Source organism: Chiroxiphia lanceolata, chromosome Z, assembly GCF_009829145.1.
Source record: "Chiroxiphia lanceolata isolate bChiLan1 chromosome Z, bChiLan1.pri, whole genome shotgun sequence".
In the NCBI taxonomy this organism is placed as follows: Eukaryota; Metazoa; Chordata; class Aves; order Passeriformes; family Pipridae; genus Chiroxiphia; species Chiroxiphia lanceolata.
In genome coordinates, this window is record NC_045671.1 from 74084203 (window position 1) to 74202413 (window position 118211).

Below are 118211 nucleotides of genomic sequence, written 5' to 3' on the forward strand. Positions count from 1 at the left end.
AACCAAAGATCTCAGAGCATTGTCTGCTGAGACAGCAGCAGAGACACAGCCTCTGGTTAGGAAGGCAGTGCTGGCAGCTCTGTGCTGCTGGTGTGCACAGGGAGTTTGCAGCTCCTGGACAGGCATAGGAACAGCTACCAGGAAGCCACCAAAAACCTGAATAGGGACCAAGCCTTTCGGTCTGATCTGGGCTCTTCTCCCAGTGTTATGAAAATACGGATTTGGAAGAGAACACACACTGGGTCTCTCATTAGAAAAGCTGTGGAGATGAAGTCCCTCTTACCTGACACACCAGAAACATCAGAAATTTCAATAAAAATAACCATTGTCACTACAGGACAAAATCCATGGCACTTTCTTCTGCCAAAAGGGGGTATGAGCTCACAGATCTTTGGTTTCTTGATGTCCTTCATGAACATTTAAAACACCCTGGCAAAGTTATTTGAGAAGTCACCCTCAGGGGTGAGGTCTCCTATCCAATTTTTATTGTGCTGTTAAGAGCTGACAAGTGTTGCAGCCATCACATTTCAACCCCCCCCACCCCCCGTCTTTTGAAATGCCCATCTATGAAGGGAAAAGCTCATTTCCCGTGCCAGAACGTGCTAACTCTTTGTCTTTCCCTTTGTGTACCTACATATCTGTTTTCAGGCTGTACCTTGCAGTGAAGGTCAGGCAGGACATTGATTTTATGGCCCAGCCTCACAAAATCTCCTCCTTCAAAACTCCCGTGTCCTTCAGCAGGACTTTTCATGTCCTGCAGCAGGACTTCTGCAAAATATACAGTTGCAGGTTTAGACCCCGATAAACGGCACTGTCATTATTATTTATACCACATCTGCACTGCTGGACACAGATGCTCAGGAAATTATTCAGTGGCATATGGCTGACCTTGCCATCCCATAGAAGGTTTTGAAACACTGCTTATATTTCTTTTTTTATATATGTATATAATTACAGAAAACTATTTCATGTTTGCTCATGCTTGCTGAGAATAAGGAGGGCAATAAATCTGGATTACAGAGGAACACGAGTACAGCTTGCAGCAGCAGTGTGATTTAAATGAAGTGCCTTATCATTTCATCATGAAATTACATTGTTGTAACATTTTAGAGGCTTGAGTGAGCAATTACAGAGGTAATTTTTCTGCAGCAGTACAGAAGCACAAATTCTTTCAGAAAAAAACTAAAGCAAAAACCAAAACAGTGTTCCTGAAAACCTTGCCTTGAAAGTATTGTGCGTGTTTTCAGTTGCCTCATAAAATCTTTTATTTCTTATGACTGAACTGAGTCCCAAGGATCACTTCACATAATATATCAACTTTGACTGGATGAGTGAACTATTTCAGCTTTAAACACGGGCAAGAAATTACAGTGCACAGAAATTACAAAATATAGTACAAAAATCTCTTCAGAGAAATGGTAATAACTTATGTTACTGGTATGCAGTTTTTTAACAGTCATCTTTGTCTTCATGGACATATGACAATGGATTACTTCTCAATCACAGAAATACCACTATTTTTATGCCAATTACCTTTGACTGATGGTCTTTATCATTAAGCCATTCATCATTTTTCTGTTCTTCTGTCCAGCTTTGGTCATTCCATCAAGGAGTAGATACAGATTTTAGAACTTAGATCCTCTAGTTACATGAGAACAATGAACAAATTGAAACTAATAACAGTAATATTTCATATATAAAGGGCTAAAAATTATTCTTAAAAATATTAACAACACAGGTGGCCCCTTTCTCATAGTCTTATTCTTTCTGCCTGAAAACCAGCACATCCTGAGTTGACCATGAGTGACTATGAAATGTAAAGGTTGCCACCCGTAGTGACATCAAAGACCTCTTTCCTTGCCTCTAAATTGCCACCAGAAACATACTGTCACAAACCACAATGCTAAAAGGCACGTGTTGGCATTTCTCTGGTCCAGAAACTATATAACCTCATATTGGTTTTCAACACCTGCACTATTTCCAAGCGTTTGAGTCCTCGCCGACTCGGTCCCCGAGGACAGCAATGCAGTCTTGTGACCTGTTAACCAGGAGGATTCATTTCTGTTGTCATGTTTTACTATAATTAAAACCACTTGTTCAGTCATTTATAGCAAGCCTGAAAACCCAACTCTAAACAGAAGAGCAGGGAATGTAGACTTTCCAAGCCACATATGGGCTACTCAGGGTATATAAATAAAACGCGCCCTTCACTTTTTCCGCTTTCATAGTTTTGTTTTCTTCCATCTCTGTGTCCCATTCTCTTCTATCCCCAGTGTTTAGATAACTTCCAGCATTTATAGCTTTCTAACCTTGTTTCAAAACCCTGGAAACTCCTCTTCTAAAGAAATAAAAGGAGGATGAGTATCTCCTGCCTGTGGTGGGGAGTGATGCAGGATTTAGACTGGTCCAGGAAACCCACAAGAGATAGTTTCCCATTTTATGAAATATTTGTACCAAATTCATTGATATGTTCACATACTATCAAGCATGGAATCTGGATTGAATAATCAATTTCAATTATTATAAAATATGTTGTTGGATCCACCAAGTTCTAAAGATTTAGGGCTGTTTTTTTAAGATGCCCTTGTTTGAACAGAAGTCTGGTAGAGATAATTCACAAAAAAAAAAATAAAATAAAAAAACAAGCAAGAGAAAGAAAACCCAAACAAGACCAAAATTTTGTAGACAAGATCAATTGTAGATTTGTGGGCAGGAAAACAGACAACAAACCTGTCACAAAGGAAGTACAAAATGGGCAGATTTTGTCTGGAATTAAGTCAGGTGCCATCAGGGATTTTTAACAGGTTAAGTAAAGGTCTGAGTAATTCGAATTAAGATCATTAAGACTGTCTGGAAATAAAGGAGAGCAATAAAAACGTGAGTACAAGTGTGAGAACACACTGAGAAAAAAATATAGAAGAAGCCAGTAACTTCTTATGGTGTGTCTGTAGAAGATATAGAGTGATAATATTATATCTGTTCTTCAATGCCCTGATTTTTGTTAGTAGAGCAGAATAAGCTTGCTCTTGTAATGCATACTGCCATTTTCCAAAATACACATTAAATGTAGTGAAGACGGTCAAATATTTTGCTGAAAGGCCTTGGGGTTTTTTTCTCTCTAAAACAGATCATCAATATCTAATTACGGCAATTCAGAAAATAGTAGGCTGAGCAACATTAAAAAGTTATTACTCACTAATACACAGGCACATTAGCCCTGTTTACAGGGTTACTGAGATTCCATGGCAAAAGCAGAGTGTTAAAGATTTCTGATGCTTCCTGATTTTTTCTGCGTTAGAAATATCACAATAGATTTTGCCCCTGTGTTTGTTCATACCCGAGAGTGGCTCAAAGAAAGCACATTAAGATGAAAAAGGAGATACGAGGGAAGTGATTAACTCAATAAAAATGTCTCTCTCAGTCCCAGTGCAAGTGTAGGATAGGGCAGGTTCACTGTAGTTAATTAATTAGTGGATTCCACAGAGCTGCTTTGAACAAATCACTTTACTCCTCAAAGTCTCACTCTTCCCTTCCATAAAATGAAAACATTAACACTTATATTCCAATTAAAATGCTGCAAGACCCATAAACAAAAAGTTCTGTATGCAAACAGAGCATTCCTCACGCTTTCACTGCTGATGCATCGCTCTTTCTTTCTAAATTTTGGGGAAAAAAAATCAGATCTCTTCTGATATCACCTCAACAGTGTTGGCTTAGCTCTTTTTTTAGCTTTATTGCCTGAGTTGTGAATGTAAAGGGCAAGTTTCGACTTGATGTACCTTCCAGGTCAGCTGGCTGCATATGTTCAACATTCTTTCAACTCTGGCAATTTAGTGAGAGGGTTTGGGTGAATTTGTTCACATACAGGTTCCAAATTATTAAGCAGCCCGGTAATCACAGTCATAACAGTGGAATAAAATGACAAGAGTTATGTCAATGCCAAATTTTCTCAGCTAAAACTCAAAATTACTATTTTTCAATAAAATAAGTGTATGTGCTATAAAATAAAATGTGCTATACCTACCAGGTGATAAAACAAGCACAAATATTGTGCCTCTTTAATGGGAGCAGAAGGTCAAAATTTCCTTATTTACAGGCTTCAGGAACTGACACCCAAGTCCTTGCAGGAAACACTTCAAGGCACAGCTTGACTGAAAGAAACACAACAGATGAGAAATTGCGTGATGTTCTGTATTTTGCTACTGAAGAAACATTTTTTTTTTACTATAAAAAACATTTTTTTACTGTAAAAAAAATTCATGTCTTTTCTACATAATATAAGTTTAAAGAAAATTTTCATTTATGTCTGCTTAGATATGAGAGAAGATGTCTCTCTGTCATACACCAGGATAATTTTTCACTGGCTTAGTGCAATTATCTTTGATTTATGGCAGTTTCATGAAGATTAAAATTTGACCCCTTTTCTTGCATTTGCTTATATGAGACATGAAAAGTGACATGTTTTTCAACAAATTAATAACTGAGAGACCAAACTAATAATAAAAAGCTTGTAAATTAAAATGTCAAGCAGACCAACGCAATTTTTGATAAATGACTATGTTGCTTCTTTGGATTACATTTTAATGTCATTCTAATGGCTTGATTATAAAGAACAATTACTGCATTTAAGGTAGGCTGGACGGAACATAACCATACTCAGTCTAATTTTAAATTAACCTGGTTGTAACATCTCAACACAAATATGTTTCTTAACCGAAAAAAACAGAACTAAATTATTTGAATGTGTGGTTTTATTTTGCTCTTTCCCGGCAGTATAGCTATTAATTTAATTGCCTTTGATTTTTTTTTTTCTAGCTTTTTTTCTAACTGTGCTTTCCAACATACTTGGAACCTTTACTTTCTAGGACAGTTTGCAAATGACAAGTTCACATCCCTACCTGCAGCTTTGCACTCATTCCAAAGATGTAGGAAAGGACTAAAAGTGAGATGAAGGAAGAAAAGAACCAAAAGTTAGAATGACTTTCTGTTCATGGGAAACATATTTTCTGAAAGACTTCTTCTAAAAAAATAATTTCCCCTCTTTTGTTGATTTTTTTTTTTTTTTTTTTCAGATCTCAGTGAAAATTTAAGGAAACAGATGTTGTAAAACAACCATACTGTGGTGGTTTGAAACCCTCAGAAATCCAATTTCCAAGTTCAAGCCCCCCTCCCACAGTTTGCACCAGTGTGAGAGGGTTTTCAGACAAAACACAACTACTCAGCACTGGGGGAAGGGGAAAATACAAGGTTTATTTACATACATATATATATAGGTAACAGCTATGACTTCTGCGATGAAACAATATATTTACATTAGATTAAATTTCTCTTTTTTCTTCAACAAGAGTCCAAGAAGAAAAAGAGAAAAGTCCTTTTGACACCTTTCAGGTCACAGTTCCTTCATTTCAGTTTCTGTGATATTAATTAGTGTCTTTCACATTTTAAGGCAGAGGATTTAAGTACTGCAGTCAGGATTTTCTGTTCTTACTTTGTGAAAATTCCAATATCCCTCGAGCCTGAGCCTTCAGGGGACTTCTTTGGAGATTTTCATTCCTCCTGTGTTAGAATATTTAGGGCAGTTCTCAGTTCAGTCTTTGCTATACTTAGCAAAATATTATATTTCTCAAAAAAACCCTGACTTTTCTCATTTAAAAAAAAAAAAACTTGTTACTTTTACAATATCCTCCAGATTCCTGGAGTTAAGTGCTGCTATACAGTAAATTATAACTGGGACAAAACGCTTTTTAACTCAAGATATCTACTGATTATTCAGAAAGTAAGAATCCCCACTGTGACACGCCTCCCTCTGGTCCTGCCATAGAGAAAGAAGGGGTTCCTGTCCCTTATAAACAGCCAGAAAATGAGTTTTATTTCCACCAGGAATTTCAACAACGCCTGTGTCTGTTTTTAAATATTTGGTCTTACTGTTGCCAGACTCATTGTCTCAGGTCAGAGATTTCCCTCATCAAATCTTGTACCAAGACTAAAGAACAAAAATGTTTTTTAAAAAATGCATATTACACCTGCCTAATTGTGAAATCCTGAACACAGTAAAAAAACCGAACTGCTGATCCTTCCATTATTGAGTTTTATGCCTCATGGAATGAATTTTTTTTTCTCCCTCACTTTAGCCTATCTGTCATTAAATTAAAACAAAAATTAAAAAAAAAAACCAACATGCAAAAACAAGTAAATATAGGGATATTGAACCCTAAGAATCATAAATGGGAAAGACTAATGAGGTAATTTAATACATTTCTGTGCCATTTTACTCTGATGTCTCAGAGTACTTGCAGGTACTTTGCCCAGTCTAACTTAAAATGTCTGAGACAAAGGGGTTTTGGTCCTAGGTCCAAAGTAGAAAAAGTTACCAGAAATCATGGGTGATTTGTCTTTGTATTTAAACCTTAGATATTCCTGGACAACAGTCAAAGATTCAGAAGCAGGTTAATATTTAAGTACTATTAAAAGGAAACAAAGGTTTTAAGCAGAAGTATTGCTTATTTAGATTACGTTCCACTATCAAGGACCAAGCAGCCTATTAGGACTAAGGACTGATTTTGCTGAATTCTCTGACGTAAAAGTTGGTTTGTGTCCTGAACACCTTGGTGCCCTGATGATGTAGGTAGGATGTGATTATTAAAGGATCAATTCAAAGAATGGCTCAGCACAATAAGTAACATGGAGTTGGGAATAGTTCACTCATTTATTCGAAAGTACTTAAAATTTAGATGTTTATATCCATAAATTGATTTCTTAAATTGTTATCAGAACATTAAAAAGTTGCACAGTGAACTAACAGAAATGGGTTTTTTTTGTTGATGAACTAATTAATTCAAAATACAAAGAAAATGCTGCACTACTTCCTTAGCAAGTCACAAGGTAATTAGTAGATTTGAACATATTAATATGAATAAAACATCAACTTGCAGTTCTTATACAATTCCTTTCTCACTGTCAGCTGAAGTACACTGGCTATTTTTCCAGATCTTATGGATATAATAATCTACTTCTCTACTTTGGAGAGTGATTAAGCTATTAAGAATATATTTTGAACAAATTTGGTACCCTGATACGGCCTCTTAGGTAAGCATTTCCAAGCCCCTTTTCCTTATAATAGTGAAGTGATTCTTTCAGTTCTAGTAATACAATTCCACAGTGCAAAGTGTTGACCAGCTGTAAACTCAGATTGAAAGGTTAATTCTGCACTGGTAGATTTTATGTTGGTCCCCCAATGTCTGTTCATGCCAAATTTCAATTAGTCTTTTCACAAATGTTTATTTTATGGTACTACATCCTTTCCATTCCTCTCTGGACCCTGTAACTTCCCTTGCATGGGTCCCCTGTGTTGTCTTCCATTCTGGACTACTTCTGTTCCTAAACTTTTGATTAACGTGTCTCAGACATTCAAGTCTTTCTTTAACCCTTAAATCCTGTGGGCTGTTTATCTCTCTAGTTGCAGGGAAAACATTCATCAGCCTGATTTTCAAACCTAGGGAACCTTGACCCTTCTGGCCAAAGCCAGGCAACTAAAGACACATCCACACAGCAAGGTGAAAGTGTGGAAGAAAAGAAATGAGATGAGATTCAGCAAGTGAACACTGCAGAGAAGAAACGTCCTGAGTAAGTTGTTGGTGGCTGCATTTGCTGAGTGGTAAAGATAGAATGTTGAGACCCTACAAGCCTGCAGTACCATCTACACTTCCTCATCACCTCCCACATTGAGATGCTGCATGTTTCATGCACCCCGCAGTAAGAAGACAGCCCTTTCATGAGGGAGCCTACAGCAAGTACTGCAGGCCCTGCATGCTGGCAGCAGCTCAGTGCCAGTGAAAACCAGGAACCAGCCTTTTAGATTACACAGAGCTCACTGCAGTTAAGGGTGCACTGAAATCTTCAATGGACTTTACAGATTAGTCCTTTCAATGAAGGATAAATTTTGATTGCCTAATGCAAACAAGCATCCCACTAACAGCATCGACACAGCAAGAGAAGTCTAGCTGTGTAAAATTCACTATAAAACCTTTATGTAATTAGAAATAATTTAGAAATAATTTAAGGCAGAGACTCTTACGATTATTCAAGTAGTCCCTGGATCATCCCATCAATTATTGTTTTCCAGTCACAGTTTGAGTGGCAACACCTTGCCAAGAGTCACTGCTGTCAGGTTACAATAGGAAGGGTAACTGGCACCTCCATGCTCTGTGGCATCATGTGTTGTTCATCTGCATCAAATCAGCCATGGAGCTAATCCCCAGATGCTGACTTCAAGTTCTCCCCTCTCTGACAACCTTTTCACATGGCAACACAATCCATGTGTTCTTGTTGTGAGCTCAGACAGTACAAGAAAATTTGCTTGGCTTTAGGGAATCTGTTTTCAGACGCCTGGTTTAAATAAAGGTACCTCAACATGTGCAATATCTGAATGTACATACTGCTAGGGTAGTGTTTTGTGTCCAGTTGTCCTCCACCTTGATGTACGTGACAGTAATAAGGAATTCCTTCAGTCATTCAATTAAAGCAAAACTGTTCTGAACCACTCATGTCAGTGCACCTCAGACACCCACACAACCATGGCAGGTGGGTTGATGGTTTCTCAGCGTAGAAGACACTTCAATGTCTGTCTGTGGCTATTAGTAGCACAGACTCTGCATCTACAAGGTAGCACGTAGTACTGCCAAAACTCTTATTTTTGAGCATTTTTTCCCAAAATTCCACAGAGATCAGTGAGAGCCCAGCTGTGGGCGAGGTAGTCTTCTCTACTGTACTCATTCCTGGCTTTGGGGATGGTATTCCATTGTCTTTGATATGCCTGTATTGCTGTCACCCACAGAGTTGAAGCCACGGTAATTGTTAGGTAGAAGCAAAAGCCAGGCTGCCCCACGACAGAGGAATGGTCCAGGACCCAAGTGTGAGAACAGCACAGGCAGTGCTTTCACCAAAAAGTAGCCATCCTGCTGTGGGATCTCAGGTCCATCAGGGTCCTACATCAGATGCTGGTAACAGCATCCATCGACAACCCCAGGAATGCCAAGGGCACAGAACAGGTCCAGAACACATCCAGGAGACAGACCTGGAGACAAATTATCTATTGTGCTGTTCCACCAGATACCTGCTTTGTCATGTAAGGCTGAGATCTGTCCAGGAACAAGGTGAGAGGCAGGGCTGGGCACGTGAATTTGTCGGCCAGAGCTCAGGACCAGATACCTGGGCTGAAACAGGGTACTTGGGCAAAGTACCAGCTGAGACTGGTCTCTGAAGGTCCTGGTAGTAAATGCAGTGAGGAAACACTCCAAAATACACTCTTATAAGCACCGAGGTTCACAGCCACATCCTGCATCACATAAAGCAAAAAAAAATCTCTGTGTAAGTGGTGATATCTGCACCAACTAGCAAAAAAATACAAGGTGATGATGAAAGGGTAACAAAAATGAATTACTATAATACAACATCCAAAACGCAGTCAGTTATACCAAAGCTTATGGCAGTACAAGACAACACTACCTGAGAGCTATTAACAGATCCAAATCATAACAAAGGAGCAAAAGCAACTGTCAGAGCCTTACTGAGAGAGGTACAGCATAGACTTGTCCAATCTTAGATGAAACTGTCAAGCTGGGCTGTAAAACGCCGAATGTACAGTGGCTTTATAAAGTTGAAATAATTTACTCAAAATATTGATTTGTCTGGCAAGTCTATAGAGAAAATCTGTGCTACTTGTAAAGTCACATAAATTGTTGCAATTGACTCTGTACTAGCAGTGGTAGACTATACTGTTATGTCTATGTAGTATCAGACTGATACTACCGTGATCAGTCTTGCTTCCCAAGTCTCAGTCACTTTATTTACAGAGACCAAAGAGCTCTGATTATTTCTCTGTCCTCTGTCCAATGCTCCTTATGCTTTCTTGCCACTGGGCACTGCTGGCATTATGCAGTGGAACTGTGTGTGAGTCCTCAGAAACACTGAATTTGGCAGTTCCAACACAAGAACACAGGCAGCATTTCAAGGTCTGTTTTGCGTCTGGGTCACAGTGAAATTCAGATTTTACAAGGGAAATTCCAAGTAACTCACTTGCCGTGGAAAAACACGCCTTAGAATACCTAGTAACCAAAATGTGAGGCAACATATTCAATGACCTGGGAAAGTGGAAAATCCATCTCTGAGACATGCAGAACATCAAACGAGCATGCTGTCAGCACGGCCTCTCAAGCCCAGGGTTTTACATTATTTATATGAAGTGGAGCAGCTCCAAGAAGAGAAGCTGTGACCGCCTGAGACCATTAGCAACAACTTGGGCATTTATCTGGCGTGCGGGATCAGCTCTCAGTCAGAGCAGCCTGTCCTGGAATAGTGAATTGCCAACCTCATGTTGCATCTCATGGCTACCTTCCACTCCCAGTAGAGGTGCTGAGTGTCTTATTGAATGATCAGTGGAAAAACCGATTTTGCTGTTCATCTAAACTAACCATGGACTCGGTAAGGACACTTAATGACACATTACAATTCCCTCTCTCTTCCTTTTTGGCACGTACCAGCCACATCCAGCAGACAATAAATAACCTGTTACTCTATATGGTAAGAGGCAGGTGGACTTCACTACCTCTTCTTTACTGTCTTCCCCTCTTTTCTAGAGAGGAACCAGCTTTTATCTCCGATGGTCTCACCAAGGGTTATCCATTTAAACTCAGAAGTGATTAAATTCAGCTAATATATTTTAGTGAAAGCTCCTTAACTGCAAGAAGTTTAAAAAAGGGAATTCATCCAGACCTCTCTCAGAAACAGTCTTACTACTCTTTCGAGTAGTAGCATTTGGCACAAAATGAAGTGGTGAGTTAGAGAAATTTTCTAGAGGACACAAAAGTTGTCATAAGCATAGGGGACTGAATTTCAAAGACACAAGAAGCAAATGATCTGAAGGACGGATATAGAGAAAGTGGCACAAAAGGCCACTTCATAACCAAAAGGTTGTGAACTTAGGATCTAGTTAAAAATTCCATCATAAATTGGAACTTATAAGTTGGGGAAAAAAAAAGGGGAGAACTAGGTGGGTGCATGAGTCAGTTAGAAAGTTGTTATGAACATTGTACTTCTCTGGAAGAGATAAATATTTCTCTAGATTCAGATTATTATATCCAAACAAAAGAAGGATGCATTAAAAGCAAATTTACAATACTTGGCACAGAAAATTCTGGAGCAACCTTTTACTGGAAATACCTGGAGTAAGAAACATAATTAATTTCAAGATGGAACTTGCCAAACTGTTGGAAGGGTTATGCAGTCAGGTTGCCAACAACAGCTGAGAGCAGGAGGTCTGTCACTGTCTGCTCTCCCTCTGAGTAAGCAGCACATTACTTGCCTGTGTTTTCCTGTTCACCCAGGGCTACCAGTGCAGGGAGGAAGAATCTTTCCAAGAAGTGGGAGTGCTAAATTCTATAACAAATTATACATATGCTGTGTTTTAGCTCGCAGCTCGCTACATTCAGACTCCTGCACTATTCAGTGTATTAACAGCTTAGCTGGAATCCTGTCCTGTGGCCCACCAGGTGCTCTTACAGACCAGCACTTCAAAAGGGGTGAAAAAGAAATCTATTTATCTACCAGTCACTCCGTGGCACAATCCTGAGACGAGCTGTGTTATCTGACGTGTTCTTTTCAGATCCATCCTTTCTCTTGGAGCGGACAGCGCTGAATTCCTGCGAGTCCTATGGATGTTATGCCCCAGTGATCTGGGCTTGTCAAAGAGTAAGTTGTTCCTCCAGAGCCAAGTTATGACATCAGTGGCACCTGCCAAAATTTACAGCACAGATCAAATGTGGCATCCAGAGTTTGTGCCCTGCAAGTGTCTGGTCATTCCACTCGGTGCGTCGCGGACTTCGCAAAATCGGACCGTGGGTTTGGGGTTCTTTTTCCCCCTATCATTAAACTAACCCATAATAGCAGATGTCATCACTCACAAATAAAAATGAGTGACGGGTGAGCAGATTTCATCAGTTATTCCTGGCAGTTGGAGTTCTCTTGAAAAGGGGAACCCAGAGGTAAAACTGCCATGATTCAGTAATCACTCAAGAAAACCATACTTTGACAGAAGAGGAAGCTACTATACAATCAAAGTAAGCATTTATACTCTTGTATTTTGGCCAAAATAAGATTTTCTCTTCCTGTCTTAAATATCAAACTTGCCTAGAAATACATGGATATACATTTATTTTACATTTTGTTTAGTCATGAATTTGAACAAGGTTTTCTTCTTGTTCCCTCCTGGAGGACCTTGAATTCTGTATATGACAATATAATTTTGTGGAAAATAATCTGATCCTGTGTGATTTATAAAATGTAAGAGGTATCCTGCCTCTTTTACTCTAACTATAACTTCAGTTATTAACCTGTTTTTTGGTATTACTAGAACTTCTGTATTACGCATAATTCAGGGGAAAGGAAAACCACCATAAAAGGAATATGTAAGGGGATACTCATCCAAACCGTGCATTCTATGAGTGCAGTTTAAAACTTTTTAGAACATTAAGCTTCTTTTTTTTTTTTTAAATGCTTTGAACTCATGCAGTGTACTGTAATATTTATGTAATGCTGGAAAAACATTCTATGCTTAGGCAAAAAAGCCCTGGTGAAGGGTAAAAGGAATAGGACATTAATTAGTGTTCTGACAAAGATAAGATAGCTCATGGTCATGATATGACCCAAGGGACTGAGTCTAGTTAAGTCAAAGATAATCTTTCCATTGTTTACAATGATCTTCAAAAACCTCTGAAGTGACCGAGGAAATTCTTTCAGCAACATGCTTGCATTACACATTAAAATTGGCTGAATACTCAAATCCATTGCAAGAGGTAAAAGTAGACCTATTTCACTCAACCTTTTAGAAAAGAAATATTTTTTAAGATGTTAAAAAAAAAAATAATCATTCTTGTTAAACTATTTGCCTTTCAAAAGAATTTGAAAATAAAAAGTCTTTCTCTTTCAAAAGATTTTGAAAATAAACCTTGGAAATGTTCAAACATTACTTCATGTTGCTGGTTAAAATGTTTTCCAGTAAGACAAAAAGCATAAGGTTGTTTTGTTTTTATTGGCCAAAAAAAATTAATCTTTTAAGTTATGCATGGTTTAGATTAAAAAATATTTTGACATTTTCTCCAAACTCTGTTCGGTTAATAGGTTTACTGGATGCATTAAAAAGTAAATGTACTGAATTTCACTAAAAGGAAAAAGTTTTTCAGAGAATCTCATCGTGAGTTTTTAAGACAATGGTTATCTTAAGACACATATTAAATAGAAAGACAGAAAAAGGGTAAAAAAATGCCTTCTGAGGCTTTGGAAAAGATTTTCTTCTTTTGTTTGCTTATTTCATATATAAAGGTAACTAAAAACAGCAATTCTATTTCAAACATCAAGAGCCACTTCTGATTCTCAAAATTCCTCCAGAAAGAGTCCAAAATAGGAATTACAAAGTGTGTAGAAGAAAAATTACTTGCATTGGATATTTTTTAAAAGTCCTTTTTGTGCCTCAGTGGAGGTTGTCTGAGATTACGACAATTCAAAATACATAGACCAGGTAGGGGCTGAGACCAGAATATTCCGAAATTTACTAATTTAACAAAGCACATTCATATTGCAGATCAGGTTCAATGAGAGATGATTGTACTCCTGGCTGTTTTTATACTGGTGTTTTGCCAATTAATAAAAGCTGTGCATGTGATAACTTACAGCTTGAAGCAAAATTTTAGAATTGCCTCTCCCTTGCACTGGAGAGATCTGCTTACCATTCACATTTTGATCCTCATTCCCACGTGCTCTGGGACAGGAGCTCAAAGAGTTTAAACTAAGGTACTGTCTGTAGATGTTATATTTGATTCATGACTGATTGGCTATTTTACAGATTGCTGCACTGCCACACGATTTATGGTTTGCTTCTAAATGTAGGAGATTTTTCTTTCATCGTGCCATTAATTTTTTTCTTTAATTACTTCTTCTCGTGGACATTCTCCATAAATTAATAACTTGTTAGCATATAAATTAGGTCCCAAAAATGATGAATGCTGTAAAAAATTCTTTTGTAAACACATACACGTATTTTTGACAGTTGAGTTTCAGAACTACCAAATACATAAGCCACCTTAACCAAGATCTCATTTTACCTTTCCTTAAATGTTGTTGACTCCCTAAAAAAGCTACCAACTACACTTCAAATGGGCAGGTAGGACTGCAAAACCCATACAAAAACAGTTCCTTCCTTAACTACTTTAGTTGAAGATTTAATAAGGGACTCTATCTTGCGCCACTGTTGTGCACATCTTAGTAGCCCTTCATAGGAAACATACTGCAGAATGTATTATAACATAAATTTTCAGTCCATACCTTCTGAATGAATAATTTTTAATGCATGGAAGTGTTGCTGTTGCTTACTTTACATTAATATCAGTGGATAAGAATGTTAAAACCACCTGCGATTAGAATTCAGAAAGACACTTCCCCAGCTTTCCTTGAATGTGTCTGGAATGATAGCTGGCAATCCAAAATGAAAATAAGGATGATAAAGAACCCCTTTACCTTGCTCACTTTCCACCCAGACAAAACTGGCCAAGTGGTTGTAAGAAAGTGTGGTTTTTACTTACAGAGTAAATCTAACTGTCCTGCCAGTTTCTGAACCCTGAGGTATCTGGTTGAAGGAATCCAGAACAGGTTTGATGGAATTAAGTCCAACTGTCAGTGTAAGTCCAATTTATATTACTGGGACATCTGAAAAGAAAGAAGAAAATCACGCATCAACAAAACATGTTTTGTAGAGCAATAATAAGGGATTTTTTGATACAAAAAAACCACCAAACCTAGAGAATTACTGGGAAATCCAAACCAAGCTCCTAAGTAGAATCTTCTAATCAGAAATAAAACCAGAAGGTGTTACACAGTGCACATGAACCCTGATCTCCACACATGGATGTTGCAAGGCCAGGCTTAAAGAAAGGATGCTTTCACACATGATAGCATGAGAGATGCTGGTCAGTCGTGCCAGACAGAGATGTATTCAAAAGTTTCACATCAGGAATCTGTCTCAACAAGGACCATGGCAGCACCACATGAAATATTCACTCTCACTGACATTCCTAGGAACTATTACCAAGTCAAAGATTCTTGGCTTGTAAAAAGTCCCCACAGACATACCAGGCCAACGTTTGCTGAAGTACCTCTATTTTTGGGCACCTGTCTGATCACACCTTGTTCCTCTGGGTGGAGCAGCCAAGACCTTCATGCACCCTCTCAAAAATCTAACAAATTTAGACCTCGGATAAAGACCATGGACCTTCTTTGTACCACTTGAAGAACATCTACTAGAAGTTTAATAATTGTAAAAATTTAATATCTAATGAAAGGTTAATGTGTTATGGCAGATTCTTACATGAGGTAAAGTATAATAGGGTTTGGAGGGCAAACTGACTCAGACAGTTTGTCAGCAACTTGCACTTGGCTTCTGAGGCAATGGGATAATTATCTGCAGAGTGTCAAGTGGGCAGCTGCTGCTGATAGAAGAGCTTTTAAATGGTGCAAAGACCCAGGTGACCTGCTGTAAGAATGATGAAATAATCAGATTCCATCACTTGCTGTAACAAGCTATTACCAGAGCATTTATTTTAGCACTGCTTGAAGCTTATAGAACTCAGGCACAGGTAGGGCTTGTCCCAGTGCATCTGTGACACTCATACTTTTTTGCAAAATGAAGCCTTAAATAACACCATTATTTTGGGACCTCAGAGTGAGATGAAAGATCATTAAGATTACCCATACTGCCATTTAGACTGTATTCATCAATAAACATGGCAAGCATAGCAAAAGGTTTTTAGTGGAACTGCTGCACCAATACTAATGTAACAATTTGTCCTGTATCCCACTGTGCTACATCGATGGCATCCCCAGGCCACAGCAAAGGAAAACACCAGAAAAAATGCTACTTTTCTCAGAGAACACCTGGTTGTTTCAATGACATTGCAGGACCAGAATCCAAACCTCTCAAGATATTCCATCACATAGGAGATTATATTACATGGACTAACCAGTTCACACTTACCACTCCAGCTGGACTGTGCTGGTCTTTAAGTAACTGGACTTCTCAGTGGAAAAATGCTGCATATGGAAGAGGTTTTTCTTCTTGTTAGGCACTTCTTTCACACCAGTCAGCCTTAGCACCAAGCTTGGGAAAATTATTTGTTGTCACTGATCTTTCTAAAAATCAGATTTGTGAAAACTATGGTAAGTCTAAAATATTCAATCTAGGAAGATGGCAAGAACTTACTTATATGCCCTTTTAATAAGACCTTACACGAGTCTGCTTTAATTGCGTTACACTGACTGTCTTTTCCTTTTCCTCTGATCTCCCACTCAAGGCATTGTACAAAGCAAAGGTTTCCTCAGATTGGCCTACATTAGCATAGTCTTTCTAGTGCTTATCAAGGATAGCTCATAAAGTATGACGCTGTCTGTGAAGAAGATTCACAAGTACATACCAGGATCTGTGAGGCATTAATTCATCAGCAGGACAGAGTGGAGTGCTGGAAAAAGCATCAAATGAGTGCAGAATACAGAATAACACAAGGGGAAAAAAAGGGATTTCAGGGCAACTCTCAAACTAAGTGCTGATCCAGTCATAGGGAGCTCTGGAGTACGAGGATGAGAATTTTAAAACCCTTCATGTTTGAATAACAGGCATTTAGCAAGGACAAATTCACTTAGTTTCTGTCCTTTTTCTCATTTATTGGAACTCAAGCTTGTATTTTAAGAAGGTCTACTTTTAGTAGTATTTAAGACTGAATTTGGATAAAATAAAGAGCAAGGCTATAAGAGGTTCCCCAGAGCTTTGCACTCTGTGTGTTTCAACTTTAGATTCATAATTCCTCTGCATGTTTTGGGCAAGGCATCATTTGGAGCAGTGAAAGGAATCATTTAAGACCAATGCATTTCCCTTGGATAAAACCATTTGTTTTAAAACTATAGGAGATAGAAAAAAAGAAAGCCCTTCACATCTAATCTGAACTTCAGTGACAATGGCACTATATTTGAAAGCGTTTATCCCAAAATCACTTAAAATCTCACATATACTGAGGCACTCACAATATTTCAGTGATTTCTGCCACATGTAGTCATTACTCAGTAACAAAAATATAATTGTACCATTTAACTGTCACCCAAGGCCTGTTTCAATGTCTTATATTTTGGTTCAAGGCAAAGTAAGCATCAGTCACCTATTCTTTTAGGTGACATACTTTATTTTAATAGCACTTGGCAAGAAGGAAATTTTGAGAGGGCCGAGCAAGGCAGCACCTGCCTCAGGTCAGGCTTCTGACTGCCCTGACCTCCAAATTGCTTTTCAGAAAATGAGCAAGCACATCAACTTCAGGCACCACAAGATGGGTGGTCAGGATGCAGAAGGGCTGAAGAACTTCTGGGAAAAGGTCATCCAAGAGCAAACCAAGCAGCAAGAAGCCGAAGAGTCCAGGTTAAGCAAAAGTGCCCTGAACAAGTAAGTAATTTTTTTCTTTCACACAAGACTTGTCATCATGTGCTTTAAAATGAGGTAACCTGTTATTGTGCTGCTTTATTCATAGCACAGATTGTGTTCTGGGTCTTTGGCACTCCTCCTCTCGCAGCTGCTTGTCTCGTGTTACTGTGGCTCTTCTGCATGGAAACTCAGACAACCTCTCACCCTCAAACCTCATGGGCATTCTTCAAAGGCCTTGGAGCACAGCCACGAAAAAAATAAAGCACTTTGGCATCATGGCTTGTGACAGCCAGAAAATATCAGGAGTTTTACCTGGAACTGATACGGCCACGCAAATAAATAAAATAATATTACATTAAAGGGACAACCGCCCGCTTTAATCTGTAGCATAAAAAAAATGGCATCTTTGTCATGTTTATCAGCCCTTCACAAGCCCGAAGATAGAAATGACACAACAAGATTTTCCAGTTCAGTGGGGAAAATGATGGGGGTTTCTGTTTTGTCGGGGTTTTTTTCCTTTTTTGTTTTGTGGGGGTTTTTTTTAGGTTAGTTGGGTTTGGTTTGGTTTGGTTTTTTACAAAACAGCATGAAACAATGGGACTCCCTAAAAAAAGCTGTGGCTGTGGTACAGGTACTCTGCACAAGTGGGGTACACTGTTTCAAATATTTGTTCAGCTTGTTGCAATTCAGGAGTTTGAACCAGGGTCTCCTGCACAGGAAGTGAATTCCCTGACTAATAATGACCAGAGACAGAGGATGAGAAATTCCATGTCTCTGGTGGTTTTCTGTTGTGCTTTCCTCCTGAAGTTAACACAAATATTACTGCATACACTTTCCTCAAAACTGTGGCATTCACATAAACTAATTGCACTTAACAAATTGGAATGTGCTGCCTTAAGGGCTGTTTCTTTTAAAAAAATTCCGGGTACTTTGACCCTAGTGTCCAAGCAGAAAGCTACTGTCATCACTTAAAAACTTGAAAATCAAGATCTGGGCAGACCTTGTGTCCCAACAAAGTCAGAGGCAGACAATCCTGCTTTCAGTATCCTGCTCCATCTAGTGAGTAATATTCCCTAAATAAAATCCCGAAGTTGCTGGAGAGAAAACATGTGTGATAAAACCAGGGAGATGTTCAGCTTCAATGGAAGCTTTGTCGACTCTAGATCACAAAAAAACTACCACAAGAAGACCGTGCAAACAAATTGTAATTAGTGGTGTAGATGATATCTCTGACTTCACAGAGCTAAAAAATGTTAAAAGCTTTTATAAAAATCTTCTCTGAAGAGAAAAAAAAATGCAGCAAGAGAACTTTGAATGTGTCTTAACATACATATTCAATATGTCTTAACTGACTGGTCACAACAGAAAGAGACCGAAGCAAGTTCCTTCAAGGTCACTTACTCAGTCAAAGCTCAGATTGTTCACAAAGTGCTTTTGTGAACAATCTATTTTGGGAAAAAGATCCTTTCATTTCATTACAAAACCTAGAGGTCCACTACCTCATGGAAGTGGCACCTGGCAAAACTACACGGTTTTAAGGAAAGGCAAGTACTGCCTTTGTGACATTTAGGACATTGGCTGATAAGAAACACTGCAATTTTCAATGGCAAATTTTTCCTAACTAACTGCATCTCTTTTTGGGGCTTAATTATATGCACAAAAGAATAGTGAAGACTAGGTAGTAGTTTAAAACACAATCTAAAATCAAGCTCAGAAGCCAAGATAACAGAAGCATCCATGTGAACCAGATACTGCTGAATTATTCCCAGATTAAATTATTGGCTGCTGTTCTTTTCATCACACCAAAGGTAATATAAAAACCCATATATATTCAATGATGCATTTGGCATTACCATATGATATCTAATCTTATAACATTGCCGGGTCAGGTATTTCAAAACAACATTTCCTTCAAAAAACAAGCCAGACAAAAATATCTTGCAGTGGTCCTTAGAGATTTTCTCTTCTGTTTGTGCTATAATAGTGTCTTGAAGCTATGTAGCTCCTCTTGCATGTGAAATCAACGCCTTTCGTTAAACACATACAGGTTCTGAAGAGGTTGGGTTTTTTTCCTAACCCAAAGGACATATTTCAAGTTCTGCTTGCTCTTCTCCACAGCATTTTGCAGTAAACCAGGGGAGGCTGGGGGAAAAAAATGGTATTTTTTAATTGACACATTGAATGACCTTACTGTATAGCCAATACTTCTGTGTGGCTTTGAGAATACCCCAGAGAGAAAAAGCAGTTCTTCATGGTGACGGTATTTCAGCAGTTGTTTGACTCATTCGGAATCCAGCAATGACAACCACTGATAGCATCAGCACTATCCCTTTCTCCCCTGCATTCCCAATCTAGCAAAGCTGGAGAGATGTGTAATTGGTAAATAAATACAGGACAAGTGCTCTGGTGATGAAAGAGAGGAAAGCCTCGAACCTGCTGAAAAGCCCGGGCTCCATTTGAAGGCTTTGGCTGAGTAATTGCTGAGCACTTGTGCACTTTGTGCTCTCTTTGCAGGCTCCGCCAGGAATGGGCTCTGCGGCTGGAGAGGAGAGTGCGGCAGGTCCAGGCACAGACGAAAACACGGGGGGAACAAGGGACGCAGCTGTCCATCGAGGCTCTGCCCTCACCAGACAAAACTGTTGCTTAAATTAAGCAAGAATTGGGCCCAACTCTGACCTTCTGCACACACCTATAACCTGGCAGTCGCACTGCCCAGCAAGCAAAAGGTCAGAATCTGGCCCTTTTCTAGACTGCTTGTTACAGCTGCTAAAATTCAACGTGAGAATAATGTCACGGTACAAAACCTCAAAAAAAAAAAAAAAAGAAAAAAAAAAAGAAAAAAAAGGAAAAGGCACAAAGGGATAGATGAGAAGTAGACAACTCTGATTCTCCATGATTCTCCATTCTCCATTATTACTGTGATGCATCAGGAATCCAGGACTCTCTTATGTAACTGCATTTCCAAGTGACAACAACATATTGCCAGGAAAGAGGGCAGCCTTTTTAAATAGGGATAATACTTTCAGACAGCTGCATGCAAAATTGCACATTTCCATGTGCAAGCTCACAGAGCCCGGCTTAATGCAGATATAAGATGTTCTGTCTGTCTTGATGAGCTACAGTGAAGAGAGTTAAGGATTAGCTTGATAAGCTGGACAGGAGGAGAAATTTCTTCTTTAATGGAATCAGAAGAAGGGAAGGGAAGGGAAGGGAAGGGAAGGGAAGGGAAGGGAAGGGAAGGGAAGGGAAGGGAAGGGAAGGGAAGGGAAGGGAAGGGAAGGGAAGGGAAGGGAAGGGAAGGGAAGGGAAGGGAAGGGAAGGGAAGGGAAGGGAAGGGAAGGGAAGGGAAGGGAAGGGAAGGGAAGGGAAGGGAAGGGAAGGGAAGGGAAGGGAAGGGAAGGGAAGGGAAGGGAAGGGAAGGGAAGGGAAGGGAAGGGAAGGGAAGGGAAGGGAAGGGAAGGGAAGGGAAGGGAAGGGAAGGGAAGGGAAGGGAAGGGAAGGGAAGGGAAGGGAAGGGAAGGGAAGGGAAGGGAAGGGAAGGGAAGGGAAGGGAAGGGAAGGGAAGGAAGGGAAGGGAAGGGAAGGGAAGGGAAGGGAAGGGAAGGGAAGGGAAGGGAAGGGAAACAGAACTTTTCTGATCAACATATAAGAACATTTACAGATCTTAATCATTAAATGAACAGAGGAAATTAGTTTGACTTTTTGGGAGTAAGTAAGAAAAAGATTGCTGAGGTTATTATGAACCAGTCTGACAAATGTAGAAGCAAGTTAGTATGAAAGAGAGTTTGACATAGAACAAAACAAAACAAAACAAAAGCTAAACTTTTTTTTACTTCACAAAAATGCTTTTTTTTATTATTTTAAAACAATATTTAATTAAAACACACACTTTTATAAAATGCTGCCACTTTCTCCCACAGAAAACACAAGGTTTCACAAAAATGTTGTTATTCCATGAAAAATTAAAAACTTATAAAACGTTATTCTGTTATTTAAAACTGAAGGGGTTGTAATATCAGCTTCTGTTCATAAAAACTGACCAAAAGAAAAAAAGTAATTGTTTCTTTCAGTGGCTATCTTCTATTAGAAAAACAACACTGAAAAATAATAAAGTTGTAGTTGCTTTTGCCTTTGCAGACTGGTCTTTTTCTTCTTTATTCATTTATTTCCCACTATTCTCTAAAGAGTTCTTTCCTGTAACCTAACACCATGGGTTTGGCCAGGACAGAGTTCATTTTTGGTAGCAGCCACGAGGGGCAGAGCCTGGAGCCACGTGGAGTATCTTGGTTATTCTGTGCCACCTCAAATCACCAGGAATGAGGGATGGGGGGGGATGGATTTTGACAAGGGGCAGAAATAAGGAATTCTGGCTTCGGAGAAGGTGGTGGGCCGTGGTTTCCAGTCGGGAGCAAGTGTGGCTATGGAGTGGTTGAGGTGGGGAACTCATCATGTTCATTGTGTTACACCAGTGGTGTTGGTTCTGAGCTTTTTTGTGATGTAGATCACCCTCTTTTTGAATACTTTTCTTTTTAATATGGTTGCTGTCCACTGTTTGGTTTTCTTATCTCACTGCTGTTTCCAGCAAATTGTTCTTATCTCAACCCCAAATCTCTGCCTTTTGTTTCTCTCACTGATGAGGGGAGAGGAGCAGCTCCTGGTTTTCTTTTTAGTGGAGGTACTAAATTGAGGAATACTATTCCTAAACTGTGACACCCGAGTGAAACATTTCCTTTGGTGAGGTAGATCAAACATGACCTGAACCAGCTGCCTCCTACATAAAAAAATTTAGCAGTTTAACTTACTGTAGCAGTAGCTAAAGGACATAGACAGGGCCATTGAAATGGAGAGATGTCAGATTCTCCACTTCTGAAAACCAGATCTACTAGATTCACTCACTTACCCACTGTTTTATGGGGTTGTAATGCATCTCATACCAGTGCAGCTTACCCCTACTCTGTGTCAGTGTGGCAAGAGAAGAGCCAAGAAAAGCTGTCTCAATAAGCATATGTGGTTCTTTTGCACTTAATCTCGATGTTTTTAATTATTTTAATATTTTTATTAAAATATAAAATATTTTATTTTTTAAATTATTTTTAATTATTGCACTTTTATGACAGTATATCTGACTGCTGATGAGGTTACATAAGGTACGTGAGGAAGACCACACAAGTAGATGCAATTCTCACAGAGCGATTTTCAGCACTCCCCAGTGATTACCTAAAAACAACCTTAAGTCTCCAAGGAATACTTTTTCTGTAAGGAACTCTGAGCACATCCAGGAATATGTGAAATCATTTCCACTACAAGCAGTCGGCACCAAACCCTCTACACATCCGAGGAGTGCTGTTTGCATTTACGAGCACACAGAACCTATTTCAGCTGTGAATGGGTTTCTGACAGCACAGAGTGTGTCACAAGTGTGAAAGACTAAAATGCTCCCACACTTGACAAAAAAACAGCTCTTTGTGAGTTTCTTTGGGAGTTTTTTGTGCATTAGTCATGCTCACCTATTCTATCACGTATTTTACACGACAGCAGCAACCTGACACCCCTGAGGCACTGAACATCAGTTATTCCTGTTCCCAAATGTGGGTGTTCATCCATTTTTCACGGCTACTTGCACGTGCCACCAGACCAAGAAAGGTATCAAGTGCTAGAAATAATAAAGTCTAGCAGCCAGATGTAGCCAGATGTGCTGCTTGCAAATTGCAAAGCTGAAGGTAGACAGGAAGGTGACAGATAATGTTTCATTCTTTTGCTTTGTTCAATGAGTTGGTGAAACACAAGCCTGAACTTGGGCATTTTAGACATGCCTGAAAATGTAAAAACTGGTTCTCAATAAAAAACCCCAAGCAAACAGAAATCAGTTTAATTGCTATATTTAGAAAAGCTGTCTCATTCATATATACAGCCCCCATTGATAAAACCAGACATCCAGTGAACATAAGCTGTTGGAGGAGTAGGCCCCTTCAGCTGAACACAACACTTTTTTACCCCCTTGTCCCTAGTTCCTCTCCCTTTCTAATGGAAAAAATGTTGAGGGGGAGGGGGGAAAGCAGGGAGAGGAGGAATTAAAAAAAAAAAAGAAGACTCAAGTGAAAATTTAAATTACCATAACTAAATTAAGAAAGCTGGACTGTTATTTAAGTAGAGAAACCAATTTACCCAGATTCTTTTTTTCCTTGAAGTTTATTAATTTGCCTAATAGAAAATGAACTGGAATTGAACATTAGTCTGCATAATCAGCACCACCCTGACCTGCATTAGCAAGACATTACCATGTCTTATATCAGCATATAAGCCAGCCCAGCACTTTCCTAAGTCAGCAAACAACTAAAACTGTACAGAATAGGTCAGTGACTAACATTTTGGTCATGGGATTTTAACCGTGTGCTATGTGATGCAATAGGCGTGGATTGTGAGAAATATCTCTAATTAGAATTTAGAAGAGGGCCAAATATAGTGAAACAAAGAATTTTATTAACAGCGCGCTGAGTGCACGAACTGACTTGGTCTGAGCACCCAGTGTGCTGTTAATAAAGTTCTTTGTTTCACTATATTTGACCATCTTCTAAATTCTAATAAGAGATATTTCTCACATGGATCATGCACTTAAGCTGGCACACTGATGTCAGCTGTAGAGCACCCTCTCTGTGTGTGAGCACAATCCACAGCCACTCCCAGAGTTACTCTGCAGTGCTGTGTCTGACCCAGGAACCAGTGAGGAACAGCAAGGTTTGCTTTCTTAAACTATCTCTGAGTGTGGCCAGTTGTTGAAGTGTGGTTTATTCAAATCAAGGCAGTCAAAAGAGTGATTATAAACCACACTAATCTGCAGCCTGGCTTCATTGGGACACGATGGAAAAGCAGCCCACAACAAGCCATAGCTAGGATGCAGCAACTCAACATCTGTCAGCTGCTGCACTTGAATTTGCACTTAAAGTCAGAGCAGGAGAACCACCTTTTAAGCTAAGCCCTTGATTGTCTGCACATATTACATATTGGTTTGGGGCCAATCTAATGCATTGCAAACCAGATTTCTTTCAGAGGAATCTAATCCAGACCCAAAGCTGTGTTCCAGGCACATACGAGAGGACCCCAACCTCTAAGGATCTGAGACAAGCACTAGCTCTCCAGATGGTTTTGAGGTATAATAATGTACATTATTATGCCTGAAATAATGCATAATGGGGATATTTGTTCCCACTAACCAAATTAGATTAAGTCTGATGTAATCCCTGAGCCATGCTTAGCCTAAGGAAGGGAGGACAGCAGCAGCCACTTCCGTCTACTGAGCTACTGGTGATGTGCTGAGTCACTTGCTAATGAAGATAAGTATAAACCAACCAAAACAAAATAGGTGGGATCAAAGCCCATTAATACAGTCTAAAGGTGGACCTCAGCAGATACAACAGAGCCCAGGAATGATAATTTAATTAGACAGCCATGCAGATGTGCTAGAATGCACTAAGCACAGTTTGGTCAACTCACCAAAGCTGCATGTGTTGGAACAGTCTCCCCACACAAAACTTAGTATAAATCTGGCTTCTGGAACCATGAAACAAGTGTGTGTGGTTCACTTCTACAGTTAAATGGTAGGAATATGAGGATAATGACCAATCTTCTAGACCAAATGTTCCTCCTAATTACAAACTGCCTGTGTCATGAGTGATCTGTTTTCTACTTCACCTAATAAACAACATTTAACTGTGCCACAGTGTGAATAGGGAACAGTAAATCACATTAAAATACTTGTGGATTGAAAAGGGCATCCGTGGATAAATGAGGACGAAATAAAAAGTGGCTCTGGAAAATCTCATACTTCCTGAGAATGCTTCTGTTCATGAAAAAAGCATTACTACACTATTTATTTCTTACAGAGAAGAACAGGATCCCTGCATGGTGTTGCACATTTAGCACAAAACTGGATACAAAAATACAGTAGTCAGGACAGACAATACAAAAATCTACTTCCTTTTACCAACTCTTTCAGCTGTATTTACCTGTGTGTTATTTAGTGGCCAGCATTTTAAACATATTTCAAGCTAAGGTGGACATAAAGCTTCTGGGGAAAATTCCAGACCAAAAACGAGACTCTGACAAACAGGCTGAAAAAGAATTTACATTAAGCCAAACTTAACAATAGGTCATCATGTGCTATCTCCATAATTAGCTGCAGATGTCTCAAGTGCCATTCCTTAAGTGAAATAATAATTTCCTACCAGTGTCTGTTGGTATGTGAGAGACTACTGGCCTAATCTTTACCTGGTGCTCGGTGCCAGTGTTCAGACTCAATGGGTTTACTTACAATGGTATGAATTCAGTGGCTCACAATTAGGGGCCACTATTTTTTCCATAGCAAACAGAAGCAGCATGAAGGAGAGCTATTATTTCAAACAATTACTCTAACAAAAATAATCATCTGACAAGAATCAAAGGGGAGTAAAAGGTTCAGTAGCAAATCTGAAAGATAATATTTTTTAAATTCTTTAAAGAATAGCCCCTCTGTGTTAGAGTTCCACTGTGCTTGTACTGCACATCCAACAGAACATTGGTGCTGTTTGGTCAGAACTGTAATTTCACAGCCTATGTTGATGGTTCAGCCACAGGGAACAGTTCAAAAATTTGAATTAATAGTGAAAAGTTCTTGATTCTCTTAGATTTAGTACCTAAATCAAAGGAAACATGTCTGCAAAGTACTGATACAAAAAGCTGAGTCTATATTGTCTCTTTGCAAATAAGCAGTAGAAAGTTACATTTTCAAATATATTTTGCTATAGTTAGTGCTATTTTTCTTCCTCTAATGTGCTATTCCATTTAACAACTGCATTGCTATTGCCAGAGTTTGAGGTCGCAGTACAGGCTATGAATCTAATTAGGCAAGGAAAATACCACATTACTGCAGTGGTCAACAGTGTTATTCTAGAAAAACCTTTTGAAAAATTACCTGTGTTTGCCCTGATGTCTAAATACTTTTTTTCCCCAGGGTGATGGTGATTCCACTATAGCTGCTCTTAGAGAAATTTATTCTGTAACATTTGTATTGGTGCTTTTGTATTTATTCTAATAAGTGAACAAACCCACACTATTGTTCATTTTTACATGTAAAAAGTTTCAAATAATGATGCTGTCTCATTAATTACTGGATATCATTGTAACAGAGTTCTTATTAGAGCTTATTTAATGATAAAGTGCTAACTAATGAATCAATACTTTGCAGTTTTTGGACAGCACATGAGTTTACTGATTTTGTTGACACTGTCTCAGTCATTAAATATGTATTTGTAATAATAAGGCTAACAGTCACTGAAAATAAGCCCTGCAAGCAATAAGGACCACCTAATCTAAAATATCAGAAACAGCAGTTATTATCCACCATCTCAAATGAACACTTAATAACCTGGAACTAAATCTCTTCAGGCTCCATTTATGACATGTACACACTTCTGCAGCAGTGATGAAAAATACTCCATTTTCCCAGAACTAATGACCCCTCCATTATATGTACTAGAGGGCTGACAATTGTGTGGAATGAGTCTATCAACAAACTAACAGAGTGCACACATGTTTAAAAAGTTTTAGGGCTGAATTACAGGCCAGTTTCTGTACTTCCTTTGGAGCTACATCAAAATTCTGTAGCATGTGTTTGGTCAAGACAATTCCTGCATATGTTTTTTTTTTTATTTCAGCTTGTTTACCTTTGGCCACTACAGACAATTAGGAGCAATACATGGAATTAATTAATATGTAACATTTCACTGCGTTCAGACAAAATACTATTGTCTCATGGGATGTTTTATTATTTTAATTAGTGGATGCACTTCAAAATATCCCCTTTATCTCAAAACAGAAGCAGAGGTGGGTTTTTTCCACTTTGTTGTTTGTTGTTGGTTTTTATTTTATTTTGTTTCAGGGTACTTTTGACAACCATCCCAAAGTAGCTACAGATGTGTCTTACAGCTTTATTGCAGCGATTTTGACAGCATTCAGTTAATGTATCACTGTAAAGATGCAGAAATAAGTATATCTTCAACTACTTTAGCTGCTATATTTACAGTTTAACTTGAACATTGCTTTTACATGCCCTGAAATCACCAGGGTAAACAGCCAGGCCTGACAACAAGACTAGCATTTCTCCCAGCAAGCCAGTTTTGAAAAACATAATACTGCCTAGCCCAGATACTGCTAGATTTGAGCCATCATTTTCACAAAAAGCTAGAAAATTTGAGCAGGTACACTGCCTAGCTCTATCTGGGACATCTTCTCTTTCATGTATTCTCTCCTTTGGAATCTCTGGCTCTCAGCTGTAAAGGCTCCCATCCGAGTGCAAATTCTCCTGGCTGGCAGTCCTCAACTGGCTTTAAGAAAGTCTGGTATTTCTGTTGGCAAGTGGGGAACAAGAATTCACAGCTAGGTTGCAGGATTTTTGAAGAGAGATTTTTTTTCTACGTTGGCAAGAAACAAGAGCAATATAGCCTTCTAGCATAAGTTCCAGAATGAATATGGCAGGCTTCAGGAGCTTTGTTCTGATCTGGCATGTAATTGCTGTCTGTCCCTAGTCTCCAGCCTGTATCTCCTAAACTGCAGAGCAATTCCTGATTTGCACACGTGTTTCCTAACAAGAAACTTGTACTTTGAAGACTTGTCTTAGGAAATTGATTTTTAATCACTAGAAACAAATAGAAATAAAAGCAATCAGTTATGCCTTTTGATGCTCCAGATTAACATGCCAATTAAAATGCAAACCAAGTTAAACACATATATGTGAATTTTGCCTGCAAGAAACACAGTTTTTTCAGCAGCAACATTTAATCTGATATAACTGAAACAATGAAAGCCTTCCACAAGGGGGACTGGAATTACAGGTAAAAATAAGGGGTTTGGTTCCAAAGAGAAGTACATGCAGTACTATCCTAAATGCTTCAGCAATTCCAATCTCAATTTTAGGAAAATGTCAGTTTGTAATGCCCCATCTCCAGTATGAAGGCAACACAACCAGGGTGCTTGATCTCCTGTTTTCTTAACGCGTGGTGTTCTGCACAATTTCACCTGGGTGCTTGCCAGCCATAGGAGGAATACATCAGAAAGGAAAACCCTGCTAGGGAATGTAAAACACTGATCCCCAGCGGAATGCAAAGCACATCCCCAGCAGCCTCAGGCGCACAGCTCCAAACACAAGATAAAACTGCTCCCAGAGAAGAAAATTTCAGTTCTTTTTTTTTTATTTTTCAGTTGTTTATGGGGTGGGGTTTTTTGCAGGGCATGGGAGTCTGTCAGAGGAGTAAGATCAAAGAAGGGACATTTAAGTCCCCATGACAGCACTGGCAAGCTGAGCTTCTGCTCTCTCCATCAGGAACCAAGTTCTGCATTTTCCTACAGGAGCTGTTTTGTGTTCTGTGTCACTGAGAGTGACTGGGGAGCATGGCAGAGTGTGTTCCATCATCTTCTTCACCTTCTTCACCTTCCATCACCAGAGACACAAAGATCTGTGTAAGAAGGCCATCCAGGGCAGCTGCCCTCACAACTGCCACTCTGCTAGGAGGGCTAAGAGCCAAAGCTGCCCCATGGCCCCCCTTCCCACAGCCCTCCCCAGCTATTGCAGCTGCCCTGCAGTCACTGGGAGGAGCAGCAACAGCCCTCTCGGTCTGTGACTGACTCTGGGGACAAAAGTCTGGGTATACCCTGATTTTCTCTTCTCTGTCACTCTGAAATGGCATGGGACAGAAATGGCATGGGACAGAATTTGCTTGAGAACTGCTAGCTGTTCTCATATCAGTCCCCAATTTAACCACCTACACAGAACACAGGACAAACCCTGGTCAGTGCCCACAGTGCAATTTTTCCCTTCGGTGTTCCCGAGCAACTCTGTGACAAGAGAAGTGTTACCTTCAGGAGCTGAGGAAAAAAAAACTCCAAAGCAATTTAATTGAGGATGAGATAAGAAAAGGATTTAATTTGTGCCCAGGCACACCCTGGCTGTGTACAGGTGTTACAATTTATAATATTGTCTGTCCGATCCCAAGTGTTTCCACCCCGTAGCTTTTGCCCTGGTCCACCCCCGTCCCACCCCCTTGGAATTGGGGCTGGGGACTTTTTGAGACCACTTCTTCATTGTCTTTGTCTTCTTCAGAGTACAAAGGGTACACAGTCACCCAGTTCTTGACTGTACTTTTGCAGTTCAGACCAAGGCACAAATGTCCTTAAACAAAAGGGCCTACTTTTAAAGAGAGACTAAACATTTTCTACTGAAATTCAGGGGATATTGACATGAGAGCATGGAATGGTCTATGTAAGGGTTGAGGAATGTGTAAACCACTATGCTAAAGGCTAAAGGTTGCTGCTTCTAAAATCTAATTCTACTTATATAACTACTTATAAAGCTTATAAAAATTAGAAAAACCAAAAAAACTAGAAGAATCTTAAGGCATCAGAAGGAACATACAAGCAAGAGTGGAACAGAAGATGGAAACTGAAGTCAAAGCAAGACCTTTCAGTGATGGTTATAAGTAGAACAGCCAAATTACTGATCGCAAATGAACCACAGTGATGCCGACGTGGTCCCTTGGCCCCACAGAAACCCAGCCAGAGTTTTCCTGAGTGAGACTTCTGCTGGGTGTCAGAGACTGAAACAGCTAATGATTTATGGATTCTAAGATTGCCAAGGGACTTCTGCAGGCTTCTGCAGGACTTTTGCATTATACCTCTGATGGCCCACCAAAGCCAATCTTGAAAGGCGGGAAAAACCCTTTTACCGAGCCCCTCACAGGAACTCTGCACAGACCCAGGAGATGTTGGAGGCTTGTGGCATGGCCTGTGACACTAACCATGGATATAATAACTCATAACTTCTTTGAGTATGAGGGCTTCCCTCCTTCATCCCCAACAGATCAAGGCCACCACTTCAACTGACAGACATGGAAGCTGCAACTCCCAAGTTCCATCGCTGGACCCCGTGGGCAGTGACTATAGACATCTGTCCACTCTCAGCTTTGCTTTCCCTTACTCTCCCTTACCCTTATCCTCTCTTTCCTTTCTCTCCCTTATGCATTTTCCCCCCAGGGGTCATCCCTATGATAGATGATATACACGACAACACCCAAAATGCTGACATACCTGTTAAAACAAAATTGTTAAAGTGAACCCTACCTATATATGTTTTCAGACACCAATTATTCAGTGTCGTTTCACTCTAATCCACCCCAAGGGAATTATTGATAAGAACCTGGGTTATGCCCCTCCCCTTTTTTCTGGGGTGGGTCATTACACTGAGTTAGGGAGACCTGGCTTGCCCAGGACAAGGCCCCTTGGGAGAGCACAATGAGACATCACACGAGTCAAACTGGAACTGCAGTGGAGAAGAGGTGTGTGCTGACCTTCACATCCAGCTTGGCCAATGCCACACCCCACCAGTGGCGCACACTGCCCCCACACCAAGTTATTCCATCCCACCTGTCATAAATCCAAAATGAACAGCTCCCTGCTTCCAGCTTTGTGATGCTGAGGGTGAACATGCAACCACAGCATGTTGCACCCATGCTTTTTTCATTCCATGAGTCCTGTGGCCTGAGGATGAGCACCCACCTCTTGGCCAACCTCTTCTGGCCATAGCCCTGGAGAGGCTTTGAAGGTTAACTGGGAAAGCTTTGCTTTCCAGGGATTCAAAACCCTGAGACCTGCTCTGACTACTTCTAGCAGCAAAGGAAAATCCAGCAAAGCCATAATCAATCTCCACTGATTAAGCCTTTCATCCAATTAGCAGGACTTGCCAGGAGTCCTGACTTTTAAAAATTCTCTCTTCACTGGCAGATTCTGAGAGTCCAGCATTAATGGCCTTCAAGTCACACTACAGGACATAAATATCTCTGGCAGCTGGAGGAGCAAAGCTGCCACACAAGTTAGTAAAATAATAATTCTTTGTCTATGGAGTTACTGAGAGTACATGAAGAGAAATACAGGGAGAAACAGTCATTCTCAGTAGCTTTATGTTTCCTCTAGATAAAATTCAAAAGATAGTTGGAGATCCAATTTACGCGGAATTGAGATTTCAATAAAATTTGCATCAAGGGAATAAGTAAAAGCAGAAAGCTATTCAGAAAGAGCTAAAAGAGAAACTATGAAGGAGGGTACTGGCAACATTTAACATTTATTTGTCTCCAAAGAGAGGAAGTACCATTAAAAGATGCAGCTCTGCAATTCTCACAGGAGCAAACAGTTTAAAACAATATAGTTCAGAGCCCAAAACTCAGAAGCTTGTTGCCTTGTTAGTTAGGGATAAGCACAGGTAACCAAATTCATGCTTTAACTGGCATCTTTCCCCAACTGCCAGAGAATATATTGACATTATTTTACCTATTCCCTAAAGAAAGGTCTTGTTACATCATAATACAGAACTCCAAGAGCATACACCATAGTGCTTTTTTGAGTAAAACCAAAAAAGATCCTCACATTTCATGCCAAATTGCATTTGTGAAAACTGTGTATCTTAAAAAACACATGACCCTTCTTTCTGTAGCACCCATATTTATATAGCTTAGATCTTCAACACAACCAAATGCAAGATATATTTTCTGTTAAAAGTTAAGTTTGTTTAGACATAGGGTGTCATAAAAAATATAAATACATTTCAACAACATAAAATGCTTGGCAATAATTAACCAAAATATTATCTGTATATTCATTTACAATAATGTACCAAATATCAATAATTAAATACAGCATATGATAGGCAAAAGTATTTCAGCAATTATGCATATAGATTTTGCCCTCTTAAGATTTCACATATTTATTCATAGCCAAATTAAAAGCTAAATTTAGGTGAGTTTTGATGAGTTCAAAGCAAAAGGAAAGAGACAAGAGCCACAATTCCTGGGTAGATCTGTTGGGTTTTTTTTTTTGACAAAATTGAAAAAAATGCTCTGTAGATGGAAAACTGCTCTATTAGTACAACACAAGTTAGAAGTTCCAATTTTTGGCATTTTCTAGGGTTTCTTAGAAAAGAAACAGAGATGTTTTGGCAGATTTAACACTGCAAACCCTAGTTGTGAGTACCAGTTTTCTGGCTCTCAGCCCATCTAAGCAAACAGATACAATTTGGTGAACCAGCTTGAGTCAGGAATGAAGGTTCTGCACCGAAATGTGAGCCCTTGACCTGGGACAAGCACAACACAAAGGTAATTCCCCTTCTGTCATCCTGGCTGGGAAATGCAGTAACTGCAGCTGGTAAGCAGAAATGGGCAGTGGGGGTGGTAACATCCAAAAGTCCTGCAGCTAAACCTGACAGAGCTGATCTGTTGGAGTTCTACAGCCACAGCTGAGGCTGCCACAGCCAGCCAGCCTGTGCAAACCACTTTGGGCAGCACCAAGGAAAAGTTGAGGTTAGTCTCTGCGTCCCATCAGCCACTTTTCTGATTTATTGAGACAAGCAGATTATCTCCTGATCCCCTCGTGGATGAGGAGAAGGCTGTGGATGTGTCTCTCTGGACTTCAGCAAAGCCTTTGGCACCCTCTCCCACGGCATTCTCCTGGGAAAGCTGCAGCCATGGCTTGGACAGGGGCACTCTGTGCTGGGTCGGGAACTGGCTGGAGGGCCGGGCCCAGAGAGTGGTGGGGAATGGAGCTGCATCCAGGGGGGATCTGGTCACTAGTGGTGTCCCCAGGGATCAGTGTTGGGCCCAGTTCTGTTTAATATCTTTACTGATGATCTGGATGAGGGGATTGAGTCCATCAGCAGCAGATGACACCAAGCTGGGGGGGAGTGTGGATCAGCTGGAAGGCAGGAGGGCTCTGCAGAGGGACCTGGACAGGCTGGATCCATGGGCTGATTCCAACGGGATGAGGTTCAACCAGGCCAAGGGCCGGGTCCTGCACTTTGGCCACAACAACCCCCTGCAGCCCCACGGGCTGGGACAGAGTGGCTGAAGAGCAGCCAGGCAGGAAGGGAGCTGGGAGTGGGGATGGACAGGGAGCTGAACAGGAGCCAGAGTGTGCCCAGGGGGACAAGAAGGCCAATGGATCCTGGCCTGGCTCAGGAACAGTGTGGCCAACAGGTCCAGGGAAGTGATTCTTGCCCTGGACTCAGCAGTGGTGAGGCCACCCCTGGAGTGCTGTGTCCAGTTCTGGGCCCTCAGCTCAGGAAGGACATTGAGGGGCTGGAGCAGGTCCAGAGAAGAGCAACGAGGCTGGGGAAGGGACTGGAGCACAAGTGCTGTGAGGAGAGGCTGAGGGAGCTGGGGCTGTTCAGCCTGGAGAAGAGGAGGCTCAGGGGAGACCTCCTCACTCTGCAACTCCCTGACAGGAGGGGGGAGCCAGGGGGGGTTGGTCTCTTTTCCCAGGCAACGATCAGCAAGACAAGAGGGTTGGGCCTGAAGCTGTGCCAGGGGAGGTTTAGGTTGGATATTAGGAAGAATTTCTTTCCAGAGAGGGTAATCAGGCATTGGAATGTGCTGCCCAGGGAAGTGGTGGATTCTCTGTCCCTGGAGGTTTTTAAGCTGAGACTGGTTATGGCATCAGTGCCATGGTCTGGGAACAACAGCGGGGTTGGATCAAGGGTTGGACTTGATGATCTCGGAGGTCCCTTCCAACCCAGCTGATTCTATGATTCTATGAGTCTGTGATTCAGAGGAGCCAAACCTTAGTCCTTTTAGCATGGCAGGAAGGATGAAAAGAATGAGGCAAAGGACAAGCTAAAACTTTGAACCCTTCTCCAGGAAGACACTACAAGAAATTCACTCCTCTGCCTCGCAAGTGTGATCACCTTGCCTTGGTTTGTGAGACCAGGCAATGAGCAAACACGTAACATGATAAATAGCTGGAGTTTTCAAACCTTCATGGTGTTGAAAGATGCTTGCATGTACATGGAAATTATCTGGTTTATATTACCTTTTAACATGCTTGTTTTCTCTCCAGATGAATCAAGGACAAGTAAACTGGAACAGAGGGAAGAGTGCCACAGCTCTTGAAATTCAACCTCTCTTACCTTATACTGCTAATTTTGGGTGGAGGAAATTATGTGGCTCAATTTACAATTAGGATTCCTCCCTAATGATGCCCTTCCTCCACAGCTCTTACATAGGACATATACCTTTTCCAGAAACCTAAAAATAAAGTATATTTCATAGTCCAGCTGTGGTGTAGTTGTCACTTGGTGTGACAGACTGATCAACACAAATATAGACAACACAAAAAGACAGTGATGTTCTCTGAGCAAACACGATTGGAAGGGCAGGGCAAAGGAGCAATCTGACAAAAGGAGCAGCTGGCAAAGAGGGAATCCTTTCTACACTGCAGTTAATGTTCAGAAAATTCCTTAGTGTGTGATTACAAACATCTCTTCACAATGAGGCAATGCATATTTATGTATTGTTTTTGCATACTGATGGTCGCACATCCCATTAAAACAAAAAATATTCTGTTAATATAGGGTAAAGCTCTCTGTGTTCCAGGTAAGCTTTCAGTAAAGGCAAATCCTGTGCCATTTACTGCAAACATGAAACTAAACCTACTCAATGACAAAACATTTTAATTAATATTACCTCTTGTTTTGTCTTGCCAGATTTCAGCAAGTTTAGCTAAAAAAAACACTTTCACCCTTCAGGAATTTTGGTTGCAACCTTCATTAAGCATGGCAAGCTCCCTTAAGAGATGGAGCTAGATGTTTGTTACTGTACTGTAAGTTAACTGAAAAACACCTTTTACCTTCCAATTTACATTTTTTGAGGAGAAGAAAGGATTAAGTGTTGCCCAGAATGACAGGCTGAATGTCTTAAATACCACCGTGCAAGATTGACTATTCTGAATAAAATTAAAGGTCCATGGGAAACACATAAAATACCAGCAGCACAACACACTTTCAGTCATAACAACACCACTGCTTGGTAGATCAAGCTTTCCCAGAAGGAGATGCCCCAGTCTTTTGAAGTGTGTACCCTTTCTTTGCTTGGCACACAGAATGACCACACCAATTCACCAAATTTCCTTCATGTAAAGCGAAGGACATGCACTTATTTTCTTGGCAAAACCAGATTTAGAGAGCATTAAGGACAAGTTATGGTTTTTCCCAAGGCTCTGCTGTTCTCTGTATCACAAGGGATGACTGTGGATGGAGGGAGGATAAATGCTAGAAGGTGAAACCTCAGTTCCTATCGATTTCATGGGGCTCTGTTACTGCACTGAGTGTTGCCAGGATTTCCCCCCAGGTTTATTCATCAGCCAAAGAATCCCAAGGAGTTGGAGTGAGCTCAGCCTTAGGAGCAAGCACGTCGGTGTGCTCAGAATATCTTACCATTATTGTGAATTTAGGCAAGTCCAGCATCATAGTTACTTCTCATGTGCTCCTGCAAGCTGACCTCTTTCAACTCTGTACTTGCCCTTTTTTCTCCCACTGGCAGGAGCTCTTCTGAGGGCCAGAAGAACCACTGCCTTGTGGGATGAAACACCAGACTACCACAGGCAGGAGAGCTGTCTCCATGCCAGGCACTCCAGAAGTCCTGGGCAAGGACTGTAGCAATTTTGGTAGATGACTGGAGAGAACACAAAATAAAATTGCCATGGCACATTCCACAGAATTCTATAAACAAACAGTGCCACGAATTTCCTTCCCTTCCTCCTCTGCTATTTCGCCAGTTTACACCCTTGAATGTATAATTTATAAACACGGAAGATTTTTGTATGATGCCTAAAATAGAATAATTATAAATCAATTTTTCATTACTTGCACAGACTCTTCTTCGGCTTTTTCAGGAATTCAGACTCAAACAGGGTAACATTCACAGAAGTTGTTGGAGTGCCATCTATTGGAAATGGAGGGTACAAATGGTACAATTGGAAAAGACCTTGGTTAACCTGCATAAAATAATTATTGATTACCCAAGAATTGGTTTAACTATATCAAGTTAAAAGGCTTTAAAATGCATATAATTCATGTTCCATTCATAATTATGATTAAATTTAGATCACCATGTAACTTCAAAAAAAAATGAGCCTCTCTAGAAGCCAAACACTGGGAAGTGGTAGAGATTTATAGCCCTGGAGTATAAAATAGCAAAAGTCAGAGTGGACCCACTAAAATAACACCTGCTTAAAACCTGAATAACTTTACTAAGTTCTATAACCATAGTAGGTGTAAATAATTTCATATTAGATCCTGGTTTGCACTCAGTAGTGCAATCTTTAGGTTCACACAGTTCAGCAGTGTCTTGAACTCCAAATGTAAATCAGTAATTTTCCCTATGGAAAACATTCACCTTGGGATAAAACAGCCCCGACCTCCCATGGAAAACTCACAAATCAATCTGGGGACAAAACAACCAGTTTTCATAAAATGATCTTCAGCTGTCACTTCTGTTCGGAAGACACTCAGGCAATGGCACAAGTAACTTCTCTGTCTCCTTTGAACAGGTAAGTTTATGGGGTTTTCTTCACTGCTACAGCTACACCTTCAGGTTTTCTATGAAGTGGAGGTGTGCTGATTTACACTTAACATTGAACAAGACTGCTAAAATTTTAAGCAATTGAAAAATGTAACCCAGTTTTGAATTTTGAACTCAATCCTTGAGCTGTCTGCCCCCCTCCTTCTTTACCACCCGGGAAGCATCAGGCTGGGAGTGCCACTGCCTGAAGAGCATCATCACTGAAATCCTGACACCTCTGCTTCATCTCCTCATCCTTACTGTTGCAGCTTCTTCCTCTGTGGCTTTATGAGCTCTCACACTAACAGAAGAAAAGTGGTGCCTGGCTCTTTTCTGTCCAAACATCTCAGGCTCGGTCTCAGAATCACACTATTCCTCTTACAAGTCCTTCTGTTAATTAGCACTGACCCCTGCCCAGCTCATGGTAGCTTCTTTGACAGCTCTTTGCATGGTTATGTTTAAGAGAGCTACACCAAACACAGAGTGGGAGCTTTTGTAGACTGCTCTAGCAAAAAAACAAACCAGAACGAACTCCAGTTAATTATCCCTGTTAGCACAGAGTAGAAAAAGAAATAAAAGAGTGACATGGCACAGAAACAAAGTGAAGCAAAATATACTTGGGAGTGGGATATTTCATACATTCAGTTCTCGGAATTATTCCAGCAGCCAGACATTCCAGTCTGCTCAGTCATTCTTGGTGGTCAAAAATGTCTAACTCAAATCTTTGAGTAAGGAGTATTTTAAAATGTATATACAAAAATGACATACGGAAGTGAATTAGTAAAATACCTGCTCTTTATTTGCAGTAAAGGCCAAAAATACCTTTTCCATTCATGCTGCTTTGAACCAATTTAGATAGTTAGTGACAGGATGACTTCCTAAATCAGTTCCTGATCTGCCTCACCTTCATTTCCAGCAGGTGTCTGATACATATTTTTATTCCTTACAACCATTTCTTCTTTCCCCTTGTAGCTTAGATCAATCTATCAGCGCACAGTTTTTTATTCCTTGGTTTTCTCTCTTCCTCCAGATTCCACAGAGTGTGCTCCAGGCTTCTCTGTGGTTTATAAAAGACTCTTTCTCCTATAGCTTTCTCTTGAAACTTCAGTCATCCTCTGTTTCCTCTTGAGACATGCCCTCACATGCAGCTTCTCTCCCTTAACAAGCACGTTTTATTCTTCTGGGGACACCTTTACAACGAGAGTTTAGGGGCATCAGAAGGAACATTTGGTTCGTGCAACAGCTGCAGACCCATATCTGACAATAATGACACGTCTCCTGTGCCTGCTGTGGTACCTGCACTCACATTGCTTGCTAAGCAGGAAATGTGAGGAGAATAAAAACACTTACAACAAAATCTGCAGTGAAATCACCAGGCCTGTTTCAGGTTTTGTGACACGTTTCCAAAGAAAAAGGACTATGCCACAATCATTTTAGGTGAGAACTAGTAGGGATGAGCACAGCAGCAATTCTCCAGCATTGACAAAAGTCTTGCAGGACTTATCTGTGACCAGATTTTCGTGAATGCAGGTCCTAGGCTCATCCTAGCCTTGTGTTGCCTTCCAACTGATTTTTTTTCTTTTTTGGCAAATCTAGTGGTAGTGGAAAATGACCCTGGGCTGGCTCTCCTATTTAGTGTCTTTCAGACTGCTGGTCAAGACCCAGCCATGAAGTTATACTGTTCTAAATCTTCATATACTTGTAGCTCAATTTTTGTAAAATTCTAAAAACTTTGGTAGGGGAACGGAAAAGTAGTCTGCTGATTCTCTTTTTGCTGGAGAGTGTGAAATGTAAGTTAGGCCAAGCTAATCCCTGTGTTGTTTAGATACCAGGACTCACTCAAATAGGAAAAGAAAATTGAACATTTTAAATTTTATCCATAGCCTGAAGAAAATACAGATTCAACATAATCTTCAATTGTATCCCAATCTAAGTGTATTCCAATCACCTCCTACAATTTTCTCAGAAGATTTTCTGAACGCGTTTTGGAGAAGTACAGAAACAGTTCAGTTGTGCCTTCCAGCTAAAAACAGCAAAGGTAGATTTAGGAGTTCTATTGGCCAGGTTGTCTGTCCACAAGAACTATGGGCAGGTGACATGGCAGTTTCTGTGCAGATAGAAATTAGATAAACAGACATGTTTTTCATAAGCAATTAACGTAGATGGATGAAAATAATAAATAAGTTTGTAAACATCTTTACTCTCACTTACCTAAAAAAAAAACAAAACAAAACAACAAAAAACCCCAAACACATGCACACAAAAAACCCCACAACAAACAAACAAACAAAAAAAATCAAATAAACAAAAAACAAGTAAAAAAATTAATATGAGACCTAAAGGCCTCTTCAGTCATTTGAGGGTACCACTGATCAAAAGGAAAAAGGGGTTCACCACTCTTGGAGTTGTTGCAGAAAATGGCCCTTCATGAAGGGAGTTTTGCTTTATATAGGGTTGGGGTAGAAGCAGCTGGAGGGAGAGGAGGAACCAGGGAGAAGTAGGCAATTAACAACCACAAAAGGTGATACAGGGGTTGGCACTGCCCATATAGGGAAAATCATGGCCATAAAAGGAATTGCTGCAATGCAGCAAGCAGGAGCCAATCAGTGAAAGGAATTAAGGGGTACATACAACCAAGGGAAATCTCATAAAAACTGTTTTAGAATACAATTGAGGGTAAAATACCATAAACTCTTGAACATAACAGTAAAAACCCAGCCTCCATCTCCTTTGGGTCAGCACTACAACACACCCTCCCAGCTCTCCCTTCACATGGGTTTAACCCATCAGACTGTCGGGGTTGGAAAGTCGTGAATTGTTGGGAAATTGTGAATTCTATGTTTTATTCATTACCTCAAGTATCATGCATTATTTCTCACGTATGTAACCCCTGTTTTCCTGTTGGTCATTATTTGGTGCATTGCACCAGTTGTCCACAGATAGTTATGTTTCTCCTTTATAATTATATATTTAAATTATATTATATTTATATAATATAAATATATAATATATAATATATATAATATATAACATATTATATATATTGTATATATTATTTTATATTTGTTATATATAATATATATTATATAATATATATTATATATATAATAGACATACATATTATATATTATATATATTATATAATATATTATATAATATAAATATTTCTATAATACAAATATTACATTTATATAATATAATTATATTATATATATTGTATTATAAATTATAATTATAATTTGCATGTTCCGCCTTAACTCCACCTAATGTTCCAGCACCTTCCCTACCCTATCTAAGGTGAGAGCCATTTTGCGTTCAGTTCAGTTCCCTTTTGCCCCTATCCTTCAATCCTCTTCCCTTGAACAATAAAACCTTCTAGCTACTTTAACCCAAAAAATATTCAGGACTTACCTTTTTTCACATTAGACAGAACAACTTCTAGTGCCTGCAGTAATGTTCCACAGAGGACAGCAGTTCCTCTAGGAATGACCACTCCTCTGTCCAAAGTGAGGATTCAGATCTGTGAGAAACCTCTTGAAAAAGAAGAGTTGCAGAATTAAACAGCGTCGTGGTGAGGGGAGCTTAAAACACACCATCATTTTGTGAAAGAAAACAATTTACGTGAGGAAAATACTACATGATGACAAACAGCTTTCTTTGAAATGTATCCAAAAGTAGAAAATAATTAACTAATAATATTAACACATGCATTGCAGTAGAGAACACTGGAGGACTGAGAAACAGAAATTTTAAAGCCTCTTGGGAAAAAATTACCAGGCAGCTTGTTCACAATTTTCAACAGAGAGGATTTTTATCAGTATGAGGTGTGAGTTTTCTCTTTGCAGTGCTGAAAATGCTGTATGTCTATATTATCGGCTCTCATGTTTCAAAAAATATCATTTTGATCTTATTTCCTACTGGAAGATTTATGAAGACAGACATTTCAATGCATAGCATGACACTGATGCACAGCTGGGAAAGGAACCCAGGCAAATTAATTGATAATGCAGCTCTTTATGCATCCTGTGGGAGCTGTATCATAAAGGAGGCTACCAGGAGGTGTTTACAAATAAAATAGAAACTGGGAGATGATTTTCAGAACTGGACTATTCTCTACTGATCAGATTTTACAAAACAAAGAGTTTACGTGAAGGCATTAGTGTTAACAGGTTGCTAGTTCGTTGGTGTAATAGCTCATGTACACCTATTTACATAGGGTTGGTGTTTTTTACTGTTGTGGCTCTGTGAAATATATACGCAGAAAGCAGCAGACACAATTTACACATTTGCCTTTTTTATTATTTTTTCTATTGCAAATTATATTGTTATCTTAGAAAAGGTACCTATTATGTCTGCTGAAAAGGACACTCGCTCCCAATGCACACTCCCCTTCGTCACTATAGTAACCAGGCTGTTAATCTGCATCTGAAACATTTTTGTCTGACTCCCACCTCTTATTTCTTTAGGTGCCCAATAATACACTGGATCTGGACTTCTCTCTTGAACACAATCTGAGCATTTATACGCAGCTACAGAACGGAGGTTGATCTGCTAAACCTCAGCCTTTGTTATAAATCCAAATCATGTTTTATTCCAAAGCACTTGATTTCCAATAATTTTTACAACTATAATATGTTCATGTAATATGCATTACACTTACTTTTTCCTTTTCAAATATTATCTTTCGTCTTGTATTTGTACTAGGCATGGAGTTCAGATTTGTAAAGTTTTTTTTGGAAATGGAGTACAGATTATAGTTTCCTCTACTTCTACTATAGTTAACAAGGTGCTCTCCTCTGGGCTGCAAAAAATGTAGAGGGTAGTTTAAAGCACATGTGCATGAATAATCTAAGATTTACCAAAACAAGATTAATAACAATACGTCCAGTATTGACTTACGGAATTTTAAAAATAGCACTTTTTGACCCCAAGTTGGGTTCAGCACAACAAGAGCACAAATTTTTTCACATGTACAGCAATGGTGATGAAATGTGAAAAACAGACATTTGTCTCAGTAGGCTAGAGACAGTACATGAACATCAGAAACAGAAAAGGTATGATGTAAGCAATTTTGGCATGAAGGACTGGGATTTTTCAGCCAGATAAAGTAAAAAGGAGTTGACCAAAGGCTGACACATGGGTTGGAGAGCTGGTTGTATCTCTTCTGTACCCTTTGCTGTACCTCTTTTGTATTTGACTCTCTTCTTTTGTACTTTAAAATTAAAAAAAAATAAAAAAAAATCCCAGCAGTTAGGCAAAAGGTAGATAAAATGCACATATCTGTCTTTAATTAAATAATTCATTGAACAGTAAAAGCACAGCTTGTCAGCCCTGCCTCAAAGATGGGATGGTTAAGTGTTCAGGCTGACTCCTCACTAATGGCCAGGCTCAAGTACAATTTGTGCTTGGGGTATCTTTTCTCTGACAGAAATCTTACTACATCATGACATGACATGCCTATCCCTTTTTCTAAACCTTTAGCAGGAGGACTGCGTTTTTATTTCCCTCGGACTAGAAAAATTCAATCATTTAACTCATCTTTGTCACATGAGATCCATGCACAGGTAGTAAAGAGTGGTGGAGGGAGCTTGGGTGATATCTTGAGTAAAGAAGAGTCATCAGATCAAACAGGTGGATGAGCCTGTCTAGGCACTTGTCAGGCCACACCTGAAATAATTCATCCTGTTTTGCAGCTCAAGAAGAACACTGAAGGGCTGGAGAAGGTCCAACAGAGATCCACCACATTGATCAGAGGGCTGGTGAACAGTGACACACAAAAAAAGGTGCTGAAGAAGGGGATTTGCTCAGCCTAGAGAAGGAAGAGCCATCAAAGATCCCAGGACAGTATTCCAATAGCTAGAGGGCAGATGGAGAGGAGGTGAAGGCATTCCCTGCACACAGATGCAGAGGTGCCAGAAGATACAAGATACACAAGTTGCTTCTGGGGAAATTCCATCTGGATATAGGGAAAAAAAACCTTCACAGTGAAGACACAGTCCTGGGCAACCTGTTTGAGCAAGGGGGGTGGATTGGATGACCTCCAGAGATCCCATCTCATCTTAATCAGTCTTTGATTTTATGTCAACTAAATGATTGAAGGGGTTAAATGTCCCTTGCTGGGGAGACTCAGTTGGACACAGCCCTGGAAAACCTAATCCAAGGCCTTGTTCCCAACAGAAAGTTGGACAAGGTGATATATACAGGTTCCTTTCAATGTAAACTTTTCTGTGATTTCTATACTATGGAATTCAACACATTTATTTATTTATTTATTTATTTATTTATTTGCTTATTTATTTATTTGTGTTTTTAATTTGTTCGCAACCAGGTTAGACCAAAAAAGAAACTATCATCAAGAATTGTTATTACTTTGAAGCAGAAAATCTCAGGGACAAAAAGCACAATGAATCAGTGGGTTTGGATCTGTTCAGGTATATTACTCCTCCTTAGTTCACAGATCCACAGATCTGTGTCTAGTGAGCTGCTACCCTGGCTCACTATAGTCCAGAGTTTTCAAGGCTCCTTTTTCTGCTGTGGGCCAGACACCAAACCAGATAGTGGGCTGCAGCCAGGCCAAAGTCTGGTCAGAGGAGAAATAGGAGTATCAGTTATGTTCAAACTATAACTTTGCATTGAAAAACTTAGTTATATTCAGTATGTTTTTTAACCACTTTAAGTGCCACCAGAAGTGTGAAAAATAGTATCTACCTACTCAGACTTTCAGAGCTATAAAGACTACAACCTTTCCCAAAAAGGCATGTGTTTCTTCTGTGAAAAACTCTGTTTATACTGATTGCTACAGAGGGCAAAAATTATTCCAGTGGTGCTGCTGACTGAAGAGTGAGCATCCTCATTGCTCTCTAGGAGTTTTAAAAGGATGCTAGGATAGGACTGCCTGCCCTGTTAAATTGTTTAGAATGCAATATAATTACCTTTGGGCAAAAACAATCACAAGCAGAATTGACTACATTTTTGGAAATTATTACAGTCTCTACCTTTTTAAATAGCATTTATCAGTGCACATCTTTCCTTCACCTCGAGGCTTTTCCCAGTAAGAAATACCCTTTTCTAGCGCAAAGTTGCCAACTTCCAGTACTTCCATTACTCAACTATTAGTGAGGTACTTGCTTCTCCTCTTTGACTGACCCTGAACTCAGTGTTGAACCCTTTCCCACATAGTTACATACTTTCCTTCCTGTGATGTCTAGTTCCACACATGCTATTTCTCTTAGATTGCAAGTTTCCAGTCTGAGGAATACTCATAAGAAGTCACAGTTCTGACACGATTTAGCATAAGGAGCTCAAAAATAGTTATGGTGCAGCCCAGGCAGCTTATTTTCTCTCTCCTTTCTGCTAATACATCCACTCTCATTTATGTTGTTGCTTCCATAATTTGGCTATTCATCACACTTCCTGCTAAGTTTTCCAGACTAAAGGTAAACCCACATTAAACATTATTTGCTGCAAATACTAACAGCTTGAAATACACCACCGATGTACACAGCTTGCTCCATCATTCTGAGTGTGCCATCCATCAAGCTATCTACCTGCAATGGTGAGTATATTAAATCACTTGAAGCTCCATTTGCATGATCATCTTTCCAAACACTCTTGCTGTGGTGCTGACTCAGGCACTTTAAAAGACTCTCTCAAAATTACTGTTCAAAAAAAAAAAAAAAAAAAGAGAGCATTGTCTCACTGAGTGTGCAGGAAATTAAATGTGTTAGCACTTACCCATTTCAAATTAGATTCAACACATAACTGTCTAATGTGAGAACACCTAGCTGCAGTTTATATTTGTCTCTTCAGTAAGCTTTTTAATCAAAAGTAATTTAGAGCTCAGCATATCGAAAAGCCTTTCATTAGCCATCGATGCAGCTCGATTTATTCATACGCTGTGCAACATATGTTGCTGATGCTGTCACCTACCTCATCTCCAGCTTTAAATAAGTGTTTCAGTTTGGGGTTGATACTTATGCAAAGACCTCATTTGCAGTTTTGCATCATGCAAGGTAGGAATGTTTGGTGTGCTCAAGGTGTTTAGTTCGCATCAGTGGCTGAATTGCAGAACTAGTCACAGGATACCAGGGGGCAGTTTGGAGGGGGGTTTTCTGTTTTCATAGGTCATATTGGGTTTTGATCTTCTGAAAGTAGTTTCAGGGCACCATATTCACTTGCACAATTTTCACCTCTCTGTAGAACTCAGATGTAGCTAGAACATTTCAAGCACGCAACAACCAAGGTCACAAGGCCTTTATTTTGAATGAGGCATCTATCCTGATAATACATTTCATTGCACAATCCTGACCTACCCTAAGTGAAAGCAAAGCTCAGTTACTTTGCAGACATGACTGCAGAAAGTGGTTCAATGCCTCCATCCACCAGTGCGTCATCAAATTACATCACATCAGAGATGTATACAAAGCACAGAGGGACTGCCAAGAATCCTGTTCAGTTTGGCATTATAAAAACACAGAATGGTTTGGATTGGAAGGGACCTTAGAGATCATCTAGTTCCAAGCCCCCTGCCACAGGCAGGGACACCTTCCACTAGACCAGGTTGTTCAAAGCCACACTCCAACCTGACCTTGCACACTTTGGGAACGGAGCAGCCATGACTTCTCTGGGCAACCTCTTCCACTGCCTCACCACCCGCACAGGAAAAATGTCTTCCTAATAGCTAATTCAAACCTGCCGTTTTTTAGTTTAAAGCTGTTAAGGAAACACCTGACCATTTGAGAGGCAATTCGAAGTCACACTCCCACCACTAGAGACTTTAACTTGCGGGACCAAAGCCCCTTTGCCACAGGGGGCTCCCGTGACCCAAGGGGTGCCCAGCTGGACTCCCTGCACACCCCACTCTTGCACAGTCAGACCAGGTTTCCTGGCCAGTCTGACCCTAGGCTTCCCATGGCAGGGTCTCAGGTGTCTCGTTCCATAAAGTCATTTGTTCAGGGCACAGCAGCACAGAAACAGCCCAAGCTGGTGCCTCCCAGGAGGGACCCTGAACAAAGGAACCCTGGGCTGTTATAAACTCACAGTCTGAGTGTGCAAAAGTCTCAGATCTTTCTCTTGAGTTCAGGGCTCCAGCTGCGTCACTGAGTGTTGAGTCACCTGACTGGGCCACAGGTCCCCCTGCCCTTTATTATGCAAAGGGGCTGCATTTCATAGAATCATAGAATCAGCTGGGTTGGAAGGGACCCCCGAGACCATCAAGTCCAACCCTTGATCCACTATCACTGTGGTTCCCAGCCCATGACACTGATGCCACATCCAGTCTCAGCTTAAAAACCTCCAGGGATGGAGAATCAACCACTTCCCTTGGGCAACCCATTCCAATGCCTGATTACCCTGTCTGGAAAGAAATTCTTCCTAATATCCAACCTAACCCTCCCTGTCCTAGTTAGAACAGCTGGGACCGATTCATCACTGGATGGGTGTAGCCCAAAACTGTGTATTCTATAGCCTTCCATGCCATTTCCCAGAAACTGTTGTCAGTAGAGGCCTGCGAGGTGGGGGGGATGTTCCTGTCCTCATGCCCTTTTATGGAATTCCCCGCTCTGGGGGAGGGACTGAACATTCCTACCTGAGCTGGAGAATATATAAACCTGGAGTTTCGGAACCTTTCAACCAGTCGTGGGATCCAGAGGAGGACTGCAGCTCACCGCTCTCAGCCAGACTGAGACCACCACCCTCAACTGGACTGCAATCACCACCGTTGGCCGGACTGCAGCAGCTCTCCCACCAGCAGGTTTTTCCCCTCTCCCTTTACTTTGGACTCAGAGGAGGGGGGGGCCAGGGAGCACCGCTTTGTTTGTGCCCTGGGGTGCTGGGTTGTACATTTGGGTTTTGCGGGTTGAGACCAATTGTTTGTCTGTGTGGCTGTGCTTGTTGTATTATTTTATTAAATTGTTATTCTGACTTATAATCTCTCTTTTGAGTTGAGTTCATTTCCCCTGCTGGTTAACTTTTAAACCAGCACACTCCCCTGGCACAGCTGAAGACCCAGCCCTCTTGTCTTGCTGAGAGTTGCCTGGGAAAAGAGACCAACCCCCCCCTGGCTCCCCCCTCCTGTCAGGGAGTTGCAGAGAGTGAGGAGGTCTCCCCTGAGCCTCCTCTTCTCCAGGCTGAGCCCCCCCAACTCCCTCAGCCTCTCCTCACAGCACTTGTGCTCCAGTCCCTTCCCCAGCCTCGTTGCTCTCCTCTGGACCTGCTCCAGGACCTCAATATCCTTCCTGAGGACCTCAATATCCTTCCTGAAGGATATTTCACACTCTTTATCTCAGTTGGCCTTACTATAGGAAAACAGTTCACCATGCCTGGTAAGAACTGTTCAGATGCTCCAGTGGTGAAAATTAGCAGGCTTTTGTCAATTCAGGAGAGCAGGAGGGTAAAAAGAGAGACAACCAGCCCACCAGCATACAACAGATAAACACCCATCTCCCAAAATGTTTACATCATTGCTAAAATACACATAATTTCATGCGTGGTAGAAGATAGTTTGGCCTCATTTCCACAGTACTGAGTTTGTGTGTCCTCAAAAGTTTAGGGTGAAGAACAGAAACTGAATTTTTTTACTCTACCATGACGGTTGAAAACTGCTTTTACACATTTTTGCCGTGTGCCCATATCTCAGTCTGTTTCTGCCAGTCTCTTTCCCTTTGACAATATTTGAACTTTATGTTCCATTTCAGCCAAATAAGACAAAGGGGTCTCAAAGGAAGTTTCTTGGAAATAGGCAGGCAACAGAAGGAGAGAGACAGTATTAGTGGCCCAAAGATGGAGAGGGTAAAGCATGCTTTCTGACATTATTAATCACCTGAGATACTCCCAGAAAGAGAAACTTGGCGTTTCTCAGCAGTCTTTGAATATTCCAATTGCCAGCCAAGATTAGATAGGAGCTCATACCTATTAGACCCCATAAGGCACAGTCATCCACTGGGAATCAGGTCTTAATAACATTGTAGTTCCCGGAGGAACTGTTTTTCTCTCCCTCTTCCTTCACTGTTTCACAAATGAGCTTCATTTTTTGTGTGTCTGTGATGAACTGTTAAAAATCTGCTGAAACAGTCTCTCCCTCAGCACCAGGCTGGTTCCACTTTGCTGTAGCCTCTGAGCCCTCCTGCTCCCCCCTGTCACTGTACCAGCCCCTGGGACCAACAGCCTCCACTTATCCACTGCTTCATGTAAAGAAGGAAGGCACCAGGGCCCAGCAGTAATAAAGGAGCAAGGATTACCTTCTGTGCAGGCTGAAAAGGGAGCTAGTCCTGCCTTTCATCACCAGGGAAGTGTTCTCTGCCTATTTTTTGGGGCAGGAGAACTTCCCTTCCTGCTCACCCCTCTGCCCCACAGACATCCCTAATCTGTAGGCAACTGACTGGTGGTTTACAATTTATGTGTGGGAGTCAGGATGCTTTTAAAGGAATCTTCTACTAAGTGACAGCCAAGTAGAGAAAATGATACAAAGACAGGCACAAGTAACTTGCAATCATTCCATCTCTAAAAAAGGGTACTATTTGTATTATGAATGGACATAACTACTTGCATTTGCTATACAGTCATCTTTCTCAATAAAATAATACTGTGTAAGCAAAGATAAATTTATGGTATGGAATGGGTCAGGGAAAGAAAATATACATTTTACCAAAAAAAAAAAAATCCTATTTTTGCAGATTAATCTAGCAATACTAAAACAACACACGGTGGTTTTTAATTTAGCAAAATAATCAAGAGTATTTAATTAAATCGAGGTTTTGTCATACAGAACATTTGAATATTTTATTCCACCAGCAAAATCTGCTGATGCATTTGGGAGGTCTCCGTCTCTAAAGCAGACAGACACAGAACCTGGGTACACATTGCCATCCTGTGGAGCCTCCCTGACAGCGCATGCTGCACACACCTAAAGGCTTGCTTTACTCTGGAACCCCTCTGCTTGGAGCTGCTATTGATGTTTAATATAAAAAAAACTTTTCTAAGTCACACAAGCAACGGAGAGCCTCACACACAGGCTGTGCTGCTGCCAGATATAATTTTACAGTCCAGGGCTGCCGAATCTCCATTGGGATATCTTAATAGCAAAGACAAAAAAACCTTTCACCCTTAAAGCACTGCTTCAAATCAGAAGTAAAACAAATAAATACACTTGTCTATTCCATTTTACGAGAAATACATAACTGTTAAAGTGCTCTATTTCACATTTAAGACCACGCTGGACAGGTAAGGTGACTGAACATTTATTGTGTATTTTTTAAGGCAGATTTGAAGAAAAGTGGGCCAATGGGGAAAAGTTTGAAGCTCTCCTACTTAAGAATTGGCAATTTTTTACACACAGACATTGTGCAGTTTTGTCAGCTTGGCGAGCTTCCAAATGTGAAATTTCTTTCAGAAACTGAGATATTTATCAACAAGCTCAGATGAGTCACAGAGTTCTTTGTGGAGTGATTAATGAATACCAAATAAAGCAAGCCACAGAAGGATGAGTCATATCACCATAATACTGAGGAAATAAAAAATCTGGCCCTTCTGGTTTTCACTCCTTTCGTGGCCTTTTCTTTGCTTGGTCCCTGTTTATTCTCATCATTCAGAGAAGTTTCCAGCCAATGCACTTCAACTTTAGTTTCTTTAATTGATTTCTTTCTGTAGAGCTGATTCACAGATGAAGGAATTTTTGTCCACCTGATATGGGTATTAAACAACGCCCAAGCTGCAAATTCACTATTTTTTTTTTCTCCTGAGTCAACTAGTGTTAAAGGCTAAAGAGTTTTGCTATGAAGCAACAAAGTCCAGTACCCTTTCCAGCAATGTTACTACTTAAGAAGAATCAGAGTCATAAACAGAGATGCCAGAAGTACACGCTAGTAAGTTACGTGTACTTGATAAATCAAATATATTTAAATTTCAGCAAACTTCTAGACAAAACTACACCTACTGATGGTAATTCCATACAGAGCAACTACATCTTGCATCTCACACTTTTATCAATTTAATGACTTTCATTCAACTTTTTATTACAGTGTTTTTTCCTTAACCTTTGCCCCAAGGAGGGAGCCATATAATTTTTTTTCCTCGTGTACCTTCTTAAAGATAATCATTGCTACCAAGAAGGATGGGCCCAGTGAAATTAGGAAAAAAATGTTCAGAATTCCAGTCACAGGTTGGGTTAGCAGAGAGGGGAAAACAAACAGTCAACAACCTATGCCATGAACTGAGCAATTTTGTTACCAGCATCATTGAAAGAATAAATACACTGTCACATAATGTCAGTGATTCAGAATGAAGTGTTATAAATGTCAATTCTTATAAACTGTGGTGGTAGAGGTTAGAAAAATATCTTAGGGTTTTTTTCCGATCACTGCATAAAGGTGATTCAATATATTCCCCTAATTCCGAAAGTTGTAACTAAAAATAAAAAATCTTTGTCATATTCACAAAGCACCTGTTGCAAACATCATATATTATACTTACACAGTGAACTAGTTACTGGTGAGCTGGCAGAGAAGTTTTCTCCATATATACAGACAGTTCAGAAATGTTCCTGTATGTCCAACATATGGGAACAAACGAAAATCATTTGTCCCAGTAACATTCTTGTGCACCTCAGTTCCCTTTGAATACAACTCAACATAAAGTTAACCCTGAGACTTCCACATCTTCAGGAACAATCATATCAATGCTGTGTGACATAAACTAAGCAAATTAGAAAAGAGCAACCAGAACCACGCAAATTGGGATAAATAAAAGCCAAAATCAATTTATCAGGCTGCCTGTCACATGCCTGTCTGCAGTGGTGTGTTCTGCCACCTGAGAGCTGGGTTTGGTTTTAGCACTCACCAAGAAGCACAGCAGAACATGCACAGTGAGATGTGATTTTGCAGTTTCTAAGATGAAGTACATCAATACAAAACCAGGAAAAATCTTTACCCAGACACTCATCACCACAGCCAAGAGAATCCAAGAGGAGCTAAGGCTTGGACATAGAGAGCAAGAGAAGCTCTTGAAGGGAATAGGTGCACACAGAAGATAGGGACCAGGAGGCTCTGCAGGAAGATCCTGTTGGAAAGCAGAGGAGGTTGGCATTCACTTCCTTTAATCTTTCATTTCTTCCCAAAGACAGTCTCAGGTGTGTCTGTTGAAAAACAGCAAATTGAATTGAGACTGTGGGCCTGTAATGTCATCAAGCACAGACCATCAACCGACCACGGAGGCCAAAAACAGCGGGCCCCTCATCTGCCTTCCACAACATTGGTGTAAAGAGAGTACCTCTGTTTTTAAAAGAATGCAATTTACCCAGGTTTTGAACAGTGTAACCGAGGGCAGATTCAGCCCAGCTCGCTCAGTGGCCACCAGGGCTCACAATACACATGCAACAATGCCCAGATGTGCAGTGAAGCTGGAAAAAACATGCCCCGCCTTTTTTATAAAGTGTGTACAGTGAATATTAAACAACCTCCTGAAGTTCACTTGCCTAGAATCAGCACTGCAATCCCTATTATACACTGCACTATGTGGAATGCTAATGACTATTTATACTAATTCAGAGTGGATGTGTAAAGAGCTAGGGCAGTGACAAGGATACAGTGTATTATAAGTGCAAATTGTGCTGTACCTTTATATATATTCCTTTTCTTTCTTTTTTATTTCAAGCAGATTTTTTTGTAAAAATTTGGCTGTTTGAGACAGCCTTGGAGGACAGAAAATGAGGGTTTCACATCAAAATAGTTAATATACTTGCAATCTAATTTTGATTTAGGAAAAAGGAAAAGCTGCCATGTACTAGAATACCATGTCAAAGGCTGGGGAGATCGACTGAATCATAAAGAAAATGGATAGGAAGTTTCATTAAAAGTGTGTTATATAGAAATTCCCCGTAAGCCACAATGCTTTGCAACCTCATACCTGCATTCTAAATATATTTGCATCAGATTTCAAAGAACTACAGTACCAAAGTATTAGGAAGCCTTAGCCAGGCAACAGCAAGCAAGTGATGTGACAGCCAATTATTTATGTAACTAGAAAGACTGTATACACAAAGACATACAATCCACATTAGCATATCTCACTTTTTCCTTCTATATTCTGAAAAATACCACAGCTAATACATTAATCAGCAGTAGAGTCTGAGGACTTCATTTTCTGCAGTTCACTACAGCTTCCACTTATTAACTCAAAAATGGGCTAGTGTCTTTTTTAATTGCTTTTTTTGTGAGGCTTTTTGGAGGGTTTTCTTTTTTTTCTCTGGTAGGGTTTCTTGTGGCTTGAAAGAACCAGCATTCAGACAATACTTGTCTCAAGCTGTGGCAAACCACAGTTAATAGGGTCTACTCCATTCTGGTTTTATGCCTCTCTTCTCTCAGAGGGGGATTCCCCAAATCACCACTTCAGTAAATCCCAGTCTAAAATTAACTCATTATTGGATAAATATATCTCCTGAGGAATGTTGCCTTGAAGAGGCAGTCATAACCTAAATTTTTTTGTTGTTGTTGCAGAGGGAACTTGCACAAAACTGAAATGAACTGTGAATTCTCTGGTACAAAAACATGAGCACCTGACAACAACTGAGTATCCAGAAGAACCTGCCTGTTTTCAAAGTAACTTCTGCTCTGCCTGAAGAAGCAGCAAGGACTTCCAGAAGCTGCAATACTTTCCAAGAAAAATGAAAACTGCTAAACTTGAGGACAGACCTAAATTTTGGATACTCTAAAATATCCTGACACCCTGTTATTAGATATGACTCTATGCTTTAATCTGAGATACATTAAATACAGCACACTGTGTTTCCACAGAGCAAGTCCTTGGCTAGAAATGGGTACGAATTTCTACATCACATTCTCCTCTTGGCTGATCAGACCCATTCCTTACTTTCTTCTTCCCCTTTCCATGCTCTAAACAGCTCAGTGGCAGGTGAACTGTGCTTTTCCCAGGACAGAGGTAGCAAAACTGTTACTGCTATGGCTTTGCAAGATGCTCGTGAAGTGGAAGGGCTGGAGAGGGGCTGAATCTTGCTGGATGAATATGCAGTAAGGGAGGAGGGGAGGGAGGGAGAGCCAATTCATTTAAACCCTTTAAAAAAAAGCAGGTTGCTATCTAGCTGTCCTTGATGTTTACTCAGTTTATAGCATCCTTTTCCCTAATTAAAACAATAGGGAGTTTGTTAATTTTTTATCAGATGCATAACCTACTACTTTACTGCCCTGTATAAACCATTTTAAAACCAGAGAGCTTATTTTAAAGATTCATTCTTTCAAGCTGCAATTCTGGGAACAAATTCTGAGCACAGAAAGTCAAGAGAAACTCATGTTGCTTGCACACAACTCCTGCCATATACATTCCAGCAGGACTTTATTTTACATCAGAATTGCATTTTAGCAAAACAATATATGCCCACCTCTGCCTGGGTTAAAGGCCCTGAGGTGGTCTTTCATAAGAATGTCACCTAATGTCATGTCAACTTCATTTTTATTTCGCTCCAGCCCTTTACCTTTCATGCAGATTTTCTTTCCTTCATACCCAGAATAGTGTTCAATTCAGAAGTCAGATTAAGTGTTTTAAAAGATCCCATCTGAGAGGAACCACAGGCACATTCTGTGGAACAGAACACCAATATATTTTAAGCACAGTGTATTTTAAAAAGGAATTCACAAACAGAAAATAAAAGAGCCCCAACACAAGCTAAAACTAAGCCTGACATGGAACAGACTTGTCCCCCTCCCCTACAGAAACAAACCAGAAAACAAAACATAACAGCCAAGAAGAACAGCAAAGCAAATACCAACGTGATCATCATTTTGTTGGGACCAACTCTTTCTCAAATTTAAGGATTTCTGAGACCCAGATGACTTCGGATTGTAACAAAAATCTGCATGATCAGCATTCAGGAAAATAATTTCTGCTTTTCTTTTAAATTTTTATGTCTAATTATTAATTAATATGAACACAATTATGTTTATTTCTGCTTCATGTAAGGAAGCCAACACCACAGTTCCTACACATTTTCAAATCTTTGAGTCATTCAATGAACACTTCACAGTGGACCCTGATCTCTTTGTGTCTCTGGTGGACATTTAAGCCAAGTATGTGCAAATTCTCATTTTCTTGCTGATTTCTTTCATTCCTGAACTTTCTATTAGTATAAGTCTGTCAGCAGTAACACACACACACACACAGAAACAATTCCTAACAGGCAAGCACTGCAAATTGCAGTATAAACCTCCTTCAAGAACCTTCCTCATCTGTCCAGAGCTGTTTAACCATGCGGCTCTTGAGAGCATAGCTTTCTCATCAAGCTCTAAATGGGAAAAAAAAAAAAAGTATTAAGTGCTCTTGAATGGATACTACAAGTCAAATAAGAAACTGTGGAGGATCATGGAAACTATAGCAACCTTCTGGTAGTGTATCTGTTTATAAAAAGAAAATAAACTGCAGCATTTACACCAGATAAAGCTGGTGCCTACCACCAGCTTCAGATATAAATCATTACAGCAGCTTCACTCAGGTGATCATAGGGAAAGTTTATTGTCAGTAGTTTCTTGTGATAAAGAAAAACAGTTCTCATCTAGTACGACAGACATGAAAAAAGCATTTCCTCAGTCTTCATATCAACTCAGAGCTTTGCAAGACTCATCTTTGGTAATCGAAGGTACTTTTTTCCTTCAAATAAAGTCAGTGTCATGAACAAATCATTATCACATATAATTTCTGAATAGTCTCACTTCCAATTCCATTTATTTTAATCATTCTCCTCTGTTTTCAACTGTTATGTCCAGTGGACACTCTAACACCCTTGAGGAGGAGCCATTTTCAAAGAGACATTTCTACTCACAAACAAGTAGTGCAATTGATTTCCATTTCAGTGTTAAGTATTTAATAGTTATCAAGTAAAAAGACACAACCACAGAATAAGCAAACCAAAAGGCAGTGAAACAGATTTTGCTATTTAGGCAGACCCTGAACTACCCTAGGACGTCTTGGGAGCCCACTCAATAGGAGCTTGTCTTGCAGGGGCACAGCATGCTCTGCCAAGAGACTGCACACAGCTGGTTTGGGGCACAAATGTGGGGGTTTGGGTAGCCAGGGGCTGCAGGGGTGCCCTGAGGGGAGGAATCCATGGGCAGCCACAGCCACCCCAGCTGGCTCCGCAACCAGTATGCATCCCATGTGTGTGCTGGTTTAGAGGTAAACCGGCAGGGGAAATGAACCCAACTCAAAAGAGAGATTATAAGTCAGAATTACAATTTAATAAAATAACACAATAAATACAATTATACAGACAAACAGTTGGGTTTAACCCGCAAAACCCAAATGTATAACCCAGCACCCTGGGGCATGAACAGAGTGGTGTTCTTTGAGCCCCCTGAGTCCAAAGTAAAAGGAGAGGGAAAAACCTGTTGGTGAGAGTGGTGGTGCAGTCTGGTCAAGAGTGGTGGTCTCAGTCTGGTTGAGAGTGGTGGTCACAGTCCTTCTCTGGATCCCAAGAGTGGTTAAAAAAGTCCCAAGACTCCAAGATTATATATTCTCCAGTTCAGGCAGGAATGCCCAGTCCCTCCCTCCCTCAGGGCGGGGAGTTCCACACTGGGTGTGAGGACAGGAGCACCCTCCTGTCTCACAGGCCTCTGAACACCCAGTTTACAGCCTGAGGAGTCAGGGCTGCTCTGGGCAGAGGGTGTAAATGGTCTATTGATACCAGTTTCTGGGAAATGGCATGGAAGGCTATAGAATACACAGTTTTGGGTTACACCCATCCAATGATGAACTGGTCCCAGCTGTTCCAACTAGGACAATGCCACACACCAAAACCTCCAGCAACCACATGGTGCCTCTGATCAGACATGTCTGAAAAAGAGTGGCAGCTGCTGAGAGAAGAGGACAGAGACACGTGGATGGGGACACTGCTGCAGGCACAGATGTGCTGCTCATGGATGCTCCGTGCCAGAGGGAGTGTAGCCCACAGCCAGGATGCCCTGAAGGGACTGTCACCCGCCAGTGGCACACACCAGGGTAGGGACACTCCTAGTCCACAGATGATCATCACCAGCATAGGAACATTTCCAAAGGGACTATGACTGATAGAGAATATATGCCAGGGCAAGAACTGTCCCAGAGGGACTGTTAACCTGTGCATAAACCACACTGGAGGAGAGGAAAACAAGAAGAAAAGAGTGGTAGAAAAAAAAAAACAAACTAGGTGTACCCAGTTCCTCAAATTGTGGCTGCTTTGCTCACAGCTGGTCCCTGAGTGCAGTCCCACCAGCTCAGGATGCTCTTAAAAGACAGCACATGAGAAGTACATGAAAGGTGAACCCCACACCAGTTCTTTCTGCACTCTCAAAGATGATGGTTTTGTTTCAGTCCTGGAATTAAGAGTTATACAAATATTTGTTTCCTCTAAGTGCTATTATATACATCAGTCTCCTGATGTATATACATCAGTCTCTTGATGTATATAATATATACATTATATATATATATAATATATATGTATACATATATATAATATATATATGTATATATATAGATAATATATATATAATAGTCTTTCTCCTGAAAGACTATTGAATCTGTAAGTTTATGAAGTGTGAGTCATACAAGATACATGCTGTATGATTTCTTCTCTTTAAGGTAACAAGTAACTGTTGAATAGCACTTGTTTCTAGGTAGATAGCAGGTATTTACACTAGTTACTACTTCATAGGTAGTATTCTTACCCCTAAGATGGTATTAAATAATATGCCAGCATGGTGTCAGGCTGAATTATTGGCTGCATTAAGACACCGTATTAAACCTATATTTGAAGTATTTATGGTCCTCAGAGATCTTCACTGCATTGTGAACAAGGTTACCCCTGGAGTTCTGACTAAATCACGTTTTCGCAGCTGCAAAAAAAAAAAAAAAACAAACTACCACATTTGCCAACCTAAATTTTCCAATGCATTTTTGTTCAAAATACTCTACACTCTCCTGCCTCTCATTGGAACTGCTGTGTAGAACCTGCAGACACTTTTAGAAGCCCACATGTCAAGAGGTGCTCGGCAAGGTCACACCACAACTTCAATGGGAAATGAGCTTTTGTTTCACTCAGGCTTGGGAAAAATGCTCCAACCGCATTCCCCCCTAGAAGTACAAGTCATGCACTGGTACTTCGAAGTGGGACAGGCTAGACATTGCAGCATTTACAGAAAATATTAAAAAGATGTGGCCAGTGGTAACTTCCGTGTTGCCAGTTTTAAGTAAAGGTAGTTTTAGACACAGGATCTTTCAGAAGTTGTCACATGTGGAGCTCTTTTTAAGCTGAATTGGAATTTTTTACAAACATGATCATTATTTTCAAGCTTCTGTCTGTTACAGAACTAGAACTAGTAACTTTGCAGTGAAAGCTTATGATGTCAGGTTGACACATCACTGAAATAGTCAAGAGAACTAATAACAGAGGCGTCTGCACCCATGACATAATATTTCCCCAGTCCCTCCATCTTTTACAAGCTTCTCAGTGCCCTTGTGACATGCTTGCTTAGAAGGAGAGCACCATTCAGATCCCACAAATGCTTCAAAAATGCAGAAGAATGCCCAAAGGGATAGAACATCCCAGAAAATGGAATTTTTATACCCACAGCAGATAGCTCTTCCACTTTATGTGGGACAACTCTTTCTAGGACTCCAAGTCTTTAGAGCCTGAGGAAGGCTTGACCTCTTCTTTAGATTACAATACTTAAATTTGTGTGGAAAAAAACTGCAGACAGACTATATCACCCTCTCTGTGCAAAGACTGGTCTATCCATCACTCGGCACAGCAACCCAGCTGTTGACTCCCCGTTCTTAATGCTTTTCTTCTGGAACTGGAATCCAGTAAATAACTTATTTTGCAAGATTGCCATCAATTTTCATCAAAGAAAACAGAACCCTTAGTTAAACTTCAAATTAAATAGAAAGTCTCTTATCCAAGCAACATCAGAGATAACAACAGACTTCAGATATTTTTGTCACCTGAAATTCCCCTAGAAAGGTAAAATAGTGTCCCACTGACAAGTTCTCCCAGCTTGTCCACAATATGAGGTATAGATATCTTGAACACCTTCATGTTTGTATATGTCTTTTCCTGCAGAATCATCTCTTATTCTGATTAAGTCTCATTATTTGAAAGTTATTTGAGATAAGCAGAGCACAAATAAGCACAACCACGAGTGGAGTTATTTAACAATAGCTACAGAAATTAAATTTACATCTGCTTTAATCAGAATTACCTTTCAAGTGTGAACAAGCTCCTTATTACATTGCTAGAAACAGAGGTTGAATTACAATGATCTGTTTAGAATACAGCTGTACAGATATACAAGGAAAAATAACTAAAATGTATTATTTTCAAAAGTACCTTATTAAACCTTTTAGGCAAAAGTCACTGCCATAACGACATAGAGGACAGGCCACAGAAGAAGCATTTCAAAGCAGCTACACACTCCCCTACCTGTGTGAAAAATGTATTATGGAGGAAAAGAATAATTACACACATACACCCCCTAGTGGACCATACTTCATGAAGAAGTCATTTTTAGAGTAGAATCAACATGTCTATAGACTAAGACAATAAAATATGATTATGTGAATTTGTTCAAATAAGTAGATACACACAAACATAACCCCTGTCTTAGCATTTAGCAGTCTTCTGAGCAGTAGGAAGGAATAAAAATGCTTCCGTTCTGATTACTTTTTTTTGTCTTAACGGTCTTTTCATGTAAGAAGAGCAACAACAGCTATAACTATTCAGAAGGAGACACAAAAATTACATTAGCAAGAAGTGATTCCTGCTGGTATGGCAATTCCAGAGGCTGCTGTATTGATCCCTTTTGGGCTGTCAGTCAGATTTCTTCTCTCTTCTGATATTTTCGAACAACTATTGCTTCTTTTAATTATTTCCCTTTGTAGAATTAATGATAGTAGCAGCATAGAAACACATATGTTTTACAGATTGATTGTTAGAACACTTAGCTAACTCGTTTGTGTGATCAAACTGGTATGGAAATCACTTGGGTTCTATGTTAGGACCTTGGAAACCGTAACAGGGCCACAGCTTGAATGTTGAAGTGCCTAACGAGAATTTTTAAACAGTGGCTGTTGATCACTCTCTGGAGAGAGCAAGAGAACAAGGCAATTCAGTTTGAAAAAAAAAAAATCTGACTCATCTACTGTGCAGAAATGGGGCAGAAGCTGCGTTTGGCAAACTGTTGATGCATAAAAATCAACAGCAAGGAAACTAAGTTAAAATTGTTACAAACATTTTATAGAGGAGTAATGAGGGAAATGAAAAAAAATAAAGAAATGGAATTTGAGGGAATGTAATCAGTCACTTTTCATTCCTTTTCCATTATTTTCTTTTTTTTTAATTTATTTTGTGTATATTTTATCCTTCAGCTTTTATGTGTGAAATCTGCTGCTGCAGACAGAACAACATTGCACATCCTCACTTACAATGTGAAAGATGATGGTGTAAAGAAACAATAGTGCATAAATTTGAACTACTTTGAATGGCCTTTCACCATTATGCAAATAAAGATAACACTTCTTTTACATTTACAGATGTTTCAGTCAAAGAACTTGTGTTTTAGATGATACATTAATATATTTTAATTTATGGTTGACTATAACTGAAGTATATTTAATGTATTTATATTCCCCCTTTTATTCTGTTCTTCACTTTTGCTGGTAGTTTTATGCATAAAGAAATGACTACAATAGAATTGTATCTATAAAGATTACTGAAAATAACAATTGAAACATAAGGAAAGAATAAATAGTTTCATTAAGAAGAAAAAATATTCTGAAGCAGATTGACATCTTTGTTGAAGCAAATAAATAACTATGATGCAAACAGCAGAAGGAAAAACAGCTTTCTTGTTTAAGATACAAAAGGGGCCATATTTTTGAGTCTTAAGCCAGTGATCATCTCTCAGAGCACCAAGTGCAGGATTCGTGCCAACACCCATATGAACTCCAGATCCAAAAGGGTTTCAAGGCTGGGCCATCCAGCTCAGTTCTGGCATGAATTCCACTGGCTGTAGTAGAAGTTTTCATTGTTAACAAACCAAACACATTATTTCCACTGGAGAGGGTTTCAAAGGCCCTCGTAGGAGAGCCAGCTGGAAAGCTGTAGTCTCTGAAGTTCTTGGCAGAGAGTTCACATGGTGGTCATCAGACACTTTATCTTTAGACTCCTTTTTCTTATTTAAATAATTTCTTAAGGAAGTCTTCACTAAGTGAAAACCGTGGTTTACTTCATCAGAGTTTGGCACATGCACCATCTCAGTCAGCCACACAGTATTAGGAGATAATTAGGCAACACTTATTGTGGCAGGAAGAATATTCACCACCTCAACTTCTCAGCCATTTTGAAAGGCAGAAGAGTGGACATGGGCCATGGATTTGTAGTCCTCAGGACACAAGTGGTCAGGCAAGCTGGTGAAAAAATCAAATCTACCTCTTTTTGAGAAAAGGCCTGGGTTCCTAATGGATCCCTCTAGCAAAGAGGCTCAAGAGATGCCTGATGTTACTGATGCTACTCTTAATTATACACCAGGAAATAAAAGAAATCTGTTTCAAATGTGTGCTAAAATCAACTCGAAGCTATTAGTCTCCAGCAAAAATATTATACCATCCACAGGTCTCAAGAAGGGAATCCTTAATTGTAGTTAAATGTCAGTGCTGCCATACATAAAAGAGCCATTTGAACTGAATCCATCACAAAGCACACATCCAGCTCTCTATGAACACGGAAAATAGAAATAGTAGCTGGGAACTACTCTACTCTACTTTACTCTGCTCTACCTACTGACTACTTATTCTACTATACCTTCTCATAGTATGTTTTCCCCGCACAGGCAAAAACCAGCAGAATACTGGAGGGAGAGAAGAGGGAGGAAGTAAAAAAAGGAATACTATCTAAAGATTTCAAGAAAAGTTTTTGTTTACTTTGCAAGACACCAGGGCAAGAATCTTAAATAACGAGGCTTAATTTGGTATGAACCATTTATGAGATCACCTCTGCTTTTCTTCACATTCTTCATTTCTTAATCCTCTGATCTGGTTTACACTAATGATAATTAGCTTTACTTTCTAAGAGCCTTATCGCTAACAAGATACAAGACAATTATGTTTGGCCTGTCTGGATTGCAGCATATCTTTGATTTGCTTTTTGACTGTGTCTTATCTATTTAAGTAGTAATCTGCTTCCTCCTAGTTCTTTTTAAGAAAGATTCAAACTAGTGGCACTCAGACCAAACAAGCAGCATCTTCACATATAATTTACTATTGTGGACATGGAGATGGTCACCTCTGTTTTTCATCTGCAGCACACAGAGTAGGTACCTGCAAAACAGAAATAGATTAAATACAGAGAGTTCTTACTAAATTAGTTCTCTTTATGCTCACTAAAATGTGGGTATTTCAATTAATATTGCTATTTTGTTGTGGAGTAAGTTTGTAACTACTGCTCTCTGTGTAGGGTTTGCATTACAAAACTAAAATATGTCAAACAGAATGGGAGAAATATTTTTTCTCCATATATCATTATAATCACTAAACTATTAGGGTAGATTTTTAATTACATTTCCATTATCTGTGCTGTGAAACAACAGTTAAACAATATGCAACACATACTGATACTCAGATACTGCAGCCAGACTTACGAAGCTCTCAGTCTGGTAAATAATCTCAAATAATTCTTAAAGGGAGTAAAAAAGCAAAACTTAGGCAAGTTTTGAAATGGTAATATCTTCTCCCTCAGGGAAAAACAAATGAACAAACAAAACACACAAAACCACCAACAAAGCAAACCAACCAAACAAAACCCCCAAAACAACAATGAAACAAAAACAAAATCTCAAACCAAACTAAAAACACACACATACAAAAAAAAAAAAAAAAAGGAAGCAAAAATTAAGAGAAACAACATCAGGAGACAGAGAACACACACCAGGTAGCAAAAATGGAGATGAACCCAGCATTTGCAAAATCACTTTCAAGGCTGCAAATTATTTCCCTTGCTGGTCAGAAGAATCACTCTCATGTTGCTATGACGAAGCACAGCATAAGAAATCCAGGATGTTGTGACTCTAAGGAAAAAATGAAAGGGAGATATAAAGGAAAAAAGCTCTTACGGAATCATGGAATGGTTTGAGTTGAAGGGATCTTAAAGATCATCTTGTCCCAACCCTCCTGCCATGGGCAGAGATACCTTTCACTAGCCCAGGTTGCTCAGAGCCCCATCCAACCTGGCCTTGGACACTGTCAGGGACAGGGAGTCCACAACTTCTCTCCCTGCCCTCACAGAGAACAATCCATCTTATCTACAGGACAGTACACATTTTTACTCCTTCTTAATTAAGGTTTGAGGGTTTTTTAAGTTTGAAAACTAGTCATTATTAGCTAGCACTTAGCAGGATGTTTTTACCTTGGAATTGCAAACACTGATTTATTTTCAGCTGATAAGTAATAACCACGTTATCTCTAGCGAAACAATACTTAAATAAACAAGAACAACAAATACCCTTGTGCTAAATAAACAGTATATTGTGCAGTAAATTGATAATAAGGTGTTGCTTTACAAATAAACACCACATACTTTAAGACAGCGTTTATGGTTTTGACACAGGTCACACCTCTGTTGTCAGATACTTTGTTCACCTGCTGTAAATAAAGGAATTAAGGTTGCATAATGACAGCTGGTATTTTGTTTCACTAGTCAATACAGAACAAATAAATTAACAGACATCCTCACATAATTATTGCTCTCCCTCTTGAAATGGTAGGAATTTGAATTTCTTACTCACAGCACAAAGTTACCCAACTCTTGATTAATTAAATACTAGCTAAGTTTCTCTCTTCAACTGTAAATTGCACTGTAGTGAAGAGTGCCTTCCATCTTGAATCACGATTAATAATGCAAATGCACTAATTGATTCTCCTTAAGATAATGAAAAATACATCATGCTGACAAGTGTGTTTTTTAAGTTAACCACATTTTTATATTTGTGAGTGACAAAGAAAAAAGGGGAAAGAAGAGGAAGCTTGCCTATTCACAGCACACACTGAAGAATTATGCGGTTTTAGTAGCCTTCACTCTTAGTATATCAACAGATACGGATTCTTTCTTCCCACTAAGTTAGTGGAATTTATATCTGTATTTTTGTTAAGTATATATTAATGAAAGGCTTTAAGCTTCAGCTTTCAACAGGTGACTGCTAATTTTGAGTGTCTCCTCTTTCAGAGAACACATCAGTGTACAACTGCCTTTGCCTCTATTCTTTCTCTGTAAAACCGGGGGTGGCAGCAGCACTTGTATTCCAGCAACACTTAAGAATCGCCATCAAAAGCCAGAAACATGCTGTTTGAGGGTTTTAGAGAATGCTTTGGCAGATATCCCAAGCAGAAAGTTGCTGTTCCTCAGTTGCATACTGCTGAAACAAGGTGCTAAGGATATGCTGCTTCAGCTAGTTTAGGGAGGCTGAACAGAATAAATAAAGCAAGGTCTGCAGGCAGTCTCGACTGGCTTAGAAGGAAGGATTACCAGCTCTCCCAGAGAGGCTGGGCTCCTCAAGAGATTTCATATCAAATCAAGAAAGAACAAGCTTTTTACATACTAGGCACAAGGTCAGCTACGTGCAGACTGACCCAGAGCAGTATGGTCTGAGTTTGTGACCCCACACTGCCCAGTCCTTTCCATCAGCAGCCTTGTTCCCATCTGTGCTCCCACTTGGAGGCTGTGGCAGCAGATCCCCTACAGTGGTGTGACTGCCTCCCCTGCAGGCTCTGATTTCCAGCTGCAATGGCAAGGGCCCTGGTCCAAGCTCTGCTGATGATCAAGTGCTGAGCTGTGCCCCTGAACCCTGCCTAATGCTACCCAAAGGTTTTACTGCAGCTGTAACACAGTGAGGTCATGGCCTGGCCACTTCAGCTTCAAGATGAAGAGCAAAGGCTGTTAAAATTCGGCAGCTGTCTCTGCTTTGCTATGTCCTGCAGTAGTCAAGGGTAGGCAGCACATTCCCATCAGTACTGCTGAGGGGCCTGCAGAATGCTGCTGCATAACCCACAGTTTTCTTTATGGACTGCTTGTAGAAGAAATGTGTTGGACAGTATAATATATAACTGTTAAGTGAATAAAGAAGCCTGATGAAAACAATAATGGGGAAGTAATGCTGCCCAAATTTTTTCAGAATCAGAGAATCACCTAGGTTGGAAAAGACCTTTAAAATCATTGGGTCCAACTGTATCTAGCAGAATGTTGAGTTTTACAATTTTCAGAACTTCTTTACTAATTTTTACTAATTTGAATTCAACACCTTTTAAATCAAAGTCTTTGTGAGGACGTACTGTACTGCAAGACTCAACCTGCTCTCTGCTGGAAATATAAAAGCAGTGGGCTTAACCCACAGCATAGGGGATGTAAATTTGAATAACTTTAACATACAGACACTGGGACAGTTTGCCAAGAAACTTCAGAGCTAATATAGTCGGAGAGTTTCACAAAGCAGAATAATTACTGGAGGTCCCCTCAGTCCTATTGTCTCTGACACGTCTTATTCTCTGTCCCCTAAGAAAAGCGCTCTTGTCCTTATGAACTTTCAGCTAACACAATAATCCAAGAGACCACGATACCCTTAAACGACCTACTGTTCTTATTTTAGGGAGAACCGTTCGCTCCCTTCTGCGTGCACACGATGCACTCACACGGGCATTTGCACCGCTCAGCGTCCTCTGCTGCTCAACTGCCAAAGCACCGGGAAGTTCTACTTTTGCTTGAATAAGGAAATCGGATCTTTGCTTGAATAAGTAGACCGGGTCTGGTGTGTGTTTTGTGCGATACAGCAGCTCGAGAGCTCCTCGAAAAGTTTTCCCTCTCGGCGTGCTGCGGGCTCTCGCAGTGCGAGCCGTAATTCGGGGCGGCACGGCCACGGCCCCGCTGCTGCCCGCGCACCATTCCGGGCGAGTCCCGGGTGACTGTCTCGTGTTTTTCGGGCACAAGCCGCATGCTGGCAGTGTCCGAGAGGCGCGCAGCGGTTTCGGCCGCAGGTTTCTCGCTCTTTCCGTCCCGACTCCCTCTTCTCTCCTCTCCCGGGGCCGCTCCCAGGGACGGGGACAGGGAGGGGACATGGACCAGCCTCCGCGCTCCCTCCCGGCCCCGTCGCTTCCTCGCCGTCTCGCAACCCCTCCCTCCCGCGGCTTTCCGCGCCAGCTCCGCCTTTCCTTCCCTTCCCTCCCCTCTGCTCCCCTGCCGGTGCCATGGCGGGGCCGCGGGCGCTGCCGGTCACGCAGCAGGTCGGGCGGGCGCGGGGCTGCGGCCGGGGGGAGTCGGCGGAGCTGCGGGAGGAGGCTGCCCGCTGCCCGGTGCTGGACCGGGACGGCAGGAGCGTCCCCTTCCAGGCCCTGTACGGGGATCGGAAGGCGATCGTGGTGTTCGTGCGGGTGAGCGGGGGCCGGGCTGCGGGAGAGCTGGAGGGGAGCGGGGGGAACGCACCGAGCGGGTCAGCGCTGCTCCCGCGGTCCCTCCGCGCCTTGGTGGTAACGTGATAACACTGTTTACCAGAAAGGAAACACTTCTTCAGCCGCACTTTTGGGGAAACAAGTATCGCGTTCCCCTGATTTCCCAGCTGTTGAGCCAGCTATCGCATTGCTGCGATATCTAGAGATAAAAATATTAGCAAGGCCGCGGGCCCAGCGTCCTTATTCGTGCTTGGATTAAACCAGTATCCTAATCCAAATGTGGTGACTTCAAAGAACTGGAATCTTTCTCATTCTTGATTCCTGTTCACCTCCAAAGTGTCGTGTGCCCCAAATCAGTAATCTGCTGCTTCATTGCTATGCAACTACATCTGTTTCTGATACATCCAGTTGGCTGTGTTGCAGAATTTTTTGTGTTACACCTGTAAGGAATATGTAGAAGATCTGGCAAAAGTTCCCAAGGCATTTTTACAAGTAAGTATTCTACCCTTAATATGTGTGTGGGGTTGCTGCAACCAAGCTGATTTATTATGTCCAGCTACAGGCTTGCATGAGGCTTCCAGGAATAAAAAAGTGGGTCAGAAGAAGCACTTTCACTGTTTGCTACAACAGCAATAATGAATCTGCCTGGGAGACACAGGAAAGGATTTATGGCACTACACGCTCTGTTGCAGCAACATTATTTCTCCCTGCCCTATTAGCTTGGTGCTCTTTTTACTGCTGTGTTAGAACAGCTAGACAACATTTGACAAGCATTCCTTCTGGTATTAGTAGTGCCCTGGACAGCTGTCTTCTCCTGACTACTAACTACTGCCCTTTCCATTATGCTGGCAGGGCTGACTGATGGTTGTGCGTGGAACAAGATCAGAAAATTGATCTGGATTAAAACCAGTATCTTTCCCTATGGTTATTTGTAAGCTGCATCAGTGCTGTGACCTGTTCTCTGGGCAGCTGCACAAACAGGAATGACACAGTGACAGAAAGGAGGAGTGGGCAGGGGTTGCTGTGGACAGGTATTTCTCTGGTGGTAGGAGACACCAGAGAAGACAATGGTCTCCTGCTAAATATGGAAGGTCAATCTGTCTCTTCCAGACTGATGATTGAAATTCTGTCATATTTTACTCCCAACAGCAGCATAGTCAGTGACAGAGACTCAGGTCATTGCTGACAGCAAGTCCATCTAAATCTATCTGAGATGGACTAGGAACTTGAGGATAAAAAGGGGAAATGTCTTTGGCAGTTTCTCTTCTCAGGACAGATATTTCTGAACTGTTCGACCAGTGTTACTCGGAGTGACATTTTCTTAATTTGACTCCTCAAATAAATGTAGATAGAGAATCAAAATCTGTCCATGCTTTTCTTAGTGCGAGTGTTTTGTTTTTAGGAGGGCTTCTTTTCATAACAAGCAAAATGATTCTATATGGGAAAGGCAAGTATTACATGCTAATGAAACTGCCTTTTATTAACTGTTTTTACTGGCATCTAAATGAACTCAAGTTTTGGCCTCTATTTTAGGCTCAGGCCTAATGTTGCACCTGCAAGAGACAGCAGTATGCGTGAATGCAAGTTAGATCTATTAATGTGTGTCTCTATATGTAAATCACAGATATGTGGGCACCAATATTTCCGTGCTGCTTCTTTAGAGGTAGGTGCAACTGCAGGGAAATTTTGAATTTCCAAAATTATAGCATGTTGCAATCAATTGCAATCAATCAGAAAGACAATGCTACCAATGCTACAAGAAATTCAAATTTTACACATCTGTAATTTAAAGGTTCTCTTTAAAAATAATTTATCACTTAATAAATTAATGTTGCTTCTGACTGTGGGTGATAGCCAGGGCGAAGTCTCCAAACACGTAAGTGATTTTAATTTCCAATAATTTTAACTCAGTGCACTGTGATTATTAACTCAGGACACCAGATTCTGCTAATGCTTTGAAGTCGTGCAGAAACACTTGAGTTCCTCTTTACAGCTTCAATACCCTTGTTCTGTTCTAGGAAGCAAATGTGAGGCTTATAGTTATTGGGCAGTCATCTTATCATCACATCAAGGTAAATAAAATAGTCATTGAAGGTATCCTCTCTTGTGTCTTAATGGTCTGTATTGAGGGATTTGCTCTGAGTGAAAAGATGGTCTTTTGCAACTACAGAAAAAAAGGATAGTACTCATGAGGCAATTCTAATAGCAATACATGAGTAAAGCAAGTAACTAAAACTTTCAATTTAAAACCCACCAGGTTTTTAAGAAACATCTTTTTCTTTCTAAGAAACACCTTTTCTTGATTTCACTGGAAGCTTTGTTTTAATAAAAGCTTTGAGGCTGAAAAGTTTTGGCCTTTAATTTAACATGACAAATACACAGCTTCCAAATAAGAGGGGGAGGGTGGAGTTGGCAGGGTATCAGTACTTTTTCTGTTGTCAGCAGACCCTAACCAGTTACTGCCTTAACCTTAAAAATATTACCTTTTTTTTTTTTTTCTGTGTATGTGTGTGTGTATGCGTATATTTTGCAGCCCTTTTGCAGTTTAACTGGGTATACGCATGAAATGTATGTAGATCCACAAAGGGAAATTTATAAAATGCTTGGCATGAAAAGAGGTGAAGGTAATAACATATCAGGTAAGAATAATTTTCTCACCTTATTTGGACTTACACAAACAAAACATGAATGCTCTGATAAAATAGTATGATTGCAATGTAAATAGAAAGTGAGTTGCCCACTAGATTGTCACTTGTGAAAATACTGCTGATCAGGAATCTCTAAACTATTCATAGCAGCTGTTCAGTGCTCTTGTTCCTTACATACTTTTGTGTTTAGAGATAACAATATTTGGTGGTTTTGTTTAGTGTGGAGCCCTCATGTGAAATCAAACACACTCCTGGGAAGCATCAGGAGTATATGGAGAGCAATGACTGGCCCGGCTTTTGATTTCCAAGGAGACCCTGCTCAGCAGGGAGGAGCTTTGATCATAGGCCCAGGTGAGCTGCTGTGTTTTGTGTGAGAGTTGCAGCTCTCTCCTTCAGCTGTCTGCTGCCAGCTCGCCTGCTGTCCTCGTGGATTCAGAGGAGACAGCCTTGTGTACAACTGCGTGATTTTTGTGGCGTGAAGGAATCTACAAAGTGTCATTGCCTAGTCCCAGCTCCCACAGAGGTGGCACAAAGCTCATCACAGTCCTGCAAAAATTGATTGGAGTGGTGATGGAACAAGTGCCTCGAAATTTGGAGGGGTTTTTTGACATCATGGCATTTACCTACAGTCTGTTTTCACATTTGATTCTAGGCATCTGATGTTGTTTAGTAGAGGAGTAGTGCATGAAGGGGGAGCTGCAACATGACAGTTATCACATTGGGAAGAATTTCTTTCCAGAGAGGGTAATCAGACATTGGAATGTGCTGCCCAGGGAAGTGGTAGATTCTCCATCCCTGGAGGTTTTTAAGCTGAGACTGGATGTGGCATCAGTGCCATGGTCTGGGAACCACAGTGGGGTTGGATCAAGGGTTGGACTTGATGATCTCAGAGGTCCCATCCAACCCAGCTGATTCTATGCTTCTATGATTCTATGATTAGGAAACATCATGCTACAGCAGATTTAAACTAGTTAGGTGCCTCAATGTTCCTTGCTTCTTTAACATAATTTAAAAAAAAATTTGTCATTGTTTAAAATACAGTATACTGTGCAATCTACAGATCTAGTACACATTTGTACAAGAACTAGTAGGAAGTTAGAATGCTGCTTTGATTTACTTACATATTTGAATAAATAAATATTTTATTTTGCAATTTACATGTTATTCTCATTCCTTTCCAGGCAATGAAGTTCATTTTTTGCACCTCGATAAAAACAGGCTGGATCATGTTCCCATTAATACAATTTTGCAGCTGGCAGGAGTTAAAACGGTGAATTTCTCAAACAAACCCCAGATCATTGACATATGACACTGACATAACATATACTTTTTTTTAAACTTGTGCTCTACAGGAACAATTCTCCAGTGAATTCCAACAAGCACTGGTAATGTTGCGTCTTTGTAGGACATCTGAAACCTTATCTAGAAAATCAGAGCACAGAATAAACTACCTGGCACTGAAGATGGACACAAAAGTGCTATTCCCATTGAGTACAAGATAATAAAAACTAAAACACAACCGAGGCTGATTGCAAAAAATCCTGGAGATTATTATTGTCTCATGAAACAATCTTGCTAATATATTTTAAAAATCATTGTTCCAGATGCAGTAAACTAAAAAATCTGATTTTGGTCAGGAAGAACATGCCTTCAGCAGATCAACACTGTCTTTCAATCCAATACTTCTCAGCACTGTTTTAAAGCTTCAAGCACTGTATGACAATCTTGTATCAAAATATACCCTGAAAAGTCACAGTGTTGAACACGGGGAGTTAAGCTTATACCTACTTTTGCATCTGACACTGGCAGACATTATGAAATACATTTCATAATTTTAAATAAATATTTTAAATACATCATCCATTGTCTGCAATTCTTCTTTGTGTCATACAAAAATGTGGGTCTGTAAGACCAGGAAGAAGTGTGTCTTAAACATACATCTGATCAGACTATAGGTTTTGGAATAAGCTATAGTCAACTACGTGTTTTCCTAGGAAGATTTACAGCAGAATGTTCTTCCTTTGGATGTATGTACTTTCTCTGAGAGCGAGAGGTCTCAGAATAAATTCTCCTTATTTATTTGTGTCTTAGACAACTGAACTAAGGACAACAGCAGTTTGGTTTGCAGTTCTGTCAGATTTCATATTATCCATTTTTCTAGAAGTGTTTATGTTCAGAGTCTATTGCTTTCATTAAAGTAGATGTGCCCTCTTTCATCCACCAGCCACTTCTTTTTAGCAGTTGGAAGACAAAAAACGGTCCAAGATTTATGGAGGAGCATATCCTCCTCTGCAGTTTCTGATCTTTGGCCTTCTGTAAAATGCTGCTATATAAACTTAACTGAAAATTCTCTCCCCTTTTAAGCTTTAATGCAATTTTAAAATGGCATTTTGTGAAGAGGTTTGTTCCTACATCCATTAAGGTCACTGTCAGGCACAGAGCAGGTTCTGGAAAGAAAGCATGTGAAATTAAATGCAGAGTTCCTTCATGAATAAGAAAAAGCTTGCTTAAGAAACATACTGAGCAATGTAATTCTATTAAAGGTACTATGCCTTAGCAAGTTATTAATTACATCCACATTTTGATACAATGTGTTTCTGAAGAGAAAGATTGATGAATACTCAGTTTCTTTGTAGTGCTTCCACTCTGCTTCATTCACTTGATAATCACAGCCGGGGACACTGACTCTAGTTCCACTTTGGTTTTGCAATTATTTCACTCTCTTGGGTGCTTTTGATTTTAAAGGAAGTTTTTGGCTAGCTGTTTTCCTGCTTGTTTTTAGTAAAATTATCATACAATGGTGATAGTTCTATTGCTGCTAATAAATACATTTAACAAAACTAGCTATAGCTAAAAGAATGGTGGACTATTAAAAGGGAATGGAATGAAGTTGTAGTTTGACAGCTCTGTAAGTTGAAGTCATCCACCTTCACCATTTCAACTGTGACAGGAACCACATCATAGCCTCTGTATTATCCCACCAAAATCACTTCCTCAGAAAGACTCACGAAGTGCAGGCAAATGAGAAGAGGCAAGAAGACAGAGAAGAGGATTCGGTAGAAGAGAATCATGGTGTATATATAGGCCCTGCATTTTGCATCTGTCTGGCAACAGCTTCACTAAGTTCACTGCAAGACAATGACTCCCACATGCATAATGAATTGGAACAATGATGGTGACATGAATTGGTTTTTGAAGTGTCAGCAGAATTTTAGGTCTCTGGTGTTATTTAGCAAGAATATTTCACGAAACTTAAGGCAGTGGAAGGTGGAAGCCAATAGGTGATAAACACTGATCACACACTCAGCAGAACACTTCAGCAAGGGCTTTCTTCCACCAAGGCCAATTAGAGGGAGGAGGAAAGGGAGCAGTTCTCAGAAGTTCTTTTAACTACTAGCTTGATCTATTGCAACACCTATTTCAAATGACTGTGTGTTTTCAAGTATCACTGTGTCTTAAGAAGCAGATTTAAACCCAGCTATTTTAACCTTCCACTTCAGCCCAGAATGCTGCATGTCCCGGACTGGTTTCTGCTGGCCTTACAGCATCACGTCCTTGGGGACCCTCTTTCGGTGCTCGGGGCACCTGGAAGGCTGCGAAGCCCCAGGAGGGGCAGCGGGCCGCGCTATGGCCGCGCCAGCGGGAGCGGACCCGCAGCACAGGGGGGTCCCCGCCGTGCCGGTCCCGCCGAGACCCCGCACGGCAGCGCCCGGAGGAGCCGTGGCGGCGCTCGGGGGTCGGCCCGGGCCCCCCGGCCCACCTGTTACCGCGGCCCCGCCGCCAGCCCCGCGCGGACACAACGGGGGGCGACTGGCGGGGCTGAGGCGGGCGGGGCCGAGCCGAGCCGGGCGGGGCCGAGCCGGGCGGGAGCGGGCGGTGCCCGCGGGCCGCGTCAGCCGCTCGGGGTCCCTGCGCTGCCTCGCTCCCCGCGGCATGAGGGGCCCCGGCGCGGCGCGGCCGCCGCCGCCATGAAGCGGAAGAGCTGGGCCGAGGCGCGGCGCCGCGCAGCCCCGGCGCCGCCCGCGCTCAAGAGGACCCGGGGCGCGGCGCCGCGGGCGGCGGCGGCTGAGGGGCAGCGGCGGCAGCTGCTCCCGGCCGGGCCGGAGATCTGCCTGAGGATCGCGGGTGAGGGCGGCGTGCCGGGCGCGCGGGGCGGCGGAGGGGGGGTGTCCCGTCCCGTCCCGTCCCGTCGGCCCCGGGGGTGTCCCGCTGTCCCGTCCCGCCGCAGCGGTTCCCGGGGACGCCCGGCAGCCTCAGCCCCGCGCGGGGAGCCCGGTGTCCCCAGCCGGGTCTGTGCCGTGTCACACCGCGGGCGCTGCTCTCGAAAACTGCGCGGCTCGCCCGGCGGGATAAATGACCTGGCAGTGCCGAGCACACATTGCCTGCCCTGCGCTGCCGTTCTCAGCTTGGCAGAACGGAAAACAACGATAAACACGTTTCTGTCCGTTCGACACGTTGTGGGGTGGGAAAAAAAGTAACACGTTTCTCCCTGTATTGGGGTGTGTGTGTATATATATATATACATACATATGTATATACACACACACATATATATATATATATGTATAAATCTTTCCCCTGATGTCGTGCTTGCTGGCAAATGGGTAAAATAATGGGCAAAACGTCCCACTTCTTCTTGACACGGGAGTGCCAGCAGGTTTATCTGGAGAGTCAGAATAGCTGGGTTTAATCAGTCAGGTTTGCTCAGTGTCGTCCCTCCTTTTTGTAACCCGAGGCGCCGAGCCGTGCTTTGTTTTGGCACAGGGACCTGCCTGCTTTAAGGAGCCTGCTGGAGCGCGGCCGGAGCAGTCCTGTATTCAGATTTGAGTCTCCCCGGCTAAAAGACGACCTTGAGTTTAGTTTGCCTGAAAGCACCAATAACAACAACAACAAAACAGCAACAACAACAACAATAACAAATCGCTTTCTAAGTCGAGTCAGAATGTGAGAGCGGTAGTGTGTTTACAACTTCTCTTAAAAAGCAAGAGATAAACCTCTCAGCACATCTTTTGGAGGGACATGGGAAATATCTGTGGACAGAGCAAGGAAAACTGTAAAGAGCAAACATGGAGAAAAGGCACCAGTGTACTTTTTCTTTCTGTGCCAAGAAACAGGGCTCCTTAAATTACCTAACGTGTCTTCTAGGTAACAGCACATTTAGAAAACTATAAGATCTTGTTTTGAAAATTGGGTATAGCGATGTGGGAAGAATGTAAACTCCCAAAGCTTCCCAGAATCTTCTTTTTAAAAAGCTTTGATACTGTTAGGGAGTAAAATCCTAAATACTCCAGGCTAAAATACAGCATTTTAGGCCTAATCTTCCCAGAGAAACATAATGGTGTACTTATCTGCAGAACGCTAAGGCTACAATAACTCCAAATGTGTATTTTTTGCTATAACAGCAACCATTTATATAGGAAATGGTGATGGTACAGTTTTAAGGTTGAGTGTAGAAACCCCTCATTTGACAGATGACGATTTTTTGATATCAGGTAATTTCAGTACCTGGATTATGGTGCAGGCCTGGCCAGCTCACATCTCCAGCAAACAGGTCTCTAACCATTGTCATGCAGCAATTGCTTGCATCTGGTAATGTGTGTCTGGCATCAACAGGCCCATCAAATTACTGTATTTTCTCCTTCAAAGAAATGCTCACCCTTTTAAATACAGTAGAGCAACTAGGCTTTGACTTGTGTTTTTTTAGTGGGATTTCACGGTCCTCAGCAGTACCCAGTATAACAAATTTGATTAAAGTGCACTAAACTATTATATCTAATAGTACTTCATTTTGTCTTGATCTTGCTGTGCACAGTGGCTACTGTTTACAAGCTTCTATCAATGGAAATATTGTCTAATTTTTAGTTCATTGCTATGTCGTGCTTTTTTTTTTAATAGAAATCTTAAAAAAATAAGCTAACAGGCTTACCTTTTTATTAATCTGTTTTAAAGTTATGTCAAATTTTGAACTATCAGTTCTACCTTTTCACAGTGCAGTTCTGAGAAATTTGTAACTAGTTTTGGGCTGGAGACAGATAAGGTCTTATTCTTAAAAGTGGACATACTGGTAAATATTTGAACTACTGTAAAGATGGAGAGATCTGAGTTAGTTTATCTGCTTACAGAAATAGTGCCCAACTTAATAAGAACACTGCAAGCTACCCTCATTTTGATCTTTGCAAAAGATAGAAGCAGAACATAAACCCAAATTGCTGTAAACTTTTCTTGTGTGATGTTACTTTCATAAACAGCAAAGTTTCTAATCCATTATTTGCATGAATTTTATACTCAAAATACTTACAGTAATTATTGCATTTCTTTATTTTTTGGTGAGTTGTATTAATCAGCCATTATTTGTCAGAATAATTATTAATCAGAATCACCTAAATATTTTTGTTTACTAATTAGTCTTCTTCAAGAAAGCTGTTCTTTTAAAAATTGTTTTTGCTTGGTCTGTTAAGCTGCACAGTAAGCTTTATCATTCTCTCTTTGCCAACTAATGTGTGAGACTTGCTGGTATTAATTCCAATTGCTGGAAGTGAGTACATTTCTTCTGTTTATTAGAAGTGTCTTCCCATGTCCTTCTGATCTCTGAGAGAAGTAATTTATATAATCTAAAGAAAATGTAACAATCCTGTTGAAAACTTGAAAACTATTAGTTTCCCTTCCTTGTCTGCTTTTCTTTGTCATTGCTCTGATTTTATAAGTAACAATGTAAAGAAGAGGTGGAATTATAATGTATAAACCTCAGGCAAAAGCTGTGTGTTTCTATTTCCAGTGGTTAATTCTAAAATGAAGTAACAACAATAACTATAGGTGGCATAAAATTTTAAGTAATATAGTATCATGGGGCATTTCCTGACATTTGTTTGTCTTCCTGCAGAATATATACATCCAGTTTGTGTACAGTGAGGAACTAACAACTTAAAGGATCCTCTGAGCTGCACTGTACATGCCTATTTGTTTTTTCTCCACTGTGAATCATTTTGCTTACACTGTCACTTGGATCTGATAGTGAAATACTCAGTTTAATATATTCATTGCTTTTTTGGTTTTGTGTTGTTTTTTGGGTTTTTTTTCAAACCATTGAGTTGTCTTTTTCCCTTATTGCTGACTTGTCATGATAAATTTAGTGTCCTATGTAGAAAACTATTTTTTTTGAATGCTAAGGACTCTTCTAAAAAGTATCATTAAGGTTACACCATTTTGACTATCAACACTTTCAATCAGTTTTTATTGTGTAACTATCTTGGTACAAAAGCTGTTTACTCTTTCATCAATATGACCTCATTTTCTTGTTAGTCCTTCTCAAAATTGAGATTTTAAATACCTGTTTGAGGCTCTTAGTGTCTAATCCAGAACTGAAAGTGCATGAAGATACATAGTCTTGTGTGCCAATCAAGAGCAGCAGAGTGCCAGGACTCCATTTTAGTAAGGTAGCACTGTTGTTGATCAGTCATGACATAGCCCTTAAAGTAATTCTTTCATGGTTTTCTGTTAAATAAAAAGTTCCTTTGGCTTTTCAGTGTGCTTTCATTTTCTTTTTCAGAGTTCAGGCTGTTGTTCTAATTGCCAACTCTGTCATCACCTAAATTTGAAATATCGTAATGATGACTGAATTAATCGTAAAAAGGACTAAAAAGAGAATCTTAAACAATTTTGCTTTTTGTCTTGACATTGCTACAAAATTTGTCTTTCATATTTTCTGATATATCTTTTATGTGTTGACTTTTAAGTGAAACACAACAAAATTCCATATACCAACTCTAGATCTAGAAATACACTTCTCTTCCTGTAGTAAATAACTCTTTGGTTACATTCCTGGTAATTCAAAACAGACTAACATTCGGGTTTGTTGTACTGTCAGTCTCTGAATTTCTCATCTAAGGCATCTGTTTAACAACAGAGCTGTGGAACTTCTTTTTTTTAATGAAATAACCTTTGCTGATCATATGCAGACTTGTCCTGCCACCAGTGTCTGTTCAGTATTTAGTTGTCTCATCACAGAATTGTTTAGGGTGGAAGAGACCCTTAAGGTCCTCGAGTCCAATGGTGACTCTTGAATTACTGACATTTCTTCCTTGAAGGCCTGTGCAGCAGAACCTGAGAAGCATCAGGCTTATTGAGAGTAAAAGGAAGGAGATTATTTTTTCATCTCTAAATTCACATTAACCTGATTTTGAAGTAGCGCTCAGTTCTCTACACTGCAATCAGCTTGTGTAGACATGCCTGTGCTACCTTTAGTCTCACTAGTTGAGGTACCAGCAGTCACACAGCTGTGGTAGCCTAGTCCTCTGTTAGGGGTATGTAGGCTCATTTTGTTGTACATTGGATGCTTACTCAATTTATGTATTTTAACTGTTTTGTTATATAAGGCTAACAAAATTAAGTGTATTTGAGTATATCTAACATGCTGCAGTCATATCTCCTAATTGCAGTGCCTGTAAGGCAGTGAGCCCCACTCTCGTTCTTCTGAGAGATGATTAGAAAGGTCTGCTCCAGTTTGATAGTTTTAGGATGATTTTTTATCAGAAATTTGCAGGAATTAGGAAGTGCTCAAGTGCAGTTTATGTAAATGAAATACCAAAAAGCTAAAATTAGCAAAGGAAACATAAAGATAATAAAAGGGAAGCCTTGCTTCTGGCAGTTCAAACCTTTGTGGGGTCCTAGTGAAATCAATTCATCAGTGTTTGAGTGTATTTTATGTGTACACCCTCAATCCTGCAATCAGATGCTTAATGAAGGAATTCTCCTTTCTCTTAATTCCTGTTGAAAAAATCAACACACTAATCCTTGACTAAACAGAACTGGGAATATGTTGGGAAAAAAAGCAGGTAAAAACAGCCATGGTGAGTAATACAGCATTTGGACTGATAAGTCAGCAGAGAGGTAAATAAAATACACTTACAGGAAATTACTTCTCTGTGTAGCTCATTTCTAAAATCTCCCCATAGGAAACATGTTAAAAAGATGGAGCCTGCTGTTTCCATGATAGGGAGCAATTGTTAACAGTGCACGGGAATAGACAGCTTGTCAGGATATGGGCATTTGGCACACACTGCTCTGGTTGTGAAGTACTTCTGTAAATTCATTAAATTCAGGTTTCTTTCATGTGTTTTTAGAGTAGCTGCAATTAACGTGGTCCAGAGTTACCATTGCAGAAATTGTATGCCAACTATTCAAAATACACTGCTTGCTCAAGACAAGAATTCTTATTTTTGTTGGACATTTTTGCGGAAGCTGCAGAAGAATTTCAGTGAAAGTAGGAGCCCTGAGGATGTGACTCTGTTATTCCAAATCCTGTTTAGGAGCAAAATGCTAACTTATATTAAGTCTTTGACCTGTGCAAATTATATTTATTTTCATTTTGATCCTCCCTTTGTGTTTGAGGATTTTGGATTACTCTTTGTGTAGCGCTTTTGTATTTTCAAGTGATATAAAGCTTCTGGGAAGAAGCTGAAGTGCAAGAAGGTAGCATGTCAGTTGGAGTACTACAGCCATTCTGCCCAGACTTTGGTGCAGTTATTGTTTGTGTACAATAAAGAAGGAGAGCCCAGTCTAGTCGATAATTAGACTGGCACTAAAGGACAGATGCCATCGAGGGAGAAGTTTTGGCTGGGTATTCCTACTGTTAACACCCAGCAGGCTCATTCAGTGAGCTAACTCAGAAGATTTTTCCTTGTAAGGAACCTGGTGGCAGCTAGCCATTAAATCAGTTTAGAAGTGGTGTGAAATTATAGCCTGGGGCTGTAGTGACATGTGTTTAATCTGGCAATGCCAGTTTAAACACAATCCCTAGATATCACATCCTCTCAGTTCTCCTTTCTGCTTCCTCCTTTGCCCTCAGTTCTCCTCCTGCCCACATTAGCTCACATTCTCAGACCAGAGGCAAATAAATCAGCAAAACAGCTTTTTAAATTTTTTTCTTTTTTTCTCTTTTCTTTTTTTTTCTTTGCTTTGTTCTCCCCCCCCCCCCTTTTTCTATTTTTCTTTTCTTTTTTTTTTCTTTTTTTTTTTTTAAATATTGCACTTGGGTACCTGCTGCAGTTTCTAATTCATGTAAATCCACCTTGATGCTGCTCAACCATTAACACAGAGGTGGGGATAGATGGAGGGAAGCTGTGGAGAGCTGGGGGTCCTTCCATCCCCAAAGCCCACCCCCAGCATTACCTTTATGTGAAGCAGTTTTTGCCACAGCATATTTTGCATCCAGTTGGGATATCAGTGCACTTGCTTCTCCACATGTATTTCACTTCCTGGGCCAGTTTACTCACATCTTAAAAATGCATGGCATTACTCTAAATTTTTTGGTCCTTTGGTTTGGTTTTAGAGAATGCTTTGGTAAATAAATGCTGGGAGGTACATTGCAGGTAATACACTTTCCATGCTGCCCTGCAGCTGCTGTGCTTACAAGATGGGACTATTAGGAGTTCAATAGTCAAGTCTTGGTGCCTTGCTTCTGCTGAGAGAGTAAGGAACAAGGTGCCTGACATGCCTTACTGTACATCCCACTGGTTGCACATGACCTGTAAATGTTTAAGCCAAACAATTCACAACAGGCAACTGAAATGAGCATTTTGCAAATGTACACTTTTTGGTGGTCTTTTCTGCCTTCACCCCTTGAGATATTACTGTACATAGGTGAGCACTGAGTACATGACTGTTGAAATACGGAAATGCAAACTCCTTTTCATGGCATACTTATTTTGAAGATACAAGTAATGATGTCTAAGTGTTGGTCATGGAGGATGTTTTGAAGATTAAAGTGATTTTTTTTTTCCCTACTGTCTCAAAAAGGAGATACAGTTTTTCTCCATCACAAATTCTGTTTTGAAATAATACGTTTATGTGCAGGTGATCTGTTTTGATATTTAAGTAATATCTCTGTTCTAGGCACCTAGTTGGAAACAAAAAAAAGGTTATCTGAATTTTAATCCGGATATGATATTTTTTCAGCAGGAGGAAGACAAGTATTGCTGTGGTGCTGCAAGCCTCAGTTTTTATTGACCAATTACCTCAAGCACAGCAATTTATTAGCAGCAGCACAGTCGGTGTTTAAAGTTCACTGGGCCCTCAACTTCCCCAGCCATAAAAGTAATTTATATCTGTGTGAATACTGCTGGTATTTTTTTCCCTGCAAAAAAAATTAACAAAGGAAGCCAGGGCAAGATGCCTCCTGCCTGCAGGAGACACCTTTAGTTTAACATAGGTGCTCAGAGGTGCAGAGGGATTTGTGATAATTTTTGGGGGGGGTTGCTATTCAGAGTGCAGCCACCTGCCAAAGGAGGACTCTGCTGTGGATGTGGGTGCAAGTCGGGCTCCTGCTCTTTTGCAAAGTCGTCCAATGGGGAACACTTTGGAAAAGAACACAAAAGAGCTGCGAATTATGGGAACACTGCTGAGCAAAAAGCCTCAATCTTTGTGTGCCTTGTTTGTTCAATACTGGAGCAATAATAATACCTGGATGGGTAATACTCAAAAGAAGATTTTCTTCATTTTAAACCATTTGAAGTTGTACCCTTGACAGGTAGTACTTCAGGCTTTCAGCAGAAAAATGTGCTGCTTATAAAAGCTTCAAATTTTCTTGCGTTTCAGATCGCCTTTATTTTGCAATTCTCTGCCAAAAACCAAAGAGTGGAGCTGCAAATACCCATTATTTCTGCATAGATGATGAACTTGTGTATGAGAAGTAAGTATGGTCTTATTTTTTCTGGGTTTTTTTTCTGAAATAAATTAGTCAGAACACCAGCAGTGAGGAAACAGCCTGATTGGCATTCTGTTTTTAAACTGAGCTGAGGGAAATACACCATTTCCATTATAGAATTAATTACAAGAGTTTGGTCTTAGACTTATCTGCCATGATTATATGCCTTAGAATAGTTTCCTGCCTTCCAATCAGGATTTCTTAAAAACGTTTTCGAAGCATAAGCTTTCATTATACCCATTCCTGTTAGAAGACACAGGAACATGATGCAGCCATATAGAGCCAGAAGTGCACATGGAACTGCCAGGCTGAAGGGAGTGTCTGTGGTTGTTCATGTATAAAGTGGAATGTCTGAACTTCCTACAGTAAGAGTTAAAACTGGCAAAACCAATTCAAGCTTTTATGAGCTGACAATGGATATATTATTTCCCCTGTAGTGAACAGTGTTTGCCTTTTACATTTATGTGGAATGCTGCTAATTCTTTAAATGTTTTCGACCAAGGGCGTGCTTGCTGGTTTTTAACGTACTAATCAGTCTTTATTCTCTGTGTTTACTTTTCTCTAGCGCTATCAATTGCCTTCTTTTTAAAGTAAAGCTTATGAGTTACTCTTAAAATAGAGTTTAAAAACTTCTGTCACAGAGTAATACTGTAGTGAGAAGTAAGTTCTTCAAACCTTGAGTTTGGTTTTGAATGGTGCTGTGTGAAAAACAAAGTTTTAGTCCATATTTAAAGACCACAAAACTGTTTCCTCCAACAAAATAGTGTGTATGTATGTATCTGAGAAGGCATGCTTGTTTTTAGAATGATGTACATATGTCCCTTGTTTTGTGCATCTTATTAACAAGAAAAGGCGTTCACAGGGGTCATATACAAATTTTCCCCTTTCTTCTACCAGCTTCTATGCAGACTTTGGACCACTCAATCTGGCAATGGTCTACAGGTACTGCTGCAAGCTAAATAAGAAACTAAAGGTAACACTTGGGGTTTTTTTTCAATATTACTGACTTTTTAAGGAACAAAAACAAATGGGCCAAAGGTTTTGGTTTGTTGTTTTTTTTTTTCTTGTTGTTGCTGTTGAGTTGCCTTCCTAGAATCCTAACCCAGCTGAGTTTTGAATATGAATGCCAGAGTTTATCGAGATAAATTTAGGGAGGAGGAGGATCAGAAGGTAAGACCCAGTTACTTTTAAGAGCCAGAAGATGTACCACTGTGGCAGTAACTAATGTTAAGCTTCTGAAAGATCAGTTGCTAAATCGAATACAGACTCTTTTAAATGAAAAGCTCCCCTCCTGGAATTCAGTCTTCTTGGCAATCTTGCCCATACTGAGTGAGCTGGAGGATGCAGTGCAACACAGTTTTATTCAAGATGGTTTTGGTTTGATTTAGTCTTTTCTGCTGCTGACATCTCTTTAGTAAGAAGTAACATTTGATCTTCAGTAGCACTGATGGCATTGGCCTGAAGGAGACTGCTGTGCTCCTTCTGCAGATTATTTTCTCTTAGAGATGCTCAGTAATTTTTAGGATTGGGCTCTAGATAGAGCACAGTGTCTTTAAAACAGGGACTCCCTACTTCCTGATAATAAACATGAATGAGTACAAGTTAGTTGACCTCTAATAGATGTTGGAGCACAAAACCTGTAAGGCAGATAAAAAAGCTTATTTGCATTAATGTGAATCACAGTTTGCCTCTTCAAAACTACTTAGATCTTTAAGCTGCCACTGAACTGTGAAAATTGGAAAGTATACAGAACATTATAGATTAAGAGTGTATTTTTTTTTCATTCCTTGATGTCTGTCACTGATAATAGTTTGCATGATCCTGACTTGCTTTATCCCTATGGTACTACAAACAGATTTGCCAGAGATAAGGTTCTCTGATTTTTGTTTACAGGATGCTCTGAAGCAACACAAACACATTATAAACCTTTTTAATATCTTAGGTTTGATATTGGACAGACACATTAGGATTGAGAACATATTTCTGCCAGTGATCTGGGGTTTATTTGTGTTGAGTGCATTGAATGGTATCTGAGCAAGTAACATTGCTATGTAAATACATAAAATGACATTTTATGATAGCTTAGCAGTTGATCAAAGCATGCAGTTTTAAGCACATCAGAATTTGTTTCAAGGGCCAGTTAGGGGATAACTGACACCACAGATGTGTGTGTCCTTTCTATGGAAAATGCCATTCCACCCAGTTTCTAAGATAATTGGAGAAACTATATGCCAAGCCAAGATGATATTTTAAAAAGCTATTTATGATAAAGTTTAGAAATACTTTCAAAATATTTTAATCCAAGCATGTTTCTGATGCTTAGAAGCAAATACTAGTGGATTTATAGAGAGTCAGGTTTTCTTTAAGAATGAAAAAGTCTAAATTCTGTTTTTAAAACTGTTGCGACTTTATTATGCCTGTGCTGTTTTTGAAAAGGCCATTTTCTATTTAATTCTGATAAATGGCTATCTGTTACATAAGGGTTGAAGTTGGAAATATTAAATACGTGTAAGAAGAAAAATAAAAGATTCCTGTAATTTGTACCAAAAATTATTTAGGCTGGATACTGGGAAAAATACCAGAACAATCTAGGTGGGGCTGCAAAGTTTTCCAAAGCTTCTGAGGGACTAGTCTACAGTATGGCTGGTTCTCTAAATACAGGTGGCTGAAAGTAGATAAACAAATTCTTGCTTTCCTCTAATTTTATGAAAGAAGGGATAAAAGGTCTAAAATGCAAAATCATAATCTTGTTCATTTCTTGATACAGTCATTTTCATTGACAAGGAAGAAAATAATTCATTATACTGGCTTAGATCAGAAAAAACAAGCAAATGCTGCATTCCTCATAGGCTCCTACGCAGTAAGTATTTAAAGTTTTACATCAGCTGCTAACTGTGTTCATTTTTTCATACTCAGTTTTTAAAACAGCAAGATAAAGACAATTCTTTACCCTTGAAAATCATCCTACCATCATTATACGAATGTACAACATAATAAGAGTTTCTAAAGTCTAGCAGCTATGTGAGTGAAGTTGTATGATTTTAGGTTTTTTCCTCCTTACTGCAATCTGTATCCCCAGGAAGTAAGAGCATCACTGAAAAGAAAAATTAGTATTTCCATTTCATAAAAATGACTACTTCTTGAAGTTTTACCTTTCCCCCAACCACACAAACCCTTTTTCTTTTTTCAAATACAGAAATAGTGTCTTGGACTGAGTACAGTGTATCATTTACCAGTACATGCATGTTTAAATAATCTTTTCCTTCCCCAGCTGTGTCTTTTTTACTATAAGATGATCTCTTCAGTTAACCCAGGAGAATTAGTGAGAATGTGTGATAGGCTTAGGGCCTGTATAAAGGTTGGGAGTATGAAAGGTGGCTGGAAAGGTGTTGAACCAAGGGTATGACTGCAGAGGAGAAAAGGGCTGGCTTTACATCACAGCTGCGTGTATTTGTACACAAAAGTGTAGTCAAGGAATAAAATGCTGAAAGCCTCAGAATGAAAGATGTGATGTACCACATTTATGTTCTGTTTGGACTGGTAACACACCTTGATTGTAACTGTTTCTCTTGTTTGCTGAGTAATAAAATGAAATGAAAAGCTCTGTGCTTTTTGGTGTTGGAGGTTTGAGGGGTCAGAGTTCATGGAGCCTTAGGTCATTCCTATTTATTGGCTGCAAGGCTACCCAGTACTTTCTGTGATGCAGGCAGTCTCCTTGCTGCCCCTGTGCATCATGCAGGATGTCCATTTTCTGCTCCCCCTCGGGTTTCTCTGTTGTCTGTATTTTACAGCATTTATTACAAATTGAGAACTAGATTTCAAAATGTGTCACTCTTGGTATTTGAAACTCAGGCACTTAGACATGTTGCTGTAGACCTTTGCTATTTTAAACCACATGGAAACTGGTAACATGAGTTACTAAGCTTGTTTGCATTTAGAGGGATTGTGCTGACAAAACAGCTGCAGCTTTTAGGAAAACTACTTCTTCCTAATTACTTGATCAAAAGGGAGGCCCAGAAAGCGAGAGAGGACTGGCTTCAGTTATCAATCATTATTTGAAAAGAAATGGGTTTTGTTTTTTCCCTACACTTCTGAATATGTGTCCTAGTATTGTGCAGCACAGCAGCTGACATTTAGAGCAGAATTTTGGTACAGAAAACTAGTTAATGGCAAGGCAATCTAAAGAAAATACTGTGGTTAACTATGCAAAAGTATACAGAGAAACTAATACGAATCTTATTTTTGTTCATCTGGTAGCCCTGTGTTCTGATCCGCTTGGAGAGGGGAACCAGGTTCTAAAACATTCTGAGATTAAGGCACAAACAAGGCCAGATGCTGGATCCCAAAATGATAATTCAGCTTTATCTTTGTAAAGAGCAGAGAGAAAGAAGGAAGGTAAAAAAGCAGGAAAAGCTCAGGATAGCTGTTAAAAGCACAGGGACAGGAGTTACCACCCCAATGAAGTGCTGCTGGCTTGCAAGCTGATAGATCTCTGCTTCTTCCCTGGTCGCCTTGCATCCTCTGAGGCAGTCAGAGTAACAGGGTGGCAGCAGTCCGTGGGCATGGCCCTAAACTCCTTTGCTGTGGTAGCCCCTGGATGCCCACTGGCCAGTTCACCAGTATCCAAGCAAAGGTCACCTGGTACCAAGATGGGCCCTGAGTGTCCACTGGCTGGTCCCCGAGGATTCACGCCAGATCTGCCTGCCATGCCTTATTGGGAAGGGTCCTTGCTGTGTTCTTGATTGTAACAACTTCTTATCTTTTTTTTTTTTTTTTTTTGCTAAGAATAGCTTGTCTACCTGCCTGCCATGACTTGCTAGTTATCTCCTGGAGCTTTTGCAAGCAGCTCAGCTTCTGGAGCAGCCCAGCTGTTGCATCAAGACCTTTTAGCTCCATGCTCGAGGCAGTGGCTCAGCAGACTCCATCTTTTAATCAGTCCCTTACACATGCAGTTGAAGGGCAGTGCTTGAACAGACTTGAATAAAGCTCTAACATTAATATGTATGGATTATGACAGTCCAAAGCACAGTAATTAAACATGGAGACTGTTGTACAGAGGAGTAGGTGATGGGGATTAGTAGCAGGAAGTGGGGGTTGCAGAGTAAAGGAAGGATGATCATACAGATCCCGCTGAAGTAGAACAGGAGATCACGACTGACTGCATGTGGGAGTGCTGCTTGCAGACAGATGGCCTATGGCAGGAAGAGGCCAGTCAAAACCACCAGCTTAAGTTACTGCCTTGAATACATGAATTGTTTCAGCAGTTTCTCTTCAGCGCCCAGGGCAATGTGAAGTGCAGTGGGAGTACCAGTCACCTCTCTGAATGCGCACATGTCTGTCCTGCATATCCACGGGTCTTAGATGGTGAATTAGCTCCAGCTAGATGGATTTGCTCTCCAGTGCAATAGACTTTGGCTTTGGTACTGCCTTTTCTTCCCAGCAAGATCAAGTTACTTCCCAGTTTCATGTGGGAGGGACTCCACTGAAGAAAGACTGTGCCCTCAAGGCTTCCTTTTTTCCGTGGCACCCTTTGATGATCTTCCGTGAAGAGACAGGCTTAATTACAGCTCCTGTTGCTCAAGTGTTCAAACATACTTGTGCCATATTTTTGCTTTCTGCAGAGAGAATTGCACTGTTCTTTCTGGAGTGAGCAATGATGTAGGATCTGTTCAGAATACCTCATAAACATGTCTGTAAGTATATTTCCTTACTGAAAGGAAATATCGAGGCCTTCTTTATTTGAAACATATGTAGGCTTAAGTATCCACCTTCTTCAGTTCAGAATGCTTTGCTTGTTGATGAAGAAGAATCCATCCAGCTATTGGTCAAATCTTTCAGAAGCTTTTCTTTAATTTTATTGTCAGACTGTCATGTTGGTGATGCTTCATTGCTTGAGCTGGTTGTCATCATTTAATTTCCGATCTTACAGTGTAAGTGGTAGGTTGACACTGTGTTTTGTTTTCTGTGGATTTAATGTGTTTTCTTGTTGGATTCTGGTTTTTTGGCTTTATGGTAGGTTCCCATTTCAACAATTTACCTTAGATTGAGGAACTGTGTGGTAGTGCGTGAGGGAAGAGCAAGGAGATAGAAAGGGAGCACGGCCTTTGCAGAGTTAGTCACGAAAATACTGCTTGTGTACATGTGTTGTAAAGCATTTGAGAACTTAAACACAGTTTTGGATGCAAAGTGCTCTGCAGATGCTGGTGCTGCAAGTTACTTGTTCCAAATAACAGGCTGCCAGGTTTTCAGGAACAGCAAGGTGTGTGTGATTTCTGGTTTGGGATTTTGTGGGTTTCTGTTTCAAGCACAGTCACATTTAAGCTATAAAACTGAAAAACTGTATATAACTAGTTCTCCTCTGAGACTTCTATGTCCTCCATTCAACTTCTGAACATGTAATTTTAAGGACTTGTTGACCTTAAATTTGTATTATTAAACAGAATATTATTTAACTTCTACTTCAAGGAGTGGGGATATATATTAGCATGGTTTATAATTCAACATCTTTTGTGTAAATGTGTATGTGTGTTTATATATATCATGTGGGGATATGCTCATTTGGACTACTAAGGCACTTATGAAAGTCTCTGTTAACTGTGGTGTGGTAAGGGCAGCTGTTAGTGTTCTCATTTTCAAGCAAGGTCTGTTCTGAGTCTTTTCTTCACAGTTGGTGTGTTTTAATGTTTCCCCTTCCCCTTCATCTAACTTGTCTTTCTTCCCTCTTCAGTGGAGATAGTTTATGAACTCTCCAGACTTCATACTTCTTTCTCCCCCCTCCTGCATCTTCTACTTCCTTCCAGGTGTACTTTGATGTGACAGCACAGCCTAACTCAAGCTCTTCAGTATAATGTGGCCTTGAAAATGAAGAACAAAATTTACAAATACATTTTTATATGTGTAGTTTTAGAATGAAATATTATTTTTAGTGTAATTCTTAACAAATTAGACCTTAATCCCTTTATTGTTCATCTTTCATCTATTTTAATTCTGTATTTTGTTTCATTTCTACAGATGATATACTGCATAATGGGAATAATACTCTTCTGTGTAGATTAGCAGAAATTTGGCAGCCACACATTCAGCCACACAAAGGGTAGCCAGAATTCAGTGTGTTGGGGTTGAATGTTTACACTTTATTTGGGTGGAGGGGGAAAAGGGAAAGAGGGGCGGGGGTTGGGGGGGAAGCTTTTGTTCTTCACCTTTTAAAGAAAAATCTTTTCCTTGAAAGCTATCTACACTGTTCAGGCCTTACCACACTACCAAAGCAGCAATGATCTTCTGAGTTGGTATCTACAGTGGCTTCTCTTGATTTTCGCCAGGACTTGGCTGTGGGTGAGGAAAGTCTGCTTCTTCCGTCATTGATCCTTCTATATTAAGAAAGAAAATGTACCCTCTGTGTCCTGTCCACCCAATTCCCAAGCTCCCCCCTCTCCCCTTGGCTACATTGACTTAGTAACAGTGTTTTTTTTCTCAGGCCTGGCACTAATTATGTACTTGGAGGGTGACCCTCCCAGGGTACCGCCCCATGAACTGCTGTAATTCAGGTCACCTTCTCCAGGACTCATCTCTGTACTTTGTCTATTTTCTCATCTTCTTTCTTCAGGGTAAGCAGCGTTTCCTTCATCCCTTCTAATCCGTAGTGTTGGTTTTTTGCCTTTTCAATTTGTTAGTGTCCCTCCTAGCTGTGGGCCTCATGCGGGGTAGCAGCTGGAGGCTGGAGCAACAGTTGGCACCCATGGATGTGATGTTGAACTGCTCTGTTCTTACTGTGGCAATTGCAGAATTATCTTTGGCTAAGCCTGAAATAAACCTGTTCAGTGGTCCAGTTTGGGTGATGGTCAGGGGGTAGTTATGAGTGGGTAAACCATGTTTACCCTCAGCTGCATTTTGGTGAGAGGTGCTTGACGGGTGAGTGGCAGAGACGAGATGGACAAAGCACTGACCTTTCATTTAAGCAGAAGTTGCCTGGAGTCTTGGCTACCTCTGTGTTTGTGTCCTCTCAAAAGCTGCCTTCTCTGAATTGAAATTGGGAAATCATGGTTAGTCATCACGGGGGCAGATTTTCCTGCAGTTTGTACTAGGGTCTTCTTCAGGATGTTCTTATCAACTACTTGTCCCCAGAGGAGAAGAAGGGTTGTTCTTCTACAGTCCCTCACTGTGGTACTAGCTTGCTTTCTTAGCTGTTGTGAAGTACTGATGTGCCCAGCCCAGTTGGTTCAGAGCTAACAGGGCTTTCTGTACCTCCCCTCTGCTGTTTTAAAACGTAACTGGGGGTTTCTTGCTTTTGTTTATGAGGAACAAAGAGAGTTGCCAGAGACAGGCAGTTATTCCCTCTCTGCCACTTTTATCCACTTAATGACTGTGTCTCCTAATGAAGGCACCATTGGACACATTGATCACATGTACATGTACACCACAAATCCATACAGGAGCCTTTTTACTATTTCTGTTTTAATTTTGCAACATCTAACTTTTTTCCTAAAGAATGTTGCTAGGAATATAATGTATTAAGTGACTAGTATATCCAGTGGAAGTTTTAATGTAAAAAAAGTATTTAGTAGGTTTAAGTTCTAACACCCCTGTAAGCTGGTGTTTGAGTCTCATCACACACAGCAGTTCCTTGCATTTGTTCAGAGTGGATGGGTTGTGATTATTTGCTGTTTACAGCAGTTCAGGCTGTCTTGGGTGAGTGACAGTTTTGGAACGTAGTTGTGTCAAGTAAAATTTGCTTGTAAGCAGTTTAAAATGAATTATCTCATTATTTTCTGGCTTTTAAGTCAGCACGGTTGGTAAACTGTACAATGGAGGTAGCAGCCTTAAGTAGATTTTGCAGTTGAAGGTAAGCAGGTGGATAAACTTGATTATAGTGAGCACATCAGAGACATGAATTTAAAGTGCTATCTACAGACATGAGTTGAGATAGTTTCTAACAGTAAAGCATATTTCAATAGCCTATTTAACGTTCCTGAAAAAGCAACAAGTTACGTCATAGATTATTTTTATCAAATATGTTTTATCTTGCATGCAACATTATTATTTCACTTGGCAATCCCATGTATTGAAAGTTAAGATGCCTTTTTCAACCAGAAGCTCCTTTCCTTTTCCAGCAGGAATAGTTTTTATGCTATTGTGAATACTGTTCTGATGATTCTAACTTGGTCGCAGTAAACAGTTGCTTAAAAAAATCAGCCTGGTTTGAAAACACTAATATGAATCAGATAAAAACATGGCATTCTGAAAGCTCTCATTCTGTGGTTGATTTGAAATGCTCAGGAATGAAGAATGGGTTGCCTCATCCTTCAAGCCCTTCTGTTTCATTCAGTGAACTTTAAAGTGGCTGTTTGACAGCACAGCAGTGTTGGCAGGAGCAGTGCTTGAGTGCACCTTTTCCAGTACTCAATGCTTGGATGATTCTTTACCATTCACAGAACTGCCTGTACTCCCTTAATTAGAAACAGATGTCCTAAATGAAAAGGGTGATTAGAGCAATGCTAGTGGTTCAGCTGCTAATATCAAATTTCTGGCTGTATTTTGAAGTTCAGTGGGATATTTCTTTGTAGGCATAAAGAAAGCAAATTTCTAAGTTGGGTGTGGAAAAGTGATTACACATTGTGATAAAACAGTTGTTAGACTTAAAAGGCATCAATTCCTTATAGTAACAATTTTCCTGAAAAGTGTTTAAATAGAACATTTGTAGATTATTTTAAGAGTTTTTCTCTGTGTATTTGTGTGTATGTAGATATGTATGTACAGGCATCTACCCTGCATATGATTGTAGAAAAATTCTGAAAGCAACTGAACTTGTGGATTATGAATTTCAGGCCTGCTTCATTGTCTTAAGTTTTTTGAGTGTTTTGGGGCTTTTTGGGTTTTTTTAATTTTATTTTATTTTATTGATCTGCAGGAAAGGAGGCTCTTCGGAAATCAGTGTAAAATTCTGATTTGCGTGTACAAAAATTCATTTGTGTGTACAAAAATGGACAAAAGCTATCCCAGAGAATGCCTACTTCTGCTGAATAACAGTTAATATCATTGCTTGAAATTATTTTACTCTTTTTAATCTTTTTAATAGTAGTTCTTGTTGGTTGCTTTTAATAGTAGTTCTTGTTGGTTCCTTTATTGGCATTAACTTAAGAAAACAGCTTTATTTGTGAAAGTTTTTGTCATCTTAGCACAGCAGAAATATAAATTGTAATCAGCATCCCGACAAACTAGATTCAGCTGTTGTATATTTTGATTTCTGGAGTTTGTCTTTTCCCATTTCCCCTTTTTCCCCAACACATACCTCATGAATTTACAAATATATCTTTGTCTTGCTATTCATCAGATCAACATTTCCATTCTGTTCTTTTCTGAAACTTCTGTTCTGCTTGCTGCCTTAGGAAGTCCTTCTCTCTTTCAACACTTCTGTCTGCTACAGGTCTTTGATCGCTTCTACTTTCTCTCTCCCATTTATTGTCTTTCTTTAGTCTTTGTTCACCCACATCATTCCAATGAAATTATTCATCTTTAAGGCTTCAGTGGCTTTCTCCTGTTCAGAAACAGTACTATATGTAGTTGTAGATAGATAGATAGATGTGTCAGAAATATTTTTTGAAGTGAATCTTTCCTTAAACCATGCCAACTGCACTTTGGTTCACTTCATGGAGCAGTCTAGGAGCAATCCCAACAGGTAATGGGCATTCAGTCCACAGGACCAGACTAAAACTAGCTGTAAAGCTTACAAGCTGCTGGGAGTATATAGTGCAAATGTCAGATCTTCAGTGCTGGCTCTCAGTCTACAGATGCATTTATTCTGGTGCACAACATTTCCTAATGCAGATGTGGCCTCTACTGCTGCTCTGGGCTTTGCTGCCCCTTCCCTCCCTCCTCCAGTCTTACCTGTTTCCATATCTGGAATTTGGTTCACCTGCAACCTGAACCTAGGCCCCACCTATGTTCAGCCTGCATCCAGCCCTTCTTGCATCCAGGATTTCTAGCTGGGTGCTCCCTTAAGCTGTGACAGAAGCTGATTCTGTGTCCACTTTGACTCTCAGAGCTTCTTGTGTTGTGTTACTGCCTGGATACTTTCCTTGTGAAGTAATTATCTGTTTATGGTCTATGTGCAGTGGCTGAATGTCATTCTTCCTCTTTGCAGCACTCCACACATTGCACCTGTCTAGCTATCTTCACGCTAACCTCATTTTTTTTGTAAGCCACTTTTCACCAAGTACACCATCTGACCATTTCATCAACTGCTGTTTCATCTGTTATGTATAGTAGTGTCACAGCTGAAGGATAGCAAGATCTCTGCTTCAGAAAATTCTGAGAAATTTAAGAGCTTCCTTCTTCAGTAAATATACTGTACCTTCCTTCATTTGTACGGCAAGTACTATATATTTTTGGTTTTGCAAAACTACATTGGGTTTTTTAAGTGGCCTTGTATGCAGCAAGTGTTCATATCTAGCTGTGTTAAGGAAAGTCCATACACATGTGCATGTATGTTAAAATGGTGTTTCTAGCAGCTTCACTGGTAATGTAATTTCAGAAGTGCTTAAGAACTAACATGTTTCGTGTTAGTATCCTGCCACATTATTTAGACTTATTTTAATACAACACCTACTGTAATGGAAAAAAACCTTGTCTCACAGCTTTTACACTTGTAAACAAATGCTTCTGCATTGAATCTTGTTTTCTTTAAGAAGGTGATAAATCCTTGGGAGAAATCCTTGGCCTTTCTGACCTACAAGCACTTACAGAATTAGCTACTATTGATTCCATTTCTATCTGCCTGTGGTACAAGTAGTACTCTCTGTGTATTACCCAGCCTGACAGCACTGAAGTCCAGTCGGACCTTAGGAGGAATTTCTTCACAGAAGGGGTGATTAAACATTGGAATGGGCTGCCCAGGAAGGTGGTGGAGTCACCCTCCCTGGAGGTGCTTCCAGAAAGACTGGGTGTGGCATGCAGTGCCATGGTCTGCTTGACAGGGTTGCGTTTGGTCAAGGCTTGGACTCAATCTCAGAGGTCTTTTCCAGCCTAATTGATTCTGTGATTCTGCAATCCTGAGTTTTTTCCAGGTGACTCATTTCTGGCCACAAACTCTCTTTCTGCTGTTTAATTACCATCTGTTTGCTAATGCCATTTTGTGTCTGTGGTTTGTACGTTTTTCAGGGGCAGGGCTCTCTCCCTGGTAAACAAGAAGTGCCAGATTTATATGGTTGCTAGCAGTATGTGTTCACTGTGCTGCAGGGGGCAAATTAGGACTGTATCAAAGCACACAATTTGAAATTTCTGAGAAGATAACCTTATATCTAAATCAGGCAATGAATATGCCTGCAGAATAGAAAATGGACTCTGGTGTCTGAGGATTAGCTATTTAATTATATTGGGGGAGGCTTTCTAAGTATATTTCTATTTTGGGTGTATGCTTGCAAGTATATAAATGCAAGAGTCTCCTCTCCCCAGTGAAAGCACACACACACACAAAACATGCAGTGTTCATTACTTAACTACTTATCAAGGAAGATTTTTTGTTTGTTTGTTTTGCTAATGTAACTGGAAGAACGCTCCAAAAATACTTAACGCAGTAATTGAATCAGAGGAAAATCAAAGGGGTCATCTGTTGCCGTGTCTGTTTTAGCTCTCTGTTTAGGATATGTTTCAAGATGGGTTTGTTTGTTGGGTGTTTTAGCAACATCTGTTCCAACTCTTGTTCTCTTTGTGTGTGTGTGTGTATGTGTGTGTGTGTGGAGGGAGGATGTTTAAGGTCTGTTAAGCCATTTGTTCAAACTGGCTTTGCAGCAGCATCAAAGAAATTTGAAAGGCTACAGCAACTTTTAAGGGGGAAAAATGTCCAAAGAAATAGAAAGCAAATATGCCACACTTAGATTTTTGAGAGATGTTTAATTAATACTCATGAGGATTTTTACTTTCAAATAACCTCTAAGGAAAAAGGTCATTAATATAAAAGAAGTAAATAATTTTACTGAAGGTTACTGAAAAAAATCCCAACTTTCTGTAGTGTGCTAAGGTTAGTTAATGCAGTTTTAAAGAAAAAGTATTAACTTGAAATTACTGAATATTGACCTGTTAATGACAGCTTGTTATTAACAGTTGTTACTTCCTGGCCATGCTGGGATGGTGTTTGATGGTATTTGAAGAAGAGATATGCAAAAAAGAGGAGTTTTAGGTATTCTTTAAGAGACCTTAGTGTTAAAGGCTATCCAAGAGGGATCAGACATGTTGTGATGGAAGACCATGTGGATATTTCTCGTAAGTTGGTCTTTTGTGAATTCTTTTCTGAGTGTTTTTGACAGTAGAAAGTTTGATACATCTTGCCTCAAGTATGTTACTTCATTCAGTTCTTAGTATTTTGCTTCTGAAGCTACGTATTTCTTTTTTATTTACTTAATTTTTATTTTTTTTTGTGGCATCTGTATTTAATTACTAGATGCTGCCTCACTAGTGCAAAGGAGGAAGTACAGAATTTGGACTAATCTGCTGTAGGAAGATCAAAATATACATGAATTACTGTTTTAGTCTTGTCTGCTGAGTGTACAGTCTGTTTGTGTAGCAGATGATTCATAGCTTTGCTGATACCTCTGTGGGGTTTTGTGTTTTGATTTGCATCTTAAAAGCTTAATTAAAAAAAAAAATCTACAAACCGGTCCAGCGGAGTTGCATAGAAATATGTAAGAATACAGATGGACAGAAGCTTTTTCACTGCAGCCTATAGATGAACAACTTCTGCAAAAATCTATAAACTTAATTTAAAATACATATTCCTCTAGATTGACAGGATTTTATATTGTTTATGTTAGTTTTATTGTTGCAGACTTGCAAATATTTGTTCTTGATGCCACTCTTTTCCAGCACTTTTGAAGTCTGTGATAATTAATTATGCCTTCTGTAATAGATGAATGACTTGAAGTTATTGATACTAGTCTTAAAATAATCCTTTTCCTTTTCTTTCTTTTTCCAAAATTAGATAATATACCTGAGAGAATCCCCAGAAGATGTGTACAGGCTTATATTGGCAGGAAGTGTTTCATATCTTCCTTTCAGGTAAATAACAAGCTGATAGAGCCCTCTGTACCTTGATATTTTGAAGAAGAATGCAGCATTTTTCAGTACTACATTGTGTTGGAGTTTCTTTGTGATGAAGTTTTTTCATGGGACATGTTCCCTTTCTGGACTTTAAGTACTCAGAGAGTAGGGGTGTCAGGAGCTGGTGCTGAAGTGTGCTGGCATGAGATGGAGCGACACTGCTTTGTGTGCACTCTCCTTGAGCTTTTTGATCTGCGTTACTTCTCATTTAGCAGTCTGATTTTGTGCCAGTAGTTGACAGTTGATCAAAATATCTGTCATTCCCCACAAATGGCTTGTAACACTGAATAGCATCATCATGGCCTGGCTTCATGAAGGAAGATTTGGGAAGGGCTCTACCCACGTTTGTTACAAACACGCTGGGGGCTAAAAAGGCCAATACGAGACAGACACGTCCGGTTGCAAAAGGCACAGCAGAAAGACTCCTTAGGTGGGAAATTCTGCAGGACACGATTCTTTCTGCCTTGTCTTTTCTCCTCAAGGGTGATCCTGCTGCGTTCTCAAAGGCATCAGCAGCGTTATAGATGGGGTGTCTCCAGACCTCCCGACTGGAGCCCAGAGTAGACCAGTTCTGTTGATCAATATGGCCAAGGCTGAGATGTTGTTTCAGGCAGTCCTTGTATCTCCTCTTTGGGGCTCCTCTCTTGCGGCAGCCGGTGGCAAGTTCACCATAGAGCAGGATCTTAGGGAGGGGGTGGTTGGTCCTTCATCCTGGAGACGTGCCCTGCCCAGCACAGCTGTGTTCTCAGCAACATGGCCTCAATACTTGTGACTGCTGCCTGTTCTAGAACAGATGGATTGGTCACATAATGTGACCAGTGGATGTTTAGGATTGTACGGAGGCAGCGTTGATGGAAGCGTTCGAGGAGTCGCAGGTGGTGGCGGTAGATGACCCAGGATTCAGATCCATATGAGAGAGTAGACAGCACTATGGCTCTGTAAACACTGATCTTGGTACTTTTCTTCAGGTGTTTATTTTACCAAACTCTTTTATGAAGCTTTCCAAAGGCACTGTATGCCTTTGCTAACCTGTTGTCTATCTCTCCATCAATCTCACCATCCAAGGAGATGAGGCTGCCCAGGTAATTAAACTGCTGGACTGATTTGAGCTCTGATTGGCCAGTGGTGATGTGGGGATGATGGAAGACTTTCTGAGGTGCAGGTTGATGGAGAACCTCTGTCTTCTTTAAGCTGACTTCCAGCCCAAAGAGCTCAGCAGCCTCTGCAAAGCAGGATGTTAAACGCTGCAGAATCCAGGGGCAGCTCTGGGCAACCTGTGACAGGGCCTCCCCACCTTCACAGACTAAATAGCATCCTTTATGCACCAAGCAGTCTCTGCAGATTGCTGGGCTTCCCACAAGGGGGGAGTTGTCATCAGTGCATCCAAGGAACCTCTTGGATTGCCTGTGCCCTGCTGTGCTGTCCCTTCAACAGATATCAGAGTGGTTGAAGTTCCCCGTGAGGACCAGGGCCTGTGAATGTGAGGCTGCTCCTGTTTGTCTGTCTGTCTGTACAGGGCTTTGTCCATTTGTTCTTCCTCGTCGGGTGGTCTGACAGACAGCCACTACAATGTCACCTTTGTGTGTCTTTTCTTCTGTCTGAATGGGGTTCTGCTATTTCCTTTTCCTGCTGATTTCTGCCCCACTCACCTTTCACACTGATTCAGAAGGAAGGAAAGGCTAGAAAAAAATTTTAGAGGCAGCCATCCAGGTACTTCACAAGTTCTTCCTCCTGTCAGTTAAAATTGAACATAATACATTTTTTACTTATTAGAAACATTAGCAATTCTCTGTTGATAAGGGCTGCATGGTCTCAAAAGAAGATGTTCTGCCAAGACATAATATTCTCTGATGTAGATTCAGTTTAATTTATTTATTTACTTGACTAAAGTGTTCCTGTAGAATGCTTACTCTGCAGTGCTTATGGAATCTAATAAAGGTCACTTAATAAGAATATGCCATTCCTGGATCAACAGAATTTAAAACGTTATTGAAAGAAGGGATTTTAATGAAACTGGTTTCTCCTCTTGTTTAAATATAAACTATTTATGCATCTTAAGGGAAGTGTTTTATTGTATCTACACCAATGTTTATCTTGACAGTTTCAGTAAGAAGATGCTGTTCACATATACAAACAGTGCATGTGCACGGTCTCTTTCTTCTTTTAAATGGAACAGTGTATTAAAATCTTACTTTTTTGAAAGTATGCTTCAGAGGAAAATATTCAAAGAATGTGTGTTGGAATATGACACTTATTCAGGAATTAGCTTTTGCCATAAGGCATTTGTGTTGTCTGTTGTTTGTTGATGAATACCAAAATATGCCAGTTTTGCTATTCATGTCAGAAATAGAATGTCAGCTTTACCAAAACTGTAGCTGGAGTAATCTTACTCTTGTATCTGTTAACATAACTTATTTTATGTTTTGTTATTGTTGTAAGATGCAAGGTGGGTAATGAAGTAATCATTTGACATAATTATTTCACTATAATAGTAATTACCTTGAAGCAGTTTTTTAAAGGTGTTTTAGAGAAGTATCTTCAACTGGTTTTACTTGGATTAAAATGGAATAATTACTGGTTTGGTCATCATATCTTATAGGGATGCTTCCTTTGGTACTTGCAGTTTTCATCTGACATTGCTGGACTGTTTTCATGCAATAAACAAGGTCAGTGAACTAATATTTTTCATACTGCAAAAAGTTAGCTAAGTATTGCCCATTAGAAAAAGAATGTTTAGGAAGCTGGGATCCAATTAGAGCTGTGAAGTAGCAGGTTTCCTGATTGTTTCCTGGCTTATTAGGCATTTTAACAAAACTGGATACAGCATCCATAGAAGTCAACAGATACCTTATATAATCAACTAGTGAAGATTTCAAAGTGGGAATTTTGAGATTTATTTTTGTGATAAAATAAAGGATGGTAATTCACATCTCTAATCCCTCAGAGTTGTGTGTTAGGTTTATTATATGCCCATGCTCCGCCGGTGTTAAGTTTTAGGCTGAATATAGCCTTTGGAAGTGGTTTTGAATTGGTTAGTCAGACACTTCAGGCATTTGCAGCACATACTAATGATTTCAATTTTTGCTTTAGTAATACAAATAGAACAAATGTCAGGAGGTAGGTGCTTATTTTATCTACAAATTCCATAATTTAGTGTTTTATAGCAATACAGTGGTGCAGTAACATATTGAAGGACAGGAGAATTTAAACGCATTCTTTTTAGTCTATATGAGTAGTGAAATGGGGAATTCTGCAGCTCTCCACCCTACTACTGTCTTTTGTGTTATGGATATCTCTGCCAAATTCTAGTGTTTTCACTGGTTAAGTCAGCTTCTTGCAGATTTGTGATTTTCAGCTTTTTTGGATGTTTTGAAGGCTGCTTGTATGCCAAGAGTGGTGCATTGCTGTTCTTGCTGAAACAGCAAGGAAAACTACAGAAGATCACACAATAGAAAACTAGACTGTATGATTTCAAATACCTGGAGCTTTGGTATTATCTGTATTTGTGCCTCCTGATTTAACAAGTGGATAAACTATCAGTTACCCAAATGATTACATTTTTGCTTTAGAATGTACTCCTGACTTCAACAAACATTTTTTGCCAATTATTTCCCTTTTTTTTTTTAATTTTGTGCACCTAGCAGTAATAAAAAGGCTGAATGCTTCAGTAATCTGCGATTTTGTAGTGATTCATTGAAAAAAGAAAAAAATCTATTTATTCATCTTCACTTGTATTGAAATTTGCAAATCTGTTTTGAGCCAAGACTGAGTTGACCTGTATTTCTTCAATCACATGAAGGAAGCTCTTTGAAAGAATAGTATGGGTATTAAGGGAATTTCAGTAACCAAAAAATGTGATAAACTGTCCTCTTTGAAGAAGCATCTTTGTTAAAAGCTGTGTTCTGAATTTTAGGCTTTGCAGTATGGTTTCCTGGATTTTAGTACGTTTGATGTAAATGAATATGAGCATTATGAAGTAAGTGTTCAGTATGAGTCTTTTGATTTGTTTGCTGTTACTAATGCTAAAGTGATTGTTTATAATTTGTGCTATTTTTTGTAGTATTAAGTTCAAGTTCTGTTTTATCTCTTTAAACTATAATGCCAATTCTGCTAGTTAAATAAAAGTGCATGGTCAGAGAGAATATTAAAATTCAGATTTAAGCATAATTGGGCTCAATCATGGAGGAAAGCAGAAACCAAAATGGAAGTAAATACTTTTTTCTGTTATTAAACCCTAGAAGTTGATCAGGAGTGTGAATTTGGACACTTTTTAGAGGTCATGCATATTCTTGAGCAGTCTTGATGAAAAACTGGAGGGCATACAAGCCTAAGCCTGACTGAATGCTGGAGAACAAAGTGAACACAGGGCAAAAGTATAGTAACATGCTTTGAGGTAAAGAAGGAAACAGGGTTGGGAAACCCCAAGTGCATAAAGTTCACTTTGGGGCCTAGGAAATGATTGTGACAATGAAGGACTGCGACTCTTCACTACATACAGTTTCAGAAATGCAAAGCTGCCAGTTACCTGTAAAGAGGAAATTTGAGTGTTCTTACGACCTAAAAAATCATTATTTAAATTGTGAACAGAGGTGAGGTGAGACCAATAATTTAGAAACCTATACAAAATTCAAAATTGGAAGTTGCCCTTCGTCTGAAGGGCATGAGTTGTACTGTTCTAAAACCCTCATTCAGAAAGATGAGAACACAGGCAGGAAAAGTGAGGTTGAGAGCATCTGTCATCCTCAGGATGAAAAAGAAAGCAGGCAACTAACATAACTTCCTTTGACAAAAATTGTGCATCAATTCTATCTAGCATGTATTTTGAAACAATAAGGAAAAGCCTGAAAATACAGGGATAATGATAAACCAAGCATTTTCTCTTGACAGAGAGCAGAAAATGGAGATTTTAACTGGATAATACCAAACAAATTCATTGCCTTCAGTGGACCTCATTCAAGGAGTAAAATTGAAAATGGTATGCTTAAAAAAGGAGGTGGGGGACATGAGCCCACTGCTTTCTTAGTTGATTGTTATCAGTAAGAACAAGCTTTGAAAATTGTTCCTCAAACAGTGTGTTTTTTCCTTGGCTCTTTTCCTTTTATAAGAACTCTGGCAGTAACATTGTAATGCTTGGTTTAATTGTATCTGACCTAGGCAATTCTGTTAAAATTCCATTTTCGGTTAGTCCGTTTCTTTGTGTTGAACATGAGTTCTCTTTTGAGAGTGTTTTCATCTCTTGTTTTTTTTAAGTCTTTGTTTATTTCTGCAGTTTGAGCCTCACTCACTTCCTTTTCTTTTTTTTTTTCCCCCCTTCTTTTCTCAATCAGGCTATCCCCACCATGCTCCAGAGGCTTATTTCCCATACTTCAGGCAACACAAGGTCACCACTATAATACGCCTCAACAAAAAACTCTACGATGCCAAACGATTCACAGATGCTGGATTTGAGCATTTTGACCTCTTCTTTGCTGATGGAAGCACCCCTAGTGATACTATAGTTAAAACATTTCTAAACGTTTGTGAAAATGCTGAAGGTGCTATAGCTGTTCACTGCAAAGGTACAATGTGAAAACCAATTTGTATTACAAGTGATGCCTATTAGTTACTGTTCCTGAGGTATTTTGCACTGTAATTCTCTTTTATCTAGTTAATAACATCTCTGCCAAACTGCAACTATTCCATACCAATTATTTCCATACACATTATTTTCCATTTGAATTATTTCTATATGGTTCTGTTCGATACTTCATCTTCTAATTTTTTTGGAGTTCCAGAAAAATCTTACCAGCCATTCCCAAAAATGAGGATGGAGAAAGTGAGCTTTCCAACATTAACAGCTCTTTCTGCTAGAAAGTGTTAGCACTTTCCAAGGATGCTTTTGAGCAGGAATTTGAACTCCTGGCAAGGTTGTTAGGTCTTTCTAAAAATACATGATTAAGTAGACAAATCATAAACTTCTGAAAATATCAGTGCAGCTTTTGGAGGACATTCCTCAAAAAATATGAGGAAAAATTGTCATCCCTCATAAACTCTGTGTACTATTGCAGATGCTCTGAATATCTGTTCCTCCAGAGCTGGACTGCCAGTTTTTCCAGAGCATGCCCAGTGTAGGTAATGATGCAGTTTTCTGTGATTATAAAGGCAGTGTGTTTCCCTTCCCACACCATCTTTAACAGTCTTATAAATATTTCTTCTGCACACCTTTGCTTCAGTAGCATACCTGATAATACTGTTATTGAAGGAGAAGGGCCTTTTCTTAACCTGTCTGCTTTGGACTTGCAAAGACTACATTTTTGCTTCTGGATCTGCCATCCATTTGCTGCATTTAACAGAGTTATACTGGGAAGTGAAAGACTTGTTAAAACCAGCATTTTGACTATTGGCATAAAAGTGCACACTCTTATTCCTCACTGAGGTGATAAATTCAGGTATATCACTTAATTGGTTATGCCAGAATATTGAGCATCAGTTGTTTTGTTTTCATTCAAATTAAGATATTCTTTGATATATGTCTTACTGATGGTGTCTGGGCTAGCTTTATGGTCCTCAGCCTGCTCTTGAGAAAGAGTAGAATGCTGTAGCCTGTTCTTGAAGCTGCACAAGTCATGGAAAGTGCTGTGTGGTTGTCTTGGCTGTTGGGTTATACAAAGGATTTTCCAGTGGTGTTGGTCAGTCAGTGAGGTGTTAAATGAGAGAAGGTGGTGGGTGATTTGACATTTACAGCAAGTGATTGAGGAGAGGCACCACTTAGCTGGAGCTGTCCTCCTTTCCTTCTCATGTTTCCCGAGGTAAACAAAACTGGTTTGAGGGCCATTGCAAAGAAGGTTTCTCATTCTGAAGTACTTTTTGCCTGTACCAGCTAGCACCCCAGACTTGCTTACTGCAAAATTTTTCTTTTTCTTGGGAGCTAAGGAGATTAATTAGAGGAGGGACTGGTAGAGCATCTGGTTTCAGTGCATGATCTGTTTGCAAGAAGGTGCTGTAAGAATTCTGAAAAAAAACCCAAACAAACAAGCCAACTGTTTTATCCCATGCATAAAAACATTTCATACCTACACACATACATATTCATAGATAGGTAAATAAAGATAGACTTATGGATATTTGTAAGGTTGCTGGCTTTGGAATGTTACCTCCCTTAAAAAACATGAACAGTAGCCTTGTATATGAAAAAAGTATCAAAGGGTGAATTGCACTTAACCAAGTTTGATCAGTAAGGGTTTGTTTAATAAACTGGGCAAGGAAGAAGTAACAATGTCTGCAGTTACACAGGTTCCAGATGAAGAGGGTGTGTAAGAGAAGCCTTTCTTTTATTTTACACAGCTGGTCTTGGCCGAACTGGCACCCTTATTGCCTGTTATATCATGAAGCATTATCGGATGACAGCTGCTGAAACCATTGCCTGGATTAGAATAAACAGACCTGGTTCTGTGATTGGACCACAACAACATTTCCTGATGGAGTAAGTCAATTAACTGGAAATTATTTCCAAAAATAAATCTAGATGTCTTCTTCTTCTTTTGTGCACTTAATAATCTTCAGTGTTAATTTGTTTTGTTTTGGGCCTTTTTTTCCATGTTATGATAGCAAACAGGCAGAGCTTTGGACAGAAGGGGATATTTTCCGTGCAAAGTTGAAAGGAAACCATAAAATTGCTGTAACAAGAATTCTGTCAGGAGTAGATGATATTTCAATTAATAACACGAGAAACAGGAGAAGCATCCAAAAGGACATTGAACTGGTAACCATCCAAATATTGTGCTCTTGTAAAAGCTGGAACTTGTTGAGAATCTCTCAGGTTCTGAACAAACCTGTGGGTACACAATGAAACAATGTTAATGAGATTCTATTTGTGTTTGCCCTTTTTGTATAAAGGGATATGGGGGGGGGAAAAGTGTGGACAGCAACTATGAAAAATGAAGTTCAGAACACAGGTGAATTAGGAGCATCATTATCATGCTTTAGTAATTAGGTAAATAATAGACCAAAAAAGTACTCACAATCTGCAATCAAAACCACTGTGATTTCATTTTGGATTGTCTGGTGCTTCATTCTGTGCGTTTAAAGGAAAGGGATGAAAGGTTTTTTACTCTTTTTAGTTTCCAAGTAATCGAAACTTCTGTAATACCTTTTATAGTACCTTTTAAAAAGACTGTACTGCTGTTTCAAAAAGGCAAGTGAAGGAGGGAAATGCTGTATTGTTCTGTACCTAAGCAAAGATTTGACAGTATATTATTTCCACTGTTTAAAAGTAGACAATATTCTGATGCATGTAATTCATGACACCACTTAATGGTTTACAGCTTCAAAAGCAGCAAACAGGAAACTGGAAGGAACAGAACTGTATTTATGCAAGTGAATTTCCTTTGCCTTTTTTTCCTGTTGGGATAATTCTAATTCTAAGAGTTAAGATAAGGTTAATTCTTAAATATCAAGGTACCTGTGTTTTAATCTTGGTTTATCCCTTCCCCCCCATCCATTATCCAGTACAGTGATGATGATGAAACAAACTGTTTAACACAAGGGGATAAACTTCGTGCTCTGAAAAGCAGAAGGCAAGCAAAAGCTCCAGCTGCATCTCCATTAGCGTAAGTTGGTTTAAATCTTTAAATGTTTAAAATGCCAGAAACACTTTGATCCTCTTCTTTATGCATATGTTTGTTGCCAGGGCTGCTTTTACTCCCTTAGAACAAACCTGGGGTTCACCGTTTCTCCCAAGGCTTGGTGCTGAGGAGAGCTTGGTTAAAGAACTGCATGACTGAATTCCTGGCTCTCTGCATACTTTTGGATTCTAGTAGTATGTACTTTACAAGCTCCCACAGGATTTCTGAATGCTTTACTTTGAGTTTAGTCACAAACATTCTCTTGTCTTTGCTGTAGTAGTGTAAAAACAGAAGACTATGACCGTGTGTGGTTGATTGGATCAAATAAGGTACGTGCTGGTGTTTGAAATAAAGTCAGCCAGCCAGAAAGGAGTTGAAAGAAGGATTTTTAGCTTCCCTTACGTTTTCTCTTCCTTGGAGAGGAACTTTCCCTAAATCCTATGGGCCTCTGGAAGGCAGAGTAGCACTGTTCCAGTAAACAAATTCAAAAGAAGTGCATTTCTGTCGGGGAACCTGGTAAGGTAGTCTCTTTATTGTAGGCAAGACCTGAAACACCACCTGTAAAAGAAAGTTGGCATCTGTTGTAGCTTGTAGCAACTGCAGGTAGAAAAACTTTTAAATAAACTGCAAGAGAATGCAAGGCTTGCAAAACATAGCTGGATCTCATTTGATTGCTAGGAAAGGAATGGTGACCTCTGTCTGTCAGATTTTTGGGACTGACACAGCACCAGAGTCACAGACCACAGTCAACTAGGTTTGTGTTGTGCTGTCCTTCTGTAGGGGATGATGCTGCTACCTGCTGGCATTTTTTTCCTTCTTTCTTGTTCTTCTTTTTGAAGATCACCAGTGTCATCAGACTTTTAGAACAAGTGAGAGGTACGTAGTAAAATGTGCTGAAGCCAAAGGAATATTTCCTTGGAAACTTTCACACATTGCTACATGTGATTCCTGCTTTTGTTTTAAAATACTCTCTTTTGTTCGTGCTCATCATTTACACAGGTGATCACACAAGAAATAACACATTTGGAACAAAGCCTGTACCCAGCTGACACTTTAAAAAACCACAAAATTCATCACCTCAGTTACCTCAAATAACACAGGAAAAAACAGCTACCTTGCACATTGGTTTCTAAGGCACATAAGTGCCTTAGTTGCCACTTCATAATATTTTTTTCATAAAAGGTACTTTAAGTTATATCATTAAGGTTGTGAAAGATCTTTTTTATCCTATGTTCCACAGAGTGAATGTAGGCTATGTGATAACCTGTTCAGAGCCATTGTCTTAATATGCAGGAAACCCATCAACTATTAAAATATTATTCCATTCATGACACGTTCTGCAACATGGCTGCTCTAATTAAATTAAAACTAGTTAGCTCGTACTTGTGTAGAATTACAATAATTGCCCTAGAGCTTACAGCTGGTTTTTATAGTGTGCATTGGGGCTCAGGGAGTTTGAATTTACCTCATCCTCTTCCCCCTAAGTTATTTGTATGGTTTGCAACTTGTACTGAAATAATTTGGTGGAAAATGCGTGTGTAACTTCATACCTTCTTTGTGATGCTATTGTTTTATCTCTAGGAATATTTGTCTGCCTTACATGGGTCCGAGGTTTTTCCTACTAGAAGAGATGTCAGTCTCTTTCCTTTATAGTTCAGACTGTTAAAAATAACTAGCCTTGCAGTGAATTTGATTACTTTTATGTAAACAGACAAACAGAAGCTTTTAGGTCTCCTATGTAGTTTTATTTCAGAGAAGAAAAAAAACCATAACAGAGGAGGGCAAAATAGGAGTACTAGAAGCTGGGACAGTTACAGTCTTTGAAAATTAGAGGCATTACTTACATTTAAGTCACAGGGGATTTTTGTAGAATGTTTATTGAAGTTGGTTGTATAAACTCTTTCTGCTTTGATGAATGGATAGTCTGTATATGTTGTGATTGGCAATATTCTACACCTTTTGGCAAAGGATTACGAGTTGGCTTTTGCTTCTTTGGACACAGGAAGGTGATACATGCCATCATCTGGATGTTTACATAAATTGTTTGTTTCTGCAATCTTATCTGGCTCTGATCTTATGTTTTAGTATTAAAATGTATGATTGCGAAGTAGGATATATGAATATATGAATACAGGATATCAGATGGCAGCAAGTGATCAGACATGTATTGCTCCTGCATGCACTTATGTTCAAGAGTGATACAGGCTCCCTTTGGAATAATGACTGTAGTGAGGATTTCAGAAAATTTACTTTGATTCCAGCAAAATATTGGATATTACATTTGGCAAATTACAGCTGCAGGAATTGTTAGTAAGTAAGAAAATGCTTGGCAGAGGTTGTGGAGCAGTGTGCATTTGAAGAACCTGAAACAAGCTAAAATGCACCAACAGCTTTTGCTTTTGAATTTTTGTTCATCTTTTCCTCCCCCCTCCAACCCCTTTTATAGATGGTTCCTAGCTATGCTGGTGTCTACACTGTGTAGCATTGTCATCTGGTGGATTATTTGTGGCTCCCTCCTGCCCAGCCTGCTATTCTGTCTAGATGGTTTAAGAACATAGTAACCATCAGGACCCCCTGAGAGAGAGCCACTGTGTAAGTGTCCCATTCCATTTCTCTGCAATAGCTCACACTTTCTGTCTCCTGTGTCTCATAAATGCATGTTTCCATGTTCATGTTTCTTACTGGCTTTGTTTCAAGGGAAAATTTCACTGCTCTGGCTTTGTTATATTTTTGTATATATTACTTGGAATAACTGAGAGATTTTTATGGCTGCCTTGCAATAAAAAAGGTGCAGAGCTCTTATAATTAGAATAATCTATAATTTTGAAGGCTTTCTTCTCTGCATGCTCCTGCAAATACGCAAAACTACATAAGCAAAACTAGCTGTAGAAAGGAAAAAATACTGCTTTAAAATATATCCTATCCTTTGCATATTGCAGATGAAGGTGTTAGCTTCAGTTTTACTTTGAAATTCATGAACTTGCAAAGGAAGTTAGTTTCCCAAAGGATGGTTTTATTCCCACAAAATGCCAGGAATTAGAATTTGTTAGAAATGTCAGTAGGTCTTTATTTTTATAAAGAGATTAAACGTTATATGCCATGGCATAAAACGCGACTTCTTTTTTCCTTTTTAACATAACAGAAGATGGGGCAGGTTGCAGTGTTAGGTCAAGGCTCACTGGTTTACCCAGCCAGTCTGGTTTCATCCTCTTTTGTTCTCAATTATTTTTTATAGAGCTTTATGAGACTACTTAAATCCCTTTATTCTGTTACTTGGATTCAGGAGCTAAGAAAAGCATTAATAACACAGCAGTTCCTTGAGTACAGTTTTCACTCTTTATCCACTCTGCTTCTGTCAGAGTGGCTGCAGTGATTGCTGTGCCTTGCTTCCACTTTAAAGGTGCAATGTTTTCATCAAATGACAACTTACATCTTTTGGCTAAACAGAAACTTCCTCAGCGTGCAGAACTGCCAGGAAATCCAAATGAACTCTTTGCTGGCTTCTGAGTCTCCCTGGAGCTCTTCTGTCACCACCACCCTCAGAGTGAGATGGTTATTTAGGGTGACTGCTTGAAATCTTGGTGCTCTCGAAGAATAAAAATGGTCAGAAGGTGTTTTACATGAGTAAGTAAGAACAGGCATTCTCTCCTGGCAGAACATGAAGATTAAGAGTTTCTCTCATCCTCACCTTTGGCCTTGCAACTTTTTGTCTGCACTTTTAAAATGCATGGGACTCTTTCTGCTGAAGTAAGTGATCTAATAACTGAAGAATGAGAACTGGGGGACTTGTGGACAGCTTAGTTATTCTATTAGCCTTGGCTGAGGTCATCTTAACCTGTTCTTTTGGAGAAAAAAAAAAGATAAAGAAGTAAAGGTCACTTAAGCTTTGTTTATTTTTCCCCCTAACTCTGTCAAATAACATACTTAGATGAGAGGCTTGTTTTCAAAGTTTTGCACCAAATGTGCATTATTTCTTGTCTCAGTGATCTCCAAAAGTCAGACTTTAGATTTCTGAACTCATACTGAAAAGCTGAACTTACAACACAGATTCAAGAGATGAAACAATCTGTGCTTTGTTTTGCTGTACTGTAAGATCAACTTCATTCAACTCTCCTTTCTTTCTTTTGCTGTTTCTGTGTTCAACTAAAGACTCCCATGCTTAGAGGGAAAGAGGGAAGATTGAGGTTGGTAAATGTGATGCAAGCAACTGGGTTACTGGTGCTACTCCTTCATATTCAGGATTAACAATCATACAATATTTGTTTAAATTGAGGAAGAGAAAACACTTGAGGTTTTCTTAAAACCTAACTCTCTTTCCATTATCCAGCTAGTGTCCCCTGTGTTTTGAGGGATCAGATTATCAGTCAGGATCATGAATCTCTCTGGACTAGCCTGGCAGTCCTCTTGGCTGGAGCCCTGTAGGCTGAAGAGTATCAGTCACTTGTTGCCTGTCAGTGACTTGGAAAAGTGGTCAAGGTCTCAGGTCTATTTTCTTAAAACTCATGCACTGATGAAGGAGAAAGCAGTATTGGACTTGTCAAGACTAAAATGCCCATTCCAAGACAGAGAAGACATACAGCTGTGTAAACTGTCTTTACCTCATCCCTTCTTAGGATACTGTAATCACTTTTAAAATATGTTGTGTGGATTGATTTCTCTCCAATATGTATTTATTACCTTGCTGACTTTGTCTTGGGTTATGTGGTTTGGGCTTTTGTGTCCTGGTGATGTACCTGTGTACCACCCTTGCTCTGAGTTAAGTGGTGAAAAAAAGCTGTGAATTATTTAAAAGATGCTGCCACTGATCCAAACACTGTTCCATTGAAACAGGTTTTGCTTTGTTTATAAATCAATGTACTAGCTTGATTAATAAAGCAGCTCATAGTCTGCTATTTGGGGCATGTATTTAGGATCAGAACTACCAAGTGATGTTTCCATTACAGATTAACTGGAGGTGACAAATTCTTCCAGTGTGTGTTCAGTAGATATTAGTGGATATTACAGCATCCTGTAGCCTGTGTTTAGAACACAGGCACCCCAGGATACCATTGGCCTTCTTGGCCACAAGGGCACACTGCTGCCTCATATTTCAGTTCATATTAGATAAGTTCACGGGTTTAAGCCATTGTGCATTGACTTGTTTTCTGAATTTCTGATATCTAGAAAAAATGGGCAATGAGAGTAAGATTATACATATTAGGTTATGTTCCAGTAATTTTTGTTTTCTTGTATGTATACATTACATGCATTTTATACAGAGAGATATATTTAAGGAGGAATATATGGATATATTTAAGGAGGAAACATAATTTTTCCATATTTCTGTCTGCATGAGCACTAGTAAACCAGTATGTGCTGTGATTTGGTCATGCATATATTTCAGTGACTAAATATTATGAAGGTAAGCTCTCTTTGTACTTTTCCCTTCAGTCCTAGAAGCTGTGAGCAGCACAGATGAAAGGTACAATGCAGGTCTTCTTTCACCACTGGTGTCATTTCCAGTGTTTGGTTGAAAGTGTGGTAGACCAAATTTGTTCATGCTGTAGGACAACTGTGGCACTGAAAACAGAATTTTAGTATTGGAACTTGTAGGAACTGTTCTGCACTCACAACAAAAACTACAAAGTGAACTTTCAGGATTTGAATGTTTTCACCTTGGGCACACAAGGAAAACATATTTTCCTTAGAAGAATTTGTGTTGTCTACAGAAGCACAATATGATGTTGAAGGTATCTGGGTTGCAGTTTTTTCTGCCTCTTGTGTAAGTCCTTCAACTTTGAATGTCCTGTGTTTACAGCAGAATTTGCTTTGTATTTTAGTAGTACTTCTCATTACAGTCTTATCTCAGAGGAACTCACGGTTTTGTTTGAACTTTTGCAAATCAAGTTACAATCTTTTGCAAGGCTGAAATAATAAGACTTATTCAAGCAGAATTTTTAAAATACTTGAAAATTGTGGTTGTGTAGTAATTTGTTTGCTAAACAATCAAGAAGTGTGTGGTAAAAATTAGGTTGCCGATCAGTTTTGCTGCATAAAGAGTATATTTTAGATGAAATTGTATTATCTCCAATGCACACTCCGATTCTGGAATGAAACCCATATAAAACAATGAAAACATAGGGGGTTTTTTCCATTTCTGCTTTTGGTGAGTATGTTACATGAGTATATAAAAGTATATTTTCTCCCATTTCTTCCACTTTTTCCTCCAGAAGTTAACATTCTCTATTCACATTTAGGATTCCTTGAAAATAGTTTCTTCAGGGTATTAACCAACCAAACTGTAATTTATCCAACTTAAATGAAGTTTTTGATTTCCAGTCTAATATAATCTGCTGACACAACTGGACTCAGTGAAGCCACTAAAAATTAGAGTCTAAGAACAGCAGGGGAATAAATACTAATAGCTAAGTTACTCTTAGCTCTGAATCTCTAAAAAGATGCATACTTTTATATTTGGAACCTTGCACAAGTAGAATGACTAGAGAATAGATGTATGAAATGGTGCACCAAGTAGATACCCATGGACTCCATTGACCACTTGTCACTTTTTGTTCCCATAGTATCGTAATTTCACTACAAGTATTTAGGAATACAGGAGACATGGTTTCCTTGTGAACCAGTTGTCTGGTGGATAAAAACAGTTGTTTGCATTCCACAGCCTGGAATTCTTTTCTCATTAATGTAAGCAACACTAGAATTTATCTGCCTGTTTAAGAAATAGTCAATATATTGCTCAAAATCTTCTAGAGAAGCATTTGAGCACAATCAGCATGTAAAGCTGAGTTTTGAGAGGGTGCAGTAATTCCCTCTAAGAGCAAAATGCCAACATATGCAATGATTTTCCTGTTTGAAGGGACTATCTCATGGTAAATTGCAGAAGATTTAGACTTTGATCTTCATAAATTGAATTGCTTGGGTTTTTTTCTGAATTCTGTGTCAGTCTGAAAAGCAATGTTTGGGTTTTTTGCATACTTCAGATTTTATAATTTTTTTTATTCGTTGCAGTAATCTAAAATGTGATTTTTTTTTTTTTTTGTCTTTCCAAAACCTAACAGGAAATTCAAAACCAATAATTTAATCCATGCCTTGAAAGCAAAAAAACCGCAACAAAACCAACGAACAAAGGAAGCTGCTATGCTCCTAATAAAAACAAGTTGCATTACCACAATTGTAACAGGGATGTTATAAAAGAGAAGGATGTGTTTCAGGCAGAAGAGTTTGCTTTTCAGAATGATTTGTGAAAAGCCAGCTGCTACTTGTTAACTCTATTGCAACTGTTACACCCTCTTTTCAGTGTCTTCTAGAAACTTCCTGGTTATATAATCTTTCTTTTTTCCTGCTCTTTACAGAGTAATTCTGCAGTCCAGTGTTCAGAAAAATAAAACCTCTGAACCTAGCATTTCTGACAGTACAGACATTACTAAAAGAACTACCAGGTCTGCTGCGAGAAAAAACAATTTGAAAAGGTGAGAGTTAACCTCTTTACAGATCCAGTAACTGTTCTCTAGGCAAATACTTTTGAGCTGCTGTACCCATTGCTGGCAGGAGCTTTACCACAGTCCAGCCTTTCTCCTGGCAATGGGAAGTGAGAAGCAATTGTGGTTTATGTCATGTACCGAGAATATCTGGAAATGTATTTCTTAAGACATTTGTTTATGTTGCTCAGTCTTTCAACTTGGAGAATTTTATGTTGTAATTCCTCATGTGAGTCAGAATTACTGAGAATGAGGGATTTTGGTAACATGAAAACCCCTCTGCCTGGAGTAAGAGATGGAAAAGTAGTTCACAGCATTAAGTCCATTATTAGTCAGTGCATGAAGTCAAAACTATGAGAAATTTGATGGACAACTGAAATGCAGCAGGAGTGGCAAAGCCAAGTGTACAAAATGCTTGTCTATACTGGCATGACATTTTTTTTTATGGAGAGCATGGCTGATCATCTGAACTGAACCTGTTTAGTGAAGCTTAATGAAATTTTAAACTTGAACGGACTTATGTAAGACTGAAAGTGCCTTTGGGCACAGAAGCAGGTGGGCACACTACTGCTGGGTTTCCTTGTGTTTGCATGTGATCCTGCCCCTCTGTGCCAACTCTCCAGCTGATTATCAGAGATGAGCCTGAGAGTGCAGCTTAAAACAATATCCAAACAACTTCCAGTGGTTACAGTTGACTGGAATTTGTCTTATGGCTCATAGTGAAAAACTTTCAAACGGGTTTGTCAGATGCTGAAGAGACTTACTTTTGTTGGGAAACTTTTTATGTTATATGCATTGATTTATAAATATTGCTGAAAATTCTAAGTTCTTGGGGAGCATTTTCCCCATGAGCTCTTCTTTCTCCTTCTTCATCCTGTTACCTTGAAGGTAACAGAAGTTGGGAAAAATTCACTCTGGCAGACAATGGAAATAGTCATTAATAGTAGACTGCAGTAAAATTATATTCAGAGAATTTTTAGCTGTGACTTTCTTTCAATTTATTTAACAATATGTTAAAAAATAATCTCTTTTTCCTGAAATCTGTGTTTTATTTAAAACTAGGAGTATTTTTCAGGGTTTTCCTTTTGGCTGCTTGTGTTTTTTCTCAATTTTGCCTCATTTTCACCATGTCAGTTTTGGTCCAAACAGAATAGATGGGGTTCTGCCTGCTGTTTTTATTCTTGATGCCTCTCCCAGTTTTAATCTGCTTGAAAGGCTTTGAAGCTGTATACATGCAGATGTGTAATTTGGACAGAGATTTTCCTGGAAAACACTTCTCCAAGTTGACCTGCATGTTGTGTGAGATGAGAATACCCATCCTAGGAGGAAACAGCATCCCTAAAATAGAGTTCACAGAAGATTTCATTGAATTTGAAACAACTCCTGTATGTGTATTGGCAGATTTATGACTCTGGAAGCAAGGATGAGGTTGATCTCAAAGTTCATAAACTACTTCCTTCATATGTTAATGGATTTTCTAAAACTTCCATCCGAAATATTTCATTCCATACACTGTTTCTTTTCTTCTAACTCTTGAGCTCAGAGAATTCCAGTCACTTTATACTTCCATCCAGTAATCAAATTTCTCCTAGTTATGTCACAGGTCTAGAGTTCTTAATTATCTTGTAATCTGAGAGGGCTGATTGGGTCTGGTCCCTCCAAAGGGTATGACTGTACAATTTAATGAACTTTGAATGCAGTGCCTTGTTATTAATTTCAGAGGTGTCCCTTTATTTTTCCTGTAGCATTTGGAAAAATCTCACTCATTTTTTTAAGCATGCCTCTTTTCTTCATCTAAATTTATTTTCATTTCTTGAAGTGTGTGCTGTTTGCATTAACTCACAGTGCTCAGATTCATTGACCTATTCTTGACTAAGTGGATTGCAGGGTAGAGAATAATTATTATTATTACACAAAATTGACATCATGCCCTAACCAACATCTGTCTTTGTCAAGACCTTGTTTACTTCACTGAACTTCTGACATTGCTGTGTATCATCATTCTTTCATTTTCTTCTCTGATATATTCCAGTGGATTCTCTGATATATTCCATGTTTGTGTTCTTACAAGGTGCATCCTTCACCTCTGAACCAGCTGAATCACAGGAAGACACAAATCAAACCATCTTTTCCATCTTACCACAGAATTAGGTTATATTTAGAATTAGAACAGAATTATGTTATATTTATAGTAAATTTATAGTAGTATTTTTATATTTATAGTAAATAGTTGATTAGAAATGAAGTCTTGAGTGGTAAAGGCATTTTGGTGGGTAGAGGTGCTTAAGGGAATACAGGTCAAGTCATTACAAAAAAAAATAATAGGGAGTATGGAGAGAAATGTGTGAAAATTGGATTGTATAGGTTTCTTTACTTGTTTTAACCAGACAGGAATATCACAAAAGCTAACAAAGAGACATACATTTTAAAAATCTCATATGCTTTTGCTTTGCTGGGTTATCACAAAGCAGCTTTTCTGCACCCTTGTTTAAATACTGAAAACTACCTGCAGCATTTCAGAGCTTTCCTATAGGTAATCTAAATCTAGCTTTAAAAAAATGTTAATGTTTCTTTACTATGCTGTCTACTTTTCCTATGGTTGATACCTCAGAGGGAGAGAAAGAAAACTGAAATTATGGTGCTGTGAATCCTCTGTTGCGTTTCCATGTGGAACAGAACTGTCTGCACAGTGTCTGTGATCAGACCAGTCTGTGCTTTCTTGACAACTAGCATTGCTGTATTTTTAAATGCAGTGACTTTTATCTTCTGTTTCTTTCTTCCAAGTATCATTTGCTCATTTTACCTTACCAGAAATGTTTGCATGAAATACATGCTGAGTAATATTTAACTTTTTCCCTCAAACGTGTTTTATTTCAGCAGCCAGCCCATCACAAGGACTAGACCAGTCTGGCGCTGAATTTCAAATAAGCCACGAGTGTTGAAGAGGATATTCAGGAGTGAAGGGGATATGACTAGAGGGAACTTGTTGCAATTCAAGGAAGATGACTTTGGCTTCATTTTTCAGCAAAAAAAAAATGAAATAGAAGAATCTCTTCCGTACCTGTAGAATAAAATGAACTGTGAATGTGCTTGGTAGACATTTTCCTACCGTGCTAACACTTCCTCAAGCAAACCCAACAAAATCTGTGTACATTCAGACTCAGGTGTAAATATTTAAGCTCTCTATTATAAAGAGGGCTTGCTAAAATGTATGAAGCATGTGTATAAATTGTGATGGCAATCACTCAGCTGCTGACCAGCAGAAACAAAAAGATGGTGGGAGCTTTTAAATATATAAAATCGTGTTGTCCATTCAGACTGGGCTGAAGTCTTCATTTGAGACTGAGAATCAACAACAAAAGCTTTATTTCTTATTCTAGTATTGGTACTCTCCTGTGTTCATTGGCTGTTTTCTTATTTTGTATGAAGTTTTTTATGAAGCTGCAGTATTGAGTACACTAAGTAACTATTGTCCACCAAAGAGTGCTTTATTTTCAGAGGTTGTGTGGTTTGTTTGTTTAGGAAAAACTAATTATAAGTGATTAACTTGTTTTTAATAGTGACAGATTTTTAGTTGTTCACAACCAATGGCTCTTTTAACCACTTACAATTGCTTTAAATCTGGTATGATTTTAAAGGGGAGGAAAAACAGTTTACCATTTAAAGCAGTGCTGTGGTATTGAAGTATCATTACTGTTCCCTTTCCTACCATCAAGTCCTTTAGGTGAAGCTTTAGGTTACCGTATACAAAAGGTAAGAACTTCCCCCAGATTTTATTGGTATGCTTAATAACATTGTTTTTTATCTTAGAGGCACTTAGTGAGTGCAGCACACAAAAAAGGGAAAGTAAGCTTGCCATCCAACTGAGATTGCTGCTGCAACACAGGGGCAGGCAGAATATTTGACATCTAATTAACTTTAAGAACTACAGCTTACCTCTATTAAAAAGCAGTGTAATTTTTAGGGGATTCTATTTGAGACTGACATTGTCATCCACTACAAGACTGTCTTCAAACACTGGCAGTGGTTTTTTTCCCTACATATTTTCACATTATGAAATCTCAAAGCTGATGTACCCTTGTCTGCCAACTGATGTTTATAGCTGCATATCCCTCAGATGAGGACTGTTACCACATAGCCTTAAATATGATTCAGTTATCTGTTGATTTAGTGACTCTTACAGTAGAAAGTAGAAGAAATGGAGAGATCTGAAATGTCAGTAATGGAATAACTGAATTTTTTAAAGATAAAGATTACCTCTGCAAGAGGGAGAATTTTATTTTTATGAATGTAAATGTTCAATGACTAGTTTCAATCTACATCCTTTTAAATAATCTGTTAGGGTGGTGATTTTTAAATGTCAATATGAAATAGTCACACAGTGGTTTGAAAACATTTTGTAGCAAGAGCATCATGAGCTGGAGAGGAAACAGGATGTGAAGTGTAAGTAAGCTTTCAGGTAGCATCCATGAGTTTGGACAGTCAAAATGTGCAAATATGGATACAAAGAAAACTAAAAAAGTATAGTCCAAAGTAAAGGACCATTGAGGCTCACACTGCAAATATTTTTTTGGTTTTCTCTTAAACTTCACAGTCGCCACCGTTTTTCTTCTTGGTGAAAAGCACCTAAAAGAGAGGGACTGATCTCATCCTTGTAAGGGAATTAAAATTTCTTGGGGTTTGGAGGGCTGTGTTTTGGGGTTTTTGTTGGTTGGTTAGGGATTTTTAGTAAGCCACTTGCCCAAAAGCTGAAGTACAGGTGGCCAGAATAGCAGGTATACTGTGCAAATATGAATCTTTGTTTATTTTTGGAGAACATTCTTATCTCGGAAGGCAGAAGGGATGAAACTGCTGAAGTGAGAGTCAAAACGAGAGATTTAGTGATATTTACTGTGTTTGGCTTTGCCTTTCTCTCAGCTGAGCTGCTTCTAGCATCCTTGTTTTTAACCTAAAAATAATTGGTCTACTTCTCACCCCTTCCAAATTCCAAAATAGAATTTGCCTGTTTTAAAGTAGCCAGCAGAGTCTTTAGCACTTCTGCCTTCATCAGAAGTAAATGTGTATAACACAAGTGAGCAAACATACACAACAGCCACTCCAGCTAGACCAAAACTGCATTTTTGGCATCAGTGTGTTTGAGGACACCCCTTCCAGCACCCAGGATCTCAGAGAAGATAAATGTCAGAGACACATAAATGTCAAAGGGATTTTATGTTTGAACTTTCCAAACAGCCTTATATGGAAAATGAACTCATTACCTCATTGTATCCCATCTAATTGTACTGCTGAGTTTGTTGTTAGGAATTTTTAGTACTTTTGCCTCAAGATTTTATTATACCATACCAAAGTTGTCTTAGGTACAGGGCATGGGTGAGAGAGTCCTTGGTTTCTAAATCTTTTTTTGAAGTATTTTGTGCCAAAATGGAAGGTGGTGGCAGATGCATCACCACTGTACCAGAGAGCAGCTGAGGGAAGTTATTTCTGCTGTCATCAATTAGGAGTTTTTCTCCTCTGAAATTCTTTCCCCTTTCAAATGAATTCCACATTGATATCCTACTCATGTGGAGTAGGAGTTATATTGGGTTATATTGCTCCTTTCCATTACAGCATCAATACCTTAACTCAGATGTTAACCCAGACCTTGTCTTTTTGCCCCAGTATGACAGCAGAGGAAGTGCTGCTGATCTAATACAGCAACAAAAAAAGATTTGTAGAGACTCAAAATAGGGGAAAACATGATAGATATGATGTTCACCAGTTTGTTGCACTGCAGTTTTTATATTAATCAGTGGCAGTCTGTTTTGTGTAAACTCTACATGTAGACTATCAAGGTCTAAAATTTTGTGGCTAATCAGTACTGTGCATCCTGATTATTTTTAAATTGTATATTTCTAGTCATATTTTTTTAACTTGGAGTGACAGAATGGAAGTTTATTTTGCTGAAGGTATTTTTAAGATAAAGGTTCGTATTATCTTGTAATATTAATTAGTTCAATATGCATTTGTGTCTCATTTGAAAATACTGCATTTGATTTTATACAAAATACTGAATAGTGAGAACTGTAAACACGAATTCTGTCAAATTAAAAACAATCACAAGTTTGGTTTCTGTTTTATTTCCAGCATTCTAAAAAAAATCATCACAAAACCATTGTATCTGTACTGGACTGACTCATATGTGCACTGAAAAATAATACAACCCTCTCAGTTACCTGAAAACCTTTAATTAAAGCACAGATTCTTAAAATACATACTTTTAAAATTTAAAAAAATAGACAATCTCTGGCTCTGCATTTCAGGGCACTCACTTTGGAAAACAGGAGTTGTATTTTGAATTGTTGGGATACAATTACATAGTAAAAAAAGCTTGGTAAGATGGAACAATGGGGTTCCTGTTATTTTTTTCCTTCTCCTGTGATCATGTAGTACTAATTATTGGAAACAAGCTTTATCTTAAATACTGTTTGCTTTGATACCTACCAGGAAAGTGATGGTTTCTCAAAAGTAAAAACTAAATTTTCAGGAACACTCTTTATTTTTGTGTTAAGTGTTGGTGGGGGTGTAGTTCAGTCTTCAAAAAAAACCCCAAACACCAAATACAACAGCAAAAAAAATACTGACCAACTAACTGCAATACTTCTGATCACTCTTACGGGCATTAGAAATTGCAGAATTTGTGCTCACCAAGCAGAGCCTGTTTGCCAAGCAAGGAAGCTTTCACTTGCTCCAAAGATACGTTTTTATGGTTGGAAAGTGTGTTGTTCTGTTTTAAGGTGATCCATTCTAAGCTTGGATGAGCTCCTGACAAACCAGTTGCCTGATGAAGAGTGAGTGATGGGAAAACACCAGCTCATGCCTGTGATGCCCACAGGAAAACACAGCTAAGCCCTCCCATATCCTCAGCAATTTAAGGTGTCCTGGCATTGGGCAGGGGAGTGCAGAGCACTAAAAGAATCCCACAGACAAAAACTGGACCATGGCCCAGGTCAAATCCAATGATGCTTTAAGATCTTTTTGTGGGTTTTTTTGATTTTTCTCATTTTTATAAGCTTTATAAGTAGTTATACAGTAGAAGTAGATTTTAGAAGCAGCAACCCTTATTCACTTACCCTTAGCATAGAAACTACACACATTCCCCTACCCCATCACCCCATTCCATGCTTCCATATCATTATCCCCTGAATTCCAGTAGAAAATGTTTAGTCTCTCTTTAAGAGAGAGACTTTTGTTTAGAGAACACTTGTACCTTGGCCTGAACTGCAAAAGTACAGTCAAGAACTGGGTAAATATATGCCCCCGAAGAAGATGAAGATTGACAAAGGAGTGGTCTTAGAGACCCTCACCTCAATTCCCAAGGGGTGTGACTGAGGGTGGTCCAGGGCAAAAGCCAGTGGGTGGACGAAACCTGGGACTGGACAAGCAATATTATAAATTTTACCAACTGTACAGAGGGGGAGCATGTGTGCCTCAGAGCCACAAATTAAAACCGTCATCTCACCTCCAAAACTAATTGCCTCGGAGTTTTTTTTCTCCCTGCATTTTCTTTAGGCAACACAGTGCCAGGTCAGTTAATGCACTGCAAGAATGATCTGTTGGAGTAGTTCTGGACACCTTCTCTTTGGCTTTATTATTTATTATTATTAACTCCTTTGCATTACAGTTTCTACAATGCCTATCAAGAGTAGGCAAAAACATGCTCTGGCACAAAGGATGCACTGTTTAGACACATTCAAGTCTGGTGTTGGGAACTGCATGCTTTAAGCCTAGCTCACTAAGAGTTTGTTGAGGAAGAGATGTTTGCTTTTTTCTTTCTCATACTTCTGTTTTGGGGTTTTGTTTCACGTGGATGTGACTGAACAATAAGCCCCTAAAATGGAATAAAGTCAAGAGGAGACAGACAAGGGTAATGTGCTTGTGAAGCTCAGGGAGTGATGCAGGATGTGATGGACCACAGCAGTTGCAAAGATGATTTTATCTCAGTACAAAGGGGACCAGAGAGTGTCCTTTGTTGTAGATAAAGGGCTGTCAACAGTTGAGTGGATCAACCAGGGGTACAGCTCCAGGAGTTCTTTAGAGAGAGGGAAGACCAGACCAGCATGGGGAGAATGAATACATGGAATATAAGACCCAGACAACTGCCAAAAGAATTTCAATGGGTTTGAACTGACATCAACCCTCCCATTCCTTCTCAACACCTAGGGACACATGGTATGGTGACAGTGAGGATACATATCACAGGAACCAGTAATGGGAATCACATTGGCATTGGGGTTAAACTCTGTACTGCAACTACTATATTAAGTATAACTTATATCTGTGT

The 118211-nt window shown here is 39.7% G+C and overlaps 3 protein-coding genes and 1 long non-coding RNA gene across 12 annotated transcripts; 3 read left to right on the forward strand and 1 right to left on the reverse strand.

The window, feature by feature from the left end:
* Positions 1–12058: 12058 nt before the first annotated feature.
* Positions 12059–20153, forward strand: LOC116781116 (protein FAM240B-like). Its single transcript, XM_032676717.1, has 3 exons — positions 12059–12113; positions 17379–17527; positions 20021–20153. Exons 2-3 carry the CDS (start codon positions 17382–17384, stop codon positions 20151–20153), a joined length of 279 nt encoding a protein of 92 aa, XP_032532608.1. The 5' UTR covers positions 12059–12113; positions 17379–17381.
* A 33344-nt stretch (positions 20154–53497) lies between these two features.
* LOC116781008 lies at positions 53498–64852 on the reverse strand. 2 transcript variants are annotated; one of them, XR_004354741.1, is made up of 6 exons: positions 64624–64852; positions 62519–62583; positions 61806–62009; positions 61205–61263; positions 58277–58369; positions 53498–54199 (listed from the first exon to the last, which is right to left on the reverse strand). It is a non-coding gene; the product is annotated as an uncharacterized LOC116781008 (long non-coding RNA). The 2 variants fall into 2 exon arrangements; XR_004354742.1 differs by lacking the exon at positions 62519–62583.
* A 70-nt stretch (positions 64853–64922) lies between these two features.
* PRXL2C (peroxiredoxin like 2C) lies at positions 64923–69883 on the forward strand. Its single transcript, XM_032676718.1, is given in 7 exon segments — positions 64923–65147; positions 65149–65358; positions 65800–65868; positions 67395–67448; positions 67910–68015; positions 68244–68375; positions 69206–69883. Coding segments are annotated over 7 exon segments (924 nt in total). The 3' UTR covers positions 69334–69883.
* Positions 69884–71954: 2071 nt separating this feature from the next.
* Positions 71955–114464, forward strand: CDC14B (cell division cycle 14B). 8 transcript variants are annotated; one of them, XM_032676514.1, is made up of 14 exons: positions 71955–72149; positions 79617–79710; positions 80623–80698; positions 82493–82585; positions 93695–93771; positions 96413–96479; positions 97727–97789; positions 98701–98788; positions 99141–99371; positions 101137–101275; positions 101401–101554; positions 102301–102401; positions 104863–105008; positions 112772–114464. In XM_032676514.1, the coding sequence occupies exons 1-13, from the start codon at positions 71993–71995 to the stop codon at positions 104972–104974; spliced, it is 1452 nt and encodes a 483-aa protein (XP_032532405.1). In that variant the 5' UTR covers positions 71955–71992; the 3' UTR covers positions 104975–105008; positions 112772–114464. The 8 variants fall into 8 exon arrangements, with proteins under 8 accessions (XP_032532405.1, XP_032532403.1, XP_032532406.1 ...); XM_032676512.1 differs by lacking the exon at positions 104863–105008 and adding an exon at positions 109766–109882; XM_032676515.1 differs by lacking the exon at positions 112772–114464 and adding an exon at positions 109766–109871.
* Positions 114465–118211: the final 3747 nt, after the last annotated feature.

Coding starts and splice junctions, on each gene's coding strand:
- LOC116781116 (XM_032676717.1), top strand. CDS start 17,382: ATGAGCAAGCACATCAACTTCAGGCACCACAAGATGGGTGGTCAGGAT. Junction 17,528..20,020: donor AGCAAAAGTGCCCTGAACAA/GTAAGTAATTTT, acceptor CTCTCTTTGCAG/GCTCCGCCAGGAATGGGCTC.
- CDC14B (XM_032676511.1), top strand. CDS start 71,993: ATGAAGCGGAAGAGCTGGGCCGAGGCGCGGCGCCGCGCAGCCCCGGCG. Junction 79,711..80,622: donor GATGAACTTGTGTATGAGAA/GTAAGTATGGTC, acceptor TTCTTCTACCAG/CTTCTATGCAGACTTTGGAC. Junction 97,790..98,700: donor ATGAATATGAGCATTATGAA/GTAAGTGTTCAG, acceptor TTCTCTTGACAG/AGAGCAGAAAATGGAGATTT.